The sequence below is a fragment of the Balaenoptera musculus genome, chromosome 15, assembly GCF_009873245.2.
Source record: "Balaenoptera musculus isolate JJ_BM4_2016_0621 chromosome 15, mBalMus1.pri.v3, whole genome shotgun sequence".
NCBI classification, from domain to species: Eukaryota; Metazoa; Chordata; class Mammalia; order Artiodactyla; family Balaenopteridae; genus Balaenoptera; species Balaenoptera musculus.
Window position 1 is genome coordinate 31,309,986 of NC_045799.1, and position 142,931 is coordinate 31,452,916.

The following is a 142,931-nucleotide window of genomic DNA, read 5'->3' on the forward strand; positions in this document are numbered from 1 at the left end:
AAGAAATGAGGACTTGGGCTGTGAGGATGGAGCCTAGAGCTGCTGGCAGCCATCCTGCTGCTGCAAAGAACAGAGATGAGAGATGAGAAGAGGAAGACCAAGTCTTGATATATTTTGAGCTTCTTGGTACTGGATCAGTCATACCATTGGAGTCTTCTGTTATGTGAGCCTGCACATCTCCTATTTGCTTACAACAAGTCAATTTAAATAGTTTCCCATCATTTGTAATTTGTCAAGTCCACCTTTTTCTTTTTTTTTAAAGAGTGTAAGATTTTTTTTTAATGAATTTATTTTATTTATTTTATTTTTGGCTGTGTTGGGTCTTTTGTTGCTGCGCACAGGCTTTTCTCTAGCTGTGGTGAGCAGGGGCTACTCTTCGTTGCGGTGCGTGGGCTTCTCATTATGGTGGCTTCTCTTGTTGCAGAGCACGGGCTCTAGGCGTGCGAGTTTCAGTAGTTGCGGCTCATGGGCTCTAGAGTGCAGGCTCAGTAGTTGTGGCACATGGGCTTAGTTGCTCCGTGGCATGTGGGATCTTCCAGGACCAGGGCTTGAACCCGTGTCCCCTGCATTGGCAGGTGGATTCTTAACCACTGCGCCACCAGGGAAGCCCTGTCAAGTCCATTTTAATCTTGTTTAATACAAGTCTTTGGAGTAGAGACCATTTTACGGATGAGAAAACTGAAACAGAGATTAACTTCCTCAAGGCCACATGGAGGCAGAATCCAAACCCAAGAAAGCTAATCCTGAGAGCCCACTTATAAACATTCTGCTCTCCTTGGTGACAGGGAAGGATTCACAAAGGAGGGTGTGACATTTAACCTGACATTTAACTCCAAGGGGACACAGGGGTTTGTTAGGAGCAGGGAGGAAGGCTTCTAGGTGGAGGGAATAGCTTGGGCAATGACAAGGACTTTGCGCTAAGAAGAAATCTCACCTGAAATTCACCTTGTCCCTGGCCTGCAGTCTGTACTCAAGAGTGTCCCTCTTTCAGGGGAGCATCAAACTCCATTTCTGCAGGAATACCTCTGTCTTCCTGGTCTCTGGACCCATGTGTACCTATGCTCTGCACTGGGGCCTGGTGGGTTCCCTGTGGGGTCCAGGTTAGGTGGGGCACCCTCCTCAGCCTGAAAGACAGTTCAGGCAGGGACCCAGCTTCCACGGAAGGCTTGCCCCCGTTGGACTGGATCTCTATCAGCCCCAGGAGGCCCTGGAGATGCTCACAGGTTAAACAGAATGAAATTGTCAGAGACCACTGCCCCCTACCCCCCCTTAAAGTAGAACAATGAAAGACTACTGGGGAGCAGAATCTCAAATAGAAAAAGAATAAACAAATAACCTCCAAATCTTTGATTTTTTTTTAAGGAAAAAAATGACCCTCATACTTACAGTTGCTTCGGGTTTTATTAAATTCAGGACGAGGCAGTAGGTACCAGTGAAAGATGTTTCTTACAGAGGCCACCTCCGCTCAAGGTCGTGGCTGTGAAGGGACAGGCTCCAGCGATTTGAATGCCCCCTTTCCCCTTGCAGTTGAAGGTTCGAGATTAATGCGAGGAGGTATGGGAGGGGGTGGTGGTGGCTGGGTGCGGCAGTAGTGTTGCAGAGAAAATGAGGTTGGAGGTGGCCCCCTGGGGACGAGCCCTCTGACCCCAACTGAGATCCAGTGGAGGGTCTGCCGGAGTGAAGGCAGCTCCGGGAGGACAGAGAGGCGCCCCTTCCTTTCAACAGGAGGGTTTCGAGTTCTGCGGGTAAACTGAGGCCGGCGTCCTTGCTCTGCTCGTCGCCTGGCAGGCAGCTTCGGCTCCACGTTACGCCCAAGCACAGGGCGCGGAAGGCTGGGCTGCCTGCTTTTCTTTTGGGGACAGGTGGGGACGTTCGGCGCCCAGCCTGAGGAGGGGGCCGTGGAACCCAGGTGGGGAGCGTGGGCCCGGGTCCCTCCGCAAGGAGAGTCACTGAGGTTCTCTGCCAACGCAGCCTTCAGCCTCCCCACCCGCGGCGGGAGGGTCGGGGGAGGAGCTCGGCGCGTCCCCGCCCCGAGGCGGAGCGGGGGCCGGGCCTGAACAGACTGGGAGGGGTGGGCCGGGGACGCTAGGCGGAGCGGGGCCCCACACAGGCCGCGGCGGCTGGCTCGGGCCCCTACGGTCCCGGCGGCGGCTGGAGGAGGAAGCCAGGCGGCTGAAGAGAAGGGGAGGCGGAGGAGGCCGAGGTGGAGAGCCGCTCGTCGCAAACTCACTTCCCCGGCTCAGCAGGGAAAGGTACCACGCGCGGCTGCTCCCGGCTCCCCGACCCCCGGCCGCCGGCCCCGCTCGAGCGCAGGCTGGAGCTGCGTCCGCCGCGGGAGGGTGAGGGGCCCGCTGCGGCCCCGAGGGCTCGTCCGGCCCGGGGCTCCGGCAGCCGGAGCGGCGCTCGGGCGGGAGGGCCAGGTTGCCCGGCATTCCCGGAGGCCGGCGAGGGCGGTGGGCGCCGCGCCCCTTCGCTCGCGTCGTGAGAGGCGGCGGTTAGGCCGGGTGGCGGTGGTCCCGAGGTGGGGGGCTGTGGGAGGGTGGAAGGCAGGCAGGACCCTGGGGCTGCGTGCAGCTGGGGAGCGCCCGCGGCGCCCGGCGGGCGCGCTCCGTGGGCGCAGACAAAGCCGGGCGCGGACGCCCCGCGACGGCTTGGGCCGCCCAGAGCATGGGCACTGGGGAGGGAAGAGGAGGCGCCGGGGCGACGGCTGGGACACGGGGAGAGGCTGGGCCGCCCTCCCAAAGGGCGTCCAGGTGGTCTTCTCGGGGTGTCCCCCGGACAATGTGGGGAGCAGCTCTCTCCGAAGAGCCAACTAGGGGCTCACGGGCTGCGCTGGGCTAGGCGAGAGCCAGGCTCGGAAAGGGGTAGGGAGTGTCGAATGCTCAATTTGGGGGAGGGACTCAGAGAAGCCACTGCCCAGGGGTGGGGGCTGGGGCTCTGGTAGAGCCGGTGAGGGGCCTGGGGACCCCCTCGGAGCTTGCACCAGGAAGCGGGGTATGGCCTGATAAGAGAAGCGCCGTGGCTGGCACCTGTGGTGAGATGTGCCCACAGGTTGGTTGAACAGTCTGCCGGTGGTGGCACATCCCGTGCCAATCCGCGGAGGGGGTGGGTAACTTGTCCGTGTTTGGAGCAGGCAGCAAAACGGCAAGTGTCTAGGGGGGTCACTGGAATGGGTAGGCGTGCATCTGAAAGTGTGTGTAGTGAAGGCCCCACATCTGCGTTTTGCATCTTTGCCCCCCTCCCTTTTCCTCTTGTTAGCTGGGCTCCTGCCACAGGCTAATGCCTAACTAGGGTTCCAAGATGGTCTGCTCCCTGTCCCCCATTCTTCAAGTTACTTCCCCTCGCTCCAGTATTAAAAGTGGCTACTTTCCCCCTGGATCATTCACAACAGTGTAAGAACATGCTTTGCCACCCCTCCCCTCCATTTTATGGCCCCCCTTTTTTCCTTCATCCCTCATTCTCCCCTAGCTACAGACACACTTCTCCATTTCCCTTCACAGCAAAACTTCTGCAGAGAGCTGTCTGTACTTGTGGTCCCTGGGTTCTTCAGCTCACTTGACCTGGCTTTGGTCCCACCAATTCACTGAAACTACCCAAGTAAAGGTCTCCTGTGATTTACACTCCCCCACAAGTAGGTCTTCCTTGACCTCCCTTGGTCTTGATCATTCTCTCCCATATCCTTTCTTGGCTTCTCCTGGTTTTCTTCCTTACCAACCCCCCTTTACCCCAACCAAAGCCCTTCCTTACTTGTCTTTAAGGACAACTCCTTCACTCACTCTGAATGTTGGAGGATCCCCGGGCTCTGTTCTCAGCCCGCTCCTCTCCCCTGAGTCCCTTCTATTTACATACCCCTCAAGCTCTCATTTTTTCTTATAAGTTTTAAAATCAAACATTAATTTACAAACACAGGTCTTAAATGTATATCATTTTCATTCTCATGATTTTTTTTTTAAAGACTTTTTTTTAAAGGAATTCCTTTATTTTTATTATTTATTTATTTATTTATTTATTTATTTATTTATTTATTTATTTTTGGCTGTGTTGGGTCTTCGTTTCTGTGCAAGGGCTTTCTCTGGTTGCGGCAAGCGGGGGCCACTCTTCATCGCGGTGCGCGGGCCTCTCACTATCGCGGCCTCTCTTGTTGCGGAGCAGAGGCTCCAGACGCTCAGGCTCAGTAGTTGTGGCTCACGGGCCCAGTTGCTCCGCGGCACGTGGGATCTTCCCAGACCAGGGCTCGAACCCGTGTCCCCTGCATTAGCAGGCAGATTCTCAACCACTGCGCCACCAGGGAAGCCCCATTCTCATGATTTTAAGTAGCAAATTTTATCTCCAGTCCCAACCTCTGTATCCAGCCACCCATCTGATGACTTATGGCATCATAGGTATGAAAAAGTTAATATGGGTGAAACAGAACCCTGACTGCGCTCCCCAAGCATGACTCTCTGCAGACCTTCCCACCTCAGTAAAGGACCCATAACCCACCCACCATTAAAGACAGGAAACCAGGTGGCATCATCTCCTCCCTTTTCCTCCCTCTCCACATCTAGTGCTACAGCAAGTGCTTTTGGTTCTTTTTGCCAAATCTATCTCAGGCCTATTCTTCATGCTCTGACTCCACTGCTGCTGCCCTAGGCTACTGCCCCAGGCCAAGCCACCTTTTATATCTTGCCTGAATATTGTAGTAGCTTTTGCCTGCTTTCCCTAAGTCTGCAATTGCCTCCTCAAATCCATTTTAACAGAGCAGCAAGAACAATTTAGAAAAATATTGAGTAGTCTCATTCCTCTAAGACCCTCAATAGCTCCCTATTGCACTTGGAATGAAATTTCAAAGCTTTCCCCTGGCCTTTCAGATCTTCCAAGGTCTGGTCACTGCTGACCTCCCCCAGCCTTATCCTAACACTGTCCACTTTTCATCTTCCTGACAGCCACACCTGAATCACTTCTGCCCCTTGAACACCTAAGCTTTTTCCTGCCCTGTGTTCTTTGCCTGTGCTGTTTTCTCTGCCTGGAATGTTCTTCCAAGGTTTTCTACTGGGCTGGCTATGCTCCTTCTTATTTTTCAGGTCTCAGCTTAAATATGCCTTCCTCATATGCCTTCCCAGTCTTGGTAGAAGCCCATCATTCCCTGTAATTCATCGTAGCAACTGGTTTACTTTCTTCATTGTATTTATCACAGTTCATAACAATTTGTTGCAGTTGTCTGTTTACTTTTTCTGGCTTTCTAAGGGCTGGAACCTTGACTGAATGGCCCACTGCTGTATCTAGAGCATTTAGCACAGTCCCTGGCATGTAGCTGATACTCAGGAAATCTTGAGCCAGGTGGAAAGGTCAAGGCAGTGCAGGAGCCCCCTGTAAACCTCAGGTGATCCTAAGGATTTTTATTTTCTTTCCATGAAAGCAGTTTTGCAAATCACTGCAAGAATCTGAGGGGGTCAGTGGGAAAAAGGGAAGGCTCAAAGGCAGGCCTGTATGCCTAGTGGGAGATTGGGTGGGTCTGAGGGGGTGTGGAGTTGATGTGGGTTGCTGTGGGTGGGGGAGAAATGATTTCCTTTGCTCTCTTTGGTGGAAATCCAGACTGGGTCAACAGAGGAGTGTGTGCCTGTGTGCTTGTGTGTGTTTTCTAACTCATGAGATGGGGATGGCCTGGGCAGCCAGGGCATTATTTTACCCAATCTCTTGGGTGAGTGCTGGGTGCCTAGCTCTCAGGGCAGGGAGTTGAAGGGGAGGCAGAAGCTGGAGTTGGGGGTGTCTGTAGACCCTTGTCTTTCCACACACAGCTCTCCTTTTTGCACAGAGGAGCCAACTGAGAATTGAGCTGTTTGGCTAGTGCTCTCAGAATGGAGGGCTAAGAAATGAGGGACCTCAGATCTGGGAGAGGGAAGCTTGGCCCTGGACAGCGGGACTGGTGATGGACCAAGGTAACATTGGGAGGTGAGCGCTGGAACTAGGGGATAGGGGTTCAGATCAGGGCTGGGCTGGCATGCCTAGGAAAAGCTTTGAGCTGGGATAGATGGAAGAAAGGAGGGTATCCTGGGTGGGAGAAATCAGGCAGAGGCCAAGAGGCTAGGCCAGGGCCCTGGTATACTCACTGCGTGCCAGGCAGTGTTCTAAGGACTTTGCAAATATTAGCTCCTTTGATCCTCTTTTCTTTTTAATATATTTATTTATTTATCTTTTTATTTTTGGCTGCATTGGGTCTTTGTTGCTGCACATGGGCTTTTTCTAGTTGCAGCGAGCAGGGGCTACTCTTCATTGTGGTGGCCTCTCTTGTTGCGGAACACGGGCTCTAGGTGCGTGGGCTTCATTAGTTGTGGCACATGGGTTCAGTAGTTGTGGCTCGTGGGCTCTAGAGCGCAGGCTCAGTAGTTATGGCACACAGGCTTAGTTGCTCCGCGGCATGTGGGATCTTCCCGGACCAGGGCTTGAACCCGTGTCCCCTGAATTGGCAGGCAGATTCTTAACCACTGCGCCACCAGGGAAGTGCTCCTTGAATCCTCTTAACAGCTCTGTGAGGTAAGTCTTATTCCCATTTTCCAGACTGGAAGACTGAGGCACAGTCATACAGCTCGGTAGTGACAGAGCAGCAAGGATTTGAACTCAGGCAGCCTGGCTCCAGAATAAATGCTCTAAGACACTCTACTCTGTCACTTCTTTCATGCCTCTCAGATATGCGCCAGCTGAAGTCTTCTTAACAAATGTTTTTTCCTGACCCGCAGAGGTGCCTGGCCTCGGGGCTGGGGAGGTAGGAAAGAAGTCACACCCTGTAAGGTAGAAAGGGTCCTCACTCAGAGTGGGCAGCTGAGTCTCTCTGTTTCTTCCAGGAGGGGCTCTGGGCCCAGGCCAGGTAGTTGGGTGTCATGCACACTGTGATTTCCGAGAGCCAGGGAGGACACCTACTTCTCGTACAAAAACAGCTCCCTGCTTGAGATGCCACCATTGGAGTGTCACTTCTCTGGGTTCAGCATTGCCACATTGCCCTCTTCATCTGCCTCTGGAGAGCCCAGAGAGGTCAGGTAGGAACGCTGCAGATAAACTGGCCTGTTTTGTATTCCATCTAGGATGTTGTGAGGTGGAGCTTCAGACTTGGCCTTGGGAAACCTGGATGGGGGTCTGAGTAGGGCTGGACTGAAGGTGGGAGCAGAGCTGGGGGAACAGAGAAATGGGAACTGAAAAGAGCTTAATCCACTTCAGTATTGGCCCTGTCCTTACCCCTTTTTGTCTGTCTGTAAAATGAGATTAGAGAGACTTTTTTTTTGCTCCCCAGAGGTTGTAGAAGCCAGGAACTCCTTGAGGTTACAGAAGCCAGGAACTCCTTGAGGTTACATGCTTGAGTACCTTCTTGCAGACCCAGGGTAAAGAGCGAGGACTCCCCATGGGATGCCCGTCTGTAGGAACTGGGCCAGGAAGGAGGGAGTAGGGAGGAGGGTGTGGCAGCCTTGTCCTTTGAGGCTTTCCTGTTTGGTCTGGGCAGGTGACTTGGCCTCCCAGGGGCCTGGCTAATAGGCTGAGAAAGGGTTTGGAGTCTCTTTGCTGCAAATTCTGACCCCAGGGTTTAGGGGATCTGCTCATCTATCTCAGATCCTCCCAGCCCTCCAGGAAAAGAGGGAGGCAGACTCAGTGGCATTCTCTTCTGCATTTTGGGAAACTGAGGCCCAGAGCAAGCACATTGCTGCTGGAAGCTCACTAGGCCCATGTTTCTGAGGAGTGCTCCTTCTCTGGAGTATGCAGGAGGCTTGTCCACACTGCTTGAGTCCTTGTCTGCTGAGTTGAGGTGAAGGCTGTGGCAGAGCCTGAGTTCAGCAGGCTAGAGCTGAGGGTGGACTTTCCAACAACTGGACACTGGGCCTTGTTACCTCTGGTTGGCACCTGGCATCTTCTATGCCCCACTCTGGTGCTTGGGGCCACTGGGAACACAGGACAGGGTCCCCACTCACCAGGAAATAAGAATGAGCCATGCCAGATATGATGTAATGAGGTGCAGTTCAGACCAGCTTCTTGGAGGAGGTGGTGCTTTTAGAGCGCCCTGAAGTCTTGGGTAGCTTTGACCGACACAGGAGGGGATGGCATTCCTGAGGTGGAAGGGGAGCCCAGGCCTGGACAAGTCAGTCAAATCATTGATTGTCAAGCCACTGAGTCTAGACTTGATTCACTAGGCCCTGGGGAGCCATCAAAGCTTATAGGCCATAGGTGCAAGGAATTGATTAGAGCAGTGGTCTATAAAATTACTTCCCAAACTCTAGCATACATGTGGACAGCTTGTTAAAATTCAGGTTCCAATTCAGCAGGTCTGGGGTGGGGCCTGAGACTCTGCATTTCTAACAAGCTCCTGGGTGGTGTGATGCTGCTGGCCAATGGGTTATCTTTGTGTAGTGAGGGTTGAGACTGGGGACTTTGGGCCAGGCAGGTACAGGGATGGGCACAGATCAGGTGAGACCTGAAACAGATAAAGGGGACTGTCCTGGCTCCTATGAACTGTGTTGGGGGAGGCGTATAGACTGCTTGTATGGGGGCAGGGCAGAGGGGAGCATGTGGAGGGTATGGGATGCAGGGGCTACTCTGTTGGGGGGGTGGGGCTGGGTGAGGTGCTTCTGGGGACTTGGGTCTCAGGCTGGGAGCACAGGCCTGATTTCTAGGGTGCCTGACTTTGAGGAGCTCCCAAAACCATGAGAAAGTGTCTTAGGTGACTGCCCCTGGGCAGGGTGACATGCAGGCGGCATGTAGGGCATCTTATCTTTCCCCACAGCCAAGCCCGGCCCTGTGGTTAGCCAATCTGGGGTGAGCACTCTTCCTCCAGCCAGGGTTGGGCCAAGGAGATTGGGGAAACAGCTGACGCCAGACTTAGACATGCCATCTTCTCCTGAAAGCCCCTAAAGTCCCCCCAGCTGCTGAGCTCTCACCCCCAGCGAGCATCCTTGACCCCCGCCTGGCCTGCGTGAGTCCTTGTAGCTGCCCTGATGGTTGCATGAGCTGCTGTTGGGGTCTTATTCCACTCAGGCCACCTCCCCAGTGCACCTGGAAGTGGGGAGGCCTGGATGCTTCATTCTGCTCTGCCCCTGGCTGAGACACTACAGGCAAGTGTCTGCTCTGCTCTGAGGACTCAGTTTCCTGTAAATTGAGGGATTCAGTCCCCTCTCTGGGGAGCAGGGGAGAGAGTTGCAGGGTTTGTTGAGTAGAGCACTGCATGTTCCCAGAATGGCAGCTTAATACATTTAAATTTTGGTTTACTATTGAAACTTGCGTGCTGATGATGGAGTAGAATGAGCAATTTGCCCAGAAGAGCTGTCCAGCTTGATTTGGGGATCTCCCAAGACCCCTTGTTCTCTGGGCTTTGCAGAGCCTGAAGGGTGGTATCTGAGACCACTGGTCAGATGAGGTCCCTCTAGACCCTAGCAGGAGGGTAGGCAGTCACCTCACCCAAAGAAAGGTGGGAAGGGCAGACACTAAAGGCAGAGGTTCTGTTGCCCTGGGCAGTGCCAAGAGGGGCTTTCAGGCTAAGCTCTCAAAATGTCACTCATAACTCCTAAAAGGATAACCCACCCCACTACCCCTCTTGATTCCTACCCATGTGCCCCCTGCTGTGCCAGGCTGTCCTGAGGGGGTGGGAGGAGGTGGCATTTCTCAAAGACTGTTCTGAGAAACCTCAAGGGTTCAGGGGACAAACAAGGGTAGAAACTGGAAAATCCACTCCACTGTCCTATGGGAGATTCAGAATGCATTTAAGAGAATTAAAGGCTTTGACAAGTCCTGTAGAAAAGAAACTGGTGTTTTCTAAACTGATTTGATCATACACAATTTTTTTTTTTTGAAGACATCCTAATAATGACCAACTGACCAATAGAACACCTGGTGGGAAGGGCTGATATGGGAGGATGCTGCTCCATGAGAGACTACAAACACGGGTGATGGGTGGGTCCAGAAGTGCCAGGGAGGGAAGGTAGGGTGGAACAATAGCTTCCTGGGGGAGGTGGACTTGGTGGGATGGGTACATTTGGAGAGTTAGTGGAAGAAAAGGGTACTGTAGAGGGAGGGATGGCCTGGAGGGGACAGGGGCCCAGGACCAGACCTGGGTTCTAGTGGCAGCAGCTTTGCTTCACTGTGGGTGAGCAAGGGACCCAGTAGTAACCAGGCCTGGGTCTTCGGGATTCTGGGAGGGCCTCCTATCCCATCCTTCCCTCCCATCTTCTTGCCCTGCAAGTTCTTTCCCAGCCTCTCATCTCAGAGAGTGAGGTTGTGATCCCTGGGCAAGAAGGTAAAACCTCTCTGTGTCTCACTATCCTAATTTGTACCGTGGGGATAATGTTACCTCCCTCATAGGGTTGTTGTGACACCCAGATTCTTGTTGGCTGCTCTTAATGTGATTGACATGGCTGCAGGCAGTGTCTCCAGGAAGGGCCCAGGGAAGGGGACACTCGTCAGGGATTTGAGAGGCACAAAGGTCAGCAGAGAGCATGTAAGGCTCAGGATAGGGTCTTGATTAGAACAGAGGGGTGATTTTCCAGAACAGCAAGAAAAGAGTGAGGACTGACTTCCTGGGGAAGTGGCTAGCAGGGTGGGGATATCTGGGCAGAGTGAGGAGATTTCACAGGCCACCCTGGGCCCTGTGGGCCTAGTCTGGGTATGGGAGTCGTGGGGTCCAGTGGGTGTATGTAGGAGACAGGGGGGCTGAGGGCAGGGAGGAGGTGTCAGGGACCTGCCTTCATTCATTAGGCCACTGGGAGCCATTGAAGGTTTTTGAGCAGGGCAGTGGTTTGATCAGATCAGTGGTTTAGTGAGAAAAGTGGCAGGGTGTGATGGTGGGTTGGGGGTACAGGATCCCTCCCCCCTCATTGGGCTTCCTTAGAGAATTGCTGTGTGCTTTCATGTCTCAAGCATGGGGAGGGGTGAGTTGCTCATATGACACTCAGATTATCAGAGCTCTGAGTCATTTTCCCAAAAGTTTAGGAATCTCACTCTTGTCACCTTCCTGGAAGGGGTGTCTAAAGTGTAGGACAGGGAGTGTCCCCGGGCTCGTGCTCCTCCTGCCTCCCCTGTTGCTGGGAGAGAAGGTCAGTGAGGCCACCTTGCCTTGCCCCTCACCACACCTCATATCCTCTGAGGTGTGAGGACTCTTTGTTCAGCAGCTCAGGTGGAAGTGATGGGGTGCAGCATTTCAAACAGCGACCCAGAAGTTGCTGTAATGGTGCGATGTGGGTAACAGGCCTATGTGGTGACAACAGCCCTCAGGGAGGCCCTGGTAGGGGGTGCTCAGTGAGCTTTCTTACCCAGTTCAGCTGCACTTTCTTCTTCCTTTGGCCCTGTCTCTTTCTTCCTCAAATAGGCAGGAGCCCAAGGCTTGTTTTGCTCTCTCTAAATCAGGGGTCAGTAGGATGGAGGATGAAGAAAAGCATTTGGGTTCAATCAGACCAGGGTGGCTTGGCTGTTGTGCGGCGGGGGTAAGTCCAGTACCCCTGACCCTCAGTCCAGATTCCTTTATCATCTAGCTGCTTCTTGCGGGAGGGTGTTAAGGAAGGTGTGATTTAAGACCAAGAGAAGCAGCACTTGGAAATGAGTTGTAATTTATTAGGAAACAGAACAAAGAACCCAGCCACCCTCTGCAGCCTTGTGCCAGGCCCTGGTAGACCCATAATTCCTGTCCTCTCCATGTGGCCCACGGGGCATGAGCTATTTCACAAATGGGAACTCTGGCAGTGCCAGCAAATGGCATGACTGGGTCTCAAGCCCAGGTTCTAGGACATCTGGTTTCATGCCTTTTCCTCAAGTCACAGACCCCTCAGAGCCCGTCTCCAAACCTTCAACCATGCCTTCCTACCCACAACCAGACCTCTTCCCCAAGCCAGCCCAGCCCAGCTCCCCCAAACTCCTGACTCTAGGGAGAAGACACTGATGGGTGCTCCTAGTGGACTGGCAAATAACTAGACCTTGAGTCAACTAAGTAGGAGACACGCAGGACCACCAGTGGGCAAACATTCATAGGAAAGATTTTTAAATGAGGCCTTTAAATGTTAAACAAACATATCTCTTTTATCTTTTCTATTTTGGAAAATTAAAAATCATATACAATTAATGCAAAACTTTTGAGTTAATCTGAGAAAGTAACTCAAGAAAAGGTGATAAACTTGATTCATTCCTTGGTTTTAAAAAAAGAGTAAAGCCTGAGCCTTAGTATCTTACTGAGTATATTTTGGAGTGCCTTATGTTAGATGACAGGTTGTGGAAACTCTCTGAAACTCAGTTTCTTCCTCTGTAGAAGGGGGATAGTGACATGAAGATAAACCAAAATATTCCACGTGAAATGCTTAGCATTGCCCTCTGTACCTTGGACGTACTCAGTGAAAAATAGTGGTAACGATGATAGAATTATAAAAACAGGCATTTCTTGATTCCAAAAGCTGGTCAGTTATTAAGTCTCTCTTTGAACTCAATAAAAGAACTTGAAGAATATGTTTATTGTCTAAGCTCAGCGTCTTAACTCTATAGGTGTTCTATGGATTGAATCATGGGGCCCATGGGTGCATTTTGAAATGAACACCATTGGCTTTTCAGACCTAGTTCCAGCTCTTTCTGAGGTTGGCAGGGGTGGGGGAGGGTGGTGTTCTGCTTCAGGGTTGAACTTTATGAAGAGCCCTTTATTGGGTGATCCTGTGTCAGGAGATCCTGTGCTAGGACTTGTTAGGAGAGCATAGTTAAACCACCTTGGAGTTACCAGGAGGGGAAAATCTTGGGCCAGATGACCAAGAGGTGACTGTTTAGAGGGAATTATCATTTAGTTGCTCTTAGAATTTTCTTTTGTGCTGCCAGAAGCCATTAGACCACTATCCTTGTCACTCTTTATGGAGGATAAAATCAAGGGCAAAGGGCTGTGGTCTGGCAAGCCTTAAGCCAGTCCCTGTGGGGCAGGGAGACTAGGGTGGCTGGCCTGCAGCCCACCTGACTAACGCCCTGGCCAGGAGGCAGGTGATCTCCCGGCGGCAGCCCCAGTTTTGGCAGTGTAGCTGGGGTAAGCTGCCAGGCTTGGGGATACCTCCTGCTAGCCCCGGGTGCCTAGCACAATGTGTGCAGTGTCAGTGTGTGGGGACGGGTAAGACAGAAGTGCCAGGCTGAGGGCTGTCCTTAGGCCTGCTGCCCCGGGAGGCTGAGTGAGGGCCTGAGAGGTGGGCAAGTGCTGGGTAGAGAGAGATGAGCTGAGCATTGTCAAGCCCTGCTTTACCCCTCACTCTGTCTGGGTGGCCTCCATCACACCTGTGAACCTTTCTGATGTTTCCTCATCTATAAAATGGGCACCAGGGTGTTTGGGAGGATTAAATGATGCCATGAATGGAAAGTGCCCAGCATGGGACCTGGCACATGAAGGGCTTAATAAATAGAGATTTGCTATGGGGTTTATCTGTTGGCTGGATTTTTGGGGGATGTTTTCTTTTTTCCATGTTGTGATCATGCATGCCACCTTTGCTCTGTGATAAACCATGCTGAATGGGGGTTGGGGGTGGGGGATGAGCATAGAAGAGGGAGTTTTGCAGGAAGAGAGTTTATAATGGAGGGGACCCTCTTCCCACAAGTACTGCCTGAACCCAGCAAAAGCCTTGGACAGGCCAGCCTTGCTGTCAGGGCTGCGGTCTGCCCTGTGGGCCAGGAGCACGAGTCCTGGGCTGGGCAGAGTGGGGACCCACCCGTGGCTCAGGAGAGAGGATTGGCCTGCAGGGGACCCCCCTCCCTGACCCCCCTCCCCCAGGGGCTGGAGCCGAAGCACAGACGGGCTTTGTGCAGAGTCACGAGGGGCCAGCAAGGGGAAACTGCACTGGCTGAGCTGTCTCACAAGCCTCAGTTCTTGTCAGTGGTTTTGAAAGAGTCAGGGGAAAGTGCTGACTGTGCTGTCCTCCTTCCCTCCAGAACTGTGAGGGCTGTGGCTCCTGGCAGGGAGAGGGGAGAAGCCCGCCGGGAGGCTACCTCTTCATCTGCCAGCTCACACCTCCCAGGCTTCAAATGCCCCATCTGCTGAATGGGTGGATCTCCGTGTGGGGACACTAACCCAGGTCAGGGGCTGGTCAGGGCCATGCCTGCATGTGATGCCCTATGCAGTGGGGCTGGGAGAGGGGCCCTGGGCTGTGTGTTTGGAGGCAGGCTCAGCCCTTCGATGGGAGACGGCCTGGAGAAGCTTTCCCAACTCTTGTGATAGCCCTAAGGAGAGAACTGGGCTCTGGAGTCAGACCACCGGGGCCCTCCTCCCACCTGTGGGTCTTGCACCAATTTTTTGTCTTTCCTACCTCACAAGCTTGTTGTGAAGGGGAAAGGAGATGACCACTTGACACAGAACTTGTAAGGGTTGGTCCTGGTGTCATGACTGGTCACCCAAGTCATCCTGACCCCATCCTTGCTCTTACCCACATATTTTGTCATTCAGCAAGTCCCTAGGAGGTCACCACAGCACTTTTGCCCTCTGGTCCTCTCCTGCCTGTCACTTCCTCTGTTCTGGTGTCCCATTGTCAGAGAGGCTTCCCTGACCTCCCTACCCAGAGCAGCTGCCTCTCCCCTTACCTGCTTTGCTTTGTGGCACCTGTCACCCCTGATCCTCCAAGGGGAGGCATCTGGCTGTTTCAGTATCTCGAGTGCCTGGTACAGAGTAGCACTCACTCAACTTTTTGTTGTTGTTGTTGTTCTTGTTGTTTGTATTGTGGTAAAATATACATAACATAAAATTTATCATTTTAACCATTTTTAAGTATAGAGCTCAGTGGTATTAAATATATTCACATTGTTGTGCTACCATCACCACCATCCATCTTCAGAACTATTTTTCATCTTCCAAAACTGAAATTCTGTATCCTTTAAACAGTAACTCCCCATTTCCTCCCTCCCCTGCCCCTGACAACCACCATTCGACTTTCTGTCTCTGTGAATTTGACTATTCTAGGTACCTCATGTAAGTGGAATCATACAGTATTTGTCCTTTTGTGACTGGTTTATTTCACTTAGCATCATGTCTTCAAGGTTCATCCATGTTGTAGCATGTGTCAGAATTTCCTTTTCAAAGCTGAATAATATTCCATTATATGCATCTACCACATTTTGTTTATTCATCCATCGATGGACACTTGAGTGGATTCTACCTTTTGGCTATTGTGAATAATGCTGCTATGAAGGAGCGGGAAGCTGCCTTGAGGGAGATAAAGCATAAATCTCTCTGAAAACTTCTGAGTGGTAGCCTAATACCCATTAGAGAGCAGACCAGGTGTGATGGCAATACCCATTTTGCAGATGAGAAAACAGAGTCTTCCCTCAGAGTTAGACCCCATCCCTGCACCCTGGGTCCTCTCTGAGGGAGCAGTCCCTGTGAGCAGAGGTGCATTACAGGTGTTCAATGCAGAGTGCTTTGGGAGTTGGGCAGCAGCTGGGGAGGGAGGACAGAGGGAGACCCTCAGCCTAAGCTGGAAGGTGGGGAGTGGACCTTGGGTACTGCCTGGCCTTTCTGGTCTCTCTGCCTCCTCTACTCCTGTACAGGCAGATCCCAGATGTTCTGGGCTGGCCTGGAATCTGCATTTGGAATCTGCTGTAGAGAAGTGATTCTTAACCTTGGCTATATGTTAGCATCATGTAGAGTCCTTAAAAAATTTCCATGCTTGAACTCCACCCGGAAGAGTCTGATTTAGATGACCCAATCTCCGGGCTTGGTATTGGTCTTTTGTAAAAATCTCCAGGTGAGTCTAACGCACAGGCTGGGAAGGCATTCCTGTCTCCTGGGCCTTGTATGCTGTAGGGCCTGGGCCAGGCTCTCTGCTCACTCAACCCCAGCCCTGAGTTTTAGAAAAGAGGGAGCTGGGACCCTGAGTAGGATGGGGAGTTTACCTTGGGGTCTCTACTCTGAGGGGTCTCCAAGGAGAGAGAACTGCTGACTGTTAGTTACCTGGTGCTGTGTAACAAACTACCCCAAAACTTAGTAGTTTAAAATGGCAATAAACAGTTATTATCCTCATAGTTTCTGTGGGTCAGGAATTTGGAAGCAGTTTAGTTGTTTCTGGTTTGAGATCTCTTAGGAGGTTGCAGTCAAGGTGTTGGCTGGGAGTGCAGTCATCAGAAGGCTTCACTGGGGCTGGTGGATTTGCTTCCAGGGTGGTTCAGTCACATGCTTAGCAGGATGGTTTGGCTGATGGTAGGACTCAGTTCCTTGCCTCTCAGTGGGCTTATGTGGGTTTCCTCACAACATGGTGATTAGCTTCCCCTCTTGTAAGCAGTCTAAGAGAGCAAGGTGGAAGCCACAGTGTGTATTACGCCCTAGTTTTGAAAGTCACACTCCATATTTCTACAATATCCTATTGGCTACACAGATCAGCTTGGGAGGGGACTGTAAGGCATGAGTACCATGAGGGGAGGATCATTGAGGGCCATCTTGGAGGCTGGTGACCATACAGATTGTCCTGTTTTTGCAGTTTCAGCCTCACAGACCTTGCCTGGGAGGAGCAAGTGCCCCCAGTAAGTGGTGTGGCCCTTCTCTCTTACTTGTCTATTCCTCCCTGTCATCAGACCATAGCAGTGCCACTGTGGGGTGGTGTAGTTCTGAGGCCTGGAGGTCTTGCTTTGGAGTCATCATGCAGGAGGGTCTGTGACCTCTCTACTGGCTGGATTTCCCATCCCTACCCATGTCTGATGTCCTGGCCCAGCCATCCCTGTGGTGACCCCACTAGTGTGCAGACTTAGGCCTGTAGGAAAACTAATATAAAAACCATTGCTGCTACGTGCCTGGCTCTGGGCTAAGCATTCTGCATTGTCACACTCAACCCTGTGAGGCAGGGACTCTTCATCCCCATTCTAATGATGAAGAAACTGAGGCTCAGGTCACTCATCTAAAAAGTTGTGGAGCCTCAAACCACTGGTATTCAAAAACAAGGGCCTGTATGAAAACCATGGTGCAATAAAGTATTCCCAAAGGAGGAGGCTATTTAGCAAGCTGAGTCATCAAGGGAAACATAAGGAAAGTGTGTGTGTGTGTGTGTGTGTGTGTGTGTGAGAGAGAGAGAGAGAGAGGGAGGGAAAGACAAAGGGAGGTGGGGAGAGAGGGAAAGGGAGAGAGAGAGAGGAAGAAAGGTGTCTTCCTGGGGTTCCCCAGGGGCCATGGTGACTTGGGTGCCTCAGAACAGGGCTGGTATGGTCTTGAGGCTGGTGTTCTCTCTCCAGATTCAGCCTTTCCCAGGGTAGTGAGTGACCATCTCCCATCAGCCCTCCCCTGCTCATGGCCTGATTTGATGTCACCAAGGGCAGTCTCACACCAACGTAGTCACTGGCATAGTAACCAGTTCTGTGGTCTCTTACATTTCTGTGGTTGATGACTTCCTAGGGGGGGTGGGTTTAGAGTTTGGGTGTCACATCCTGCTCAGAGGGAGGGAATCCAGGCCATGAGGTCTCATCCTAAGGATTGCTAAAGGGAGCCACAGTGAAACCTGTGCCTTTAGGACTTTGCTGAGGAAAAGGAAACTGGCTAATAGGGTCTGGGGTCAGGGCTGGCCTCATTCAAGGTAGGGGTGACTGTTCCCATTCTACAGATGGGGTAACTGAAGCTCAGGTGGTAATGGACTCACCCAAGGGAATGCTGGTTAGGGACAAAAGCTGCTGTCTGGGCAATTTCATCTTCTCCAGGAGTGGCAGCCATCATGTCAGACCCCTGACCTCTCTCTGGGCTGAGGGAGCGTGGGCTGTGCCTGCCTCTGGAAGATCTGGGATCTGAGGGGAAGAATGTGGGCCTTGCTTGCAGAGAGGTGACCTGGCCAGTTAGGACCTCTGTGTGCAGACACACACAAAGATGGGAAACCAGGGCATGCATGGATCAGAGATGGAAGCTGAGCTGGTAGTGCTGGCCCAGATTTTGAGAGGTTCATAGGAGATGTTTAGATGACTAGTACCTGATCTGATCTATTGTCAGAGCATGACCCATTCATTTTTGCTGAAGGTGGATGGGATCTCTAAGATGGAGTTTGGGATAAAGCTCTTTGGGTGTGAGTATAGGGGCAGGAATGCAGTCCTGGACTCTGCCCTGGTCCATCTCCACCTCTGTTTCTCTCTCTACTGCCAGCTGAGCTTTATGCCCATCAGAAAGACCCAACCCTTTCTCTGACTTCTGTCCATGCTTTCTTCCCCTCCTCCACCCCCACTCAGGTAGTCTCCAGTTTCTGTCTCTGCAGGCAGCTATAAGCTGGGGTCCTGAAACAATTCACTCAGGTCTGTCCCACCTTGCAGAGCATCAAGGGGAACAGAAGCCAGCCAGAGCACTCACCTCTCCAGAAATACCTTCCCCTCCTGCCCACCAGTGCCTTTGTGGGCCATGCCTTTGGCTCTGACCTCCCCTCCCTCAAACACTGAGTTTAGGGCTGTCTTTTTCCATGCAATACAGGCTCCCCACTTCTCTTCTGAAAAAGGCTTACAAAGCCTTTTAAAATTGTGTTTTTAGGGACTTTACACATCTGGTTGCAGGGAAGAGGTGTTGGTAATAAAGACATTGTGCTTGGAGAAAAGTCTAAGTGCCAGGAAGGAAGATGGGGCCCCTAGAGCCCCTTCCTCATGTCGGCCTGTGAGGGCCAGAGGACACTGCTGGCTGGAGGGCTCTGCAGAATGAGGCCCCGTGCCTTGTCTCTTTTACTGATTGAGCTTAGGGTTGGCTAACGGCCACTGTATCTGATGCTTACTCCCCACCACTTCCCTGGCCAAGACTGGTGGGATGGTCAGGCTGAGTCAGGGTTGGGGGTCAGTCAAACACAGGTTGTGGGATAGTATGATTGATGTCAATATCAAGGTCCACTCTGATATTAGGGTTGGGGCCAAGGTTGAGGCTGGAGTCTAAGCTCAGGTGAAGACTTGGGTTCTTTTACACATGAAATGGAGCTCTGGGTCCTAGGAGAGGTGGCTCCCTCCTCCGTACTAGTCTCTTTGGGGATTATCCTCCCTCTCCCTCCCACTCTGAGGTGGCCCTGGCAGGTGGCCACACCTTTTACCTGTGCTATCATTTAATTCTCCCAGCAGTCCCACCAGGTAGCTGTACCCCCATTTTACAGATGGGAAAGTTTAAAGACTGAAGGAGGCAGGCAGTTAAGCATCAGATGGGGCTTAGATAACTATGTCCAGGAGGCGGGGTACAGATGCTGTGTCCTTGGGGTGAGTTCAGAGGTATTGGCCAGGTGGGGCCCAGAGAAGGGAAGACACTGGTCTGGGGTCACCTGCCAAGAGAGACTGAGCTGGGGCCCGAATCCAGGTCTCTGGGCTCCCAGGCCAATGTTCTCTCCCTTCCCCCTGTGTCTTCTGGGCTGACAGGCTGCTCCTGCCCTGTCCCCACCTTTATACACCCCAACCTACCTTCCGTGGCTGGCCAGGCCTGGCCCAGAAATCCTACTTCTTTCACTTCCTGGCTGGCTGGCCTGGGTGAGGAGGACTGGGAGGGTCTGGCTGGGAGGAGTTCAGGCTCAGTCTCTCCTTGGGTTTTAGGGGTGGGAGGAGCCTCATGGGCAGACACAGAGCCCCTTTGTCTGGGCCGCTGTGCAAAGCAGCTGGTCTGGGATTTCTGGGCGTTTTTTACATTTGAAGAATAATTGCATTGTCTGGGGGGTCCTCGAGAATCCAAATCCGCACCCCCCCCTCCCCTCCACCCCGCCCCCAAACTGCCAGGCAGTCCAGAGAGATTCCTCAGGACCAGTACCCCAGCTTCCCTCCCCCTCCCTTCCTCCTGTTAGAAGCCTGAGGCAGAGAGGGATTCCTTCAGGGAAACTGAGGTTGGGTTGCTGCCCTAGGGCACTAGGAGTATCTGTTGGGAGGTGACACTTGTAAGTCCCTGATGGGGAAGGTGCAGGTGGCCCCCAAAGCCCTGGACAGAGCTCACATGAGCAAATGTGTGGCTTAGAGGAGAGAAGCCTGCTCATTGGAAAGGGTGGGCCCATTTTTTTTTAATTAATTAATTTCTTTTGGTCGCACCATGCGGCATGTGGGATTTTATTAGTTCGCTGACCAGGGATCCAACTCATGCCCCTTGCATTGGAAGCACAGAGTCTTAACCACTGGACTGCTAGGGAAGTCCCGGGGTGGGCCCATTTTGCAGTGCTTCAGCTTTTGGAGTCTGGACCCTAAGGTCCAGGTGGGCTAAATGCCTTGGCCATACTCTTCTCTGGGAAATGGTCATTCATCCGGGAGTGACCTTGAGGAAAGGACAGGGAGACAGACATATTTGGGAGTAGGCTGTGTTCAGAAGGGAGCCAAGGATGGGCAGACTTCTTCTGTTTCTTCTGAGGGGCAACTCTGGAAGGGTATGGGGCACCTGGGAGGCTGGGCCCCTTGTGGCATTGTTTTTGTTGTAGTGGTCACTGTTAAGGAGGGAAGTGACCTGCTGATTGCCTGATGAGCTGAAGTGGACTCCAACACTGAGGAGGAAGGGGTGTCCTGCACCAACCTGGGCCACTGACCCTCCTTGTGATTCACTCCCAGGGCCTCCTAGTCTTCATCCATCCTTCTTTGGTGACCCTGCCATGGGACAGGGCCTTTCTTCCCTCTTCTTTCCCTGCTGCCTTCTTTCCAATTTGGCTTCTTGGGCAGGTTCAGTCAGGGCAGTGTTGGCTCTGGCCTGCAGGGGGAGGTGGTGGCCTGCAGGCCAGAGAAGTGGGGGTGGGGGTGGGGATGGAGCGAGGTGGGGTAAGGGTGGGAGGCAGTGGGGCATTTGGGCATGTTGAATGGGGGTGGACCTGATTTCTTGAAGCTACTAGGCATGGCCTGCCTGGGGACACGGCGGCCCTAGCCTCCCACCCCTATTTTGCCTTGGAAACAGGAGCAAGTAGGCAAATGTCTGTTGCCCTGTGCCTCCCTCCTCCCTACTCCCCCTCCCTGCCTGGCTGAGCCAACACTTTTTTCTTCTCTCCTTTATCTGCTCAAAAAAGTACAGGGTGTTCTGTTTCTCCTGTGCATACAGATGAAGGAGGGGGATGTTATTTATTTATTTATTTAATTTACTGAAGGCAAGAGAAGGACAGGGAGGCACCAAGGAGCATTAAGTGATTCTTCTTAGGCATTTTCTCATAAGATTAAAAAAATTCCAAAGGAAGAGATGACACAAACCAACAGAAAACAAATGTTCCCCCCCCCCCATCCTGAGATAAGAGGGCCCAAAAGTCCAGTTCAGCATTTAGCTGAGGGCCTAGCACACAGTAGGTGTTGCTACATACAGTTTTCTCTTTCCATTCAGTTTGGACCCCAGGGTACATTGGCTCCATGGGCCATTATGGGGGACCATGAGGCAGACGACTCATTTTTGCCATCTGTGGACTGTGCATGTGGCTTCTCTGGCTTCTTGCGGGGGCCCCAGGGGTTGACAGGCTCATCTGGGACAAAGCCTGTGGAGAGACAGAACTATGGGGTTAGCAGTGAGGGCCAGGGGAATAGGTGACCTATATGGTCCCTGTTTACTTGCTCCCACCATGGCACCATATGTGTGATGTCTATTTGAGTTGAAGGTCTCTAATATGTTGGGAACTTGGGGTTCTTTCTGTGTTCATCTTAAAGGCAGACTGCCTGCCTGCATTTCCCACAATCCATTCCTGAAGCCTGTACCAAAGGCAGTCTATTCATAATTTAGCTACAGAACTTTACAGATGATTTTCCCACACAAGGCTCTTAAAAATGCTGACAATCTCTTGACATCCATATAGGGCCTTATTTAACTGTCACAATAATGCAGTTAGGACAAGCTGGGCCACTTCAGAGAGAAGGAAAGGGAGGCTGGGAAGCCAGGAAGTTCAATTCAGGTAGCCTCCTGGGAATGCACCACTGCCCCAAGCATTCCTTACCTCTACCGAAGGCTGCAGTTTATCCTAATCCCCGGGTTTTCATAGGTGGTGCTCCAGGGAGCCTGGGAGGTTCTGCCATGAGACCTTAGGGACCTCAGAGGGTAGCGGGAACTCCAGTTTCAACCCAGTTACACCCTGGTCTCCACAGGCGCTTTTCGAGAAGGGGTTCCACCAGTAAGGTCTGAAAACCACTGTAGCGATCCCACCCCTTTACTGTGTAAAAGTGGTTGTTTTGGGGAGGGCGGCCTCAGGCTGGGGGTGGGGCTGGAGGCCCAGAGAGCAGCGCACAGGCAGAGCCCCCTAGTCCTGGGGAACTGGGGCGTGGGGGCGAGGTGGGCAGTCTCGACTCTGGCTTAGCATAGCAGGGTGCCCAGCTGTGGAGGCCGTTATCAGCAGCTCTGAGCTCCCTGTGTGTTTACAAACCTGACGCAGAGCACGCTCCTTGCCTGCACCGCGGGGCGGACTCTTCCTCCCTGCTGGCCTCTGGTGCAGGCAGCCACACCCTCACCTCTAATTTTAGTCCTCTAGTCCTCCGCCAGAACCTGGGGGAGGGAGGGGAAGGTGGCAGAGGGGGAGAGGAGGAACGGTAAGGGGGAGGGAGGAAAGGGCTTGCGCCAGCTCTGACCTCCATGCTCCCAGGAGGCCGAACAGAACATCACTGGGACGGGGGTGGGGGGTGGGGGGTGGGGTGGACCGCAGAAGGACAGAAGGACATAGGAGGGAGGAATGGGAAAGCCGGGACACAGGCTCTCCTAGAAGAAGGCAGGGATCCAGGCTGTGTGGGGAGCCCCGGCCTCTGAGGTTCTCCGGGCCTCGGGCGCCACCTTCCGACCCTCTAGGGAACCAGTCCCGCACCGAGTCGGCCGCCTGGGGGTGGGGGGTGGGGTGTGGCTTGGAGGGAGTTTGGGGTGACATTCCTGTCCGTGCCCAGGTGTGGCATCGGCAGGTGAAGTGGGCGGGGGAGGTGCAAGGAGCAGCTTCTCAGACTGAGAATATTTAGAAAAAGACCGCTTTTAAAATCTGTGATAAAAAGATGTTAGAGGTGGGGTGGAAACCTAAGTGGTCAGACCTTGAGGCGTGTGAAGGAGGAAGTTAGCGCACAGTTTTTATTTTATTTTTTATAGTGAACCAGGAATGAATATCTGAATAGTTATTGAGATGTATATGCATACGTATATATAGTGAGTGGCACAAATCCTAAGTATACAACTATGTACATTGTTAACCACCATTCATATAAAGATACATATTCCTTCCACCCCAGAAAGTTCCCTTCTGACCCATTTCACTCATTCCCCTCCTCCCAATCTCTCTTCTGTCATCACAGATTCATTTTACCTCTTCATGAATTTCACATAAATGGAGTCATACCATATGGTGCTCTTTTGTCTCTGGCTTCTTTTGTTCAATGTAATGTTGCTGAGAGTAGTTTAGTTCTGTTTATTGCTGAAGAATATTCCCTTGTATGAATATGCTACAAATAGCACAATATATTTATCTATTCTTCTGTTGATGGACCTTTGGGGTATTTGTTTTTGGTTATCATGAATAAAGCTGCTATGAGCATTCTATGTCTATTTGGTGGAGTATACCCTGTTTCTCTTGGGTGTATTCTTAGGAGTGGGATTGCTGTGTCATAGGAAGGGTTTTACTTAGCTTTATTAGGTATGGGTGACAGCTTTTTATATGCCCCCTGTCCACTGCCCAGCAGCTACTTTCCACTCACATTCACTCCCCTGTTGTTAGGTCCTGGATACTATGGATAGTATGGATAACTAACTGGACAGTATGCAACTTCTGCCACTGAAACCTTAGGCAGCTTGGGTCAGGAAAGGAATGGGGACAGGATCAGATATGAGCGGCCCCTTGGGATGGCCCACAGATACCTTCAAACCCTTGTAGTCACTCCAGGAATAGAAGGGTAGCCTCTCCCAGCCCTGGGGCCAGATTCAGGGACCCCCTTGGCCTCCCGTCAGCTCCCTAGGCTGGCGTCTCTGAGCAAGCTGGCTTAGCGTAACTGTCAATTTGATGTCTGGCCTCTGGTGCCATGGGTCCTCACGGTCCACTGTTTCCTGGGCTCTTTGCTGCTTTGTGGTGACTGAGGGGCTGGGTGGCCTGGGAAAAAAAACTGGAGACCTACCCGGAATAGCAGAGGTTCATTCGATACCAGCCTCGTGGCACTTTCTGGGGGGAGGGTGGGACTGTGTCCTGCCTACCAAATTGCCACCTCATTGAGGCTGTGAAAGACTAGCTGAAAGCAAGAGGAGAGAGAAGACAGGGCAAGGGAGAGTGAGGCAAGGGCCAGGGAAGGGAGGGAGAGCAGAGGGTCTAGTGCAGTGTGTGCAAGTATCCTGGGGTTGGCTCCAGCACACTGAGGTCTGTACAAGCATCCTGGGGTCCATGAGAGCATCCTGAGGTCAGTGTGAGCTGGACCACAGCAGTGGTACTGGGCTGTGCTGGGCTGTGCTAGGCTGTGTTGGTCCAAGGTTAGCAGCACCAGGATCAGTTTCTCCTGATTTTGACCTTGGTGATACACGACCAAGACTCTTGTCTTGCTGACTCTTGTCTCATCCTTGGGGAAGAGGTGGTGCCTAATAGGTTTGAGATGGGATTGATGGATTTCAGGGGTTTGGGGTGGGCTGTCAGTTCTCCTTTTTGATGATGGGGGCCCATGGTGCATCCTGCCTTCCTGTTTCCTTCCCTGTGGCTCCCTCCCTCCTTCCCCACATCCTTTGGAGTTGGCTCTTCTTGCCCAGGTCCTCGGAAGGGATTGAGAGGGCTCAGGGTCCCCCCTTGAAGGCAGAGCCTGTGAGCATCTCTTGGGGCAGGTGGGAAGTGAAGGCAGAGCAGGTGAGCTGTGACCCCCTGCCCCCTGCAGGTTCCTAGGAGGCGAGTGTGGACGGTATGCAAAGTTGTGAATCCAGTGGTGACAGTGCGGATGACCCTCTCAGTCGTGGCCTGCGGAGAAGGGGACAGCCTCGTGTGGTGGTGATCGGCGCTGGCTTGGCTGGCCTGGCTGCTGCCAAAGCACTTCTGGAGCAGGGCTTTACGGATGTCACTGTGCTTGAGGCTTCCAGCCGCATTGGAGGCCGCGTACAGAGCGTGAAACTTGGTAAGTGCCTCAGTTCACCTCAGTCCAGTCATCTCCTAAGGTCACTTCTTATCTCCCAGTGCCCTGGCCTAGCCTGAAATCTCGTTATTTTATCTTCTTCTGGGGGTTAGTGTTCTATCATGCATGCTGCCTGGGCATTTTCCCTTCCTTTGCCCCCCCTCAGCACTCTTCTGAGGTGGGCAGGATGGGGCTCTGGCCTCTATTTTTGGAACACGACCTAGAATTCACAGTGTTTAGGAGGGAAAGGACACCCAGAACCAAACTTTGCAGTGGGTAGACTGGTTTCTATTTCACAAGAAGGGGAATTATGCAAGTTTCTATTAGTTGTTAACTTTTGAGTATGAATTAGTGTATCATGACTGAGAGCTAGCCCTGGGACAATAGGAGCTAAGGGCAGTGGAGGTGGAAGAAGACTTTGGGCCTCCTTGTGAGTGATGGGCAGGTCTTAGGATTGTCCAGGAAGAGGGTCTGTCCAGGTTGCAGAGAAATAAGGCCTCTGGAGAAAGCAGCCAGATAAGAGACATACCCTAGGGGTGGGCAGGTTTTGCCAGGGGTCCTAGAGGGTGGGAAATTGCCTGAAATGCAGGTAGAAGTCAGGGGGGTTTCCCAACCAGGGGGTCTGACCATGAAAATGGCCCACTGGGACCACTCATGGTGGCCTGGAGTGTGTGGGCTACACTGACCCTCCAGAGGATTTTGTGTCTGTTGCTACATGGGCAGCAAGGCCAAGCAGATTCTGTGTGCTTACTTTTGATGAATGGGGCAAATGGCTCAGAGAAGTAGGTGGTCAGACTTAGAATAAGCAGAGGTTGAGGAGCAACCTTCTCTTTTCTTTCAAAAACTTTGATCACATTAAAAGTCTTCCCTTAGAGTATTTCCTGGAAGGTGTATGTGAAGTTATACATACTGTCTTCCCCGGGCACACACAGGAGTATGTGTTGGCAGTGAGGATGAAAGTGCAGTCCAAGGCATGTGCAAACCTGGGGACAGCCAGCTGGGAAGCCCTGAGACTCTTTGCTCAACACCTGATTGGCTGACTAGGAGCCTTAGGGATGGGATGGCTCCATTTGTGGTTCTTGAATCTTGATAAGACATTCAGGGTCTGACATAAAAGCAGAAGACGGGAGGACAAACAGCCCAGTTTCAGTGGTAGTTGACAGCCGAGACGTGCTGTGCAGGGAAGTGATGGTAGAAGGGAGGGAGGTGGAAGGGATGGGGCTGCAGGAGGCTGAGGGTATGCACATGACAGGAAGCCTTCCTCAGAGGGGAGGGAGCTTGGGTGGGCCTCAGGTGATGAGGGGAGTTGGATAGGTAGTGAAAAGAAGGAAGGGGGTAATTGCACACATGGAATTGCACACATGATGTATGTGAAGAATCAGATCAAGGCAGACCCTGCCAGGATACGGGAGAGCAAATCCAGGCAAGGGCGTATGTGTGTGTGTTGTGTGTGCAGACACCCAGGGCTGAAAGCCCAGGCTGCAGTTGGACCTGCAGCAGTGTGAGATGCTAGCTGTGAATCCCGGTGGTAAGGGCAGCGGCGATGACCAGAAGCCCCAAGGACACCGTGAGGTAGATGTGGAGATGGTGCCTGGTACCCTTTGGATGCAGGATGTAACAAGGATGACAAAGGTGAGAGGCCTGTGGGAGAGGGCAGGAAACATCCTCAGACTGAGGCGTACTCTGGGCCACCCCACCTCCTTGTAAAGCTTGGGGGATGGGGTGGAGCACTGACCTTGCTGCTGACCTTGAGCTGATCACCTCGTTCCTGCTTATGCCTGGATACCCCATGCCTGGACATCACTGCCCGGTGACTATGACTTGGAGCTCCCTGGTGTACCCTGGGGAGGGTACAGGCCCCTTTTGCTCCTATTGGGAGCTCAAACCAGGCAAAACACCTTGGGGAGCCTGAGGCTCTAAAGGAGAATTAGTAATAAATGTCCCCAGTGCCCACCCCCCCCACCAGGAACCCCATGGAGGAAGAAGGGCACTGGGTTTCTAGCTTTTCGTGCCTTCTGGTCTGCCCACTTTCCCTGGACAAAGGGACCCACACATTCTTGCCTCTGATTCCAGAGTCACCAGGAAATTCTGTCTTGCTGGCTGTGGCTTGAGGTTGATTGTGTTTTCTCTTGCTCTGTGTTTGGCACATAGATGCACACAGGACTTTTTTTTTTTTTTTTAAGTAACTGATGGTTTAATTAGAAGCAGCCCAGGAAAGAGAAGACACAAAAAAGAGAAATGCCCAGTTCCTGGGGTGAGGGGTGAGTGTTGTCTGTTATAGTGTATTAGATAACTATTGCTGCATAACAGACAACCCTAAAATGTAGTGGCTTAAAACAACACCATTTTATTTGCTGATATTCTGTGGCTCCAGAAATTTGGGTTTCTTTTCATGGTGGTCACAGTCTAAGAGGGTGAGAGTGGAAGCCACAAGGTGTCTTGAGGCCTAGGCTCTGAAACCACAAACATTGCTTTCATTGCATTGTATTAATCAAAGCAAGTCACAAGCCAAGCCCAGAGTCAAGGGGTGCAGAAAGACTCCATCTCTTGATGGCAGGACTGGCAAAGTCACGTTGCAAAGGGCCATGTGTGTAAGAATAGGAGGGATTATTGTGACCATCTTGGCAAAAAAGTTACCACACATGATGTCTTGAATCAGGCCTCCAAAAACAAAACAAAACACCAAAAAATGTTCCTTTCTGTTTTCCTTTCATTGTTTCAGCTTCCCTGGGAGCTAGGCAAGGGAGGAGACAAATGTATCACAGCATGCAGCATGAGAAAAGGAAACTGAGGCCCCGAAGAGGAAATAGGCACAGGCACAGTGACAACTTGCCTCAGAGCATCTGATACCTTGGCTATGGATGGGGTGGTAAAATGAGCCACCAGCCCTGTCCCAACTTGGGCCCAGGAGTTTCCCTCTGCCCCAGTCAGACTCTTAGGGTTCTGCCACCTGTGCCATAGGATGAGAAAGCTTAGTTTTCTCCAGAAGTCTGTTTTAGACTGCCTTGGGGAGGAGTCTTCCAAACTGGAATGTTTGCCCTCTTTCTTCTGCCCCAGACTGAGTTGGGAGGTGACCATTTTCCATCTGGCAGAGTGGCTTAGACCCTTGGGCCACTGGATTTTGAGGAATTGGAATAAGGCCAAATGGGGACCTTGGGTCTGGAAGGCTGGGCCTCCTCACTGGGTATTTCAAGTACCCTTGCTCCCCTCACTGGGCCCATTGTACCCACTGGTACCCATAGAAGTTCTCCTGAGGGGGAGGAGAGGTCTGTTGTCTGGTGTTATCTTAGGAGAGTCTTCTAATTATTCCAGTGAGATGACTTGGTGTCAAATCATAGAGTTATTCAGGGTGGAAGTTAGCTATAAAGTGGAATCCATTTTGTGCCACACATGGCTTCTACTGAGATATTTTCACTGAAGATTTTGGTTCGTTGCTAGAGCGGGACCTAATCCCCTTCCTTTCCCCTGTTGTTGGGGATGGAAGGATCCTCTTGGAGGAAGGAGGGTGAGGCAGTGTTCTGGCCCTCTTCCTTGCCCCTATAAGAGCCTATTGTCGCCATCAGGACACGCCACCTTTGAGCTGGGAGCCACGTGGATCCATGGCTCCCACGGGAATCCCATCTATCATCTAGCAGAAGCCAATGGCCTTCTGGAAGAGACAACTGATGGAGAGCGCAGTGTGGGCCGCATCAGCCTCTACTCCAAGAATGGCGTGGCCTGCTACCTCACCAACCGTGGCTGCAGGATCCCCAAGGATGTGGTTGAGGAATTCAGTGATTTATACAACGAGGTGAGGTATTAGGGGGATAGTTGGGCCCAAGGGTTTGTGGGGCAGGGAGTGCCCTGGCAGTGTGTGTGTGTGTGTGTGTGTGTGTGTGTGTGTGTGTGTGTGTGTATCAGACTTGAGGGGGCTGGGTGACCTGCTTGGGTCTTCTACGATCCTGGTCATGTCTACACATTCTCTGGGCCCTGCATTTGGAAAATCAGGACAATTTGAGGGTAGAATGAAGACAATGAGTGGAGCAGTACTAGGTAAGAGATTATTGATACTCATGATTAAATATTTCCCCAGAAAGTCCTTAAACATCTTTTATTAGATTACTAGGTAAGTGGGTATGATTATTGTTGTTATTGCTCTTGGATACTCTTTTAAATGGTAATTTTAAAATACTTCATTTTCTAATTGTTTCTGGTGTATAGAATTATAACTGCATCTTTTTTTTTTTAATTGAAGTGTAGTTGATTTACAGTATTATATTAGTTTCAGGTGTGCAGCATAGTGATTCAACATTTTTATACATTATACTTCATTTAAAGTTATTACAAAATAATGGTTATATTTCCCTGCTGTGTGCAATATATCCTTGTTGCTTATTTATTTTATACATAATAGTTTGTATCTCTTAATCCCATACCCCTGTCTTGCCCCTCCCCCCTTCCTTCTCTCCACTGGTAACCACTAGTTTGTTCTCTATATCTGAGTCTATTTCTGTTTTGTTCTGTTCATTCGTTTTATTTTTTAGATTCCACATATAAGTGATAACAGAGTATTTGTCTTTCTCTGTCTCACTTATTTCACTAAACCTCTGGGTCCATTCATGTTGTTGCAAATGGCAGATTTTCATTCTTTTTTATGGCTGAGTAAAATTCCATTGTGTGTGTATATATATTATATATATATATATATAACTATAACTAACTATATATTTTATATCTATCTACCTATCTATCTAACATCTTCTTTATCCATTCATCTGTTGATGGGCACTTAGGCTGCTCCCATAGCTTGCCTATTGTAAACAATGTTGCAGTGAACTTTGGGGTATAAGTATCTCTTCAAATTAGTGTTTTCTTTTTCTGTGGATATATACCCAGGAATGGAATTGCTGGGTTATATAGTAGTTCTATTTTTAATTTTTTGAGGAACATCCCTACTGTTTTCCACAGTGGCTGCACCAATTTACATTCCCAGCAATAGTGCACAAGGGTTTCCTTTTCTCCACATCCTCACCAACATTTATTATTTGTGTTCTTTTTTTTTTTTTTAAACATCTTTATTGGAGTATACTTGCTTTACAATGGTGTGTTAGTTTCTGCTTTATAACAAAGTGAATCAGTTATACATATACATATGTTCCCATATCTCTTCCCTCTTGCATCTCCCTCCCTCCCACCCTCCCTATCCCACCCCTGTAGGTGGTCACAAAGCACACAGCTGATCTCCCTGTGCTATGTGGCTGCTTCCCACTAGTTATCTATATTACATTTGGTAGTGTATATATGTCCATGCCACTCTCTCACTTTGTCCCAGCTTACCCATCCCCCTCCCCATGTCCTCAAGTCATTCTCTAGTAAGTCTGTGTCTTTATTCCCGTCTTGCCCCTAGGTTCTTCATGACCTTTTTTTTTTTTTAGATTCCATATATATGTGTTAGCATACGGTATTTGTTTTTCTCTTTCTGACTTACTTCACTCTGTATGACAGACTCTAACTCCATCCACCTCACTACAAATACCTCCATTTCATTTCTTTTTATGGCTGAGTAATATTCCATTGTATATATGTGCCACATCTTCTTTATCCATTCATCTGTCGATGGACACGTAGGTTGCTTCCATGTCCTGGCTATTGTAAATAGAGCTGCAATGAACATTGTGGTACATGACTCTTTTTGAATTACGGTTTTCTCAGGGTATATGCCCAGTAGTGGGGTTGCTGGGTTGTATGGTAGTTCTATTTTTAGTTTTTTAAGGAACCTCCATACTGTTCTCCATAGTGGCTGTATCAATTTACATTCCCACCAACAGTGCAAGAGGGTTCCCTTTTCTCCACACCCTCTCCAGCATTTATTATTTCTAGATTTTTTGATGATGGCCGTTCTGACCGGTGTGAGATGATATCTCATTGTAGTTTTGATTTGCATTTCTCTAATGATTAATGATGTTGAGCATTCTTTCCTGTGTCTGTTGGCAATCTGTATATCTTCTTTGGAGAAATGTCTATTTAGGTCTTCTGCCTATTTTTGGATTGGGTTGTTTGTTTTTTTGTTACTGAGCTGCATGAGCTGCTTGTAAATCTTGGAGATTAATCCTTTGTCAGTTGCTTCATTTGCAAATATTTTCTCCCATTCTGAGGGTTGTCTTTTGGTCTTGTTTATGGTTTCCTTTGCTGTGCAAAAGCTTTTAAGTTTCATTAGGTCCCATTTGTTTATTTGTGTTTTTATTTCCATTTCTCTAGGAGCTGGGTCAAAAAGGATCTTGCTGTGATTTATGTCATACAGTGTTCTGCCTATGTTTTCCTCTAAGAGTTTGATAGTGTCAAGCCTTACACTTAGGTCTTGAATCCATTTTGAGTTTATGTTTGTGTATGGTGTCAGGGAGTGTTCTAATTTCATACTTTTACATGTATCTGTCCAATTTTCCCAGCACCACTTATTGAAGAGGCTGTCTTTTCTCCACTGTATATGCTTGCCTCCTTTATCAAAGATAAGGTGACCATATGTGCGTGGGTTTATCTCTGGGCTTCCTATTCTGTTCCATTGATCTATATTTCTGTTTTTGTGCCAGTACCATACTGTCTTGATTACTGTAGCTTTGTAATATAGTCTGAAGTCAAGGAGCCTGATTCCTCCAGCTCCATTTTTCGTTCTCAAGATTGCTTTGGCTATTTGGGGTCTTTTGTGTTTCCATACAAATTGTGAAATTCTTTGTTTTAGTTCTGTGAAAAATGCCAGTGGTAGTTTGATAGGGATTGCATTGAATCTGTAGATTGCTTTGGGTAGTAGAGTCATTTTCACAATGTTGATTCTTCCAATCCAAGAACATGGTATATCTCTCCATCTATTTGTATGATCTTTAATTTCTTTCATCAGGGCCTTATAATTTTCTGCATACAGGTCTTTTGTCTCCTTAGGTAGGTTTATTCCTAGATATTTTATTCTTTTTGTTGCAATGGTAAATGGGAGTGTTTTCTTAATTTCACTTTCAGATTTTTCGTCATTAGTGTATAGAAATGCAAGAGATTTCTGTGCATTAATTTTGTATCCTGCTACTTTACCAAATTCATTGATTAGCTCTAGTAGTTTTCTGGTAGCATCTTTAGGATTCTCTATGTCTAGTATCATGTCATCTGCAAACAGTGACAGCTTTACTTCTTTTCCAGTTTGAATTCCTTTTATTTCTTTTTCTTCTCTGATTGCTGTGGCTAACACTTCCAAAACTATGTTGAATAATAGTGGTGAGAGTGGGCAACCTTGTCTTGTTCCTGATCTTAGTGGAAATGGTTTCACTTTTTCACAATTGAGGATGATGTTGGCTGTGGGTTTGTCATATATGACCTTTATTATGTTGAGAAAAGTTCCCTCTATGCCTGCTTTCTGCAGGGCTTTTATCATAAATGGGTGTTGAATTTTGTCGAAAGCTTTCTCTGCATCTATTGAGATGATCATATGGTTTTTCTCCTTCAATTTGTTAATATGGTGTATCACGTTGATTGATTTGTGTATATTGAAGAATCCTTGCATGCCTGGAATAAACCCCACTTGATCATGGTGTATGATCCTTTTAATGTGCTATTGGATTCTGTTTGCTAGTATTTTGTTGAGGATTTTTGCATCTATGTTCATCAGTGATATTGGCCTGTAGTTTTCTTTCTTTGTGGCATCTTTGTCTGATTTTGGTATCAGGGTGATGGTGGCCTCGTAGAATGAGTTTGGGAGTGTTCCACCCTCTGCTATATTTTGGAAGAGTTTGAGAAGGATAGGTGTTAGCTCTTCTCTAAATGTTTGATAGAATTCGCCTGTGAAGCCATCTGGTCCTGGGCTTTTGTTTGTTGGAAGATTTTTAATGACAGTTTCAATTGCAGTGCTTGTGATTGGTCTGTTCATATTTTCTATTTCTTCCTGGTTCAGTCTTGGCAGGTTGTGCATTTCTAAGAATCTGTCCATTTCTTCCAGGTTGTCCATTTTATTGGCATAAAGTTGCTTGTAGTAATCTCTCATGATCGTTTGTATTTCTGCAGTGTCAGTGGTTACTTCTCCTTTTTCATTTCTAATTCTATTGATTTGAGTCTTTTCCCTTTTTTTCTTGATGAGTCTGGCTAATGGTTTATCAATTTTGTTTATCTTCTCAAAGAACCAGCTTTTAGTTTATTGATCTTCGCTATTGTCTCCTTCATTTCTTTTTCATTTATTTCTGATCTGATCTTTATGATTTCTTTCCTTCTGCTAGCTTTGGGGTTTTTTTGTTCTTCTTTCTCTAATTGATTCAGGTGCAAGGTTAGGTTGTTTATTCGAGATGTTTCTTGTTTCTTAAGGTAGCATTGTATTGCTATAAACTTCCCTCTTAGAACTGCTTTTGCTGCATCCCATAGGTTTTGGGTCGTCGTGTCTCCATTGTCATTTGTTTCTAGGTATTTTTTGATTTCTCCTTTGATTTCTTCAGTGATCACTTCATTATTAAGTAGTGTATTGTGTAGCCTCCATGTGTTTGTATTTTTTACAGATCTTTTCCTGTAATTGATATCTAGTCTCATAGCATTGTGGTCGGAAATGATACTTGATACGATTTCAATTTTCTTAAATTTACCAAGGCTTGATTTGTGACCCAAGATATGATCTATCCTGGAGAATGTTCCATGAGTACTTGAGAAAAATGTGTATTCTGTTGTTTTTGGGTGGAATGTCCTATAAATATCAATTAAGTCCATCTTGTTTAATGTATCATTTAAAGCTTGTGTTTCCTTATTTATTTTCATTTTGGATGATCTGTCCATTGGTGAAAGTGGGGTGTTAAAGTCCCCTACTATGATTGTGTTGCTGTCGATTTCCCCTTTTACGGCTGTTAGTATTTGCCTTATGTATTGAGGTGCTCCTATGTTGGGTGCATAAATATTTACAATTGTTATACTTTCCTCTTGGATCGATCCCTTGATCATTATATAGTGTCCTTCTTTGTCTCTTGTAATAGTCTTTATTTTAAAGTCTATTTTGACTGATATGAGAATTGCTACTCCAGCTTTCTTTTGATTTCCATTTGCATGGAATATCTTTTTCCATCCCCTCACTTTCAGTCTGTATGTGTCTCTAGGTCTGAAGTGGGTCTCTTGTAGACAGCATATATATGGGTCTTGTTTTTGTATCCATTCAGCCAGTCTGTGTCTTTTGGTGGGAGCATTTAATCCATTTACATTTAAGGTAATTATCGATATGTATGTTCCTATTCCCATTTTCTTAAATGTTTTGGGTTTGTTATTGTAGGTGTTTTCCTTCTCTTGTGTTTCTTGCCTAGAGAAGTTCCTTTAGCCTTTGTTGTAAAGCTGGTTTGGTGGTGCTGAACTCTCTCAGCTTTTGCTTGTCTGTAAAGGTTTTAATTTCTCCATCGAATCTGAATGAGATCCTTGCTGGGTACAGTAACCTTGGTTGTAGGTTTTTCTCCTTCATCACTTTAAGTATATCCTGCCACTCCCTTCTGGCTTGCAGAGTTTCTGCTGAAAGATCAGCTCTTAACCTTATGGGGATTCCCTTGTGTGTTATTTGTTGTTTTTCCCTTGCTGCTTTTAATATGTTTTCTTTATATTTAATTTTTGACAGTTTGATTAATATGTGTCTTGGTGTGTTTCTCCTTGGATTTATCTTGTATGGGACTCTCTGTGCTTCCAGGACTTGATTAACTATTTCCTTTCCCATATTAGGGAAGTTTTTGACTATAATCCCTTCAAATATTTTCTCAGTCCCTTTCTTTTTCTCTTCTTCTTCTGGGACCCCTATAATTCGAATGTTGGTGTGTTTAATGTTGTCCCAGAGGTTTCTGAGACTGTCCTCAGTTCTTTTCATTCTTTTATCTTTATTCTGCTCTGCAGTAGTTATTTCCACCATTTTATCTTCCCGGTCACTTATCCGTTCTTCTGCCTCAGTTATTCTGCTATTGATCCCATCTAGAGTATTTTTAATTTCATTTATTGTGTTTTTCATCATTGCTTGGTTCCTCTTTAGTTCTTCTATGTCCTTGTTAAATGTTTCTTGCATTTTGTCTATTATATTTCCAAGATTTTGGATCATCCTTACTATTATTATTCTGAATTCTTTTTCAGGTAGACTACCTATTTCCTCTTCATTTGTTAGGTCTGGTGTGTTTTGACCCTGCTTCTTCATCTGCTGTGTGTTTTTCTGTCTTCTCATTTTGCTTATCTTACTGTGTTTGGGGTCTCCTTTTCACAGGCTGCAGGTTTGTAGTTCCCGTTGTTTTTGGTATCTGTCCCCAGTGGCTAAGGTTGGTTCAGTGGGTTGTGTAGGCTTCCTGGTGGAGGGAACTAGTGCCTGTGTTCTGGTGGATGAGGCTGGCTCTTGTCTTTCTGGTGGGCACGTCTATGTCTGGTGGTGTGTTTTGGGGTGTCTGTGGCCTTATTATGATTTTAGGCAGCATCTCTGCTAATGGATGGGGCTGTGTTCCTGTCTTGCTAGTTGTTTGGCATAGGGTGTCCAGCACTGTAGCTTGCTGGTCGTTGAGTGAAGCTGGGTCTTGATGTTGAGATGGAGATCTCTGAGAGATTTTTGCCATTTGGTATTACGTGGAGCTGGGAGGTCTCTTGTGGACCAGTGTCCTGAAGTTGGCTCTCCCACCTCAGAGGCCTGATGCCTGGCTGGAGCACCAAGAGCCTTTCATCCACACGGCTCAGAGTAAAAGGGAGAAAAAATAGAAAGAAAGAAAGAGGATAAAATATAATGAACTAAAATAAAGCTATTATAAAGCAAAGCTATACAGACAAAATCTCACCCAGAAGCATACACATATACACTCACAAAAAAAGGAAAAGGGGAACAATTAATATATCCTGCTCCCAAAGTCCACCTCCTGAATTTGGGATGATTCATTGTCTATTCAGGTATTCAACAGATGCAGGCACATCAAGTTGTTTGTGGAGTTTTAATCTGCTGCTTCTGAGGCTGCTGGGAGAGATTTCCCTTTCTCTTCTTTGTTCACACAGCTCCCGGGGTTCAGCTTTGGATTTGGACCCGCCTCTGCGTGTAGGTCGCCTGAGGACATCTGTTCCCTGCCCAGACAGAACGGGGTTAAAGGAGCAGATGCTTCGGGGGCTCTGGCTCACTCGGGCCGGGGAGAGGGAAGAATACGGATGCGGGGCGAGCCTGCGGCGGCAGAGGCCAGTGTGACGTTGCACCAGCCCGAGGCGCGCCTTGCGTTCTCCAGGGGAAGTTGTCCCCGGATCACGGGAGCCTGGCCGTGGCGGGCTGCACCGGCTCCTGGGAGGAGCGGTGTGGAGAGTGACCTGTGCTCGCACACAGGCTTTTTGGTGGCGGCAGCAGCAGCCTTAGCATCTCATGCCCATCTCTGGGGTCCGCGCTGATAGCCGCGGCTCACGCCCGTCTCTGGAGTTCGTTTAGGCGGCGCTCTGAATCCCCTCTCCTTGCGTGCCGCGAAACAGAGGGGCAAGAAAAAGTCTCTTGCCTCTTCGGCAGCTGCAGACTTTTTCCCGGACTCCCTCCCGGCTAGCTGTGGTGCGCTAACCCCTTCAGGCTGTGTTCACGCCGCCAACCCCAGTCCTCTCCCTGCGATCTGACCGAAGCCTGAGCCTCAGCTGCCAGCCCCCGCCCGCCCTGGTGGGTGAGCAGACAAGCCTCTCGGGCTGGTGAGTGCTGGTCGGCACCGATCCTCTGTGCTGGAATCTCTCCACTTTTCCCTCTGCGCCCCTGTTGCTGTGGGGTCTGCGCTGATAGCCGCGGCTTTCACCCGTCTCTGGAGTTTGTTTAGGCGGCGCTCTGAATCCCCTCTCCTCGCGCACCAGGAAACAAAGAGGGAAGAAAAAGTCTCTTGCCTCTTCGGCAGCTGCAGACTTTTTCCCGGACTCCCTCCTGGCTAGCTGTGGCGCACTAACCCCTTCAGGCTGTGTTCATGCCGCCAACCCCAGTCCTCTCCCTGCGATCTGACCGAAGCCCGAGCCTCAGCTCCTAGACCCCGCCCGCCCCGGCGGGTGAGCAGACAGGCATCTCGGGCTGGTGAGTGCTGCTCGGCGCCGAGCCTCTGTGCTGGAATGTCTCCGCTTTGCCCTCCGCACCCCTTTGGCTGTGCTCTCCTCCGTGGCTCTGAAGCTTCCCCCCTCTGCCACCCGCAGTCTCCGCCCGTGAAGGGGCTTCCTAGTGTGTGGAAACCTTTCCTCCTTCATGTCTCCCACCCACTGGTGCAGGTCCCGTCCCTATTCTTTTGTCTCTGTTATTTCTTTTTTCTTTTGCCCTACCCAAGTAGGTGGGGAGTTTCTTGCCTTTTGGGAGGTCTGACGTCTTCTGCCAGGGTTCAGTGGGTGTTCTGTAGGAGCAGTTCCACGTGTAGATGTATTTCTAATGTATCTGTGGGAAGGAAGGTGATCTCCGCATCTTACTCTTCCGCCATCTTGCCCTATTCCCCATTTGTGTTCTTTTTGATGATACCTGTTCTGACAGGTGTGAGGTGATATCTCATTGTCATTTTAATTTGCATTTCTCTGATGATTAGCTACGTTGAGCATCTTTTCATGTGCCTGTTGGCCATGTGTATATCTTCTTTGGAAAAATGTGTATTCAGATCTTCTGCCCATTTTTTAATCGAGTTGATAGTTTTTTTGATATTGAGTTGTATGAGCTGTTTATATATTTTGGATATTTACCCCTTATTGGTCATATCATTTGCAAATACTTTCTTCCATTCAGTAGGCTGGCTTTTTGTTTTGTTAATGGTTTCCTTTGCTGTGCAAAAACTTTTAGGTTAAATTAAATTAAATTTGTTTTTGCTTTTGTTTCTTTTGCCTTAGGAGGCTGATTGAAAAAAAATATTGCTACAATTTATGTCAAAGAGTGTTCTGCCTATGCTCTTCTAGGATTTTCATTGTTTCCATTGTTACATTTAGGTCTTTAATCCATTTTGAGTTTATTTTTGTATATGGTGTGAGAAAGTGTTCTAATTTCACTCTTTCACATGTGGCTGTTCACTTTTCCCAACACCATTTATTGAAGAGACTGTTTTTTTCCCATGTATATTCTGCCTCCTTTATCAAAGATTAATTGTGTGTGGGTTTATTTCTGGGCTCTCTGTTCTGTTCCATTGATCTATGTGTCTCTTTTTGTGCCAGTACCATGCTGTTTTGATTACTGTAGCTTTGTAGTATAGTCTGCAGTCAGGGAGTGTGATACCTCCAGCTTTGTTCTTTTTTCTCAAATTGCATTGACAATTTGGGATCTTTTGTGGTTCCATATAAATTTTAAGATTATTTTTTCTAGTTATGTGCAAAATGTCATGGGTATTTATAACTGATTTTTATTTATTGATTTTAGCTACCTTGCTAAATTATTATTTTAACTCTAATACTATATCTATTAATATACCACATTAATTTATGTTCTAATGGTATTTTGGAATTTTATGTATATAATCCTATACCAAAAAAATGAGAATTTTGCTTTTTCCTTTCTAATCCTCAGACCAGCGTTGTCCAATAGAATTTTCCACGATAATGGAGATGTTTTAGACATCTATCCAGTATGGCAGTCACTAGCCACATGTGGCCTTTGAGCTCTTGAAATGTAGCTAGGAATACTGAGAAACTAAATGCTTAATTTAATTTTAAATTGCTATAGAGATCTAGTGGCTATTGTATTGGACAGCATAACTTAAAACTATTAATTTTTTTTTCTTGCCTTACTGCACTGTCAATCTCCAGTACAGTGTTGGATAGAAGTGTCAATGGCACACATCCTTGTCTTATTCAGGTTTTAAAAAAGAATGTTAATATTTTTAGTAACTTTCAGTGGTGCTGAAAAGAACTGCAAAGAACAAGCAAGGTAACATGTAGATCTTGCCTTCGGATAGCTTGTCATTTATAGTGTAATGACCCTTCACTTCAGGTCAGTAAATTGGTCAACAGCCACCTATTGTACATTTTCTATGTCTCCTGGGCATGGGAAAGGAGAAATGACTCTTGCTTTGGAGTCATCCCTGCTCAATGGAGGGCAGGCACACTCACTGTCTTATGTGTGTGCACCCACATAGTATGTTATGTACAATTCTATAGTGTTGTGTGTTCTTACTTCTAATATTATTATTAAGCAGGTAAGAGTTAGTATTCTTCAAAGTAGACCTTCTTGGTCTACTGGGAATCAGTCACGTCCTGATTCCCATGTTATTGTGAGTGCTTCAAGCATGGATGCCTCTTGAGAATGACTTTCAGGGTCCATGACTTACTTGTTCTTTTAAATGTCCCTCAAAGTAGATCATCATCAACTTCTGCTTGTGGGTTTGATTTTTGAAAGCCAAGAGTGTGAGTCATGGAAAGTAGGATGGATAAAGGTGGGTTATCGCTCTGGGTAGTGCTGCTTTGGGTCAGAAGGAAGAGGTGTTAACCATGAAGTCAAAAGAGAGATTTCCTTATGTAGCTGTTAGACAATGCTGGAGGCCATTCTGAAGAGGTGTGCTCTAAGAATGTGAAGCCTTGCCTGAGGGTGGTTTCATAATAAATATGTAGCCTCCCTCCCAAGGTGATGACTTTGAAGGGCTACTCATTTGAATGTATTATATTTGTTAACAAATAAATGAGTTTGTTCAGTCGTTATCATATAGAGCTTAATCTCTGTAGCAAGATTACCTTGACTCAAGTATTGGGTTGACCAAACAGTTCATTCGTTTTTTTCCGTAAGATGGCTCTAGTAGTACTTTGTTGTCTTTAAATTCATTCAAAACAATTTTGTTAGATTGTATTGTGACAGCTGTCATATCAGCATGCATTTAAAAAAAACTTATCAAAATTGGTGAATTTTTATGTAGCCATTTTAATATTGAAGATGGAAGAAAAAAAGCAACATTTTTGCCATATTATGCTTTATTATTTCAAGAAAGGTGAAAATGCAACTGAAACACAAAAAAAGATTTGTGCAGTATATGGAAAAGGTGCTGTGACTGATCGAACGTGTCAAAAGTGGTTTGTGAAGTTTCATGCTGGAGATGTCTTGCTGGACAATGCTCCATGGTCGGGTAGACCAGTTGAAGCTGATAGCGATCAAATCGAGACATTAATTGAGAATGATCAACGTTATACCACGCGAGAGATAGCCGACATACTCAAAATATCCAAATCAAGTGCTGAAAATCGTTTGCACCAGCTTGGTTATGTGAATTGCTTTGATGTTTGGGTTCCACAGAAGTTAAGCGAAAAAACCTTCTTGACTGTATTTCTGCATGTGATTCTGTACTTAAACATAATGAAAATGGTCCGTTTTTAAAACAAATTGTGATGGACGATGAAAAGTGGATACTGTACAATAATGTGGAATGGAAGAGATTGTGGGGGAAGGGAAATGAACCACCACCAACCACACCAAAGGCCGATCTTCATCCAAAGAAAATGATGTGTATATGGTGGGATTGGAAGGGAGCCCTCTATTATGAGCTCCTTCTGGAAAACCAAATGATTAATTCCAACAAGTACTGCTCCCAATTAGAAAGCAGCAATCGAGGAAAAGTGTCTGGAATTAGTCAACAGAAAATGCATAATCTTCCATCAGGATAATGCAGGACCTCATGTTTCTTTGATGACCAGGAAAAAACTGTTACAGCTTGGCTGGGAAGTTCTGATTCATCCGCCGTATTCACCAGACATTGCACCTTTGGATTTCCATTTATTTCGGTCTTTACAAAATTCTCTTAATGGAAAAAATTTCAATTCCCTGGAAGACTGTAAAAGGCACCTGGAACAGTTCTTTGCTCAAAAAGATAAAAAGTTTTGGGAAGGTGGAATTATGAAGGTGCCTGAAAAATGGCAGAAGGTAGTGGGACAAGATGGTGAATATGTTGCTCAATAAAGTTCTTGGTGAAATTGAAAAAATGTGTCTTTTATTTTTATTTAAAAACCGAAGGTACTTTTTGGCCAACCCAATACCAGTTCTACCATTTATTAGCTGTATAATCGTGAGCAAGTTATTGAGCCTCTCTGAGCCTTACTTTCCTCACCTGTAAAGTGGACACAGTTATACCTACTTCATAGTGTCATGACGGTTAAATGAGATCCTAATGAAAAGTGCTTAATGAGAATTGGGGTGAGTATTATTAGCTGTTACAGACCTGTCCCATTTCCCTTGCATCACATTGGGAAGATGTCATTTAACCCAGGACAGGAGACTGAACATGACAAATACATGTTCAGTTAAGGCTGTCCTAGTCAGTGGTTGACACAAAGAATCACATAGATGGACTAACTTTGTTTGTCCTCAGTTGGGCATTTTGGCCTTTAGTTAACATAAGCTGACTAGCCACTGTGTTGCTTATCACTGAAGGGAAAAACCCGGGGTGGGGAGGAGGCAAGTTGAAAGCCTGACTCCTTGGCAGTGGAACTGGGTGAGGAATTTGCTGAGGACTCCAGTTAAGACCAAACGCCCAGCATCTTGTGACTGTAGGGAGAAGAAAAAGGAATAATTTGTCATTTTCTTCTTTATATTTTATATTCAAAGACATGTTTAATTCATGTTTCTATCTTATGTGGAGGCTTTTCCCTTGAGTGGAGTGGTGGGGGGTGGGCCATGCCACCTTCCTTCCTCTACTCAGCAGCCCCAGGGCCGGGTTGCAGGGCAGACATATTCCTATGAATGTGTGTTGATCAAATTCAGATTCACTTTAGGAGGGGAAACACGCCATTAATCAGCATCAGCCACAGATGTTTGGCCAAGGAGCCCAAACTTGCCAGTGTCCTGGGAGGGAGAGTGGGCATGTGATCATGCTCACAACCCTTCAGTGATGCCAGGCTCTTTTTAAAAAAAAAAAAAAAAAAATTATTTATTTTTGGCTGCATTGGGTCTTCGTTGCTGCTCACGGGCTTTTCTCTAGTTGTGGTGAGCGGGGGCTACTCTTCCTTGCGGTGCGCGGGTTTCATTGTGGTGGCTTCTCTTTTTGCAGAGCATGGGCTCCAGGCGCGTGGGCTTCAGTAGTTGCGGCGTGCGGGCTTCAGTAGTTGCAGCGTGTAGGTTCAGTAGTTGTGGCTCATGGGCTTAATTGCTCCACTGCATGTGGCATCTTCCTGGACCAGGGCTTGAACCCATGTCCCCTGCATTGGCAGGTGGATTCTTAACCACTGCACCACCAGGGAAATCTGCCAGGGTCTTAGATAAAGTCCAGGGTCCTTGGCATGACTGTTAGTCCTTCGTGCCCTGGCCCCTGCTTGCCTTTCCAAAGTCCTCTCTTGCAACTGTCTTTCTCCTCGCTGCCCACTTCAGCAAGACAGAGACACTTTGCATCTTACACTCTCCCTCTCCCCTGTCTTTGAATATGCCGTTCCTTCTGCCTGAAATACTTTTCCTCTCCTTTCCACTGCCTACTTGGCTATCTCCTGACTGTCCAAGGTTGTCTGAGTTGATCTCACAACCCCTGGGTTCTTGTCACAGCACATCATATAGAAACAGCCCAGTTATGATATCTCTCCAACTTGAGTGAGGACAGGAGCTTGGTTCCATGTCCGTCTTCCTCACCATTACAACTTGTGTTGGGCACAGAGCCCAGTAAATGTTTGTTGAGTGAGTGTTGGGGCTCAGACCTTGCCCTTTGGGGATCCCAGCCTGACCCAGGACTGGCTTACTTTCCTCAGGGAGACCTGCCCAGTGTTTGGTGGGAGTTTTGTATCAGGCAGGCAGGGGAGGCAATAGGCCCCCACTCCAAGGGACTGTTCATTGCTTTTTGTTGATGACGTGTGGTTTGGAGTTCTTGCCAAAATATGCCCGTGAAATATACTTCCATTCCTCGGTGCAGTGGGGCCTCCTTCCTCTCCACATGCCCTGCCCCAACATGGCCATCTTCCTTAAATGCGTCTGGGTCCTGCAGTAAAGAGGGCACTTTGTGTGGATCTGAGTATGAATAGGGAGGGTCTCCCGAAAGATCAGATTTCAGGGCCCCTTCTGCTCCCTCTCCCCCAAAACACCCAGGCCACAGCTCCAGACGCCCTCTTGGGATAGGGTGAAGCAGATACACTTGAGCAGGAATGTCAGGGGAAGAGTTTGTGCATTTGGTTCTTGGAAAAGGGAAATGTGTGTAGACCTGGGTTCTTCAGTGGGCAGTACGCTCAGCCATGTAGAGCGCATGAAGTAGCAGTTCCTTCCCCACAGACTGTATAGGCACCAGACATTTCACTTTGTTCTAAGCAGGGGCTCAGCAAGAGAGCCTCTGGGACCCATCCCACCTCCTGTGTGTGGAGGCAAGGAAGCTGACTGCCCAGGTTCAGCCCCAAACCTCAATTTTGTTGGTTCAGCCTCAGTGCAGCACTGAGCACCATGTTGATTTACTAAAGGAGAGGCCCCATGGGCTCAGCACATCCGGGAATACCTTGGAGGTGGTGACTACTGAATTGGAGCTCTTAGGTCTGAGATGGAGGTGGGATGAGTGAATGTGTTTTCAGTCTCCTGGGGTCTCTTTGTAGGTCTATAACTTGACCCAAGAGTTCTTCCGGCACGGTAAACCAGTCAATGCTGAGAGTCAGAACAGCGTGGGGGTGTTCACCCGAGAGGAGGTGCGCAACCGCATTAGGGGCGACCCTGATGATCCAGAGGCCACCAAGCGCCTGAAGCTCGCCATGATCCAGCAGTACCTGAAGGTATCTTTGCCATCTCGGAGATCTGTTGAGTACAAATGCCAGAGTGAGGAAGACTGACCCTGGGGAATCTGGGTCCGAGGAGGGCGGCACTGCCCTAAAGTCCTGCTCCTACCCCTGCCCAGCCTTGGCGGTCACCTGGCTCCCCTCTGGCTCTTCCCACAGGTGGAGAGCTGTGAGAGTAGCTCGCACAGCATGGACGAGGTGTCCCTGAGCGCCTTTGGGGAGTGGACTGAGATTCCCGGTGCCCACCACATCATCCCCTCGGGCTTCATGCGGGTTGTGGAGCTGCTGGCTGAGGGCATCCCGGCCCACATCATCCAGCTGGGGAAACCTGTCCGTTGTGTTCACTGGGACCAGGCCTCTTCCTGCCCTCGGGGCCCTGAGATTGAGCCCCGGGGTGAGGGTAACCATAATCATGACACTGGGGAGGGCAACCAGGGTGGAGAGGAGCCCCAGGGGGAGAGGCAGGATGAGGATGAGCAGTGGCCGGTGGTGGTGGAGTGCGAGGACTGTGAGGTGATCCCAGCGGACCACGTGATCGTGACCGTGTCGCTGGGCGTGCTCAAGACGCAGCATGCCAGCTTCTTCCGGCCAGGCCTGCCCGCCGAGAAGGTGGCTGCCATCCACCGACTGGGCATCGGCACCACCGACAAGATCTTTCTAGAATTCGAGGAGCCCTTCTGGGGCCCCGAGTGCAACAGCCTACAGTTTGTGTGGGAGGACGAGGCGGAGAGCCACACGCTTACTTACCCACCCGAGCTCTGGTACCGCAAGATCTGTGGCTTCGATGTCCTCTACCCGCCTGAGCGCTATGGCCACGTGCTGAGTGGCTGGATCTGTGGGGAGGAGGCCCTTGTCATGGAGAAGTGTGATGACGAGGCAGTGGCCGAGATCTGCACAGAGATGCTGCGGCAGTTCACAGGTGCGTCCCTGTCCCTGCCCCGCTGCCTGCTCCATGGGCCTCACTGCGTCTGCCCTCCTCCGCTAGACCCTCTGAGTCTCCTGAACCGTGTGCTAGCATCCTCATCCCTAGGTTGTGACACTGAGGTGGTGTGCCCACTGGGAGAGATGCGGTAGGGCACTGCATCTTGGCCTTGGCCTCCTAAATTGCAGGCTCTCCCCCTGTTTGGAACTTGAGACACTCAAAACCACAGACTCTGTATTTCTTCTCTGTTTCTAAGGGCTGTTGGTGAAAAAAACAGATTTCACCGCAAAACCTCAGATTGCCGATTTCCTACTCATGTTGTCTTGCTAAGAGATGGATTTGTGGTTTTTTTCTGTCTGATTTTTAGTTGAACATCTTTCCTCCACTATCCCAGAAGAGCCTCACAAGAACCCCTGAAGTTGGAAGGGGGAACATTATTATCTGGACTTTTTTCAGATAGGAAAATTAAGGCCCACGGAGAGGAGGTGTTTTGCTGGGGGTCACAACGAGGCATTGAGGGGTACACAGCTTGAACCCCAGCCTCCATCCCTCCGTCCTCCATCCTCCATGTTTATCTGTAGTAGCCTGGCCTTTCTGGAGCCCTAGAGGTAGAGTGGGAGTTGTCTTCTCAGGGGTGTCTTCTGTGTGCAGCCATTTCAAATTCTCCCTCCCCTTGGCTCTTCTTACTCCCCAACAGGGAACCCCAACATTCCAAAGCCTCGGCGAATTCTGCGCTCGGCCTGGGGCAGCAACCCCTACTTCCGGGGATCCTATTCATATACACAGGTGGGCTCGAGTGGGGCAGATGTGGAGAAGCTGGCCAAGCCCCTGCCATACACGGAGAGCTCCAAGACAGCGGTGAGTGTGAGTGTGCTGGGTATGTGAGGGGGTGCAGAGTGAGGGGATCTGTGAGGGGTGCAATGGGCATTTTGTATGTGTGTTTGGTCCAGGGGAGGAGTGGGAGGGTAGTGTTCACTGAGGAGTGTCAAGGTAAGATAGATGGAGTAGCTCCCATAATGAAGGAGAAAACAAGAAAATGTGCACTTAACATCTGGAAGAACAGAGTCAAATTGAGATGTGTTAAACTCTTTCTTGAGGTTATAAAAACTGAGCCATTTAATGCTGTGCTGTCCAATATGGTAGCCATTAGCTTTAAAGTAATAAATACAACATTTTGTTCATCAGTTGCACTAGCCACCTTTCAAGTTTGAGAGCTACCTGTCACTCATGGTTACCACGTTAGAGTGTGTCACTATAGAGCATTTCTGTCATCGTGGAAGGTTCTTTTGGACAGCACTGACCGAGTATGTTTTGTTTATTTTCCCCGATATGTTTTAGAAAATAAAATTGAGAATACTGACCCTCCCCCAAATTACATCAACTATGTAATAATATACACAGAAAAATAATAAATTGAAAAGAAATTATCTCTATATATTTCTGTTCCCATGAAGTAAATTTTGAGTTTCCCCCACCAAGCATACACATACAATAAATGTTAAAATCCCAACAGAATTATATTTAAAATAATTCTTTGGTGTAATTGGTGAAGAAGATTGTAGTCAACCAATATGTGTTGTGCCTGCCCTGGCTGTACTCAGGGGGAGAGAGGAAAAGGCCTTCAGTGCTGCTACAGCCATCCTCCTGAAAAGCACACCTTCTCTTGTCACCTGCATCAGTTAGGACTAGTGCATATAACAAAAAGCAAAACAAAACAAACTGTGGTTTAAACAAGATGGAACTTTACTTAGGTCACATAAAAGGAAATCCGGAGGTAGGTGTCAGGGCCCAGTATCAGTAGCACCTGGCTCCATCTTCCAGGTCACCTCGTGGTCCAAGAGGGCTGTGGAGGCTGCTGCTCTCACTCTCATGTCTGTGACAGGCTGATGGGTAAAAGAACGGAACCCCTGGGCTGAGTCAGTGTTTCCAAGCAACAGTGCACTTGAAGTTGATTGGCTAGAACTTAGTCACATGACTCCACCAGCTGCTAGTGGGATACTAGGTTGGGATACATCTTTTTTTTTTTTTTTTTTTCTGGATGGCAATGGACCCAGTTAAAAGACAGGATTTTTGTTACTGAGGAGAAAGAGAATGGATGTGGGAGTAGGGAGCTTGCCCTCTGCCACAATACGTGCCCCCCTTTCAGCTTAACCACCTCTGTGGGCTCTTTGTTGATGGGTTAAAACCTCACTACTCAAGGTGGGTGGTCCATGGACAAGAAGCACTGGCATCATGTGGGAGCATGTTAGATGTGCAGACTCTCAGCCCACCCCAGACCTGATGAATTAAAAACTGCATCCTACCATGGTCCCCAGCTGGTACCTTTGCACATTCAGTTTGGGATGTACTGGAATAAAATCCAGACTCAAGCTTGGAATGCAAGCATTTGTTCTGTGCTTGGACCCCACCTAAACAGCCTCCTTTCTTAAGGTTAAGCCCTGGCTATACCAAAATTCTCTCTGTCTCCTAGACCAGGCCTGTTTTGGTGCATTTTTGCCCCCATTTTTCCTTCTTCCTGAAACGTCCTTTGCCTGTTTATTTATCCAGCATCTTCTGAGAAGAAGCCCAAAGGTCCTGTCCTCTGGGAAGCTTTGTGTGATCTCCCTGACAGTGGGCCTCTTTTGTGGGCTCTCAGCACCTCGCCCAAACACCCATCACGTCACGTATGACGCCATTTAGTAATTGGGTTTCGTGTCTGGCTTCCCCACCAGCAAGGAAGCTCCTCAAAGCAGCTGCCTGGTCACCTTTTATCTTCCAAGTGCCCAGAACAGTCCCTGGAACCTAATAGGGGCTCCATAAAGGTTTGTTAAATTACTGCCTAACTTTATTGAGGGCTTATATTCTTTCAGGTTCTGAGTCCTTTAAATACATTATTTCACTTAATTCTTACACCCACTCTCAGAAGTAGAGGGTATAAACCCATTTTGGAGATGAGAAAATCAAAGCTTAGGGAGGTTAAATCATTCCCTGAGTTCACTAGTAAGAGGCACAGTGAGTCTCTGAAATTGTAGAGCCAGGACTCATGAAAGCCTCAGAGCAGAAAGGACTGAGGCCTGGATGTTTGGGGAAGAAGCAGGGGAAGATGGGCAGGGGGATGGGCAACTCCTCATCCTGTGGAAATAGCAGTACCTGCATCTCAGATGCCTGCTTATTCCTCTCTGACTTGTAGTATGGATGGGGGGTTCTGAGGCAGACAGGTAGCCTTTCTTGCTCCTCCACCTTCACTTCCCTGTCCCCCTGCCCAGCCCATGCAGGTGCTGTTCTCAGGTGAGGCCACCCACCGCAAGTACTATTCCACCACCCATGGTGCTCTGCTCTCTGGCCAGCGCGAGGCTGCCCGTCTCATTGAGATGTACCGAGACCTCTTCCAGCAGGGGACCTGAGGGCCTCCTTGCTGCCGAGCGTGTTCCTTAAAGAACCACTAACTTGTGACTGTCAGCCCTGCCCCTTGCTGTTTGTGTACTCCTCATTTCCTGATCCTCTGGAGAATGGATTTGTATCTTTTGTAGAGCTAGACATCTAAATGGCTTCAGACCTGGCCCTGTAGCTTTTCCTTTTCTCCTTGCTGGGTGGTGACCAGGGTGGGGTCTGTTGATTTACCTCTGTGCTCTGACCTCTGACCTCCCCATGCCTCCCCTCATCTCCGAACTTGTTATTGTAAGTGCCTTCAATACTCTACATTTTGGGATAATAAAAGAGGCTTGCCCTTCCTGTGCTCCTCAGCTTCTCTCTTCCGTTTTTCTTAGACTCGTGTGTATATGTGTGTGTGTGTGTGTGTGTGTACATGTGTGTATGTGTGTCTGTGTTTATCTATCATATCCTCTTTGAGTGAAGGGATGGTGGGGGGCGCTGTGGTCTGGCTATACCCCCAGAAAGGAAGGTGCCTGCCTTTAGTGGAAGGGGCATCCCCTTACCCCAATCTGTTTGTGGTTGTTTACCTTCCTGCCCGTGAGACCCCTCTGGAGTAAGGGCCCCTCACTGCCCAGCCTCAGCTCCTTCAGGACAGGCCTGGGTCTGCCTGTTGGCCATTTGCCAGACTTCTCAGAGCCTGATTGGGTAACATGGCCACATGGAGTGAAGGTGAGTTTTATGGGAGGGGACACCTGTTGTGGCTCCATGCCAAGCTCAGATGTGTTAATTATTAATCAGTGTCACCTGGCCACAGGGCCCTGGGTCTGGCCCTTGGCTTAGCTGCTGTTGACTTCTGGGAAGGTGGATAGTCCAGCCATTTTTTTGCTGAGTGAAAACACACACACTCACATATATACCCCTTGTATACCCCCACACACATACATCACTCCCACACAGATACACTACCCCACACCCTTACACCTATACACAACTACACCTACACACATGCATAAAACCTTAAAGAACATTTAGTCATTTTCTTACTCCAGATTTCTAGTGACAGAATTTGAATTCTATAGGGTTGAGGGGTTGGGTGGTGGAGGAAGTGATGAAAAGTCAGGTGCACCCCCTGGTCTAACTCTGTATGAACTTAGGTTGGGTCCACTCTTCAGAAGTTTAGGGCAGTGCCCTTGATACGACTCTACATCCTTTCCCCCCTCACCTCAGGCTGTGATGGACATGTCTAACACATAGATATACCTCTACACGCCTCCCTGCACCTGCCTGCACATCCCTACATGCACACCCTCCTACATGCATATACACCCCTACACACACACCTACATGGACATATCTAATAGGCATCCTTGCTTTGCCAGGGTTGACCCACCAGATATCCCTCATGGAGTTTATGTCAGGGATTCATGTTCACCTGATGCATAACTTGAAAAACTGTAAGTATATATTTAAAAATTTTTTTTGAATAGAGGCTCTATCAATGTAGTTCAAGCTCTAAAGTCATAAAAGGATACACTGAACAACCTCCTCCCACGCCTGTCCCCAATACCATTGCCACTTCCAATGGCCTCATGTTATTAGTATCTTGTGTATCCGTTTTTAGATATGTCACTGTAAATGTATACCATTCTCTCTCCTTTTTATGCTAAAGTGACAAAGTATTCATCCTGTTCTGCATTTTGCTTGTTTTAGTTAACATAATGTATCTTGGAGATCTTTCCATAACAATACTTAAATGGACAATGTCAATTTGCATCTTACTTTGGTCAGAGAGTGTCTGTCTCCTTCCTGGCCAGAGTTACTTTGCAGGAAGCACCTTCTATTAACTTCACCTTTGGAGGCACTGATCCAGTCTTGGACCCTCCCCATGTCCTGGACTTTCCCCACCAACTGTGCTGGGGAAAGTGGTGACAGAAGTGGCCCATCACATAAGTATGGGGGATGAAAGTAATACGTAGTCTCTGGATCACAGGTGTAGGAATTTTGAAGAACTCTATGAGGGTGAAGGGCTGGAAATGTTTATTTGGTGATTGCATGTTGGGGAGATTCAGGTGTGCGCAAGTCAGGAGGGTAGTCGTCAGTGCTGGAGGTAGTCTCTTAATTTGACATGGATGCCAGCTCAGGCTGGGGAGGGTGATTCATCCCATCGGGGAAGCAAAACTTCCAGAGAGTTAAGTAATCCAAGTAATGCACCTAAGATCACTCAGGTAGGTGGTGATGCTGAGACTTGATCCAAGGTCTGTTTGGTGCTACAGTGCAGGCTTATTCTAGTTATTATGTGATAAAAAGAAGAGGCTGGTGCCATCAAAAAAAAATCTTAGGCCATTACCAGACAGAGTGGAACAGGGTACAACCACACTGGGAAACTGTGGTGGCAGATTCTACTAAAGCAGGCCATGTGCCTGCCAACATTTCCACTCCTGGGTATATACCGAAGAGAAATGAGTGCATATGCCCACCAGAAATATGTACCAGAGACTAGATGTACCAGGGACACAGGCTGAGTTCCTTCCTGTGATTAGGTTTCTGAAACAGCCGTGGCATTGACTGAAACTCAAATGACTCTTAGTGGTGTCTAACATGGCATGCTCAGGCCAACACCTGTGCCCATGCCTGCTATACAATTTCTGTCACCTGTGGGAGGTCACTTGAGAGGAAAGTTCTTTCCTGGCACTGGATTCTGTGTAGAATTTGTTGCATGGTTTCTTGTGCTGTGGGCATTAGTGAATCCATGGGCAAGGTGTTCAGTTGTGGCTTTGTGGAAGCCTCAGAAATGTTCCTTCAGGGGGCCTGGGTTACTTGGCAAATACTGTCTCTTTCCACTTTTGCTGCTCTGGAACAGGTGAGCAGTATTAGCTCCCTCTTCATGGGAGCCACTTGGAATGTCTGCCCTACCTACAAACAAAGGTAGGAGTGAAGTGCCTTTGGTTTGAGTCACTCTGCATTTGCTCGGGGCTGTCAGGATGAGCCCACAGGTGATCCCAAGGTGCAGAGTGAGGTGGGCTGCTGGTTCAGTTCTAGAGAACTGCCTGTCTAATTAATGGTCTGCCAAACATAATGGTATATTCACATGAAAGCCGTGTTTTCTCATAATGACCAGCTGGTGTCCCTTCTTCCATGCTTGGCCCTTTTAGCCTGTTCTCCACACAGCAGCCAGTGTAATCCTTTAAACTATATGAATCCAGTTATGTGCTTCCCTGGTTTCCAGTGATTCCCATCATACTGAGCATAAAAGGTGATTTCCAATGTCCTGTGTGATCTGTTCTGTGGCCCCCACTTCCTTCCATGGCCCCCTTCTGTTGGCCCTAGCTGTCCCCTTTATCTGGAATGCTTGCCCCTAGGTAGTACAAGTCTCTTTCCCTCACTGCATTCAGTTCTCTAATCAGCTGTCACTTCTCTAGGAAAACTTCCCTAAGCACCCCATTTCACAGCACTCCCAGCAATCTGTGTCTCTCCCCTTGCCTGTTTCTTCATAGCCCTTCTCTTTCCATGATGTCATATTTTTTTTTTGTTTATTTGTCCATCTGTCCCCCCCACCCCTTCCCCAGGATGTAGGTTACATTGTCCAAAATAGTGCCTGGTGTAGTGGGTTATCAATGAATATTTGCAGAATGAATGAACAAGTGAATGAAGAAGCTGAGCTGAATGGTGTCATCCCCCAGACCCACCCTTGGTGCTGGCCAGCAGTCCTCGTGGGCTTCCCTTGTCAGCTCCCCTTCAACTCTGACACCTCCCCTCCCCCACCAACTGTCAACAGGCACCATGGTCTCCTGCTTCACGGACAAAATAGAAGCCACCTGGAGGCAACTTCCTCGACAAATCTACAAACTGCTAGCCTTCACACCTGTCCTTTTAGACCAGGGGTCCCCAACCCCTGGGCCAAGGACCGGTACCGGTCTGCGGCCTGTTAGGAACCGGGCTGCACAGCAGGAGGTGAGTGGCAGGTGAGTGAGTGAAGCTTCATTTGCCGCTCCCCATTGTTTGCATTACCGCCTGAACCATCCCCCCTGCTCCCCCAGTCTGTGGAAAAATTGTCTTCCACGAAACCGGTCCGTGGTGCCAAAAATGTTGGGGACTGCTGTTTTAGACCTTTCCCAGGCACAATGGAAGTGTGTGACCCATCACTTGTGCATCCCATGCCCCAAACTCAGGGACTTTGCTTGTCCTTTCCTATCCCCATTCTGTCCACTCCATGCTTGCCACCCACCTTTCAGTGTCTTCACATCTTTCCCATCACCAACCCTCATCTTACTCCCACTTTTCCTTGCCTCTCTTTCAGCCAAGCATCACGTTAGCATTTCCTACACTTGCTCTCTCTGCATTCTTACTATCCTCACCCTAGCAGTGGTTGGTGGGGGTCCTCAGGCCGCAGAGGGAGACACAGGAAGGACTGGGCTGGCTCTCCTTTCCATGGCTGGGAGAGGTGAGGAGAACCTCTAGGTCTGTGGAAGGACAACCTCATGGGCTGAACCACATCCTTTGGCGCCATCTGCTGGCCATTTTGGAATGCAACCCTCTTGCTGCACAGGGAACATTTGTGTCCTGGATTCTGTGAGCTTTCCTGAATAAAAAAAAAAATTCGATAAATCATAGAAAGTACCTTTAATTAATGCTGAATAAGTTAATAAAGTAAGATTGTAACTTATTCTAGAACACCGTTTATTTTTCATTCTTAACCTTTTGTAAAAAGGGGCCTTGTTGGCCCCCAAGATATTTTCTTTTTTATTCATTCATTCATTCGTTCATTCATTATTTTGTTCATCCAGCAGACTTTTGTGTGCCAGCTTCTGTGCTAGAAAGGTTTAATTATGCTTCAGTAAATAAGTTTATTAAGTAAATAAATAAGTATGAACTTATTCCCCAAGTGAATCTGGACTGTATGATTTCAATTCTTTTAAGTTTGTTGAGGTTTTTTTTTTTATGGCCCAGGATATGGTATATCTTGGTATATGATCTATGGTGCTTGCAAAGGATGTGCAGTGTGCTGTTGTTGGGTGGAATGTTCTATAGATGTTGATCAGATCCTGCTGGCTGACAGTGTTGTTGATTTCCTCTATATCCTTGCTGATTTTCTGTCTAGTTCTTTTGATTGTTGAGAGAATAGTTGAAGTGTCCAATTATAATTGTGTATTTCTTTATCCTTTCAACTCTGTCAGTTTTTTGTATTAATAGACTTTTTTAAGAACCGTTTTAGATGTACAGAAAAAGTGAGTATATAGACCCCACCTCCATTTTCCCTATTATTAACATTTTACAGGACTTCCCTGGTTGTCCAGTGGCTAAGACTCCACGCTCCCAATGCAGGGGTCCCAGGTTCGATCCCTGGTCAGGGAACTAGATCCCACATACTGCAGCTAAGAGTTTGCATGCTGCAACTAAAGACCCCGCATGCCACACTAAAGACCCTGCATGCCACAACTAAAGACCCTGCATATCGCAACTAAAGATTCTGCATGCCGCAACTAAAAGATCCCGCATGCCGCAACTAAAAAAGATCTCGCATGCTACAACTAAAAGATCCTGCATGCTGCAATGAAGATCCCATGTGCTGCAACTAGGACCTGCGCAGCCAAATAAATAAATAGATAAAATATTGAAAAAAAAATCCAGCTACAGAAAAAAATCTTACATTAATATGGTGCATTTGTTATAATCAATGAACCAATATTGGTATATTATTACTAAATAAATCCATAGGTTAAATGAATAAACTAATGTCTTTTTCTGTTCCAGAATTCCATCCAGGATGCCACATTACATTTAGCCATCATGTTTCGTTAAGTTCCTCTTGGTTGTGATGTTTTCTCAGACTCTCCTTGTCTTTGATGATCTTAACAGTTTTGAGGAGTATAGTCAGGTATATTGTAGGATGCACCTCTATTAGAATTTTTCTGATGTTTTTCTCATGACTAGACTGGGGTTATAGGTTTCTGGAGGAAAACCACAGATTAAAGTGCCATTTTCATCTCATCATATGACCTTGATCACTTTGCTGAGATAGACTTTGTGAGGTTTCTGTACTGTAAAGTTATCTCCACCCCCCCCACCCCCAACCTCCCACCCCCCGCCATCGTACTGTCCTCTTTGGAAGGAAGTCGCTTTGCAGCCCACACTTAAGGAGTTATGCTCCCCTCCTTTAGAGTAGAGTATCTACATAATTTATTTGGAATTCTTCTACGTATGAAAATTGTCCCTTCTCTTCCCTTACCTCTCTCTATTTATTAACTTATTCAATCATTTATTTATATCAGAATGGACTCATGGATATTTATTTTATACTTTGGATTATAATCTAATACTACTTTATACTGTTGTTAAATTGTTCCCACTTTGGTCGCTGGGAGCTCTTTCATTTGGCTCCTATGTCCCTTTGACATGCCCCCATCAATGTGTGGGGTTTTTTTCTTTTTTGGGCACTTCCTTACTTTCTGGCACTATAAGATTCTCCAGGCTTATCTTGTATATTTCCTGCTTCTGTCATTGAAACAGCCATTTCTCCAGGGAACCCTGATTCCTTTTAATAGAGCTTGTTCTAGCTCAGGGCAAAAGCTAGATTGGTGTTGCCACTTGTGGTTGTTAATGGCAAAAGTGACCTCAGTTCTTCATTTCTCCCTGCTTTGCTGTGTGATCTTGCATCTCCTCCCACTAAAGAGGTTGTTATTGGCTGAATTATGTCCCCTCAAATTCATGTGTTGAAGTCCTAACCCAGCTCCCTATAATGGATTAAAGATTATTCAGCAAATATTCAATCGCTTTCCTCTTCCTCTGGGAGCAGAATATATCTTCCTGCCCCATTGACTTTGGGCTTGGCCATCTGACTTGTTTTGGCCAACAGAAAATGAACAGACATGATGTGGTATGAGCAGAAGCTTCCAGCATGCTTGCACAGTTGGTTTTGGCCTCTCGTTTACTTGCCATTTGTCATAAGAAGAACAGGTCCCTGATAGCTGATGTTTCAAGGAGAATATGGAGAAAGGGGAATAGATGTGAGCCTACAGAAGCCTGGAACCAAACCTACCGCCTGCAGACAGACACATAAACAAGAAAAACAAATGCTTGCTCTTATAACCTGTGAATTTAAGGGTGGCTTGTTTTGCAGCATTATCATGGCAATAGTTGACTGTTACACCTCACTGTGGGGGAGTCATCTAGCCCAAGAGGGATATTTCTAGGCACTAGTGATAGAGTGAGCAATGGCCCATAGACTGGGAAGCCACCCACGGTACAGGGTGGTACAGTTCCAGCAAAGGGGCCTGGCAGGAATGGGCCAAGGGATTCAGATTCCTGGAGCGTTCATTTCATGGCTTGACTCTGGCTTAAGGAGCTGGAAGAGATAGAAGCCAGTGGCATTTTTTTAGTTCCATTCTACCAGACTGAGGAAAGATCTTCTAACTGCCACTGCCCAGTTCTCAGCTCATGAGGAAGAACTTTCTTCTAAAAATTCAGAGTTGCTGCTACTCCTCTTCCACCAAATGGAGCACCTGAGAAACTACAATGTTTCCCTCTGCTCTCAAGGTCCCTTCTGACCCAGACCCACAAGCTTGGACAGTATTAAAGTCTTTGCTGAAGGTAGAGAGTTCCTGCAGGGAATCAAGAGGATGGGTGATCATTACTGTGTTCTCGGCTGCTCAGAAAACAATTCTTGGCAGTAGGACAGTCCTCGCTAATCTGATCATACCAGGTCTCCTCCTAAGTTAGGACTTTGCACCTGCTGTTCCCTCTGCCTGGAATGCTTTCCCCCAGCAATCTGCATGGTTTACATCATTACCATCTTCAGGCCTTTTCTCACACATCACCTTCTACCTGAGACCTTCCCTAGGTACTCAAACTGAAAGTGCCACATCCTGTAGCCTCAACACTTCCTGTTCCCTTTCCCTGTTATATTTCTTTTGCTTATCACCATTTACTATATGTTTTGTTGTTATTACCTATCACTCCTGTCTCTCCTGAAATGAGAACTCCATGGAGACTGACTTTTTTTTTTTAAATGGATGTATCCCCATTGACTGGGCACATAGTAGGTGGTCAGTAAATATTATAAAATGCATGCATTGTTTATTGACTATCACCTGGCCATTTGTTATTGGTTGAGAGGCATCAGAGGGCACCTGGGCCCATCTGAGCAGGTGCATTTCCCACCTGGGGTTGGAGGAATACCAAATGCCTAATCTGTAAGAGGCCCAGGCATTTGGCACTTGTAGGCTTGTCTACTAGGGTGACTATTCCCTAAGAGCTTGGACATAAAAGCTCTCAAGACTGGCTTCTGAGGGTTCCACTCTGAAATTGGACACATGATAAATGAGATTAGAGACAAGTAAAGCAAACTTAAAGGTACAGAGTGAGACAAAAGGCTGGGATTGAAGCATGAGATGGGAGGATGGAGAGGGATATATGATGGAAACAGAGGCACAATGCACTGGGAGATGGAACCCTGGCCTGGGGACCGATCTCCATGCCTGGTGCACTAAATAAGTGACTCTTCCCTTTAACTTCCTGGCTTGGCCTCTGAACTCACTAGTGGCTTTCAGACCACAGTTTGGCTTCCCATCAGGTTCATTTATCATCATGAGGACATTGGCTTGTGTGATAGTTAAATTATAGTTCCCATTAAAAATGAGCACATTGGCTTTGAGCTTATGATCTTCATGTCCTAGTGAGTTAGGCCATCTGTGTCAGCTTATATGAGACTGTGGAACACCGTGGAACACCGACCAGACCCATTTTCTAGACCTGTAATACTGAGGACCTGTCCCTTGGCTGGGGGCAAGTTCATTGAGCAAATAATACCTCATTGAGCCTTTTGGGGCACAGCCAGCCAGATATTTTGTTGTGTCCCCTTTTACTTTTTATTAGTCTCTTTCAAAATCCCACACATTTGGTCAGTTAGGGAAAATGTCCTTGAGGTAGAGGGCTTCCAAAAAAAAACCCCTTGTGTTATGTTTGTGGTGAGAGGGGGAACTCTTAGCTTATGCTGTTTCAGATTAGATACCTGACACAGGCTTGCAGTGTGGTGACTCGCCTTTGTGACAGACACTGAAAGCTGCCTGCCTGATATCCATTGCTTCCTCCTGCTGCCAGAATCGTGATTTTGTTCAGAACAGCAGTGTTTCCAACGGGAGGCAATGATCCACCTTGCCCTAAAGCAGGGTCAACAAACTTTTCGACAAATTTTTTTTTTTTAATTTAGGCTTTGTGGGCCAAGAGATAACTTTCATACAATACACCTGTCATGAAATATTCTCTTGACTTTTTTTTCTCCAACCATTTAAAAATGTAAAACCCATTCTTAGTTCATAGGCTGTACAAAGTCAGGTGGTGGGCTAAATTTGGCCCACTTTGCAGACCTCTGCTCTAAACCAATCACTCCATCTTGTTTTTTATTTTACCAGTCTACCTTGCAGGGTGGGCATGGCACCCACTTCTGGCCCTTAAGACCTAAGTGGAGGTGTGCCGGGGAAGGGTGGTTTGGGGCAAACTTTATTATCTTGATAAAAGGAGGCAGATTCCATAGCCCAGACCCTTCTCCTTTTTTCTCCTGCTTGAATATGAATGTGAGTTATGGTGCCATTGGTCATGGTGAAGCAACAAGGAGGATAAAAACCGACACACTGAAGACTATGAAGCAAAGACAGAGCTTGTGTGTGTGACTTACACTGCCAGAAACTACCTACTTCATAAATTGTCAGGTGAGAAAAATAATGACCAATGTTTAAGCAGCTTCCTTATTACTTGCAGCTGCATTTTTAACTGATCCAGTGTGCTAGAGATGTCCTTCATTATGTGCTCCACGCCTCCCCCATCTAGGAGAATTACTCTACCCACAGACACTGGTACCCAGACAGCTGTGTTTTGTATCACATGCTCCATCTCATTCCCATCTGCCTGCTCAGCTGTTCAGACCTGACTTCAAATTAGTCAATCCATAGACTGGCTAGTGAACCACGATCTTTGTGGCTGGTCTCAGGAATGAGAGCTGAGACTCCTATGGTTTCTGGCAGGACAGAAAAAGGTGGATGCAAACAGCATGATGGAGTCACATGAATGGCGAACTCCTGGAAGGAATGGCCACAAATGTCATGGGTGAGGTACTCCTCCAATGCATCCTTCCCTCCTGCTCCTGGCTCTAAAAGCTCAGCCTGTTGTGGCCCCAGTTCCTGCATTTCTTCTTGGTTCCAAATTCACCCTGGAATTCCTGCTTCATTCTTCTCCAGAAAAGAGCAATTTGAGAATGTAGGCCAGGGGCTTGGTCAGCACCCCCTTTGTTTCCCTGCTTCCACCAAGGGGTGGATGGGGGAAGGGAAGAAACGCCAGCCCAGACCTGCAGGAGAGCTGAGTGCAGCCCCACTTCCCAAAGGTACCACCCCCAGCACCACCTGGGTCCACTGGGCTCCCCAGAGAGCTATTCTGAGCTGAGAGGCTACGGGACGGATTTAGCCTTTACAAGCATCTGGTTTTGTGCTTCGCTGAACCACAGAAGAAGAAAAAAAAGGAAATTCTTTTGCAAGTGGACAGTGAACATGTAACCTCCTGGGGATATGACAGGATGGGAATAGAAACAGGGTCAGGAGGGCACTGAGGAGTCAGGGATCTGACAGGTCACCAAGGTCCCAGACCTTTCCCCAGGACCTGTCAGTGCCTGGAGCAGGAGGGACTAAGGGACTAGGTTGTAGTGGTGGTACTGGTGGTAGTGGTGGTAGTGGTGGTGAGGGGCCTGCAGGGGAGAGTGGGGCTCCAGGTGGGTGGGGTGGGTGGGCTGCAGGGCACCTGGAGCAGGAGGACTTCTTTCTGCAGAAGTCCAGGGTGTAGCTGGCTCTCTGGCTGGTGAAGAATACAGGTTCTAGCCCGTTGAGGACTGGTGGAACCAGCTGGGGGGAGGGTCTTGCAAAGATGGTGATGTCAGCCAGCCATCAGGTTGGCACCGGGGCAGTGTCCCAGGCAAGGGTAATGGGGCAACTCCATCAATCTAGGATTTAATGAACACTTATACCTAGTCTGGAGCAGCCCTGGGTCAGACAGTCCACTTCCTCATAGTGGATGAAGACATGGATTCTATCAGTGGACTCTAAGCCAGGATGAGCTTGATGTGAGCTACTGGAGAGGCTGAGGGCTACTCAGGGCTTAATTCTGAACAGGGGGTCTGGGAAGAAGGTCTTGGGAAGATAATGGTGAGTGGAGAGGGCGGGCAGGCTCAGGGCCTCTGGGAGCCTGAAGCCTCAGCATCATTGGCCTTGTCATGCCTGCATGGAGTAGAGGACATGGCTTTGCAGGAGGGTGGTGGGCTTGTATTTGAGGTGTCTGGGGTCATCCAGAGGAGGGTGAACACACATTTAGAGCTAGAGTAGACCCTTGGGATCCATTTATGTACAAGTGGTCATTTAGATGATTTGGAGTGGATGAGATTGGGTAGCAAGTTGAGATAAGGAAAAAAAAAACCCTGGGGGACACTTAAGGGCATAGAGAGGCACCTGCACAGGAAGGGGGGAGAGAGGGAGAGAGAGAGAGAGAGAGGGAGGGAGGGAGGGAGAGAGAGAGAGAGGGAGGGAGGGAGGGAGGGGGGGGGAGAGAGGGGGAGAGAGAGAGAGAGGGAGGGAGGGAGAGAGAGAGAAAGAGAGGGAGAGAGAGAGAAAGAGGGGGAGAGAGAGAGGGAGGGAGAGAGAGAGAAAGAGAGGGAAGGAGGGAGAGAGAGGGGTGGAGAGAGAGGGGGAGAGAGGGACGGAGGGAGGGAGGGAGGGAGAGAGAGAGAGAAAGAGAGAGAGAGAGAGAGTGGGAGAGAAAGAGAGAGAGAGGGAGAGAGAAGATCCCAGGGGTGTGGTTCAGGCAGGACGAGGAATATTTCAGGAAGCAGGGAGCAGCCACCAGTGTGGACTACGGCAGAGACGGGGGCGGGGAGGAGATTGGGGAAATGAAAGGTCCCAGGTGACTTGCAAAAGCAGCCCTGGGGGATGCTGGGACAGAGGTCCTGGAAGGAGTGTGGGAAGCAAGCAAGATGGGTGGCAAGAGCCCAGCTGGAGAGGGAGGGTAGACTGGAGCTGGGGCCTTGTGAGGGAAGTGGGAATGCAGCTTTCTAAGGAATTGCATGTGTGTGTGGGGAATTGGGCAAATACCAGTGCCCTTGGAGGCTTGCTTCTGTTTCTGTCACATTTCACAAGACCATCCTCCTTCCCACTCACGGAATCCTTCAGGCTTCACTCCATCCCTTGAGGATTGTGTAAAGGAACTCCTAGTCCCATTTTGATGGGTACTGAGAGTCTTCCCCGCTCCCCCAGTCACCTTGACATTTCACAGGGGCCTCCTGCAGTCTAGGGCCCCATTTTTCATATGCACCTCAGGGACAGTCTCTTTAATCAGTTGTATGGGCTGGGCTGGGGTACCTGAGGACCTTCTCCCAGATGTCCCAGAATCACTTGCAAGAGGCTACCTTCTCTAGAAGGGCTGTTGCTATTCCCTCCATTCCTCTTGGCCACTCCAGGACTCTTTGCCATGTCCTGAGAACAAGGTCAACAGCTCAGTGCTTTACTGATGATTAGAACTGCGATGCTGGATGCCTCTGCTGTGGCACAGCCTCTCTGGGGCTCTGTAGCCCCACCCCCCTCTCCTGAAGGCTCCTTCCCTGGTGTGGAGGGCACAGGAGGAGGCAGCTGTGTGCAGAGAGTCCCGTGTGCAGGAGACACGAGCTGAGGCTTAAAGGTCAGATATGTTTTGCTGATTGATCATCAAGCCTGGAGAAGGTACTGGGCAAGCTGCTGACCCCACCTGCCTCTACACCCATTGTTATCCAGGACAGGGAGGCCCCCTAAAATCCTTCTGATGAAGGCTCCCTCCCTACATTTCTCCCTTGTCCTCACTGTTGACCTCCTGTGGGCTCAGCTGCCCTGGCATGTGGGAACCCTCTCAGAGACCCTCCCCTGCTGTTGAACCCCTGCTGGGGAGCCCAGAGTTCAATCCTCTGACACTAGGGTCTGCCTCCTTGCTGACCTTTGCTTTGACGGATGGCCCCCACCTCTGTGAGAAGACTGTGGGGGCTGTGCCCAGTGTCCCCAGCTTTAGGGCAGCCAGTGTGCTGCAAGATGAAGCCCTCTTTGGGGTGTGCAACATGCTCCCAGTACCTGCTTTTAACTGCCCCTCCTGTTCCTTGTGGGGGTTACCAGGCCTGAAAGTCCAGTACCTGCTGTAGACCCACAGTGTGAAATTTCTGCTCCCGAGCCCAGATATTGGCTGTCTTTTTACCTTGTAATATTGGGATGAGGGGTCTGAAATTGTGGTGATCTTTTAAACAGACTACCTCCCTACTACAGGATGGAAGCTTTTGGCTCAAAATACTGGCTCATGTTGACCCCAGCAGTTGGTTCTTCCAGTTTCAGAACACCTCCACTCCAGACAGCCCAGGGTATTATCTAACCAGCTCTCCTTCCAAGGGTCCATTGGGCTACAGTCATCATTCCCATGCTGGTTGGATGTATGTGGTTGATATTATCTAGCTGAAGACTGAACTACCTGTAGTCTCTTGGGGACATGACAAGTGTTCGACATTTTACTCAAAGCTAATAAGCATGGTTCCTAGGTAGGTGTTCTCTCACCATGTATACCTGTCTACTTGGGCTTGTACATTTTTTCATGTAAAGTAATGTTTCACCCATTTAACTGATGGCCACCTTCCAGACTGAGGCCCTCAGAGCATCACAGATATATCTGGTGAGACTGAAAAAGCGAAACTTTGTGCTTATAATTACTGTTTGTTCCCAAGACCAATCATGTGAGTTTTAAAAGCCAACAAAATGCCCGAATCTTTTGGTTATGCTGAAAGTCCCAAAGGACAGCAGCCATCAGTTAAAGAGACAGGTTGAAACTAGAAAGGTGAACACAGACCCAATTTATCCTCTTGTGGGCCTTTAGTACTTGAAGGATTTTAGAAAAACAAAAAGTAGTTCTTTATGGGTTGTAAGCTGAAGATGAACAGTTTGCACAGTTTGGACAAAATAGAAGTACTCTGACCAATAAATATGTCTAAAAATGACAAAGTTCTCCCCATTTGATGGTTCCAGAGCCCAGCAAGAAGTGATGGGCACAGGCACAAGGAGCTATATACAGTGTAAACAGTAAGGCCCTTGGGGAGACAAAGTGAGGGGCAGGGCGGAGCCTCAGTAGGGCAAAGTGGGCCCACAGGTTAATACAACAGGCTTGTAGGACAGTCATCCAATCTGCCACCAAAGCTTGTGGGTGGCAATGGCAGGCCACTGGATTCCTTCAGTCTACAGTAAGGATAACTTGTGTCCATTGAGAAGCTTTGGCCCCACTGACTTTTTCCGGAGGGGAGGCATTGGGGGCAGCCAGGCAGGGCCTCTGTGCCCTTTCCTCCCCAAGAGGAGGGACAGGGCTGCCTGGCCATACTTGGGGCCATCTACCCAGGGTTCAAGTCATGGATGGGGCAGTGTTTCTCAAACAGGGATTGGAAGCAAATGGCCCCAAGGAGCCCTCAGCCTCTCCCTTGAAAGGAGGAGCTGGGGGCATCTGTGTCCAGGAGGGGGAGCCCATAACTTTCCACCCTTCAAGGGCTTCACCCACACCTCAGTTCTTCAAGGATTCTGGAGAGCAGTCTCCCTGATCAGTTTCTGGGTCCTTGATTCTCACCAGCCTCTTGAACAAAGCCAGCCTCCATCTCCACACCCTTCTCCCATCCCCAGCACACTCCTCGGCCTAACTCAGGGGTCCTTAAATATCAGTCTCCCGGAGATGGCTAGAGTTTGCCAGTTCGTAGGCCTGGCAGGTGGTGCCCTCAGCTGCATCACTGGGGACGCCTAAGGACACAGCTTCCACCTCCAAGTGCAGGGCGCACGCAGCCTCTCTGGCGTGCTTCTTTTGCGACAGGCTGCAGACCTTGGCATGCAGCTGGGTGGTGGGTCTCTGGAACGGCACGAGAAGCCTCCACTTGCGAAAGGCGCAGGGCGGCTTTCGACGGCCGACGACTGGAGCCTGCGCCTTGGGTGTGCCTGGGGAACCAGGGGCTGAGGGCGCGGTGAGGGCCAGCAGGGCCCCGGAGGGTGCGGCGCCTGGGCCAGGAGCGTAGTCAGGGCGCGGGCCGCCATTCGAGGCTTGCCAGTGGTGACCGTAGATGCTCCAGAGGGGGCGGTGGTGCTGGCGACTACGATGGCATTGGCAGCGCAGGAGGCGGAGGAAGGCCCGCTTGAACTCCCGGCTGGAGCAAGGGTAGATGAGCGGGTTCACGCAACTGTTGAAGTAGCCCAGCCAGAAGATAACCTTGAAGACGCCCTCTGAGGGCTTCAGCTGTGGGAAAAGGGAGCCTGTGGGAAGCAGAGACCCAGGCTGGTTAGATGCTCAGGGAGAGGGAGTCCCAGGCAGCGCCTGGTGCAAAGGGGCCACCCTCTCCGCACTACTCCCCCTCCCCCCACCCCTTTCAGGGGCCCTGGCCATTCATCAACCAGTGGCTCTCAAGATATCTCTCCTCAATGAGTCCCTGATATAATTTGAGGGTGTCCATGAACTTGAATGAGGAAAAATAGTCATCTTCAGTTTTACTCACGTTTACCTGAAATTGAGCATTTCCAGCGAGTGTAAGCAACAAACCTGAGTAGAATTAGACAAAACGATATGAAATCACTGTTTTGTAGCTCAAAACTGGTGCAATATTGGCAGTTTACCCCCTAATATTAGCAGTTGCTACAGATATTTTGGAATATTGTCTACACTCCTCACTATTTGGAAGTGTCAGTCACTAGATCACACCACTAGATCTTGTTATTTAAAGCCTTCACATGGAAACACATTGGAGACTAAATCACAGATTTCAGTTAAATGAAGTCGATTTCATCTGCAATCCTTTGTATTTTATTTTTTGCATTTGAAAGAGTAACTCTGAGAAAGGCTCCATACACTTTGCCAGATGGCCAAGTAATCCCTAGTATAAAAAGGGTAAGAACTCCTGAATTAAATGTTGACCAAGGCTTGCCCTGAGCCAGGCACTGTGCTGGGCTCTCATCAAACACCTGAGGCCCTGCTCTCCCGGTAGCAATGTGGATCACATATCATGGGAATGCAGGTGGGATGATGGTGGTGCTCAGTATATTGGGGTGGGGGGCTTCCAGGGTCTCAGGATGGACAGGAGCCAGGCAGGATGAGGAAGGGCAGAGGGTATCAGGAGTGGAAGGGACAGGTGGGCAAGAGGATAACAAGTTTGGGGCATGGGAATGTCCTGTAGGATATGCTCAGAAAACTTCATTTGAGACAAATGGTGAAGGGCCTTAAATGCTGGGAAGTTTGGCTTTTATTTTGTGGGTAGTTAGGAGCCATGGATATTTTTGAGCAGGCAAGAGATAGTACCTAGAATTAAGCCTCAATAAACACAATGCCCATGAGCTGTCGGAATGCAGGATAGTGGGGCTGTCCCAGTGGAAGTGGGAAGTGGTCAGGAAGGCTTCTGGGATGGCTTTGAAAGGGAGCAGAGTGCCAGGCAGGAGGAGGTGGGGGCACTGGGGTCTGAGCTGTGCCAGGAAGACCCTCCTCCCTGCATACCTTTCCCCTGTCTTCCCCACCATAGACCTCAAGGAGTCATGTCTCCAAAGGCACCTAACAAAATGCAAAGACATCATCCAGGAAGCAGAGGCCACTTTGTCACCCTCACTATCCTCAACATCAGCAGGGGTTGGGGGTAGGCGGCAGGAGCGTCCCATGCCAGGCAAAAGCTTCAGGTGTCTGCCAGGCTGAGCAGACAAGGGGTAGTGGTCCTTGACAAATCATGGGACCTGCTTTCTTTTCTCCTTGCCCTCAAAGAAATAAGAGCAGTGCCCCCTACTGAGGGAGCAGAGGCACCATGCCCCCCTCTTTGACCTGGGGACCCTTGCATATCACCCGCCTCCCACCCAGTGGGATCCCTGATGCTAAGAGACACTGTGGAGGAAGAGGAGTGTCAGGCAGTATTGTGCGGCACAGCATTTTCAAACCCTGGTCACGCAGCCTTGAGCAAGTTATTTGGCCATCTAAGTCTCACTCTTCTTTTCTGTGAGATATACACAACAATTTCTCTGGAAGGGATTTTGTGACGCTTCATAAATTTCAGGGCACAAGACTTCGCAGGTTTGTAGTAAATACTGGAGTCTGTTCACTCCCCCTTTCCCTACTTCTGTGGCTTTTGAGAGAGGAGACCTCAGCCCTGGGAAGGGACCCCCTTCCCAGCTCTGGAGAGTGGCCAGAAACAGTAGCCGAGACCTGGTGGGTTTGGGGGAGGCTGGGGCATAAATCAGAATGTGTTAAGGAGATAATTTCCCTTGGGAGAAGAATTGGGCAGTTGTCCCTGGAATGTGGGGGCCACCAGCATTGACCTTAGCCTCCAGAAAGACAGCCTCTGAACAGCATCCCTCAATGGCTGCAAAATAAGACAGAGTGCTGAAAATAACTTTCTGACTCAGGCTAGAATTCTTTTATATTTAGCCCAGGATGACAAATCAGGGGACTATGCTTTAAGCAGTAAGCCAAAAGCCAGCCAAAGGGCTTTGTTATTGGTGTGGTTTTGATTCGGATTGGTGGGCAACATGGCATATAGTAGTGTGGCCTGGGCCTTGTTTTAAGCATTAAAATTCTAATTCATGCTCAACCAACCTATGCAGAAGCCTGCTGCCAGCTGGGAATTCCTTACACACAAAGGAGCTGGGATACAAACTCAGCCTTTCAGCCCCAAGTTTTTCCTACTGTGTCCTGCTGAGGGTTCTGTCTTTGGGCTCTCCCAGAAGCAGACCTGAGACAAGGATTCAAATGCAAGTTGTTAATTTGGAAGGTAAATGAAACACCAGTAGTGAAGTGTGATAAAAAGAGGGAAGAGAAGGAAGCCAATGAAAGGAGAGTTAACAAGTTAGTCACTGCTGTGGGCAACTGAGGTGCAATCTCACTGGGAGCTCTGGGGGACTGGAGAACAGGACCAGTAAGGTGAGGGAGGTGGGGTATCTATACTCCCATTACCATAAGCCAGTGTTTGGGTTGCTCCCTCAGGGTGTTAATTTTCCATACTTCCTGCTTGCTGTGTGGGTGGACAGTGACGATTTTGTTGTTCAGAGAAAGCTGCAGGCGAAGATATGGAGGCAGCTACTGGGGCGGAAAGTGACCCATGTTCAGGGGGGATGGGTGGGGCACTGACAGCAGCCACCACAATTTTGTTTCATTGCTGTCTGCCCTCTGTGCACAGACATCTTGCCTGGAAAATACAGACGTCTGTGCCTTGGGCTCCAGCTTTCACAGACAGGAGCTCCTAAGAGACTTTTACTCTGTTCCTTTCACATATGGCAGTCCTGAGCCTCACACCTACTTCTGCCCAGAGTGCTGCAGTCTACCCCCTACGCCTCCTTGCACCCTGCCTCACTCTTTGCTGCCTGCCTGCCCCAACATTCTCTCTTCTGCCCACAGCCTCTTTCAAGGATCTCTGGGTTGGGGGAGGGGGGCTTGTGGGCACTTCCCTCCCCTTTGCCATGGATGAGGTGGGTAACTGTCCTGAGACTCCCGAGGGTGCTCACTGGCATTATCCCTGCAGCACTGCCCTGCTGTCAGGGCATCAGTGGACAAGCCCCTTCTCAGCCACTCCCAACTTTCTCCTCCTCCAGCCACTCTGAGTTATGGCCTCTTAGGTCGACCACTTGGTTTCACCTCTCTTGCCTTCTCAGTCCTCTCCAGCTGCCCAGCACAAGCCTCTGCCAGCCCCGGAAGCCCAGCTACAGGAAAGCCTCAATGGGTACATGGGGGCTCGGAGGCAAGGCCTCTGTCTCTCAGTACCTGGCACTCCCCTTCTCTGTCCTGAGCTGGCTCCCTCTCCTACTCCCCACATTGTCCACAGCCGTTCTTGAAGGCATAAAGCACAGCTGTGCTAACTCATCTTGGCAGTTGTCACTGGAAACAGGTGCTCATGGGACCCTCCTCTCTCTGCCTCCCGCCATCCAGGCGCCCAGCACCACCCCCTTGTTCTCCTTTCTCTTGCAATTCCCGCTTCTCTTCCGTCTTCATGTGCATCAGCTAAGTTGCCACACTGACTGCTCACTGCCCTCTGGCCACAGCGGGCTCCCCGTCTTGTCTCTGTGCTTTTGCACAGGATCATCCTGGACTGCCCTTCCTCCTTCCTCCACCTGGTAGTGCTGGCTCCAGTGGCATCTCCTCCTGGGAGCCTTCGTCACACCACCCCCTCCCGACCCAGCAGAGTTAGTTGTATTCCCCCCTCCTCTAGCACATCTATTCACTTCTCAATGCCAGGAACACTGTGGGTAACTACCGGTTTCCCATCTATCTGATCCTTAAATGGAGAGCTCCCCACACCATCCTTGGCACATCGTAGGTGCTCCACACATTCTGACCCCCCTCTTTCTGTCACACTCTGCATCCCATCCATTACCAGCTCCTGTTGGTCCTGAATCCCCCACTTTGCTCCATCCCCTGTTACCACCCTGGTCCCAGCTACTATCATCATCTACCTACAGTGCCCTTCCAAGTGGGCTCTCTGTTCCTGCCCCTGTGCCCCCCATAGTACCCTGTTCTCCACATAGTAGCTGGGGGGGGGTGTCCTTTTAAAACATAAGGCTGAGCAGTTCATTTCTTCACTTAAACCTATATTCCACTGCTGACTGCAGCTTTCTGTCCTCTCTCTCTTTCTCATCTGAACTTTGACCTGCCAGCCCCTTGGATTTCTCCTATCATCTCTGCTTAGCTGAGACTTCTCCTCATTTGCACCCCAGCCATTCTTTCCTCAGTCCTTCCATGCCCATGTCCTTCTGGATTTGGGTTGTATTTATCCAGCCAGATCCTAACTCTGGAGAGATTCACCCACACTCTGAACACGCTTAGGGTCTCCAACCTCAGCTCTGTGTCCTGGCTTCAAGCAATCTTGCCACCCATCCTCAGCCCACTCCCCCCGCCACCGATTCCTGCACCAGCTCCTTTGAGCCTTTACTCCTCTCCACAGGCCCTGCAGTCTGCCCCTTCGCCTTCTCCAAAGCAGTTGATCTCACTTCCTGTTTCACAGAGTAAACAAGACAAAGAAGTTGGGCACTCACTCAAACCTTCTTCACCTGTCTTCCTCCTTGGTAAGAAAGGAGTCTCTCCTCCCACCCAAGGTTCATGTCCCTACTTGTGTTGTAGAGCTCTCGACCCATCAGTCACTTGTGAGCTTGCCTCTGTCACAGCCGCACCCTCTTTGCTGGTTCTCTGGCTATGACTTCATTCTCTCCACCCTTTCTATCCACACGTGCCGCCTCCTCTTCCCCACCTGCTTTTCACTCCACTGCTTTGCCCCACTGCCCCACTCCACCCCAGCCCTCCCACATGCAGATACAGCTCTTATCCATCCTGGACACTTCTCATCTCAACCGGGGCTTCTGGGGCACCATTCTCTTGGATTTTCTACTCCTTGTCAATTGCCTTTGCTCCTTCTTCCTCATGTCCCCACTGCTACGTGTAGGAGTGCCCTTATAAGAAGAGTCTTGTAATCTCTTCTCTTTGCATTCTCCTGGCAATTTCAGCCAGGCTCACTGACTTTTGGCTGGTAATGCCCACAGTTCTATCTCCAGCTCAGTTTGCTCTCCCAAATTCTAGACTCATAGATCCCAGACTCAATTCTTCCCAGACATTTCCACTTGGATGTCTACTGGCATCTCACACTTATCCTGCCCTCATAAAGCTTACATGTCATAGGGCAAGACCAGAAATACATATGATAAACAAGGAAAATGCAAACGTATCAGATAATAAAACATGCTAATAAAAAACAAAGTAGGGAAGGAAGATACCTAGTGTGTATTTATGTATGTGTGTGTGTGTGGCTGGGGGTGGTGGTATAAATTGTGGGTAAAGTGGCCAGAGAAGGCCTGCTGAGAATGTGACGTTTGAGTAAAGAGCGGAATGAGGCATGTGGACATTTTGGGGAAAAGCATTCCAGGTAGAGGAAACAGTGCATAGGGCCTGAGGGGGCCCTGGTATGTTTGCAGAACAATGACAAGGCTAATGTGGATAGAATGGAGTGATTGAGTGCACAGCAGAAGGGGATAAGGTTGAAACTCAACCACTACCCTCCTCCCTGCACCCTCCTACCCTGTCTGAGACACAATCACCTCTCCCCTTGAGTAATTCAGCAGCCTCCCGACTGTCTCTTGCATGTACCCTTGCAGCCTGAAATCTACCCTCAACCTGGCAGCTAGAACGATCCTTTAAAAATATTGGGTTGGGGGCTTCCCTGGTGGCGCAGTGGTTGAGAGTCTGCCTGCCAGTGCAGGGGACACGGGTTTGGGCCCTGGTCTGGGAGGATCCCACGTGCCGCGGAGCGGCTGAGCCCGTGAGCCACAACTGCTGAGCCTGCGCGTCTGGAGCCTGTGCTCCGCAGCAGGAGAGGCCGCGACGGTGAGAGGCCTGCGCACCGCGATGAAGAGTGGCCCCCACTTGCCGCAACTGGAGAAAGCCCTCGCACAGAAACGAAGACCCAACACAGCCAAAAATAAAAATAAATAAATAAATAAAATTTAAAAAAAAAAAAAATTGGGTTGGCCAAAAGTTTAGTTCAGTGTTTTCCGTAAGATGGCTCGAGTAGCGCTTAGTTGTCTTTAACTTCATTCACAACAATTTTGTTAGATTGTATTGTGACAGCTGTCATATCAGCATGCATTTAAAAAAAACTTATCAAAATTGGTGAATTTTTGTGTAGCTATTTTAATATTGAAGATGGAAGAAAAAAAGCATCATTTACAGCGTATTATGCTTTATTATTTCAAGAAAGGTAAAAATGCAACTGAAATGCAAAAAAAGATTTGTGCAGTGTATGGAAAAGGTACTGTGACTGATCGAACGTGTCAAAAGTGGTTTGTGAAGTTTCATGCTGGAGATTTCTTGCTGGACGATGCTCCATGGTCAGGTAGACCAGTTGAAGCTGACAGGGATCAAATTGAGACATTAACTGAGAACAATCAACATTATACCACGTGGGAGATAGCTGACATACTCAAAATATCCAAATCAAGTGTTGAAAATCATTTGCACAAGCTTGGTTATATGAATCACTTTGATGTTTGGGTTCCACAGAAATTAAGCGAAAAAACCTTCTTGACTGTATTTCCACATGCGATTCTCTACTTAAACATAACGAAAAGTTTCCGTTTTTAAAACAAATTGTGACGGGCGATGAAAAGTGGATACTGTACGATAATGTGGAAAGGATGAGATGGTGGGGCAAGCGAAATGAACCACCACCAACCACACCAAAGGCCGGTCTTCATCCAAAGAAGATGATGTTGTGTATATGGTGGAATTGGAAGAGAGTCCTCTGTTATGAGCTCCTTCTGGAAAACCAAGCGATTAATTCCAACAAGTACTGCTCCCAATTAGACCAACTGAAAGCAGCACTCAACAAAAACCGTCTGGAATTAGTCAACAGAAAATGCATAATCTTCCATCAGGATAACACAAGACCACACGTTTCTTTGATGACCAGGCAAAAACTGTTACAGCTTGGGTGGGAAGTTCTGATCCATCGACCATATTCACCAGACATTGCACCTTTGGATTTCCATTTTTTTCAGTCTTTACAAAATTCTCTTAATGGAAAAAATTTCAGTTCCCTGGAAGACTGTAAAGGAACAGTTCTTTGCTCAAAAAGCTAAAAAGTTTTGGGAAGATGGAATTATGAAGTTGTCTGAAAAATTTCAGAAGGTAGTGGAACAAAACAGTGAATATGTTGTTCAATAAAGTCTTTGCTCAAAAAGCTAAAAAGTTTTGGGAAGATGGAATTATGAAGTTGTCTGAAAAATTTCAGAAGGTAGTGGAACAAAACAGTGAATATGTTGTTCAATAAAGTTCTGGGTGAAAATAAAGAATGTGTCTTTTATTTGTACTTTAAAACCGAAGGAACTTTTTGGCCAACCCAATAGAACTAGATCATGTCACTCCTCAAGCTCAAAACCCTCTAAGGGCTGCCATTCCCCCTCACAGCTTGACATGTGGTCCCCTGACCCCCTGACATCCTCTCCTACTCCCCCCCACTCTGTTCCAGCCACACTACCCTCCTTTTGCTTCTTGGACATGCCAGACACACTCCCACCTTGGGCCTTTGCATTTGCTTTTCCCCAGAATCTTCTTCCTCCAGAAATCCACATGGCTCCCTGACCTCCCATCTAAAATTGCAGTGTGCCTGGAAACAACCCAAGGGCCCACCAACAGATGACTGGTTTAAGACGATGTGGTATATATAAACAATGGAATATTACTCAGCCATAAAAAGAATGAAATATTGCCACTTGCAGCAACATGGATGGACCTAGAGATTGTCATACTAAGTGAAGTAAGTCAGAGAAAGACAAATATTATATGATATGACTTACATGTGGAATCTAAAAAATAATACAAATGAATCTATATACAAAACAGAAACAGACTCACAGACATAGAAAACAAACTTATAGTTACCAAAGGGGAGAGGGAGGGAGGGAGGGACAAATTAGGAGTGTGAGATTAACAGACACAAACTACTATACATAAAATAGATAAGCAACAATAATTTACTGTATAGCACATGGGACTGTATTCAGTATCTCATAATAATCTATAAAGGAAAATAATCTAAAAAAAAAACTGAATCACTTTGCTGTACAACTGAAAACAACACGATATTATAAATCAACTACAATAAAAAAAATTGCAGTGTCCCCCACCCCATACTCCCTATCTCCCTCAACTGGCTCTATCTGTGGCCCTTATCACCTTCTCTTGTACTATTTGAGTTATTCTTCATTTTGTCTATCACCTTTCTCCCTGCAGTAGGAGTCCATGGGGCAGGAATAGTGTCTGTTTTGCTTGGTGCTGCACTCCCATTGCCCAGAAGACCTCATGAACACATTGAACATAGTAGGGGCTCAACACTTGCTGAGTTTGCTGAATGAGTCCCTCTTTTCTACCCTATATGTCACCATGTCTGGTACATTTAATTTTCTCTCTAGTGGGGTCCCTCCCTTCACCTCATTCCTGAAGCCTTTGCTGACTCTGGCATCTCATTTTGTTTACATGGCTGTGACAGCCCCCAGTGGTCCCTTGTCTCCTCTACTCTGCACACAGCTGCTGGAGACTTATTGTAAAAAAAAATGGTTTCTCTCCTTTCCCCTCTGAAAACCGTTGGTGGCTTCTAATGGCTCTGAGGAATAAACCCAAATTTTCTTGTGTTGCATTCAAGTCTTTTCAGAATCCTAAGCTGTCTTCAGCTTACCTCCCTCCCAAATTGGCCACACGAAGCAACAAGCATGTCTTCCCACAGAGGCTGGGCTCCTTCTGCCTTCCTGCGTGGCTCTAACTGCTCCCACGGTGCTTTCTGCTTCCTCCCACCCATCCCTCCAGCCCAGGTCAGGTGTCCTCCCCCACCAAGCCTGGGTTAGGTGCCCTTTTATGCACGCCTGCATCTTAACAAATAAAATTTATTACTGCTCTATCTACTCTCCTAGACTCTAGGTTTCTTGAGGGCAGGGATGGGATTAATTATTCTTTTCATCCCAGCCTCTAACACACGTGCCTGATCCAGAGCAGGGGTCATAAAGTATCTGTTGAGTGAGTGGATAAATGCTGTTTGGGTAGATGTAGGTAGCCTCTAAAGTGATGAGGAAGGAAATGGGAGCTCACGCTTGCTTTCTGAGTGTTCAGTACCTACCAGGCTCCATGCTGGGCCCTGTATGTAGCACTTCTCATTTAATTCTCATGGCATTAGCATCCCACTTTGTAGCGATTCTAGTTATCTCCGGAGGGCAAGTGGCAGCATCAGGATTTGAACCTGCATCAGTCTAGCCCTAAAGTGCTTGTTCTTTCCATGACATCATGCAAAGATAGAAAAAAAACTTCCCCTGGTCTTCCAGGGGTCCTGGGGTCAGGATCCACAAAGACTCACTTAATACCTTCCAGCAGCTGCTCCACAAGCAGCATGCCCATCCCTACCTCTGGACTTTCGTACATTTGGCCTGGTCTGGAGGATGGCCCTCTTCCTTTCTTCATAGCAGGTCTCTCCAGTTCTTCAGACTTGGGCATAGAACCACCTCTCCAGGAGCAGTTCTGTGATTAATTCCACTCCTGGGGTCTGCGGAGGTGAGAGTGGTTTCTGGAGTGTGTGTGCCTTGAGCACTTCTGATTCTGCCTCCACCAAGTGGCATTAATTGGCCTTCTCTATGGCCTTTAGGGTGGCCTGTGGGGGCTGCCATATTGAATTCGGCTCCTGTGCACGCATGCCCGTCCAGAACACTCAGAAAGGCTGGGCTGTTGCCTGCTCGCTGCATCTCAGGAAACAGACCCCAGCCTCCTGGGAGGAGCCCCAGAAAGCCACTTGGCCATCTCCTTCCCCTTCTTCAGATCTTTGCTCAAAAGTCACCTTTAAGTTTTGAAGTTGATGCTATTAGTGCCCCACCCAGGTGCCCCTGGTCCCCAGCTGCTGTGAGTGTTGGCTGCTAATGGCTTATAGCTGGCTGCTAATGGAGAATTGCCCTTGACCAATGGGAGCTGCTTCAACTGGGAGATGACACCTTCCCACCAAGGTGGCAGCCCACAGCCAGTGATAGACTGAGCGGGGATGGAAAAGGCCAGACTCCTTATCTCGAGGTGGCACCATTCTCTGCTGTCGTTCTTGTTCCAGGGATCAGGCTGAGGCCAGACTTTGAGACCACATCCTGGGTTTAGCTCTTTTCTGACTTATCCTGCTTCCCTCCCTCCCAGGTACCTCCTGAGAGCTTCCCTCAGTCCATCACTTGCATAAGAACTCCTGTCTCAGGCTCTATGTACAGGGATGTGACCCAGGACACTCTTTGCATGGATGTATCTTCAAGCTCTCTTGATTGGTCCTAAACCTATAATCCAGGGATTAGCTCTTGGTCACTGTTTCAACTCTTCCACCCACTGCTGAGAAAGGCAGGGCATGAATTTACATGTTCATGTCCATTCCTCTCCACTCAACAGGCAGGCTGGAGAATGGGAGTGAACACATTGACCTACCTATGAGGAGAGGTGGTCAGGATGTAGGTAGGAGATGACTGCAAACACAACTCTTGCCTGCTTCTCTCTGCTCCTCGGCCTTTTCTTGCATGTATCCATCAAGCTTGCTCCCACCTGCCTTCCCCTATTCCCTGTTTTGGGGTGCCTCTGTCAGGAGTCTAACCTAATGTCCAGGGATGCTGAACATCCACTAGTCAGAAGAGGCAGGGCCTCTCCTGTGTCAGCAGGTTACCCCACTCTTTGGCATGTTGGCTGGGCTAGCCTGGCCTGCACACTGTTGGGGAAACTAAGGCAGGCTGAGATTGGTGGCGGAGGTCTGCAGCCTTATCACAGGCCAGTCCCCTCTCCTAAGTAAGAGCAATGTCCAGGCCCAGGAGATGCTGCTGAGATGCTGGTTAAGGCTGGAACTGGCCAATCTGGCCAAGCCTCGCTGAGGAGTGACAGTGCTGAAGCCAAGGGGGGACTGTGTGATTAACAGCATTCTTTTGGCATCACCAGAAGGGAACTTGTTCTTGGTAGAATGTCAGAATTCACAGCCAGTCTTGTTCATAGCTTGCAGCCAACCATGGACTATTAGGCTTCACTCCAGCCTTTCCCCTTTCCCACCTCCTCCCTCATCAGTGACTTTTCTATCCACAAGCAGCCATTTTCTCTAGCCAGAAAGAAATAGAGGGATTAAAAATACCATGTACCATATTCAGGTCTTTCCCTGCCAACAGGGCTAGCAGAGATGGAATTCCCAGTCCTAGACTCCCTTTCTCTCTCCTAGTTCTTTCAGCTGCTCACTCAGTGCTTCTGACTCTAGAACTCAATTGCGCCTTCCCCAAGAAAGGCTGGGAAGCAGCGGACCTCTTTGCAATATTTTAAAGGGTCGGCCTCCCTCATAAGGCACACTTGAGCTGAGACCTGAAGACCCTCTGAGGGAGTGAGTCATGCATCTACCTGAAGAAAGAGAATTCCAGACAGAGGAGAGGGCATGTGCAAAGGCCCTGAGGCAGCAGGGTACCGCACAAGTTCAAGGACAACCAAGTTAGGACTGCTGGAACAGAGAAGGGGAGGAAGAGATGGTAAGAGATAAGGCCATTTTGAAGCAGAGACAATCATGGAAGGCTGTCAGGAAGAGGTGACCTGAATAGGGTCCAGGTCTCAGATGGATTATAAAGACATGGAGTTGAGGCTATTGTGGGGTAGCTGTGCCAAGCCAAATCTCTTGAATTCCTTGCATTGCCAATCTTCCATGGTGAGAGGTAACTGGTGGGTCCTCTGGCTTGAGATAGACAAGGAATAGATCAGAAGTCCCTCTGTGCCCCGTGTTTGCCTCAGGATCCTTGAGCTCTGTGGGGCTGGCCTAGAACTACTGGTCTGGCCCTGGACATCCTTCTGCAGCTGTGCGGATTGGCAGGGAGGGGCAGTTCCTAGAGCCACAGAGGCTGCCTGGTGGGGCCCAAGGCAGGGAGATGAGTCACAGACCTGTTCAGTGTCCTACACTGGACCCCACCCATTCCCCTTCAGCTCTTCTCCCTCCCCTTCTCCCCTCTCTCTCTCTCCACCTTCCCTCTCTCCCTCTCTTTTCCACTCTTGTTGTCACTTCTTAACTCATTCCCTGATCTGTGGCCTTGGAGTGGTCACACCCCAAGCTCTGCGTGCCCAAGGCTGAAGTCCCTGCCAAATGGCCCTTGTGCTCGACTGAACGTGACCCTGATCTGAGCATGAACCTTTCAGTTCTCAGACCACACTGACAAATGGCTCATGAGTTGGAGCAGATCAGTGCTTTTGCCAGAGGAGAGAAGTTCCCAGACAGTGGTCACTCTGTCCAGGAGTCCCAGCACTGAGTTGCTGGGACATTGACCACTAGGTCCCAATGCTGGCTCTCAGGGGCCCAGGCCAATGTTCTGCTGGGTCACCATCTGCAAAGGAGGGCAGGCAAATCCTCTAGCATTCAAGGAGAACTTTTTGGTGGGCATATAGCTCATGAAGCAGGATGGGGCAGGGTTCAGGTGGGGTCAGAGGTGGGCTCAGGAACTCAGAGACTTTCCCATGAGGAGTAGGCTCAAGGGCTCTGGCGGTCTGGGAGGACCAAGCCACGCAGGAAGTGGTCATGTCCTATGGCAATGCTCAGGGCCCTCATGGCCAGGATCTGGGGCAGAAGTGAGCCTGGAACTGAGCCTGGGGGGAGGTAAGCAGGTGCTGAGGCATTTGGTGAGATTTAAAGCTTAAAGCATGGCTGCCAACTGACCCTTAACCCTGGCTTCAGTTTGACCTCTGATCTCTGACCCAGGCAGGAAGTAACAGGACTCTAGGGCCAAGGGCACCCATTGGCCAACCCCAAAACAGTGATGTCTATAATGTGTGACAGATTTAAAAATCACTTTTAACATGGTACTAAAAAACCTATTGGTCCCCTTTGGAAAGATTGCTAGGAAATTGACTCTTCTTTTGATAAAGGAGAGAGCATCGAGCAGCTCTCCTGATTTTCCTGTATGGACTCTATTTCAAGTGACCAAATAGCTAGTGGTGAATTCTTTTTAGAATTTTAGTCTACAAATGCAGAAGGAATGATAGAATTTGGATATCACCACTTTCAGTCCCAGTGATATAATGGGTCCAGGCCATGGTCAATGGCTGCTAAAACTAGCAGGTGAAAGGCTGATGGAACATTTTATAATGAATGAATCAGGCTGACTGCATCTGAACCCCTGATCAATCTTAACATCACAAAAGAAAAGAAATCTTGTCCCAAACACTGAACTTGAATCTGATCAAGCCAGTTTACAGGAAGTACAGGGAACAGGGGACACATTAAATGGCACTAATAGGGACGCAAACTCCAAAATGTGGGCAACTCCTTGGGGACAAACAATCTGGTTTCTTCACCAAATAAGCTGAAAGGGAAAAGGTGGGGGTAGGGGAATCTTATTAATCAAAGAAACTGAGGAGACAAATCAAGTGCATGCAATGTATGTACTTTCTTTTGGACCCTGATTCAAACAAATAAACGAAAATTTTGTGAGGAAATCAGCAACATTTGAACACTAAGATATTTGGTACTATTAAACAACTATTTTTATGTGTTATCATGGATTTTGGTTATTTTTTAAAAGTTCTTCTAGAAATATACATTGAAGAATTTACAGATGAACTGATATGGTGTCTGGGATTTTCTTCAAAATAATAAGCAGTGGTGGAAAGTGGGCGGGCGGTTGAAATGAATGAAGATCAGCCTTGGGTTGATACTTGTTGAAGCTGGGGCCATCATACTGTTCTGTCTACTTATGTGTTTGAAACTATCCATGATTTTTAAAAACGGAAAATAAAACCCCTAGCTCATAGCTTGTTCATAATAATCACTCAATAAATGTTAGCTGTTATGTTTAAAAACTTTTTAAGGTCATATAAAAGGGGGGTCACCCCCAATGCATTGCGAGTAAAGGGGGGTCTCTGCTTACACAGAGGCTGTTATACTAAGTGAAATAAGCCAGTCACAGAAGGACTGCATGACTCCACTTCCATGAGGTATCTAAAATAGTCAAATTCAAAGAAAGAGTGGAATGGTGGGTGCCAGGGGCTGAGGGGAGGGGGAAATGGGGAGTTGCTAATCAATAGGCATAAAGTTTTAGTTAAGCAAGATGAATAAATTCTACAGATCTGCTGTACAGCCTTGTGCCTAGAGTTAACAATACTGCATGCTTAAAAATTTGTTAAAAGGGTAGATCTCTTGTTGTGTTCTTACCACAGGAATAATAATAATAATAAAGATAGAGGGCTGTGCTTTGTCAACCAGATCCTCAGCACGGAAGGATGTGAAAAGGTTCTGCCACTTCTTCCTTCTATACACACACTGACCAAGCATCTACTATGTGCCAGGTGCCACGAAGGCACAGATAGGAGATGTAATGCCAGCCTCTTCTTCAGGCTTTTGGGCCAGGGAACAGTAATGCCATTCCTGAGAACTTGCTGCAGTGCACCCCCTGCCTCTCTCCCTGAGTCTGTGGACCCTGCACCACCTCAGGGAGCCTGTGGAGATGGGTCCTTCGGCACTTGGCCAGCACTCTGAGACGCAAATGCTGAATCTACCCTCCACACCTGGCTGCCAAAGTGTGCTTTCCAGCCTGGACACCAATTCCTCAGATGGCAGCCTCCTCCTGCCTCCTCCCTCCTTCTCTCCCGCTCTCTCTCTCATTAAGGCATAAGATACTGACAGTCAAGTTTATAAAGTGTGTACATTTTAAGAGTACAGACTGATGACTTTACATATATATTCACCAATGTAGTCACTGCCTAGATCGAGTCACAGACAGGGAAATGGAGGTGTGGGGGATGACCCCTAGTCCCTCTCTGAGCCCCTCAGGATTTTAGGTGCCCTGTGCTTGTGTCCCATTCTTTCCTGCCCAGCAACTTGGGCCCCAATGGCCCCACAGGTGAGCATACCTTGTCTGTATCTCTCTCTGCTGCAGCTCTGGCTTGACTAAAACATTTCAGGTGATAGATGGCTGTTCACGGTCCCCTGTGCCAGTGTACCCCTGGGACCCTGGGCCCACTTCCTAAAGCTTTCGGTATCCTCTGGGCTATTGGGGCTGCTCACTGGCCATGTCACTGCTGTGGCTGAGGCTCCTGCTTCCACTTGGCTTTGTGTGTGGAGATGTGGGTGAAGGGCACCCTGGGTCTGCTCAACAACCCCAGGTTGTGGCCCTACTTGGCACCTTCATTTCCATGGCCTGTGGCCCTTGCTGGCACACAGTGCTTTTTCTCAATCCTCCCACGTTTGCTGCTCCTCACACCTGGTGTGGGAACCAGGGCCTGCAAGGAGGGAGGTACCACCTTCTCCTGTCTGCCCCCTTCTCTGCCTCCTTCTGGGTTCTTTCAAAGTGGGTACTCCCCAGGGCTCCTTCCCCAGCCCATCCCTTCTCTTTGTCCATCCATCCTCTTTCTGGGAGACTGTTCCCCACACTCCTGCTTCTGCAACCATATCCATCCTTGGTCCCCTTATCTAAGTTCCCAACATCCTCTTCCCCCAAGCACATACTGGCACCTCCTACCAAAATATGCCAGCCCCTTGGATTCCACATTCACCCCCAAAAGTTGCTGCTCAGAATGTTCCCTGTTCCTCCAAAGATGCCTCCCTCCTCCCAGGCCTGGCTCCAGAGCTCCTGGGGGGGGGTTGCTCCTGGCCCCCCTTCTTCCTGCACAACTCTCAGGCCACTCCTGCTTGTACCACAGGCTCTGTCCTCCTGTTCTCTCTGCTGTCCTGCCCTCCAAGCCACATCATGGCAGATCAGAATATTCTGTTTCCCTGCTTGGCCTCTGTCCTGCTTGCTCATTATTGCCAGATTCCACTAAATTCAGCTCCATTGTGGCCCTGGGCTTTGTTCTAGAACTTGGTGAGGTGCCATGGGAAGCTGGGCACAGTGCAGACCGGCAGGAAGGGAGAGGCAAGGATAGCCCCAGGGTTCCCATACGAGGTGTGAGGAGCAGCAGAGATGAGGGGTTGAGGAAGAGCAGTGTCTGCCAGCAAGGGCAGAGGCCATGGAGATTTAGGGATGACTTTTTGGAAGAGGGAGACGTGATCTGGACCTCAAAAAACAGTAGCCTTTTGCAGTGTTGATTGTAACAGTGAAAAATTAGAAAAACTGAACACAGCAGGAGACTGCGTCAACACACCATGGCATACTCTCAAACAGAATACTATACTGTTGCTAAAATAACCAGAACGGATAAATCTCAACGACAAAACATTGGGTGAAAAGGGCAAACTGAAGATGTATGTGCACAGCTGGTGCAATTTATATAAGTCCAAAGGACACACAAAACAATACTATTTATTATTATGGATTCAGGTGTTTGTAGTAAGAGTATAAACATGTGTGTGGGAGTGATAAACACCAGATTTACCTCTGTGGAGAGAGGGAGAAAATGAGGAAGGGACAGGAGGAGGGAACTTAGTTGTTCTGTTTATCTGAAAAGAGAGAGAGGAAGTGATCTGAGGCAAATATGGCGAAATGTTATCATCTGTTCAATGCGGGTGATTACAGGTACATGGGAGGTCCTGGCTTGGGCTGGCTGGTTGCACCTGTGGGTGAAGTGACTCAGGGCAAATGCAACCCCATAGATGCTGTTCCCTTTCTTCTCCCTGTGCTGACTGAGCCCCAAGGCTTCCAGGAGGGGCCTCAAGGCGTGGGAGGAAGGTCCTGAGAACAGCTGCCCACCTCCCAGGACTAGAGGAAAGCCTGTGAAAGAAATAGCAAAGTTCTCCAGAAGTGCTAGGACTCTGTAATTTAAGAAACTGCAATGAACAATATTAACTTTCCATTTGATAAGATGCCCTTTTCCTTTCTTTCTCACCCCCACACAGACCCCCCCCACCCCAAGAGGAGATTTCAGAAATGAGAGCCCATGGCATTCACAGATACCAGCTGGGGAGGGCCTCCCAGGGGGGCCCAGCTTCCAAACTGAGAGAAAGCAGGTGGCTTCTGGTGTCTGCTGATGTTCACGTAGACTGGCCAGGGATTGCTGCCCATGAATGAATGTAGGCCCTGGTGGTGGAGGGAGGGAGATATGTAGACAAGCACATACACTGCTTGCCACATACTAAGGGAGCAGATGCCCACACAGATTTCCACTGACCTTTTATATTTAGTGGAGTTGGGAGTGTAAAACAAGCCCAGGGCTTGTAATGGCAGTGAAGAAGGGGGAAGGCCAGAAAAGTTAGAAGCTCATAAAACAAATCCTGCAAGCATGAAGAGCCTATTTGTCTCCCACAAAGCAGCACGCGCACGTGTCAAAGAGACCAGGCAGGTTACTAAGTAAACCTTCCATGCTCAGGTGGACAGTCACCCTCCATTGGGAAGGGCCATCCAAGTCTGGGTGCCAGGAAGGGATGGTCACAGGCTCAGGGAGGAAGAGAAGGGGCTGGTGGGAGAGGGGTCACTCACCCAGTGGCAGGACGAAGAAAAAGGGGAACCAGCAGAGCACGAAGACACCCACGACGATGGCCAGCGTCTTGGCTGCCTTCTTCTCACGGGAGAACTTGAGCAGACGCACCGACAGTGAGCTGCGGAAGGTGTGGCCCTTGGCGCTGCGCATCCCACCGTGGGCTCCGTCTGAGCCAGTGCTTGCGCCGCGACAGTGGATGCGCAGCACCACCTCTGAGGCCTTGCCCCGCTCGCGCTTGACTCCCGCCTCCAGGCTGCGCGTGGTGCTTCGCGCTACCACATACACGCGGCAGTACATGACCACAATGATGGCCATAGGCAGGTAGAAAGAGCACAGGGAGGAGAAAACAGCGTATCCCGCCTCCTCCGTGATGCCACAGAAGCGCTCGTCAGGGGGCACCGGCTCCTTCCATCCCAGCAGCGGCCCCACAGACACCACGAGGGCTACAGCCCAGAGCAGCGCCAGGATGGCGGCCGCCTTGCGCTCGGTCATGATGGCTGGGTACTTGAGCGAGTGGCGCACGCCCACATACCGGTCCACCGAGATTGTGCAGAGGCTGAGGATGGAGGCCGTGCAGCACAGCACATCCACGGCGGCCCACACGTCGCAGAAGGCCCGGCCGAAGGCCCAGAAGCCCAGAACCTCCATGGTGGCCGAGAAGGGGAGCACCGTGGTGCTCAGCAGCAGGTCGGCCACGGCCAGGTTCACAATGAAATAGTTTGTGACCGTCTGCAGGTGGCGGTTGCAGGCCACGGAGAGGATGACCATCAGGTTGCCCGCCACGGCCATGAGGATGAAGGCGGCCAGGAAGACGCCCACGCCCACGCCCTGCGCACTCACCACCAGCCCCCCGACGGCCGCCGTGCCGTTCACCTCGCCGCCGGCGCCGGTGCCCCCGGGCTCCCCAGTGGAGCTCCGGTTGTCCTCGCTGCTGCCCGCGCCCACCACGCCGCTGCCGCTGCCACCGCCTGCGGTTACCCGCACGCCGTCCACCGCCCGGCCCTCCGAGGCAGCCGCGCCGCCCGCGCCACCCCCGCCACCGCCCGCGCTGGAGCTCCCGGCGCTGCTGTCGGAGCAGGGTCCCTCGAAACTGACGTTCAGGAGATAGCGGAAAGCCATCTCAACGCGCGGCCGTCGGGGGCCGGGCCTGGGCGCAGGACGAGCGACTGGTAGGGCTGGGGGCTCCGGCACCAGCCCCGCGCGCTGGTCCTGTCGGGCTCCTGCCTCAGTTCCTGTGACGTGGAGCACTGCTGCCCGCGAGCGGAGCGGGCGGCCGCGGAGTGGGACCGAAGAGCCGGGGCTGGCGACGCGCGCCGCTCTCGCAGCGTGCCCAGGCGAGCGGGCAAATCGGCGGCTCAGGGCCGGGTGGTGCGGGCGGCGACCACTGGGGCGCTAGCTACTGGGCGCGGGGCCGGGACGGAGGAAGGGCAGCGCCGGGGATGAGGAGGGGGCGCCGGCACCGAGGGACCCGGCGCCACACTTGCCGGAAGAAGGGGATCTGCGCTCTCGGCGAGCTGGCGTTCCGGGGTCCCAAGGGGCGGTGGCGCTGGCTCGCGCTCCGACCCCGTGAAAGCCACCCCCGCCGCGCCGCGGGTGCTCACGCCCGCCCTCTCCCCTCGCGGTCCGCTCCCTTCCACCTCCCGCGCCCCTCCCCGGCCTCCTCCCTCTTACCACTCAGCTAAGTCTCCCTCCCGCCCTTTCCCCAGCGTCTCGGTCACTGCTGGTGCCCTTGGGCGCGCCGAGTGTAGAAGGTGCGATTCCCGGGTCCCCGGACTCCCAGCTCCCGCCGCCAGAGAGCAGCAAGCTCCTGGGATCTGCAGCCTGCTGACTGGACCGCGCCATGCCGCGGCGGGTCTCCTCCAGGGAGAGCCCGGATGGATCTGCTGCACCTCCTTCCTTCTCTCAGGGGACTGGACAAAGGAGGGTCTCAAACACCTCTGTCCAGTGCCGTGGTGTGGAGAGCTCCAGAGGGTGTCGGAAGCTTTGCGGGCCTGTGATGGGCGAAGGAACAAGAGACTACTTACATGGTTACAGCCTTCAGACCCTGCCCAGGACACATCGGTCTGCATACACCAACTTCTGCACTGTTACTTTACTCCATATCGGATGTCGAAATAAAACTTCCCATTGCTACACTAAATAAGTGGCCTCGTTCTAGGGAGGGAGGGTTTAAGTGCTGGAGGGTGGGAAAGGCCACTTGGCGGGATGGTTAAAGGAGGTGGGGCAGACAGTCTGGCTCCAAATCTAGGCTCCACCCTATGTTAGCTGTTTGACCTCTTTGTGTCTTAGTTTCTCATCTGTAAAATGAAGATAAGAGTAGTGTCTACCTACCGGCGTGAAGATTTAATGAATTAATATCTGTTAGGGCCCCAGAGCAGTGTCTGTATTTGTTAGCTGAGTGGGACTACGCAGGGCAGGATTTGAACAGGTAGGACAGAGGACAGAGGGAATGCGGAGCTGGTATGAACCCGGGCCACAGGTGGAGGGGTGGGTTTGAGGAGCCTCTTGTTGACTAACAAAACTGGGTAGGGAGAAACAAAAAGAGACCATTCCTTTGGCCAACATAAAAATACTAACCAGGCTGCTGTCATGTGTCAAGCTATGTTGGACACTCTGGGTGGCAGGGGAGGGGGGAATTGCAGGGAGAATAATGCCACCAATTAAGTGCAGGATGAGGAAGTCTTGAGCCATGCCAGGGAGATGAGGACCTGTTTAGAGAGGTATCTGGGAGGGGGCAGAGAACTCATGGCCTCAGTGCCCACTAGCTGTGAATGACATCTCAGGATGTATGAGAGTCCTAGATGAGAGGTGCTTTGGAGAAGAGCAGAAAAATGGGAGAAATGGGAGAGACGGGTAACCGCCCCTCCCCATCCCCTCCCCAGCCTAGGAAGCCAAAGCTGTTACAGTCATAGCTTAGAAACAGCTCTTCCAAGGCCTTCAGCTTCCCATTACATCTTCCATCTTTTACTTGGGTCTTTGGGAGCTTACTGTGAAGAGTTGAAATGAAAGCAAGGTGTTTTATGAGGATTATTTGGCAGCTGATCGAAAGCAGAACTGTGGGTTTGGGCTTCCTCTCTGAAGGGGAGGGGCAGAGGGCTCTGGAAGGACAGGCCAGGAGCTTCTCACATGGGAGTGCCAGATGGCAGGCTGCCATCTCACAGTGTAAGACAGGGATAACCCTCGTGGAGTACATCTGATTCTGGGCTTGGTCAGTTTTCAAGGATGACTGGGAATAGGAGACAAAGTTAAATCTAAGCTGGCCCTGGGGTGGTAGGGGGCTACCTGACAGGTGTCACATAGAGATCTGTGCCTGATTCTGGTCTAGAGAACCAGCATAAGGCTGGCTGGAGGTATACTTGCCAGCAGGGTGAGGAGAAATTGTGGGATAGTGTGCCTGGAAGGAGATGGGGCAGCTTTACCACATCTCAGATCTAGGTCTACAAGAGGGCTTTGGAGGTTCTAGAGCTCTAGGGGGAAGAAACAGGGAAAGGCAGGAGGTGTGAAATTGTGAGTTCTCTCTACCAGTTTATTATGCTCAAATCTGGGAAGGGATCAAATTGCTGGACCTGTGAGCCCTGGAGACCTGGCTGGCCCTTGGTTTCTTTGTGATCCAGCAGCACGGCTTCTAGTTTAAGAAGGAAAACTAAGCACCTGTGTTTATCTCCTCTCCTTTATGAGATCCCTTTAGAGTGAGAGTAAAGAAAAAGGAAAGGTTTATCCCACAACTGAGAAGTTAACTCCTAGACTGGTAAACTGGGACTTTAGCCCTTAAAGAGGAGGTTTAAAGGAACCCTACAAGAGGTCATGAGAGGTTTGAGGAGATTTGGACTCTCATGGAAATGGTGCAGGATGGTTGTTTCTTTCAGTCAGGGTGTTGAGTGGGAGAGAATGCAGGCATTCCTGACAGATATCCTGTTTGTGGGGGCCAGCCAGTCAACCCACAGTTCATTCCTACCCCACCAAGCCTGGACAACTTTTATTCATTCATTCAACACAAATTAACTAAGCACTAGCTATATGCTTAGAACTTTTCCTGGCACTGGGGATATGATGTTGTATAAAGTAAAATCCCTGCCATCCTGGGGCTTACATTCAAATTGTAGAAAGTGCTACCCAGAAGAGTTAAGAAGAGATCTTTCCCATGGACAAAAAGTTTTCTTTGGGTTTGGTATCTGGGTCCTGGAGACTCTTTTCAATTAAATTCTCAAAGAAAATCCAAATGCAAAGGAACTGTTTTCCAATTCTTCCCTGCCTCAGAATAGCAGTGGAGGCTGAAAGGGTGTAAATTCATGTATGTCACTGGAAAACTTGGCTAATGCTGCCACTTCCTGGGATCAGTTCCTATGAAGAACATGGACATCCTTTCTATTCTTCAGCTGCAGATGGATCTCTACCTCTGGCCTGACCTTTAAGCTTACAATGGCCTGACCCTACCTCTGGTTACAATCTGACCCACAACGCTGACTGACCCCAAACTTAAGCCTCCCAATCCCCCTAATAGTGCCAGTCACCCTAGATGCCTACTATGGTCAACAGGGGTACTGGGTAGAGGGGTGAGGGCTCAGTGCTACCCTCTTCCACCATGAGGACAGTAGAGTTTGGTGCTGGCTACATCTCAGTGGTTGTGGGTTACGGAGTATGTGGGGAAAAGATATTGCTGAGTATGTGGGGAAAAGATATTGAAAAGATAAGCAGAAAGGAGATATGTACTTGGTAATTCATCTTTGCAGCCTCATTCCTATGTCAACAGAAGCTACAGGGAACGAGAGGCCCATTATTTGATTATTTATGCTAATACTTGCCTAAAATTAATGGAGTTGGAAGTTAGTGACTATATTTCTCATCATAGTAGAAATGGTAGAGGCTGGGGATGGCCACCAGTGGAATGATATTCCTCGTTGAAGCCTGGCAAGCAGCCTACTGCTCTGGGGACCCTTGGTGTGGCTGTTTGCTTTGCAGCTGTGTTTGCTTCTGCCCCGAAGAGATATTCTTTTAGTTTCTTTTTATTTTCTTCAGGAGAGTAAATAAGCTGGGAAGCAGGATATTGGACAAAGCCACAATGTGTGGCTCCACTATTTCCTACAGCCCTGGAATTCTCCAGGGCCCTGGAGACCTCTTCTAGATTGTCTACATCCACCTGCCCAAAGAAAAAAGGGATTCCTTTTGTGGAGGATTATGTAGACATTTTAGGAGTCAAGCACAGCACTCGTGTCTAAGCTCATGCCCCCACTTAGATGCAAGGGAGAAATGTGGGTCAGCCAAGTGTTCAAGAATAGGGAATGGACTTGATGACCATTCAGCCTGCAGGACATTATGCTGCAGGAAAGCAAGAGTCTCAGGAAGACTCCATTTGAGCATTAATGAGGCAATTCCTGATGGGTGGATTGTGAAAAGAGCAGGTAGATTGGCTGATCTGAACCCCTGGCTACTCTTCTACCCAGGCCCAGTGGACACTCTTCATGTGGCTATTCCTTCTAGACCAGGCCCAATGTACACATTTCCAGTATGGCTTACTAAAAAAACATTAGAGTTGAGAATGCCATTTGGGAATGTGCTGGTGACAATGCTAATTCCAATTCACTCAGCTCTGGGAATGCAAAGGGAGAATTAAGGTGGTCAGTGGGAACTCAGCTAGCATTGCTTTAACCTCCCTGGAGATAAGCAACCCCTCTCTAGTAGAGTCCACCCAGTGCCAAGGGGAATCTCTTCCCTTCCTTTATTAGTGCCCAAAATCCCACCCTTACAATCTAGGTCTTCTAACTCCAAGAACCAGTGTTTCTCATTACTTCACATATTCTTTGTACCTCCTAGTAGAGGTGACATATAAGGTTACCATCTCCTCCAGCCCCTGAGATCTGATTACCCATTGTGGGATGTGGAACTGGGAGGAGTGGGGAAGAAGTTCCGTAGGGATATTCTGTGGTAATGAAAAGAAATATGAGAAAATTCTAGGTGTAAACTTGGCTAACCGGACCCCCAAACGGAGCAGCAAATGCAGATGAGGGAGATTTCCTAAAACAGAATCAAAATAGGCCAGTCAGCTCTGAGGAAGTGACATGTGATCAACTTGAGAGGCCTGGCAGGGTTGCATGACTCCAATCCCGATTAAGGAGGCTGAGGCAACTCCTGCTAGGATATCAACCTTCCAGCTCACAAATAAGATGGCACAGAGCCATTTTCCATTTCCTTTCTCCTGGGGCAAGAGTCAGTCTCTGGAGAAGACTGTGAAGAAAGGAGGATTTCCCTTGACAATGATTCCTTGGAGGAAAGGAAGGATGGAGGAAGCAAAAAATCCCAAGTGTCCCAGGAAAAAAATTAGGAAGTGAGGCTGGTTCTCCCCACTTTAGTGTTCTCCATGCCTTATCTCTTGGGCTTCTACCAGTTCTCCCTTCCTCTGTCCTCTGTGGGTTAGTCACTTAATCTCTCTGATGCTTCGTTTCCCCATAAGTGTAAAATAGTGATAATAACTCTGACCCACATGAGGATTGTTTGCAAAAATCCCATTTACCTCCTCCTCTGGGTCCCCAGTATCTTTGATTTATTCCTCTGTTGATTAGTGTTTTATAATTTCATTGTTTACCTGTGGTAGCTGGAGATAGTGAAAGTATGAATCAACAAATGAAGAAATGAATAAATGCACAAAAGCATGAAGGACTGTGCACCTTCGAGTGTCACTGATGGTTAGAGTATATGTCTCAGTCCCAGAGTTCCAGCCTTTTGCAATAGATGACTGGGGAGGGTTTTCACACATTCTAGGGAGCCTGGTCTGTTAAGGCAGGCGTGAGTACCTTTCTCCTAGGAGGAATGCTTCTGAGAGGCATCAACAGGGATGAGGGTGACCATCTATATTTATAGTTAATATACCTTGGATGTTTAGGGGTAAGAATATATTAGGTGCATTTTCCTTTCTTGGAGCACCTTCATTGACCTAAATTGAGGGACTTTTATTTGTCTTGGGTTTTTTTTTTGTTTGTAAAATGGGATGATGTTTTACCAGTGTGCATTCTGTTTACAATATTGACACGTCCTTATTAACAAAGGTGGTCAGTTGGGAAGTGGGCCATCTAGCTCTTTGATCTGCAGGGCTGTAACAGTCAGGTTTTCCAGAGAAACAGAACCAATAGGAGAGAGGTATACATATCTGTAAATAAATAAATAAATAAATTTAGAAGTCTTTATTTAAGCTTTATTTTTATTTCAAGGAATTGGCTCACTCAATTGTAGTGTGTTGGCAAGTCCAAAATCTGTATTTAAGGCAGGCTGGAAATAAAGAGTTTAAGTTGCAGTCTTGAGTCTGAAATCTGTAGGGCAGGCCAGCAGGCTGGAGACTCAGGTAGATGTTTTTTTGAGGGGAAGGTGCTTTTCATTTTTTATTTTTTTATTTGTTCTGAGGGGAAGGTGTTTTTTTATTTGTTTGTTTATTTATTTATTTTTAATTAAAAAAATTTATACCTATCTTACATCCTTAAACCTATCTTACAACCAATAATTTGTACCTCCCATTCCCCACCCCTATAATGCCCCTCCCTGCCCCTCCCCACTGGTAACCACTAGTTTGTTCTCCATATCTGTGAGTCTGCTTTTTTTTTTTGTTATATTCACTAGTTCACTGTATTTTTTAGATTCCAAACACAAGTGATATTATACAGTATTTGTCTTTCTCTGTCTGACTTATTTCCCTTAGCCTAATGCCCTCCAAGTCCATCCAAGTTGCTGAAAATGGCAAAATTTCATTCTTTTTTATGGCTGAATGGTATTCCATTGTGTATATATATATGTGTGTGTATATGTGAGATTATATATATATATATATAATCTCACATCTTTTTTAGGCATTCATCTGTTGATGGACTTGCCATATCTTGGCAATTGTAAATAATGCTACTGTGAACATTGGGATCCATGTATCTTTTTGAACTAGCATTTTTGGTTTCTTTTTGGATATTTACCCAGGAGTGGAATTGCTGGGGCATATGGTATTTCTATTTTTAGCTTTTTAAGAAACCTCCATCCTGTTTTCCACAGTGACTGCACCAATTTACGTTCCCACAAACAGTGTATGAGGGTTCCCTTTTCTCCAACATCCTCACCAGCATTTGTTATTTGTGTTCTTTTTGATGAAAGCCATTCTGACAGGTGTGAGATGATATCTCATTGTGGTTTTGATTTTCACTGATGATTAGTGATGCAGAGCATCTTTTCATGTTCCTGTTGGTCATCTGCATTTCCTCTTTGGAGAAATGTCTATTCAGTTCTTCTGCCCATTTTTAAATGGAGTTGTTTTTTCTTTTGATGTTGAGTTGTATGAGCTGTTTATATATGTTGAATATTAATTCCTTATCAGTCATATCATTTGCAAATACTTTCTCCCATTCAGTATGTTGTCTTTTCGTTTTGTTGATGGTTTCCTTTGTGGTGCAAAAGCTTTTAAGTTTAATTAGGTCCCATTTGTGTACTTTTGCTTTTATTTCCTTTACTTTGGGAGATTGATCCATAAAAATATTGCTGTGATTTATGTCAAAGAGTGTTCTGCCTATGTTATCCTCTAGAAGTTTTATACTATCCGGTCTTATATTTAGGACTTTAATACATTTTGAGTTTATTTTTGTATATGGTGTTGGAGAATGTTCTAATTTAATTCTTTTACATGTAGCTGTCCAGTTTTCCCAGCACCACTTACTGAAGAGACTGTCTTTTCTCCGTTGTGTATTCTTGCCTCCTTTGTCATAGATTAATTGGCCCTAGGTGTGTGGGTTTATTTCTGGGCCCTCTATTCTTTTCCATTGATCTATGTGTCTGTTTTTGTGCCAGTACCATACTATTTTGATTACTGTAGCTTTGTAGTATAGTCTAAAGTCAGGGCGCATGATTCCTCCAGCTCCGTTCTTCTTTCTGAAGATTGCTTAGCTATTGGGGGAGGGGGTCTTTTATGTTGCTGTACAAATTTAAAAATTATTTGTTCTAGTTCTGTGAAAAATGCCATTGGCATTTTGATAGGGATTGCAATGAATCTGTAGGTTACCTTAGGTACTATGGTCATTTTAACAATATTGATTCTTCCAATCCAAGAAAATGGTATATGTTTCCATCTGTTTTGTCATCTTCAATTTCTTTTGTCAGCATCTTATAGTTTTTGGAGTACAGGTCTTGTGCCTCCTTAGGTAGATTTATTCCCAGGTATTTTATTCTTTTTGATGTGATGGTAAATGGGCTTGTTTCCTTAATTTCTCTTTATGGTACTATGTTGTTAGTGTATAGAAATGCAACAGATTTCTGTGTATTAATTTTATATCCTGTAACTTTACTGAATTTATTGATGAGCTCCAGTAGTTTTCTGGTGGGGTCTTTAGGATTTTCTATGTACAGTACCATGTCATCTGCAAACAGTGATAGTTTTACTTCTTCCTTTCCAATTTGGATTACTTTTATTTCTTTTACTTTTCTGATTGCTGTGGCTAGGACTTCCAAAACTATGTTGAATAAATGTGGCAAGAGTGGACATCCTTGCCTTGTTCCTGATTTTAGAGGAAATGCTTTCAGCTTTTCATCATTGCATATGATGTTACCTGTGGGTTTGTCATATATATGGCCTTTATTATGTTGAGGTATGTTTCCTCTTTACCTGCTTTCCAGAGAGTTTTTATCATAAATGGATGTTGAATTTTATCAAAAGCTTTTCCTGCATCTAATGAGATGATCATGTATATGGTTTTTACTCTTCAGTTTGTTAATGTGGTGTATCACATTGATTGGTTTGTAGATATTGAAAATTCTTGCATCCCTGGATTAAATCCCGCTTGATCATGGTGTATAATCCTTTTACTGTATTGTTGGATTTGGTTTGCTAGTATTTTGCTGAGGGTTTTTGCATCTATGTTCATCAGTGATATTCGCCTCTAATTTTCTTTTTTTGTCTGCTTTTGGTATCAGGGTGATGCTGGTCTTATAGAGTGAGCTCAGAAGTATTCCTTCCTCTGCAATTTTTTTGGAATGGTTTCAGAAGGATAGGTGTTAACTCTTCTCTAAATATTTGGTAGACTTCACCTGTGAAGCCATTTGTTAGGAGTTTTAAAACTACTGATTCAATTTCATTCCTGGTAATCAGTCTGATCATATTTTCTATTTTTCTCTGGTTCAGTCTTGAGAGATTGTACCTTTGTAAGAATTTGTCCATTTCTTCTAGGTTGTCTATTTTATTGGCATATAGTTGTTTTAGTAGTCTCTTATGATCCTTTGTATTTCTGTAGTGTCATTTGTAACTTATCCTTTTTCATTTCTAATTTTATTGATTTGATCCCTCTCCCTTTTTCTCTTGATGAGTCTGGCTAAAGGTTTATCAATTTTGTTTATCTTTTCAAAAACCAGCTTTTAGTTTCATTGATCTTTTCTATTGTTTTTTTTAAGTCTCTATTTCATTTATTTCTGCTCTGATCTTTATTATTCCTTTCCTTCTACTAACTTTGGGTTTTTTTTGTTCTTTTTTCTCAAGTTGCTTTAGGTGTAAGGTTAGGGTGTTTATTTGAGATTTTTCTTGTTTCTTGACATAAGATAGTATTGCTATAAACTTCCCTCTTGGAACTGCTTTTGCTGCATCCCATAGGTGTTTTGGTTTTCATTTTTCTCTAGGTACTTATTGATTTCCTCTTTAATTTCTTCAGTGATCCATTGGTTGTTTTGGCCATCCATATGTTTTGGCCTCCACATATTTGTGTTTTTCACAGTTTTTTTCTTGTAGTTGATTTCTAGCCTCATAGTGTTGTGGTTGGAAAAGATGCTTGATAGGATTTTAATTTCCTAAATATACTGAGGATTGTTTTGTGGCCTTGCATGTGATCTATCCTGGAGACTGTTCCATGTGCACTTGAAAAGAATGTGTAGTCTGCTGCATTCGTATGGAATGCTCTATATAGATATCAATTAAGTCCATTTGGTCTAATGTATTAAGGCCTGTGTTTTCTTATTGATTTTCTGTCTGGATGATCTGTCCATTGGTGTAAGTGTGGTGTTAAAGTCCCCTACTGTTATTGTGTTACTGTCAATCTCTCCTTTTATGTCTGTTAATATTTGCCTTATATATCTATGTGGTCCTATGTCAGGTGTATATGTATTTACAATGTTATAACTTCTTCATTTTATCCCTTGATCAGTATGTAGTGTGCTTCTTTGTCTCTCTCTTTTTTTTAAACATCTTTTTTGGAGTATAATTGCTTTACAATGGTGTGTTAGTTTCTGCTTTATAACAAAGTGAATCAGTTATACATATACATATGTTCCTATATCTCTTCCCTCTTGCATTTCCCTCCCTCCCACCCTCCCTATCCAACCCCTCTACCTGGTCACAAAGCACCAAGCTGATCTCCCTGTGCTATGCGGTTGCTTCCCACTAGCTATCTATTTTATGTTTGGTAGTGTATATATGTCCATGCCACTCTCTCACTTTGTCACAGCTTACCCTTCCCCCTCCCCTTATCCTCAAGTCCATTCTCTAGTTGGTCTGTGTCTTTATTCCTGTCTTGACACTAGGTTCTTCATGACCTTTTTTTTCCTCCTTAGATTCCATATATATGTGTTAGCATACTGCATTTGTTTTTTTCTTTCTGACTTACTTCACTCTGTATGACAGACTCTAGGTCCATCCACCTCACTACAAATAACTCAATTTCGTTTCTTTTTATGGCTGAGTAATATTCCATTGTATATATGTGCCACATCTTCTTTATCCATTCATCTGTCGATGGGCATTTAGGTTGCTTCCATGACCTGGCTATTGTAAATAGTGCTACAATGAACATTGGGGTGCATGTGTCTTTTTGAATTATGGTTTTCTCTGGGTATATGCCCAGTAGTGGAATTGCTGGGTCATATGATAGTTCTATTTTTAGTTCTTTATGGAACCTCCATACTGTTCTCCATAGTGGGTGTATCAATTTACATTCCCACCAACAGTGCAAAGGGTTCCCTTTTCTCCACACCCTCTCCAGCATTTGTTATGTGTAGATTTTCTGATGTTGCCCATTCTAACTGGTGTAAGGTGATACCTCATTGTAGTTTTGATTTGCATTTCTCTAATAATTAGTGATGTTGAGCAGCTTTTCATGTGCTTCTTGGCCATCTGTATGTCTTCTTTGGAGAAATGTCTACTTAGGACTTCTGCCTATTTTTTGATTGGGTTTTTTTTTTAATATTGAGCTGCATGAGCTGCTTGGAAATTTTGGAGATTAATCCTTTGTCCATTGATTCATGTGCAAATATTTTCTTCCATTCTGAGGGGTGTCTTTTCATCTTGTTTGTAGTTTCCTTTGCTTTGCAAAAGCTTTTAAGTTTCATTAGGTCACATTTGTTTATTTTTGTTTTTATTTCCATTACTCTAGGAGGTGGATCAAAAAAGATCTTGCTGTGATTTATGTCAAAGAGTGTTCTTCCTATCTTTTCCTCTAAGGGTTTTATAGTGTCCAGTCTTACATTTAGGTCTGTAATCCATTTTGAGTTTATTGTTTTGTATGGTGTTAGGGAGTGTTCTAGTTTCATTCTTTTACATGTAGCTGTTCAGTTTTCCCAGCACCGCTTAGTGAAGAGACTGTCTTTTCTCCATTGTATATCCTTGCCTCCTTTGTCAGAGATTAGTTGACCATAGGTGTGTAGGTTTATCTCTGAGCTTTCTATCCTGTTCCTTTGACCTATATTTCTGCTTTTGTGCCAGTATCATACTGTCTTGATTACTGTAGCTTTGTAGTATAGTCTGAAGTCAGGGAGCCTGATTCCTCCAGCTCCATTTTTCGTTCTCAAGATTGCTTTGGCTATTTGGCGTCTTTTGTGTTTCCATACAAATTGTGAAATTTTTTGTTCTAGTTCTGTGAAGAATGCCAGTGGTAGTCTGATAGGGATTGCATTGAATCTGTAGATTGCTTTGGGTAGTAGAGTCATTTTCACAATGTTGATTCTTCCAATCCAAGAACATGGTATATCTCTCAATCTATTTGTATGATCTTTAATTTCTTTCATCAGTGTCTTATAATTTTCTGCATACAGGTCTTTTGTCTCCTTAGGTAGGTTTATTCCTAGATATTTTATTCTTTTTGCTGCAGTGGTAAATGGGAGTGTTTTCTTAATTTCGCTTTCAGATTTTTCATCATTAGTGTATAGGAATGCAAGAGATTTCTGTGCATTAATTTTGTATCCTGAAACTTTACCAAATTCATTGATTAGCTCTAGTAGTTTTCTGGTGGCATCTTTAGGATTCTCTATGTATAGTATCATGTCATCTGCAAATAGTAGACAGTTTTACTTCTTCTTTTCCAATCTGTATTCCTTTTATTTCTTTTTCTTTTCTGATTGCCATGGCTAGGACTTCCAAAACTATGTTGAATAATAGTGGTGAGAGTGGGCAACCTTGTCTTGTTACTGATCTTAGTGGAACTGCTTTCACTTTTTCACCATTGAGAATGATGTTTGCTGTGGGTTTGTCACATATGGCCTTTATTATGTTGAGGTAGATACCCTCTATGCCCACTTTCTGGAGAGTTTTTTATTGTAAATGGGTGTTGAATTTTGTCAAAAGCTTTTTCTGCATCTATTGAGATGATCATACGGTTTTTATTCTTTAATTTGTTAATATGGTGTATCACATTGACTGTTTTGCATATATTGAAGAATCCTTGCATCCTTGGGAAAAATCCCACTTGATCATGGTGTATGATCCTTTTAATGTGCTGTTGGATTCTGTTTCCTAGGATTTTGTTCAGGATTTTTGCATCTATATTCATCAGTGAGATTGGTCTGTAATTTTCTTTTTTTGTTGCATCTTGTGTGGTTTTGGTATCAGGGTGATGGTGGCCTCATAGGAGGAGTTTGGGAGTGTTCCTTCCTCTGCAATTTTTTGGAATAGTAGGTGTTAGCTCTTGTCTAAATGTTTGATAGAATTCGCCTGTGAAGCCCTCTGGTCCTGGACTTTTGTTTGTTGGAAGATTTTTTTTTTTTAACATCTTTATTGGAGTATAATTGCTTTACAATGGTGTGTTAGTTTCTGCTTTATAACAAAGTGAATCAGTTATACATATACATATGTTTCTGTATCTCTTCCCTCTTACATCTCCCTCCCTCCCACCCTCCTTATCCCACCCCTCTAGGTGGTCACAAACCACCGAGCTGATCTCCCTGTGCTATGGGGTTGCTTCTCACTAGCTATCTATTTTACGTTTGGTAGTGTATATATGTTCATGCCACTCTCTCACTTTGTCAGAGCTTACCCTTCTCCCTCCCCATATCCGCAAGTCCATTCTCTAGTAGGTCTGTGTCTTTGTTCCCATCTTACCCCTAGGTTCTTCATGACCTCTTTTTTGTCCCCCTTAGATTCCATATATAGGTGTTAGCGTACGGTATTCATTTTTCCCTTTCTGACTTACTTCACTCTGTATGACAGATTCTAGGTCCATACACCTCACTACAAATAACTCAATTTCGTTTCTTTTTATGGCTGAGTAATATTCCATTGTATATATGTGCCACATCTTCTGTATCTATTCATCTGTTGATGGACACTTAGGTTGCTTCCATGTCCTGGCTATTGTAAATAGAGCTGCAATGAACATTTTGGTACATGACTCTTTTAGAATTATGGTTTTCTCATGGTATATGCCCAGTAGTGGGATTGCTGGGTCGTATGGTAGTCCTATTTTTAGTTTTTTAAAGAACCTCCATACTGTACTCCATAGTGGCTGTATCAATTTACATTCCCACCAACAGTGCAAGAGGGTTCCCTTTTCTCCACACCCTCGCCAGCATTTATTGTTTCTAGATTTTTCGATGATGGCCATTCTGACCGGTGTGAGATGATATCTCATTGTAGTTTTGATTTTCATTTCTCTAATGATTAATGATGTTGAGCATTCTTTCATGTGTTTGTTGGCAATCTGTATATCTTCTTTGTAGAAATGTCTATTTAGGTCTTCTGCCCATTTTTGGATTGGGTTGTTTGTTTTTTTGTTATTGAGCTCCATGAGCTGCTTGTAAATTTTGGAGATTAATCCCTTGTCAGTTGCTTCATTTGCAAACATTTTCTCCCATTCTGAGGGTTGTCTTTTCATCTTGTTTATGGTTTCCTTTGCTGTGCAAAAGCTGTTAAGTTTCATTAGGTCCCATTTGTTTATTTTTGTTTTTATTTCCATTTCTCTAGGAGCTGGGTCAAAAAGGATCTTGCTGTGATTTATGTCATAGAGTGTTCTGCCTATGTTTTCCTCTAAGAGTTTGATAGTGTCTGGTCTTACATTTAGGTCTTTAATCCATTTTGAGTTTATTTTTGTGTATGGTGTTAGGGAGCGTTCTAATTTCATACTTTTACATGTACCTGTCCAGTTTTCCCAGCACCACTTATTGAAGAGGCTGCCTTTTCTCCATTGTATATTCTTGCCTCCTTTATCAAAGATAAGGTGACCATATGTGCATGGATTTATCTCTGGGCTTCCTATCCTGTTCCATTGATCTATATTTCTGTTTTTGTGCCAGTACCATATTGTCTTGATTACTGTAGCTTTGTAGTATAGTCTGAAGACAGGGAGTCTGAGTCCTCCAGCTCCATTTTTCATTCTCAAGGTTGCTTTGGCTATTCGGGGTCTTTTGTGTTTCCATAGAAATTGTGAAATTTTTTGTTCTACTTCTGTGAAAAATGCCAGTGGTAGTTTGATAAGGATTGCATTGAATCTGTAGATTGCTTTGGGTAGTAGAGTCATTTTCACAAAATTGATTCTTCCAATCCAAGAACATGGTGTATCTCTCCATCTATTTGTATGATCTTTAATTTCTTTCATCAGTGTCTTATAATTTTCTGCATACAGGTCTTTTGTCTCCTTAGGTAGGTTTATTCCTAGATATTTTATTCTTTTTGTTGCAATGGTAAATGGAAGTGTTTTCTTAATTTCACTTTCAGAGTTTTCATCATTAGTGTATAGGAATGCAAGAGATTTCTGTGCATTAATTTTGTATCCTGAAACTTTACCAAATTCATTGATTAGCTCTAGTAGTTTTCTGGTAGCTTCTTGAGGATTCGCTATGTATAGTACTGTGTCATCTGCAAACAGTGACAGCTTTACTTCTTCTTTTCCGATTTGGATTCCTTTTTTTTTTCTTTTTCTTCTCTGATTGCTGTGGCTAAAACTTCCAAAACTATGTTGAATAATAGTGGTGAGAGTGGGCAGCCTTGTCTTGTTCCTGATCTTAGTGCAACTGCTTTCAGTTTTTCACCACTGAGGACGATGTTGGCTGTGGGTTTGTCATATATGGCCTTTATTATGTTGAGGAAAGTTCCCTCTATGCCTATTTTCTGCAGGGTTTTTATCACAAATGGGTGTTGAATTTTGTCAAAAGCTTTCTCTGCATCTATTGAGATGATCATATGGTTTTTCTCTTTCAATTTGTCAATATGGTGTATCACGTTGATTGATTTGCATATATTGAAGAATCCTTGCATGCCTGGAATAAACCCCACTTGATCATGGTGTATGATCCTTTTAATTTGCTGTTGGATTCTGTTTGATAGTATTTTGTTGCAGATTTTTGCATCTATGTTCATCAGTGATATTGGCCTGTAGTTTTCTTTCTTTGTGACATCTTTGTCTGGTTTTAGTATCAGGGTGATGGTGGCCTCGTAGAATGACTTTAGGAGTGTTCCACCCTCTGCTATATTTTGGAAGAGTTTGAGAAGGATAGGTGTTAGCTCTTCTCTAAATGTATGATAGAATTCACCTGTGAAGCCATCTGGTCCTGGGCCTTTGTTTGTTGGAAGAATTTTAATGACAGTTTCAATTTCAGTGCTTGTGATTGGTCTGTTCATATTTTCTATTTCTTCCTGGTTCAGTCTCGGCAGGTTGTGCATTTCTAAGAATTTGTCCATTTCTTCCAGGTTGTCCATTTTATTGGCATAAAGTTGCTTGTAGTAATCTCTCATGATTCTTTGTATTTCTGCATTGTCAGTTGTTACTTATCCTTTTCATTTCTAAATCTATTGATTTGAGTCTTCTCCCTTTTTTTCTTGATGAGTCTGGCTAATGGTTTATCAATTTTTTTTATATTCTCAAAGGACCAGCTTTTAGTTTTATTGATCTTTGCTATCGTTTCCTTCATTTCTTTTTCATTTATTTCTGATCTGATCTTTATAATTTCTTACCTTCTGCTAACTTTGGGGTTTTTTGGTTCTTTCTCTAATTGCCTTAGGTGCAAGGTTAGGTTGTTTATTTGATATGTTTCCTATTTCTTAAGGTATGAGTGTATTGCTATAAACTTCCCTCTTAGAACTGCTTTTGCTGTATCCCATAGGTTTTGGGTCGTTGTGTCTCCATTGTCATTTGTTTCTAGGTATTTTTTGATTTTCCCTTTGATTTCTTCAGTGATCACTTGGTTATTAAGTAGTGTATTGTGTAGCCTCCATGTGTTTGTATTTTTTACAGATCTTTTCCTGTAATTGATATCTAGTCTCATAGCATTGTGGTTGGAAATGATGCTTGATATGATTTCAATTTTCTTAAATTTACCAAGGCTTGATTTGTGACCCAAGATATGATCTATCCTGGAGAATGTTCCATGAGCACTTGAGAAAAATGTGTATTCTGTTGTTTTTGGGTGGAATGTCCTATAAATATCAATTAAGTCCATCTTGTTTAATGTATCATTTAAAGCTTGTGTTTCCTTATTTATTTTCATTTTGGATGATCTGTCCATTGGTGAAAGTGGGGTGTTAAAGTCACCTACTGTGATTGTGTTACTGTCGATTTCCCCTTTTTATGGCTGTTAGCATTTGCCTTATGTATTGAGGTGCTCCTATGTTGGGTGCGTAAATATTTACAATTTTTATATCTTCTTCTTGGATCGATCCCTTGATCATTATGTAGTGTCCTTCTTTGCCTCCTGTAATAGTCTTTATTTTAAAGTGTATTTTGTCTGATATGAGAATTGCTACTCCAGCTTTCTTTTGATTTCCATTTGCATGGAATATGTTTTTCCATCCCCTCACTTTCAGTCTGTATGTGTCCCTAGGTCTGAAGTGGGTCTCTGTAGACAGCATATATATGGGTCTTGTTTTTGTATCCATTCAGCCAGTCTCTGTCTTTTGGTGGGAGCATTTAATCCATTTACATTTAAGGTAATTATCAATATGTATGTTCCTATTCCCATTTTCTTAAATGTTTTGGGTTTGTTATTGTAGGTGTTTTCCTTCTCTTGTGTTTCTTGCCTAGAGAAGTTCCTTTAGCCTTTGTTGTAAAGCTGGTTTGGTGGTGATGAACTCTCTCAGCTTTTGCTTGTCTGTAAAGGTTTTAATTTCTCCATCAAATCTGAATGAGATCTTTGCTGGGTAGAGTATTCTTGGTTGTAGGTTTTTCTCCTTCATCACTTTGAATATGTCCTGCCACTCCCTTCTGGCTTGCAGAGTTTCTGCTGAAAGGTCAGCTGTTAACCTTATGGGGATTCCCTTGTGTGTTATTTGTTGTTTTTCTCTTGCTGCTTTTAATATGTCTTCTTTGTATTTAATTTTTGATAGTTTGATTAGTATGTGTCTTGGCGTGTTTCTCCTTGGATTTATCCTATATAGGACTCTCTGTGCTTCCTGGACTTGATTAACTATTTCCTTTCCCATATTAGGGAAGTTTTTGACTATAATCCCTTCAAATATTTTCTCAGTCCCTTTCTTTTTCTCTTCTTCTTCTGGGACCCCTATAATACGAATGTTGGTGCGTTTTATGTTGTCCCAGAGGTCTCTGAGACTGTCCTCAGTTCTTTTCATTACTTTTTCTTTATTCTGCTCTGCAGTAGTGACTTCCACTACTCTCTCTTCCAGGTCACTTATCGGTTCTTCTGCCTCAGTTATTCTGCTATTGATCCCTTCTAAGTATTTTTAATTTCATTTATTGTGTTGTTAATCATTGCTTGTTTCCTCTTTAGTTCTTCTAGGTCCTTGTTAAATGTTTCTTGCATTTTCTCTATTGTATTTCCAAGACTTTGTATCATCTTTACTATCATTATTCTGAATTCTTTTCAGGTAGACTGTCTATTTCCTCTTCATTTGTTAGGTCTGGTGGGTTCTTACCTTGCTCCTTCATCTGCTGTGTGTTTTTCTGTCTTCTCATTTTGCTTATGTTACTGTGTTTTTGGGGTCTCCTTTTCACAGGCTGCACGTTCATAGTTCCCGTTGTTTTTGGTGTCTGTCCCCAGTGGCTAAGGTTGGTTCAGTGGGTTGTGTAGGCTTCCTGGTGGAGGGGACTAGTGCCTGTGTTCTGGTGGATGAGGCTGGCTCTTGTCTTTCTGGTGGGCAGGTCCACGTCTGGTGGTGTGTTTTGGGGTGTCTGTGGACTTATTATTATTTTAGGCAGCCTCTCTGCTAATGGATGGGGCTGTGTTCCTGTCTTGCTAGTTGTTTGGCATAGGGTGTCCAGCACTGTAGCTTGCTGGTCGTTGAGTGAAGCTGGGTTTTGGTGTTGAGATGGAGATCTCTGGGATATTTTCGCTGTTTGATATTACGTGGAGCTGGGAGGTGTCTTGTGGACCAGTGTCCTGAAGTTGGCTCTCCCACCTCAGAGGCACAGCACTTACTCCTGGCTGGAGCACCGAAAGCCTTTCATCCACACGGCTCAGAATAAAAGGGAGATAAAATAGAAAGAAAGAGGATAAAATAAAATAAAATAAAGTAAGATAAAATAAAATAAGTTATTAAAATAAAAAATAATTATTAAGAAAAAAATTTATAAAGTAAAAAAAAAAACCAAAAACAAAAACGTATGGACAGAACCCTAGGACAAATGGTGAAAGCAAAGCTCTACAGACAAAATCTCACACAGAAGCATACACATACACATGCACAAAACGAGGAAAAGGGGAAAAAAATAATACATCTTGTTCCCAAAGTCCACCTCCTCAATTTGGGATGATTCGTTGTCTATTCAGGTATTCCACAGATGCAGGGTACATCAAGTTGATTGTGGAGCTTTAATCTGCTGCTTCTGAGGCTGCTGGGAGAAATTTCCCTTTCTCTTCTTTGTTCGCACAGCTCCGAGGGTTCAGCTGTGGATTTGGCCCCACCTCTGTGTGTAGGTCGCCTGAGAGCGTCTCTTCTTTGCTCAGACTGGACGGGGTTAAATGGGCAGCTGATTCGGGGGCTCTGGCTCACTCAGGCCGGGGATAGGAAGGGTATGGAATGTGGAGCGAGCCTGCGGCGGCAGAGACCAGCATGACGTTGCACCAGCCTGATGTGCTCTGTGCATTCTCCCGCGGAAGTTGTCCCTGGATCGCGGGACCCTGGCTGTGGTGGGCTGCACAGGCTCCCAGGAGGGGAGGTGTGGATGGTGACCTGTGCTCACACACAGGCTTTTTGGTGGTGGCAGCAGCAGCGTTAGCGTCCCAGGCCCGTTTCTGGGGTCTGCACTGATAGCCGCAGCTCACGCCCGTCTCTGGAGCTCCTTTAAGTGGCGCTCTTAATCCCCTCTTCTCGTGCACTGGGAAACAAAGAGGGAAGAAAAAGTCTCTTGCCTCTTCGGCAGCTCCAGACATTTTCCCGGACTCCCTCCTGGCTAGCCGTGGCGCACTAGCCCCCTTCAGTCTGTGTTCACACCGTCAACCCCAGTCCTCTCCCTGCGATCCAACCGAAGCCTGAGCCTCAGATCCCAGCCCCCGCCTGCCCCAGCGGGTGAGCAGACAAGTCTCTCAGGCTGGTGAGTGCTGGTCAGCACCGATCCTCCATGTGGGAATCTCTCTGCTTGCCCTCCGCACCTCTGTTGCTGCGCTCTCCTCCGCGGCTCCGAAGATTCCCCCTCCACCACCCGCAGTCTCCACCCGCGAAGGGGCTTCCTAGTATGTGGAAACCTTTCCTCCTTCCCAACTCCCTCCCACTGGTGCAGGTCCCATCCCTATTCTTTTGTCTCTGTTATTTCTTTTTTGTTATGCCCTCCCCAGGTACGTGGGGAGTTTTTTGCCTTTTGGGAGGTCTGAGGTCTTCTGCCAGCGTTCAGTGGGTGTTCTATAGGAGCAGTTACACGTGTAGATGTATTTCTGATGTATCTGTGGGGAGGAAGGTGATCTCCGTGTCTTACTTTTCCGCCATCTTCTCTTCAGCCTGTTGGAAGATTTTTAATTACAGTTTCAATTTTATTAGTTGTGATAGGTTTGTTTATATTTTCTAATTCTTCTTGGTTCAGTCTTGGAAAATTGTACTTTTCCAAGAATTTGTCCATTTCTTCGTGGTTGTTCACTTTATTGGCATATAACTGTTTGTAGTAGTCTATTATAATCCTTTGTATTTCTGTGGTGTCCGTTCTGATTTCTCCTTTTTCATTTCTAAGTTTATTCATATGTGTCCTCTCCCTTTTTTTTGTTGTTGTTTTTTTGGTGAGTCTTGCTAACAGTTTATCCATTTTTTTATCTTCTCAAAGAACCAACTTTTAGTTTATTGATCTTTGCTATTTTCTTCATTTCTATTTCATTTATTTCTGCTCGATCTTTATGAATTCTTTCCTTCTCCTGACCCTAGGTTTCCTTCATTCTTCTTTATCTAGTTGCTTTAGATGTAAGGTTAGATTTTTTATTTGAGACTTTTTTTGTTTCTTGAGGTGAGATTGAATTACTATAAACTTCCCTCTTATACCTGCTTTTGCTGCATCCCATAGGTTTGGGGTCGTCATGTTTTCTTTTACTTTTTTAAAAAAATTAATTAATAAATTTAGTTTTGTTTGTGTTGGGTCTTCATTTTTGTGCACGGGCTTTCTCTAGTTGTGGCAAGTGAAGGCTCCTCTTCGTTGTGGTGCATGAGCTTCTCATTGCAGTGGCTTCTCTTGTTGCAGGACACAGGCTCTATGTGCATGGGCTTCAGTAGTTGTGGCACACAGGCTCAGTAGTTGTGGCTCGTGGACTCTAGAGCACAGGTGACCATGGGCTTAGTTGCTCTGGGACATGTGGGATCTTCCTGGACCAGGGCTTGAACCTGTGTCCCCCTGCATTGGCAGGTGGATTCTTAACCACTGTGCCAGCAGGGAAGTCCCAGGTCATCATGTTTTCAATGTCATTTATTTCTATGTATTTTTTAATTTCTCCTTTGATTTCTTCAGTGATCTCTTGGTTATTTAGTAGTGCACTGTTTAGCCTCCATGTATTTGTGTTTTTTACAGTTTATTTTTACCTGTAATTGATTTCTAATATCATAGCACTGTGGTTAGCAAAGATGCCTGATACCATTTCAATTTTCTTAAATTTTCTGAGGTTTGATTTGTGACTCAAGATGTGATGTATCCTGGAGACTAATCTCTTCAAATATTTTCTCAGATGCTTTCTTTTTCGCTTCTTCTTCTGGGACCCCTATAATTCCATGTGCACTTGAGAAGAAAGTATATTCTTCCACGTTTGGGAGGAATGTCCTATAAATATCAATTAAATCTATCTGGTCTATTGTGTCATTTAATACTTGTGTTTCCTCATTTATTTTCTTTTTGGATGATCTGTCCATTGGTGTAAGTGGGGTGTTAAAGTCCCCTACTATTATTGTGTTACTGTCAATTTCCCCTTTCATGGTTGTTAGCATTTGCCTTATGTATTGAGTTGCTCCTGTGTTGGGTGTGTATTTATAATTGTTACATCTTCTTCTTGGATTGATTCCTTGATCATTATGTAGTGTCCTTCCTTATGTCTTGTAACAGTCTTTATTTCAAAGTCTATTTTATCTGATATGAGTATTGTTACTCCAGTTTTCTTTAGATTTCCATTTGCATGGAATATCATTTTCCATCCCTTCACTTTCAGTCTGTATGTGTCCCTGGGTCTGAAGTGGGTCTCTTGTAGACAGCATATATAAGGGTCTTGTTTTTGTATCCATTCAGCCAGTCTGTGTCATTTGGTTGGGGCATTTAATCCATTTACATTCAAGACTATTATCATTATGTATGTTCCTATTACCATTTTCTTAATTGTTTTGGGTTTGTTTTTGTGGATCTCTTTTTTCTATTGTTTTTCCTGCCTAGAGAAGTTCCTTTAGCGTTTGTGGTAAGGCTGGTTTGGTGGTACTGAATTCTCTTAGCTTTGGCTTCTCTGTAAACTTTTGATTTCTCTGTCAAATCTGAATGAGATCCTTGCTGGGTAGAGAAATCTTTCATCACTTCAAGTATATCCTACCACTTCCTTCTGGTCTGCAGAGTTTCTGCTGAAAAATCAGCTGATAACCTTATGGGGATTCCTTTGTATGTTATTTTTTGCTTTTCCCTTGCTGCTTTTAATATTTTTTCTTTGAATTTAATTTTTGTTAGTTTGATTAATATGTGTCTTGGTGTGCTTCTCCTAGGGTTTAACCTGTATGAGACTCTGTGCTTCCTGGACTTGGGTGGCTATTTCCTTTCCCATGTTAGGGAAGTTTTCCACTATGCTCTCTTCAAATATTTTCTCAGACCCTTTCTTTTTCTCTTCTTCTTCTGGAACCCATATAATTTGAATGTTGGTGCATTTAGTGTTGTCCCAGAGGTCTCTGAATTTGTCTTCAATTCTTTTCGGTCTTTTTTCTTTATTCTGCTCCTCGGCAGTTATTTCCACCATTCTGTCTTCCAGCTCACTTCTTCGTTTTTCTGCCTCAGTTATTTTGTTATTGCTTCCTTCTATGGTACTTTTCATTTCAGTTATTGTGTTGTTCATCTCTGTTTGTTTGTTCTTTAGTCTTTGTAGATCTTTGTTAAACATTTCTTGTATTTTCTCAGTCCATGCCTCCATTCTATTTCTGAGATTCTGGATCATCTTTACTATCATTACTTTGAATTCTTTTTCAGGTAGGTTGCTTGTTTCCTGTTCATTTATTTGGTCATGTAAGTTTTTACCTTGCTCCTTCATCTGTAACATATTTTTTTGTTGTCTCACTTTTTTTTTTTTTTTTTGATGTGTAGGATTTTGTTCCTGTCTTACTGGTTGTTTGGCCTGAGGCTTCCAGCACTGGAGTTTGTAGGTTGTTGGGTAAAGCTAGTTCTTGGTGCTGAGATGAGGACTTCTAGGAGACCTCACTCCAACGAATATTCCCTGTGGTCTGAGGTTCTCTGTTAGTCCAGTGATTAGGACTTAGAGATCCCACTGTAGGAGCTCAGGTCCCACCCCTTGTTCGTGTACCTAGATCCCACAAGCCACATGGGGTGGCAGAAAAATTAAGGAGAAGAAAAATAACAAACAGTAAAATTAAAATATGACTAGAAAACTAAGAGATATATTAGAAAAAATAAAAAAATAAACATATAGACAAAACAGCAACCAGAATGTAAAACAGAACCACAGTAGCAAAAAAGAGGAGAAAAAAAAACCCCTAGCAAATACTTACTGACGTAATGAATAAATAAATAGTAGCTGGTTTCCATTTTAATTCCATGAAACAGTTTAAGCCAGCACGTGACCCCCTCTCAGTGCATCAGCATCTAAATCATTAAGGCTGAATTGAATGGGATCAATTAGTTATTGTGGCAAGTTAAAGTAGACATGGTATGTAAGTACAATTTTTTCCAAGAGTTCCTTTGGGTGTGAAGAAGCTGGGTAAGCAGCATTTGGCAAAGAAATGATTTTCCCTTGTATGGTCACACCTTGGCTGCACTTCTTGCTTAGGTCTAGTTTTATATTTTTTTTAAATTACAGCTTTATTGATGTAGTCATATACCATACAATTCACCCATTTAAAGAGTACAATTCAGTGGTTTTTTATTAGATTCACAGATGTGAACAACTATCACCAAAGTCATTTTTAGAACATTTTCATTACTTACTGTCCCTCCTCCACCAAAATAAAATCCCTACCCATAAGCAGTCACTCCCCATTCCCTCACACTTACCCTCTCCAGTCTTAGGCAATCACTAATTTACTTTTTATCTCCATAGGTTTGCCTATTCTGGACACTTCATACAAATGGAATAGTATATGTCTTTTGTGACTGGCTTTTTTCACCTTGCTTAATATTTTCAAGATTCATCTATGTTGTAGTATGTTTCAGTACTTCATTCCTATTTATGGATGAATATTACTCCATTCTATTTAAAGTAGCTGATTTAAAGTCTTTGTCTAGTTAGTTCATCATCTGGGTTTCTCAGGGATAGGTTCTATTGATTGCCCTTTTTTTGTGTATGGGTCATACTTTCTAGATTTTTTGCATGTTTCCTAAATTTTTGCTGAAATCTGTATATCTAAAAATACAGTCTGAAAAAAAATACAGTATGGCAAGTCTGGAAATCAGATTCTTCCCCCTCCTCCCCATCAGGGTTTGCTGTTGTTGCTGTTATTTTTTAATAAATTTATTTATTTAATTTATTTTTGGGTGTGTTGGGTCTTCATTGCTGTGCACAGGCTTTCTCTAGTTGCAGTGAGTGGGGGCTACTCTTTGTTGTGGTGTGCGGGCTTATTGCAGTGGCTTCTCTTGTGGAGCATGGGCTCTAGGGTACCGGGGCTTCAGTAGTTGTGGCTCGTGGGCCGGCTCAGTAGTTGTGGTGCACAGGTTTAGTTGCTCCATGGCATGTGGGATCTTCCTGGACCAGGGCTCGAACCCATGTCCCCTGCATTGGCAGGCAGATTCTTAACCACTGTGCCACCAGGGAAGCCCGTTGTTGCTGTTTTTTTGTAGACATTTTTGTTTTTTGTTTGTTTAATGACTTTTCTGAACTAATTCTGTAAAGTCTGTGTTGTTTGCCATGTGTGGCCACTGAAATGTCTGCTTGGTAGCTTAGTTGTCAGATAATGAATAAACAGAGATTTCCTTAGATAAGTCTCCCATTCTTGGCCAAGGGGATCTGTGTTCATATTGAGGCACAAACTTAACACTCAGCCAGGCAACTGATACCCCTTCCTCCTTCTTTTGCCTTCACTTGCTTGTGTATTGCCTCAAAGTCAGCCAGAGATGAGAGTTGAGGGCCTTCTCAGGCCTTTTCTGAGCATGTGCACAGCCCTATGCATGCAAGTGGTCTTCTAGATTCCCAGGAATATGTCAGAGATTTTCAAAGTCCCTATGGATATCTCACTCTTTTAAATTTTTGGTTAGTCTAATGTTTGATCCAACTGCTGTCCACCACTATACATAGCATGGAGTTAAGCATTTGCCTTTAATCTTTTTTCATATTTGGAAAGCACTGAATCAGGTCAAATACAAACATCCTTGCAAGTCTGCAGATCTTCCAAGGAATCATCAAACCAGTCAAATTATGGAAATTCTTAAGGATTGTAGTTTTGAAAGCGCTCCAGCTCTGTAGTGCTCTTGGTGGCTGCCAGGCAGCTACTTTTCACTGAGAATGTGGGTTGTTATTTTTTTAAGACTACTGTGGAGCTGGAGAGTGGGGAATGGGATGAGGGCAAGTTAAAATGCAACAAAGCTCACTGTTCTTAATAAGATTCACTTGTTTTTCTTTGAATAAATAACTCTATTAACAATAAACTCTGGTTAATTTCCAGAGTTGTAAAAAAGCTAATTCTGATGAATTTTGCTTTTATGGAGGAGACAATTATCAGAGATCCTTACTCTGCCATTTTTGCTCATGCCATCTCCTCATGATGTTGTTTAACATATTCATCTGGACGCCTTTAGATTTTGTTTTGTTTTATTTTTCTGTGTTTCTGTTTTCTTTGCTTGTCTTTATTTCTTTAGCAAGTACATTTCATAGGTTGTGTTGTATATTTCCTACTGCATCACATTAGGAATTCTGTAATATCCTGTCATATATTTAGGATGTTAAGAATAAGCTGTGGGTTTAGGTGTTGTCAGCCCAGTCTCTTTGTTATAAAGCTTCCTCACAAACTTCACACAATGGTTTGTGTAGCCATTTGTTGCCTAGATTCATTATTTCTTTAGAGGTTGTGAAACTGTGATTTTTCTACATCTGTCATTCCTTCTGCATTCATTAGCTGTGATTCATCTATGAAGAGCTTTCTGTCATCATTTTTTGGTTATTCTGGAATATAATTATGCATGAAAAGAAGGATAGAAATTTGATTCTTTTTTTATTTGTTATTATGATAAAAAGACACATAACAAAATTTACCACCTTAACCATTTTAAGTGTATATTTCAGTGGTATTAAGTATATTCACATTATTGTGAAACAGAGATCCAGAACTTTTTAAACTTGCAAATCTGAAACTTTATACCCATTAAACAACCACCACCCCTCCCCCCCTCCCCTCAGCCCCTGGTAACCACCGTTCTACTTTCAGTTTCAATGAATTTGACTATTTTGTATACCTCATATAGGTAGAATCATACAGTATTTGTCTTTCAATGACTGTCTTATTTCACTTAACATAATGTCCTCAAGTTTCATCAATGTGGCATGTGACAGGAGTTTCTTCTTTTCTGAGGGTATAATATTCCATTGTATGCATATACTACATTTTGTTTATCCACTCATTTGTTGATGGATATTTGTGTTGCTTCTGATTCTTAATTATTATAAATAGTGCTGCTATGAACTTGGGTGTGCAAATATCTCTTCAAGATCCTGTTTTTGGATATATACCCAGAAGTGGGATTGCTGGATCATATGGTAGTTTTATTTTTAATTTTTTGAGAAACCTCTGTACTGTTTTCCATAGTGGTTGCACCATTTTACAGTCCTACCAACAGTGCTCAAGGGTTCTAATCTCACCACATCCTCACCAACCCTTGTTATTTTCTAGGTTTTTAAATACTAGTCACCCTAATGGGTATAAGGTGATATCTCATTGTGGTTTTGATTTTCATTTTTCATTTGCTTGTTGGCCATTTGTATATCTTCTTTGGAGGAATGCCTGTTTAGGTCCTTTGATCATATTTTAATCAGATAATTTACTTTTTTGTTATTGAGTTGCAGAAGTTCTTTACATAGATATTCTGGATACTAACCCCTAATCAGATATATGATTTGCAAATATTTTCTCCCGTTCAATGGGCTGCCTTTTTACTCTGTTGGTTGTGTCTTTTGATGCACAAAAGTTTTAAAGATTCATGTATTCCTGTTTGTCTATTTTTGCTTTTGTTGCCTGTGCTTTTTGTGTCATATCCAAGAAATCACTGTCAAAATCCAATGTCAGGAAGATTTCCCCCTATGTTTTCTTCCAGGAGTTTTATAGTTTTGGGTCTTATGTTTAGGTCTTTAATCTATTTTGAGTTAATTTTTGTATATAGTGTTAAATAAGGGTGCAACTTCATTCTTTTGCATATGGCTATTCAGTTTTTTCCCAACACCATTTGTTGAAGAGACTGTCCTTCTCCCACTGAGTGGTCTTGGAACCCTTATTGAAGATCATTTGATCATATGTGAGGGTTTATTTCTGGGGTCTATATTCTATTTCATTGGTCTATTTATTTGTCTTTATGTGAAGCTTGATTATTTTCCTTTATCAACTTTCAGAATAATGAGTTGGTATCCTATCAGTTCTATTAGTCCTCCAAAAAATTCTTAAGTACTCATGGATTTTTATGTTTTTGGTGTGTTTCAGTTTACTGCAGTCCTTGTTCTCTCTTGGACAATGTGAAGATTCTCTCCTAAAGCTGTGAAGATCCTTTAAGTTAGCTCCTATGCCAGCTTATTACTATGGATCTTTCAGTCACAACAATATATTCCAAGATCATCATGTACATTTCCTGCTCTAGACCTGGGCTCAGCTGTTTCTCCAAGGAACCCTGGTTTGCTTTAATTTTAGAGATCACAATATAGGTGCTAACCACTTGTTCTGATTATCTATTGCTGTGTAACAAATTACCCCAAGGATGAAGTTTAAAATAGTAACAAGAATTTATTTTTTTTCAATAAGGGTTCTGGCAATTGACCTGGACTCTGGTAGTTTCCACTTGGAGGGGTGGGATCTCTCATGTGGTTGCAGTTAGTTCCTGTGTCTGGGGTCTTAACTACTTATTCACTTAGATGTCCAACGTCTGGACTAGAATAACTTCTAGGGGTAGGAATGGCTGAGATTCCTTGGGCATCTCTCTCACCACCCTTTCTGTGCTCTTTACATCTGGCAGCCTCAGCATATCTGGACTTCTTATATGGTAATGAAGACTCCCAGAGCAAGTGTTGCAAGAGAAATGAGCAGAAACAATATGGTATTTTCTAACTTAGCCTTGGAAGTAGTGAAGCATTACTTCCATTGTATTCTATTTATAGAGGCAGTCACATCACCTACCCAGGTTCAAAGGGAGAGGACATAAACTCTACATCTTGATGAAAGGAATGTCAAGGAATTTGCAGACACTTGTGTACAAGTCTTAAGACCATCATACTGCCTTTCCAGTAGACAGAGTTTGAAGAAACGTATCTATATTTTAGAAAGAGTAATTAATCATAAGTTTAATATAGCATTTCCAATTCAATTTAAAATTACAGGGGTTTTACTTAACTTTATTTGATTTTATATTTGTACCTCTTTTATCGTATGCTGAAAATCAGTTTGATTCTTTATAACCTTAACATAATTACTAATTTGCTTTATCCTAATACATATATGTATGTGTGTTTACGTGTATGTGTGAGTATATTTCAAAATAACAGTACCAACTATAGTAGATGGAATAATGCTACCCCCAAAAGATGTCTATGACCTAGTCCCTAGAACCCATAAATTTTTAAATATTTTAAGGCAAGGGGAAATAAGGTTTTCAGAAAGAAATTAAGGTTTCAGAATTAAATTTACTAATCAGCTGACCTTAAAACAAGAAGAACATCTTGGGTTATCCAGGTGGGTCTAATGCAATCATGAGGGCCCTTAAGTGATGAAGAGGAAGACAGAAGAGTCACAACCAGAGAGACAGCATCATGAGAAAGATTAGACTGGCCATTGCTGGCTTTGAAGATGGAAGAGGGCCATGAGTCAAGCAATGTGGGCAACATCTAGAAGCTGGAAAATGCAAGAAAACAGATTTTCCCTAGAATCTTCAGAAAGGAGTGCAGCCCTACCAACACATTGATTTTAACCCAGTGAGGCACATTCTGGACACCTGACCTCCAAAATTGTAAGATAATAAATTTGCATTGTTTTAAGCTACTGAATTTGTGGTAATTTGTTATAGCAGCAATAGGAAGAAAATACGATTTTTTTGTGCCTGAAGCAAGGTGCTGCTGAAACAAATACCTAAAAATGTGCAAGTGGTTTTGAAAGTGGGCAGTGGCTGGAGGCTGGAAGAATTTTTAGGAACCTGAATCTAGGAAAAAACCTAGATTGTTGAATAGATTGTTAATAGAAATATGGATGTTAATAGCTTTGTTAGTGATAACTCAGAAGGAAGTGAGAGGCATGGTAGAGAAAACCTCAGTTGCCTTAGAGGGTACATAAATCATCATGAACAGAATGTTTTTTGTTTGTTTTTGTTTGAGAAGGAAGGATTTATTACTTGCAGCAAGTAAGGAGAACACTGAGGATCTTTCCCAGAGCAATGTCTCCATGAACAGATAGAATAATATCCATGTTGATAGAAACACAGATATTAAAAGTACTGCTGGTGAGGGCTTAGATGGAAATGAGAAACATGTTATTGGAAACTGGTGGAAAGGGGATTAGCTGAAAGCTTACTGAATTGTGTTCTGCAGTTACATGGAAAGCAAAACTTGCAAATGATGAATTTAGATATTTAGCTGAGCTTTCTAAGCAAGGTGTTAAATATGTGGTCTTATTTCTTCTTGCTTCTTATAGCAAAATGTGAAGGAAAGAGATAGGTTGAAGAAAGAACTGTTAAAAGAAAAGGAACCAGAACTTGATGATCTGGGAAGTTCTCAGCTTATCCAGATTGCAAAAGAAGCTAAATTAGGAGATTCAATGTCAGGAAAGCACACTCTAGAGAGAAATCTAAGGGTATGGATGGACAACTTTTGTTAGTGCCTTGAAAATATCAAAGTTCAGAATTTCTGATCATACAGAGAGCTCTTTGTAGGTGCGTGACTCATGGATCCCTCACCTGTCTCAGCCAAAGCCAGGAATAGAGATGGGATCATTCAGGAAATTTCTGTAGGGGAACCTCTTGTCTAATGGAGTGAATCCCTGAGACATGTGCAGGAAATCCACAAGGCTCTTGAGAACTTATGCCAGCAGAAACACTGACGACTTGGCTTAAATGGTACAGAGAAAGGAGAAAATTAAAGAAAGCTGCTGGACCCCTAAAATTCTATAGGAAAGAAACAAGCTGATAAAACTATTCAGCTGCAAATCCAAGACCTTTCATAAAAGAGAGAGCATGACTCTAAGGGTGGAGGCTTGAGCTAGAGAGGGTTATTCCCAGACCATGGAAACAAATAGAATTTGCTTGGCTGGATATTGAAATTGCTTGGGACTTGTTCTCCTTTTTTCCTTCCACTTTATTCTTCTTTGAACAAAATATCTATAATTGGTTTTCCCACCATTGTTCTTTGGGAGCAGATAACTTATTTCTGGAGTTTCATAGGCTCACAGATGGAGAGGAATTTTGTCTAAGATGGATGATAGCCAGAACCTTACCTACACCTGACTTAGATGATGAGATTTGAGATTTTTGAACTAATGATATTTAGATGAGATTTTTGACTTCATGCTGTAATGAATTGAGACTTTGGGGACCTTGGGATAGAGCGAATGTATTTTTCATGTGGGATAGTTGTGAATATTTGGGGGCCAGTGGGCAGATGGCCCTGCAAAGATGTCCACTTCGAATCCCTAGAACCTGTAAATATGTTTTATCATATGGCAAGAGAAAATTAAGTCTGCAGAGGAGAATTAACTTTGTTAATCAACTGAACTTAAAACAAGAAGAGTATCCTGGATTATCCAAGTGAGCCAAAATAGTCACAAGGGTCTTTAAATGGGGACGAAGAAGGCAGAAGAGTTGGAACCAGAGAGATGGCAGAAAAATTAGACTGGACATTGCTGGCTTTGAAGATGGAAGGGGCCCACAAAGCCAAGGAATATGGGCAACCTCTGGAAGCTGGAAAAGACAAGAAAACAGATTCTCTCCTAGAACCTTCAGAAGTGAACACAACCTACTGACACCTTGATTTTAATCCAGTGAGACTCATTTCAGACTTCTGACCTCCAGAAGTATAAGATTATATATTTGTGTTGTTTTAAATAACTAAATCTGTGGTTATTTGTTACAGCAGCAATAAAAAACCAAGACACCAACTTTATTGCTACAAAAAAGACTACTGCGTATAGTTTAAGATTTCTTTGTGGTTCATTTTGTCTTTAGAATATGACTCACTAGGGATGCATCGTCAAAATACTATGTTTCTAAGTCAGTTGAAATAATTTGCCTCTGTATGGTTATTCCACCAACTTTGTATACACTCAGTTCATTTGCTTCAGTTTACTTTTTTACTTGTAGAGATGCTTTTTTTCTTTTTGAATTAACTTACTTATTAGAAAAATGAAACATTTACATGATTCCAAAATTCCATTTCACCTGCCAAGTTCTCCCTTTTTCCTTATTATTAACTATTAAACAATTAGTTTTTGGCTTACCTTCTTGTTTGGTTACCCCAAAATTTATATGTTGAAAAACCCTAATCCCCAATGTGGTGGTATTTGGTGGTAGAGCCTTTAGGAGGCAATATGGATTAGTGCTGTTATAAGAAGAGACATGAAGGAGCTTGCTTCCTCTTACTCATTCAGTCATGTGAGAATATAGCAAGAATGCAGCTGTCTACAAATCAGGAAGTGCGCTCTCGCCAGACACTGGCTCTGCCAGTGCTTTGATCTTAGACTTTCCAGCACCCAAAATTACGAGAAATACATGTTTGTTGCTTAAGCCACCCATTCTATGATTGTTTTTTTTTAGATTTTTTTTATGTGGACCACTTTCAAAGTCTTTATTGAATTTGTTACAATATTGCTTCTGTTTTATGTTTTGCTTTTTTGGCCCCGAGGCATGTGGGATCTTAGCTCTTCGGCCAGGGAAGGAACCTGCACACCCTCCATTAGAAGGTGAAGTCTTAACCACTGGACCACCAAGGAAGTCCCTCTATGGTATTTTTGTTACAGCAACCCGAACTGACTAAGACACCTAACTTTTAGACACATTCTCTGTCTCTCTCTCTCCCTCCCTTCCTCCCTCTCTCTTTCTTTTCTTATATATAGATAGCAAACTATACACATTGTCTTACTCCTTGATTCTTTTTTGAACTTAAAATATTTGGGAGATCACTTTTTAATTGTATATAGAGAGTTCCTTGTTGCTTTTTATAGTGGCATTGTAGTCCATTGCATAGATGATCTGTAACTAATTTAACCACTTCCGTATGTTTTGATATTTAGATCGTTTCTAGTCTTTCACTGTACAAAGAATGCTGCTGCCATGACCAGCTTTATTCACACACATTTTTATATTTTTGTTAGTTCAGCATTGGGATAGATTCCTAGAAGTGAGATTGCTGCATCAAAGAGTACATACATATGTGAATTTTCCTAGGTATTGTCAAATGAGAGAGCTTTTAAAAAATAAGTAGTTATTAGATATTATTTGTGTGATACCAAAGTCTAGAGTGTGACTTAGGAATAGTTGATGGAAGACGAGTGGAGAAGAAAGTGTCACAGTTAAGACCAGGGTTTTGAATGGGGTCATAGTTGTGGATGTTGAAATCACAGGAACTGGAAATGAGAAGAAGACTGTCATTAGGTGCTATGATTGTTAGGAAATGGGAAGAGTGACTATGAGGTTGATGGATGGCAGCAGTGAGAAACAGGAAAAGGTGACAAAGCCATATGACATGAATCTCAAAGTGTCTGGAGTTTCAATAAGCCAGTGGGGAGACCTGAGTTAGGAAGCAAGAGGACTACTGTCAGTTGTTTTGGGCTGCTATAACAAATTACCAAAGACTGGTTACAACAAACATTTATTTCTTATAGTTCTGGATAAGTCTAAGATCAAGGTGTCAACAGATCTGTTGTTTGGTGAGGGTCCACTTCCTGGTTTGCAGTTGGCCATCTTCTCATATCCTCACATGGTGGGGAGCAGAGAGAGAAAGCGAGCTGTTTTATGTCTCTTCTTATAAGGGCACTAATCCAATTCATGAGAGCTCTTTCCTCATGACCTAATTACCTCCAAAGGCCCCACCTCCTAATACTATCACATTGGGGGTTAAAACTTTGACATAGGAATTTGGAGGTGAGGGACACAAACATTTAGTCCATAGCAATTAGCCAAGCCTGAGATTCTGGGGATGTGAAAGATGAAACAGAAAACCACTAGAGAGGGTCTCAGGGAAGGAGTGTCATAGGGGGCAGCTAGATTAAAGCAAGAGGTGAGTGGAATGTCCTGAGAATTCCTCTCTTGTAGTGCGGGAGTGCTTCTCACGGAGTGGGAGGACACAGTAGAAGTGTTTAGGAGGGCAGGGAAAGGTGGTGGTTTACATCACAAAAGGTAGTCACAGAGAGTTATTAGCTGAGGATTTGGGAGTTTTGGGAGGACTAATGGTAACTGATATGATTAAGGATGTGTGGCATTGAGACATGGTTTACTGCCTACCCAACATCCATTCCTCACTGTACTTTCGCCCACCCGATTCCTCCTTTCTAAAAGAGCCTTGTGGTGGTTTAGCTCTCTATCTTCAAGCTTTGTATTTGTCCCTTCCCTAGCCCTAGGTAGTGGGTCCTAATTGGTTAAAGCCATACAAAAATCCTGTTTTTGTACCTAATGTTTAGCTTAGGTATAGGCATGAAATGAAATTCTGTCTAATGGAAAGCAAAAGGATGTCTTCTGGGAATTATTTTCTAATTCTTTATAAAAGGCACAGGAAAAGATAACCACTTTTTCACTAGAAATGATTATTTCTGGTACAATGCTTGGAAGTCCTGCAGTCATCTTGGGTCCACAAAGACTCGCATTAACAAGATAATTTGTTGGAACTGGTGGAACAAAAAGATGGAAGGATTCTGGGTTCTTGATGACTTGTGTGGGCTGGTGAGTCAACAAGCCCTGAAGCTGCCATTCTGTTGTGGGAAATAGTTCATGTCCTTATATTCTACTTTGAGTTGGGCTATCTGTTTTTTGCTGTAATAATTGACACCATGAGGCTGGAGAAAGTTAGAAAATATACTTATTTGTCATACATATTACCATCCCAAACAGTATAGGGATTTACCACTAAAAACATAAAGAAATATATAGATAGGTACGTGTGTGTGTTTGTGTGTGTATATACACTTGTATATAGATAATCTCTAGAAGGATTAAGAAAGTGGGAACAATGTTTACCTCTGCGGAGAGAAATGCCTCAGGGGCAGGGTTGGAAGGAAGACCTACTTTTCACTGTTTGTCTTTTTCCTTCCTCAATTTTGCATCCTCTTTGTGCATTATCTATTCAAGCAAGACAAAAGTTCAATAGCAGCATTAAAGTATGCATTGAAAATAGTCAAGAACCTAAATGACATTGTAGAAAATAAAATTAGTGATGGAGAGGGCAACTTAGGAAAATCTCCTAGAATGCCATGCAACAGGTCAAAGAGATGAAACTGATGAGAGAGAGGATGACAACTCTGAAGAGACAGCATGGAGCCCATCACAAAAATGAAATGGAAGCAATAATCAAAGGCATAAATAATACTTCCTGAGATGAGAAATGATGAAAATCAAAAGAACTGAACTGTGTTTCAATAAAAAATAATAACAAAAAGCCTGATATTTTAATGTGTCCTGGTGAAGATTTCATATTTCAGATATATTGAGAAAAGAAATTCAGTCTGGACTCAGATTTCTCCCTGATAAAGAAAGTGGGGTAAATGCTGCAGTATCATTTCTTAAGAGGATGTTAAGTCTATCACTGTCTTGGAAGAAAGATACATGCTTGGGAAATGCTAGAAACTACATACTTCCTTTTGAAGTTTACAAAGTCCCGTAATTTAGTAAAAAATAAATGGTTTATCTTTGTTTATTCAATATTTCCCATTAAAAAATATTATGCCTCTGTTAATATCCATAGATAATTCCCACTACTTTGGGAATTACTTAGGAACAGAGCTCCAGGATTGTGACCCAATAATTCTTGGCTCCACTAAGTTGTTGTTCATGTGTAAAGGTAACAGGAATGTATTTTTTATAGCTTAAATATGCAAAGTCTTAGAAAATGCATTATTCCATAGCCCCCTCCTTCAAGGACACTGCCATCATGAACTCTAGAGCCACATTATTGTGCAGAGTATATTTAGAGATGGGAATGACCAGAGACAGTGGGGTGTGGTGGAGAGTGTATCAGACCAAGAGTCAGCAAATTGGATGTTAAACACAACCCAGTAAATTGTCAGTTACTTGTTATGTGAGCTTCAGCTCGTTACCAACTTTCAGGGTCTCGATTCCATCATCTGAAAAATGAGAATAATTCTACTTCCTTAGGCTGCTGGAGGATTAAATAGGATAAAAATATGAAATTAAACTTAAAAGGATGATAAAAATACATGTAGAATTTAGTTCCCCAAGAAGTAGACCCTGAGACAAGGATTTGAGTACAAGTAGTTTATTTGGGAGGTGATCCCAGAGAACACTGGTTGAGTGGAGAAGTGAGACAGATGGGAAGGAAACCAGTAAAGGTGAGTTATCAAACCAGTTATCACTGTGGCATTTGAGGCTTAATTCCCATGGGCAGCTCTTGATGACTGTGAAGAACACGAACCTCACTGTTACCCCATCAGTGAGGTGAGGGGGGCAGGACTTTTTAACTGACAGAATTAAATTCAAGATATGACTTATTTTTTTTCACTCATATATATCCCCATTTTCATCCAGAAACGTCCTTTTAGAGGCAGATGCCTCCTGAGGAGAATGCTGTGCTGGGGAGGTCTGCATAAATAAAACTTATGGATGACAGCCAAGCCTCTTCTTAAAAAGTAGATTCCATCTTTTCCCCCAGCAAAACACTCAGAAGAACTGCTCGTATGGAGCAAAACCAACTGGCTTGAATTACTTGCCACTCTGAGGCAACCCTCTTGGGACAATTATGTTTTAAAAACATCTTCTTATCTCAGAATCTTCTCTTCCCCTAGATGTCAACCCTTTCTAACCCAGTTTCCATCTCCTGGGTGCCAACCCCTTGGGTCAGGGCCAGGGCTCCTTCAGCCTTTGCTGGTTTGGCTAACTGCCCAGATATCTCCTTCTTTCTCCCTAACCTTTATAGGATCTTCCAAAGTCCCTTCTCAGCTGGAGAAGGTGATCTTGCCAACAGAATACAATCCGCTGGCCTAAGAATTGTCATGAGTGAGGGGGTCAAGAGTGACACACAGGCCCTCCCATGCATGAATTTCTGTCTCCCTTCCTTTCCCTAAGCCTGAAATCTTGAAGCTGTACTCATGCCTGGGAAACAATTGAGGACCTTGATTTTATCCATTGTCTTTTTTTTTTTTTTGGTTCACAGGAGGTGAAAGCCCTAGAAAAACTCAAAAATAGTGCCTAAAACAACCCACTGCACATTCTCAAAAACACCAGTGATCGTCTGGTGGCTTTATTTTTTTTGATAGCATGCAACAGAGCTGCCTGCATTTTTTTCCACTAAACTGAGTGACTTTTTGATGGATTTGACTGGTTGTTTTGGCATTGCATAGGCAGGAACTTGAGCTGGGGCTCCACAGAGGCGGCAAAATCAGACATGAATAATAATCATAATAAACCTTCACAACATTTGAGTTTCCAAAGAGCTTTCCCATGTATTTACCTTGTTCTATCCTAAAGTGCCCTGTGACATAGGCAGGGATGGTGGTATGGCTCCCATTTTCCTCATGGAGGGCATAGAAGCCCAGAAATGGGTGCTGGCTTGTCTCTGGCCCTGACCAGACCTGGACTCCTCATCCAAGGCTCTCTCTCTCTCTCTCTTTTTTTTAAAAACATCTTTATTGGAGTAGAATTGCTTTACAATGGTGTGTTAGTTTCTGCTTTATAACAAATTAAATCAGCTATACATATACATATATCCACATATCTCCTCCCTCTTGCATCTCCCTCCCACCCTCCCTATCCTAGCTCTCTAGGTGGTCACAAAGCACCGAGCTGATCTCCCTGTGCTATGCGGCTGCTTCCCACTAGCTATCTATTTTACATTTGGTAGTATATATAAGTCCATGCCACTCTCTCACTTCATCCCAGCTGACCCTTCCCCCTCCCCATATCTTCAAGTCCATTCTCAATGTCTGCGTCTTTATTCCTGTCCTGCCCCTAGGTTTTTCATAACCTTTGTTTTCCTTTTTTAGATTCTATATATATGTGTTAGCATATGGTATTTGTTTTTCTCTTTCTGACTTACTTCATTCTGTATGACAGACTCTAGGTCCATCCACCTCACTACAAATAAATCAATTTTGTTTCCTTTTATGGCTGAGTAATATTCCATTGTATATATGTGCCACATCTTCTTTATCCATTCATCTGTCGATGGACACTTAGGTTGCTTCCATGTCCTGGCTATTGTAAATAGAGCTGCAATGAATATTGTGGTGCATGACTCTTTTTGAATTATGGCTTTCTCAGGGCATATGCCCAGTAGTGGGATTGCTGGGTTGTATGGTAGTTCTATTTTTAGTTTTTTAAGAAACCTCCATACTGTTCTCCATAGTGGCTGTATCAATTTACATTCCCACCAACAGTGCAAGAGGGTTCCCTTTTCTCCACACCCTCTCCAGCATTTGTTGTTTGTAGATTTTCTGATGAAGCCCATTCTAACGTGTGTGAGGTGATACCTCATTGTAGTTTTGACTTGCATTTCTCTAATGATTAGTGATGTTGAGCATCTTATCATGTGTTTGTTGGCAATCTGTATATCTTCCTTGGAGAAATGTCTATTTAGGTCTTCTGCCCATTTTTGGATTGGATTGTTTGTTTTCTGGATATTGAGCTGCATGAGCTGCTTGCATATATTAGAGATTAATCCTTTGTCAGTTGCTTCATTTGCAAATATTTTCTCCCATTCTGAGGGTTCTCTTTTCATCTTGTTTATGGTTTCCTTTGCTGTGCAAAAGCTTTTAAGTTTCATTAGGTCCCATTTGTTTATTTTTGTTTTTATTTCCATTTCTCTAGAAGGTGGGTCAAAAAGGATCTTTCTCGGATTTATGTCATAGAGTGTTCTGCCTATGTTTTCCTCTAAGAGTTTGTTAGTGTCTGGCCGTACATTTAGGTCTTTAATCCATTTTGATTTTATTTTTGTGTATGGTGTTAGGGAGTGTTCTAATTTCATTCTTTTACATGTAGCTGTGCAGTTTTCCCAGCACCACTTATTGAAGAGGCTGTCTTTTCTCCATTGTATAGTCTTGCCTCCTTTATCAAAAACAAGGTGACCATATGTGCGTGGGTTTATCTCTGGGCTTTCTCTCCTGTTCTATTGATCTATGTTTCTGTTTTTGTGCCAGTACCATAGTGTCTTGATTACTGTAGTTTTGTAGTACCGTCTGAAGTCAGGGAGTCTGATTCCTCCAGCTCCGTTTTTCTTTCTCAAGATTGCTTTGGCTATTCGGGATCTTTTGTGTTTCCATACAAATTGTGAATTTTTTTGTTCTAGTTCCGTGAAAAAAGCCATTAGTAGTTTGATAAGGATTGCATTGAATCTGTAGATTGCTTTGTGTAGTATAGTCATTTTCACAATGTTGATTCTTCCAATCCAAGAACATGGTACATCTCTCCATCTGTTTGTATCATCTTTAATTTCTTTCATCAGTGTCTTATAGTTTCTGCATACAGATATTTTGTCTCCTTAGGTAGGTTTATTCCCAGGTATTTTATTCTTTTTGTTGCAATGGTAAATGGGAGTGATTTCTTAATTTCTCTTTCAGATTTTTCATCATTAGTGTATAGGAATTCAAGAGATTTCTGTGCATTAACTTTGTATCCTGCTACTTTACCAAATTCATTGATTAGCTCTAGTAGTTTTCCAGATTCTCTATGTATAGTATCATGTCATCTGCAAACAGTGACAGTTTTACTTCTTCTTTTCTGATTTGGATTCCTTTTATTTCTTTTTCTTCTCTGATTGCTGTGGTTAAAACTTCTAAAACTATGTTGAATAATAGTGGTGAGAGTGGGCAACCTTGTCTTGTTCCTGATCTTAGTCGAAATGGTTTCAGTTTTTCACCATTGAGAACGTTGTTGGCTCTGGGTTTGTCATATATGGCCTTTATTATGTTGAGGTAAGTTCTCTCTATGCCTACTTTCTGGAGAGTTTTTACCATAAATGGGTGTTGAATTTTGTCAAAAGCTTTTTCTGTATCTATTGAGATGATCATATGGTTTTTATCCTTCAATTTGTTAATATGGTGTATCACATTGATTGATTTGCATATATTGAAGAATCCTTGCATTCCTGGATAAACCCCACTTGAACGTAGTGTATGGTCCTTTTAATGTGCTGTTGGATTCTGTTTGCTAGTATTTTGTTGAGGATTTTTGCATCTATGTTCATCAGTGATATTGACCTGTAGTTTTCTTTCTTTGTGACATCTTTGTCTGGTTTTGGTATCAGGATGATGGTGGCCTTGTAGAATGACTTTGGGGGTGTTCCTCCCTCTGCTATGTTTTGGAAGAGTTTGAGAAGGATAGGTATTAACTCTTCTCTAAATATTTGATAGAATTCATCTGTGAAGCCATCTGGTCCTGGACTTTTGTTTGTTGGAAGATTTTTAATCACAGTCTCAATTTCAGTGCTTGTGATTGGTCTGTTCATATTTTCTATTTCTTCCTTGTTCAGTCTCAGAAGGTTGTACTTTTCTAAGAATTTGTCCATTTCTTCCAGGTTGTCCATTTTATTGGCATATAGTTGCCTGTAGTAATCTCACAGGCTCCTTTGTATTTCTGCTGTGTCATTTGTTACTTCTCCTTTTTCATTTCTAAATCTATTGATTTGAGTCTTCTCCCTTTTTTTCTTGATGAGTCTGGCTAATGGTTTATCAATTTTTTTTTATTTTCTCAAAGAACCAGCTTTTAGTTTTATTGATCTTTGCTATTGTTTTCTTCATTTCTTTTTCATTTATTTCTGATCTGATCTTTATGATTTCTTTCCTTCTGCTAACTTCAGGGTTTTTTTTTTTTTTTTCTTTAGTTGCTTTAGTGTAAGGTTAGTTTGTTTATTCAAGATGTTTCTTGTTTCTTGCGGTAGGATTGTATTGCTATAAACTTCCCTCTTAGAAATGCTTTTGCTGCATTCCATAGGTTTTGGGTCGTCGTGTTTTCATTGTCATTTGTTTCTAGGTATTTTTTGATTTCCTCTTTGATTTCTTCAGTGATCTCTTGGTTATCAGGTAGTGTACTGTTTAGCCTCCATATGTTTGTATTTTTTACAGACTGTTTTCCTGTAATTGATATCTAGTCTCATAACGTTGTGGTCAGAAAAGGTACTTGATATGATTTCAATATTCTTAAATTTACCAAGGCTTAATTTGTGACCCAAGATATGATCTATTCTGGAGAATGTTCCATGAGTACTTGAGAAGAAAGTGTATTCTGTTGTTTTTGGATTGAATGTGCTATAAGTATCAATTAAGTCCATCTTGTTTAATGTATCATTTAAAGTTTGTGTTTCCTTATTTATTTTCATTTTGGATGACCTATCCATTGATGAAAATGGGGTGCTAAAGTCCCCTGCTATGATTGTGTTACTGTCAATTTCCCCTTTTATGGCTGTTAGCATTTGCCTTATGTATTGAAGTGTTCCTATGTTGGGTGCATAAATATTTACAATTGTTATATCTTCTTCTTGGATTGATCCCTTCATCATCATGTAATGTCCTTCTTTCTCTCTTGTAATAGTCTTTATTCTAAGGTCTATTTTGTCTGATATGAGAATTGGAATATCTTTTACCATCACCTCACTTTCAGTCTGTATGTGACCCTAGGTCTGAAGTGAGTCTCTTGTAGACAGCATATATATGGGTCTAGTTTTTGTATCCATTCAGCCAGTCTATGTCTTTTGGTTGGAGCATTTAATCCATTTACATTAAAGGTAATTATCAATACGTATGTTCCTATTACCATTTTCTTAATTGTTTTGGGTTCGTTATTGTAGGTCTTTTCCTTCTCTTGTGTTTCCTGCTTAGAGAAGGTCCTTTAGCATTCGTTGTAAAGCTAGTTTGGTGGTGCTGAATTCTCTTAGCTTTTGCTTGTCTGTAAAGGTTTTAATTTCTCCGTCAAATCTGAATGAGATCCTTGCTGGGTAGAATAATCTTGGTTGTAGGTTTTTCCCTTTCATCACTTTAAATATGTCCTGCCAGTCCCTTCTGGCTTGCAGAGTTTCTGCTGAAAGATCAGCTGTTAACCTTAGGGGGATTCCCAGTATATTATTTGGTTTTTTTTTTTTCCCTTGTTGCTTTTAATATTTTTTCTTTGTATTTGATTTTTGATAGTTTGATTAATATGTGTCTTGGCATGTTTCTCCTTGGATTTATCTTTTATGAGATTCTCTGTGCTTCCTGGACTTGATTTACTCTTTCCTTTCCCATAATAGGGAAGTTTTCACCTATAATCACTTCAAATATTTTCTAAAAGTCCCTTTCTTTTTCTCATCTTCTTCTGGGATCCCTATAGTTTGAATGTTGGTGCATTTAATGTTGTCCCAGAGGTCTCTGAGACTGTCCTCCATTCTTTTCATTCTTTTTCCTTTATTCTGCTCTGCAGTAGTTATTTCCACTATTTTATCTTCCAGGTCACTTTTCCATTCTTCTGCCTCAGTTATTCTGCTACTGATTCCTTCTAGAGAATTTTAAATTTCATTTATTGTGTTGTTCATCATTGTTTGTTTGCTCTTTAGTTCTTCTATGTCCTTGTTAAACGTTTCTTGTATTTTCTCCATTGTATTTTGAAGATTTTAGATAATCTTTACTATTCATTACTCTGAATTCTTTTTCAGGTAGACTGCCTATTTCCTCTTCATTTGTTTGGTCTGGTGGGGTTTTATGTTGCTCCTTCATCTGCTGAGTGTTTCTCTGTCTTCTCATTTTGCTTAACTTACTGTGTTTGGGGTCTCCTTTTTGCAGGCTGCAGGTTCATAGTTCTCGTTGTTTTTGGTGTGTGCTCCCAGTGGCTAAGGTTGTTTCAGTGGGTTGTGTAGGCTTCCTGGTGGAGGGGACTAGTGCCTGTGTTCTGGTGGATGAGGCTGGATCTTATCTTTCTGGTGGGCAGGACCGCATCCGGTGGTGTGTTTTGGGGTGTCTGTGACCTTATTATGATTTTAGGCAGCCTCTCTGCTAATGGGTGGGGTTGTGTTCCTGTCTTGCTAGTTATTTGGCATAGGGTATCCAGCACTGTAGCTTGCTGGTCGTTGAGTGGAGCTGGGTCTTAGCGTTGAGATGGAGATCTCTGGGATAGCTTTCACTGCTTGATATTACATGGAGCTGGGAGTTCTCTGGTGGAGCAATGTCCTGAACTTGGCTCTCCCACCTCAGAGGCACAAGCCTGACAGCTGGCTGGAGCACCAAGACCCTGTCAGCCACGTGGCTGCCCCACCTTCTAATTGGAATTACCAGTACCCAGGACTTCACTTTCTAGGTAACAAGAGACCTCCAAACTCCAGAACTCCACACTCCAGAGACCCTCCTTTCGACATGACAAGGCTCTTTTCACATTGAGAGAGAGACGGGGAGAGAGAGAGGGAGAGAAGGAGAGAAGCAGAAGGTGCTTGGTGGGACCTACATGGCAAGAGGCTGGGACAGAGACTCTTTTTAACATTTGCTTGGGTAGGCCCAGATAAGGTTCAGGGAATCAGGTTCTGAAGAGGGAAGTAAGCATAGGGGCATTAAATGCCAGTCTGAGACTGAAACCCTGATGAGATTTGAGTGAGTCCTAGGACTTGCCAGGGACTGAAGACATCAGGGCACATTAACAAACCTGCAGGACACTTTGCCTGTTTATATCCCAGAGTTGGTGCCAGGAGGGCACACATGATCTTCAGGATCCCTTCTGGGCTCCCTGCTCTGTCATGCCAACCTTTTTAACAGATCACATTGGCCTCCAGGCACATTTCTGTTCCTTTGGCCCCAGGTCACTCGCCCTGGCTTCATCTTGCTGGTCTCTCCCTTCCCTGGTCCACCCTTGCCCCACTTTCTCCTTCCTGGGATCCAGCTCTCTTTGCTCATGAAAGTAAAAAACTGCTTGCCAGAGGACACCTCTCCACGTCTCTCTCTTCTCAGGAGAAATGCATTTGTTTTTAAACGAGCCTTCTTGGAACAGTACTCCCACTCACCTTGGCCTATGCTGTCCCTTTCATTGCAGGAGTCCTCAAATCCCGCCTCCTCCAAGAAGGCTTTCTTGATTGCTCTGGTCCACCCAGATCCTGGGCTTCTGTGACCTTCTGGGAAGTTGGGTTGATGGGGGGTGTGGACCCCAACTTCTTTCTATGTTAGGGCTTTCCTTCCTCCACCTTTCATCCACCCATCTTCCTGTATTCCTTCTCCCCCTCCTGCTATTCCTGTCATCATACACACACATGGGGTGTACAGTGTCCTCATGATCACTCCCTACTCCCCTAACCAAAACCTTCTAGGGAACTGATATGACCTTCCCACAGGTTTTTCAGATCTTAAGTTGGTGGGATGGAGCTCTCATGGTGGAATTTCAAGCCTCAGTAGGGGCAGGGTTGGCTGAGGGGTTGAGTTTATGTGGGAGCTTCTGAAATTTACCAGAGGGTGGTTGGTCCCAAGTTTGTGACATACACTGAATTGACTACTTTTTTGTCACTTCGACATCTTGTCTCTAACTCATCTCCTAGTAGACAGGGAGCCTCTTCCCTGTTTGGAAAGACTTCACAGGACTATCTAAATGGGATGTTGTTGAGTGTGGAGTGAGATGGAGGAAGGGAGCGGATGTGGGCAATAGAGAGGTTGCTGCTCCTGTCTGCGACTCGCACCGGCCTCTGGGTGCCTCTTCTTCTTAGGGGATGGAAGTTCCTCCTGGCCTCCCCTGCTCAAGACGCCAGTGCTCCTGGGCTGCAGGCCCCACCCCGCCCCCACACGCTTAGGGTGCAGCTGCCATGTGAGTTCAGCACTGGGCATCCAGCTGGGAAGCGAGGGAAGACAGTATTGACCACTGTGGCCTGACACAGGACACAGACTCCATGGCGCCCCTGGGGATGTGTCCTTGTCCCCCTGGGGGTCATGGGGATTCTGAACCCCCCTTATCCCACCCCAGTTCCCTTTTGAAGGGCCTGACAAAGGCGAGGTCCTCCTCCCCTCTGCCTCGTTATGCCAAATGTGAATTATATGTCATTTATGGCATTTTCTTTCAGTGAAAAACACATAGTTTGACCAATTAAAGCCTCTTTTGGACTAAGCCCCTGACAGAATGGGAAATGCAACTGAAAAGGGTGTCCTGTTCCTATGGTTTCTCGTCTCTCTCTCTTCTGCATTTTCCCCCCTACCTTCTTGGTCATGGTTCAGATTTAGAGGGAAGCAGCAATGTGAACAAACCTTGTCCATTCTGGTCTCCTGGTGGCTGTAGGGATCCAGCTCCCAGCTGTGCAATCAGGGCTCCAGAGCCAAGGCCAGGCCCGGGAGACAGAAATGTACTCAGAGAAGTCTGGGTGGGTCCCCAAGTCTGGGAAAGGAAAGAGGGAAAGGGGCTGCCTGGAGCCAAGGGGTTGGGGAGGGCCAAGGGCTATAAGGGAGCCCCACAGTAGGTGCAGCAGGAAGGGGCCTGCTAGGGGGAGCAGGGAAAGCAGGATGGAGAGGACAGTGTGGTCTGGGGTACCCCTCACTTGTGGAGCCTAGTGGAGTGAGGGACTGTGAGCATAAGCTAAGGAGCACTGAGACAGCTCAATAGTGCCAGTGACCCTGGAGACAGTGTCTCTGTGGGTCCTGGAGGTGTGGAGGCAAAAGATGAAACATATGGCAGATGTGATGTGGTGAAGGTAGCCAATGGGTCAGTTTGTAAGACCCTCTGGTGTGTCTCAGAATCACTGAGCAAGCAAGGTGCGAAGGGGTGTCCTTCATGAGCAGGTGGGGCCAAGCAAGAGCAGCATATGCACCTTCTTGTCAAAGGGACCCCACTTGTACCCATAGGCTAGAAGAAAACTGGGGAAACGGAGTCACAGGAGAGTGGAAGGACAGAATGAAAGTAAATTTGTTGGGCAGCTATATATCTGGCATGGTATAAGGTACTTCACACACACCTCATTTTATTTCAGCAAGAACTCACTCATCTGTTCATTCATGTATTTATTTGGTCATTCAACAAATATTTACTGAGAGCCTTCCATATATTAAGTACTTTTCTAGGCAGCAGGAATATAAGTCAAATGAAACATGGCCCATCCTTTTGAGAGCTCACTCTGAGAGTCCCAAGGTGAAGACACTAATGGGAGAGGCCCCTCTGTCAGACTGGGTAGTCATGGATGGCTTCTTGAAGGAGGTAATCTTTGAGCTAAGTTTGAAGAATTTAATTAAAAGGAAAATTAAAGTGTGGTAGTGGGAAATGGTCACTGTGTTCCATGCAGAGGAAGGAACTTGTGTGCAGGCACAGAGGTTTGAAGCAGTGACACTTTTGAGGAAGCATAAATGGTTCCATGTAACTGAGGTCAAAGTTTTGAGATAGGTTCAGAGGCAGGGGTGGGAGGGCCTTTTGGAGGCCAGCGGCTGTAATAAGGTCTGAACACAACAGTGAGCCTTTACAATCCTTGTTTATTAATTATTATTACTTATTTGGTGAGTGACATGACAAGATTACCATTTTACATTTTCCATTCTGACATTAGCATCAGAGGGAGTAGGTTGGACTTATGGAGACCTGTTGAGAACTGTGGGTATGGATTTGGGGGAGAAGTGACAAGGCCTGGATTAGGACAGTGGGTTTGGAGATGGAGAGAAGTGAATGGTTCTGGGGTTAGTGGGGGAGTTGTATTAATGGAATATGATTGAATGTGGAGGGTGAGTTCATGGCAACAGCTTTTAGCTTGTGCAATTGGTTTGTGACCCCTGCTATCGGACCTTGCTATCAGTATGAGGAATTTATCAGAGAAAGACGCAGAAGTGGTTCCTCTTCCCATGGGAATTTCAGTCTTGGAGGGAAGAGAGTGAATAAGAAATGATGAGAGTGGTGTATGCTACCAAGGGGCAAGGAAATGGCCACTAATGGGGTTTTGGACATCTGGCTACACTTTTGGAAGGTTCTGACTAGTGAAGGATCTCTAGGAAGACCAAGGAAACCAGATGAGAGAGGGGTGAGGTTTGAGACAGAGGGTAGAAAGCAACACTTAGAGCGATTCTTCCTTTCACAGATGGCAGAGCCACTGAATAGACATCGCTGGCTGAAGACTGGCATACTTTACAGAGAACACAGGTGGAGGAGCAGGACTGCAGGTTTGGACACACTGAATTTTGGGCGTCCATAGGACTTCCACATGGTGATGTCCAGAGAGTGGTCAGATGGGTAAGTGTGGATTCATCAGAGGGCTCACGACTGAATATTCAGATTTGGGTCCATTATGTAGTAGTTGAGGCCATGGGACAGGGTCATCTAATGAAAAGAATGAAGGGAAAAGAATGAGTAATGGAAATCATTGACTTTCCTTCTTATCTCGCTTTTTCTTGCTCTTTCTCTCTCTTTTTGATAAAGCAGTACAATTTAATTCTAATTAACAAACTTTTTTGGAAGATAAAATATGCGTGTGGTAAATATTCAAGCAATACAAAAGGGTATGCAGTGAATGGCAAGTCCCCCTCACTCCTGATCTCTAGCAACCCAGGCCCCATTTCCAGAGGCATACCAGTTTCCTCTGTATTCTGGAAAAGTTCTAAGCCTGTAAAGCAATTTTATATAAATGTTAGCACGCTGTGTTTACCCTTCTATATCATTCTTTCAAAAATTATCTAAATATCTTGGAAATCATTCCTTATTAGTACTAAAAATCTACCTCATTCTTTTATACAATTTTATAATATTCCATCATATGCATATACCATAATTTAATTAACCAGTTCCTTACAAGTGGGAATTCAGTAGTTTCCAGGCTTTTGCTATATAAACAGTGCTGAAAAAATATCCTTGTTTATACAAACATAATTTAGGGATTAAATTTGGCTGAATGTAAGAGAAAACTCAAACTATAGAGATTTAAACAATATAAAAATTTATTTTTCTCATGTCATGAAAAATCTGGGTAGGCAAATGCTGGCATTGGTTTAGTGTCTCAATAATATCACAGCAAAGTCTCCATGTCCTTCTCCATGTTACAAGATGGCTGCTCCAAATCCAGCCATCACATACACATTCCAGACAGGAGGCAGGCAGGAAGGAAGACAACAGAGGGGAGAAGGGTACATTGTCAGCTGAATCTGTTTTTCTTTTAAGGGGATTTCCTGGAAGCCTTCCAAAATGTTTTTGTTTATATCTCATGGGCCAGATCTGTGTCAAGCAACCATCCCTATCTTAAGGGACCTGGGAAATGTCCTTTAGTTTGGATTGTTGCTCTATCAACAAAGTTAGGTTCTGTTGTAAAGAAGGAGAGAATGGGCATTGGGAATGTGTCTAGTAGATTTTTTCTCTAGTACCAATTCTTATAAATGGAATTGCTGGGTTAAATCCTCTTATACATTTAAAATTTTGATTGTGCCAAATTGCCCTCCAAAGGGGCTTACCAATTACACTTCTACAATGCACAAAATTGCCTCTTTCCCTACATCATTGCCCACTGACTGTTGCCAAACTCTTCATGTTTTGCTAACCTGATGGGTGAAAAATGATCTCATTTTAATTTGCGTTTCCTTTATTGTGAGTGAGGTTGAGCATCTTTTTATGTGCTTAAAAACACTGGCATTTGTTGAAGAAAATCCCATGAGAAAGAATGAGAAGCAGTGGCTGGGGAAGGAGCAGAAAACCAGGAGAGGCTGGGGTTGAAGAAGAAGAGGGAAAAACTTTAAGGAGGCTGAGGAGGGTGTAAGAGATACTGTCAGATGTTGCAAAGAGGCAAGATAAGGACAGAGGAATGCCCACTTGGTTTGGGATCCCAGAAAGAGTAGGTTTGGCTGGAGTGGAAACCTGGTGAGCCTCCTCTCCTGTGAAGAATTACTTTTTCTGTTATTTAAATGAGGAAATGAATTCGAAGGGGGTAAATAACTTTCCCAAGGTCACAGACCTTGTAAGGGGGGAGCTGGGATTTGAATCCGGGTGTGTTGGACCCCTAGAGTGAATTTCACAGAGGCTGTGGTGGAGGGAGAACTTTTGTTGCCTTGCAGACCGGGAAGGGGCCTTTGAGATTATGGATCCATCTGCCTCATTTAACAAATGAGGGAACTGAAAACTGTTAAGGTGAAGAGACTTGCTAGAAAGTGTAAGAGCTTTGCAAGAACTCAGATCCTGCTCTGATTCATGGCATTTTGTGAGATCACTCCTTTCTCCAGCAGGGGGTGCTAATCAGTAGCTTGGGCTAGGTAGAACTCACCTGTCAGTCAGCATCTTGGACAAAGCAACTTACCTGGGTCCTGAGGGGAGTCCCCAGCCCCATGACAAAAGAGACATGGGTCCAACTTATGTCCTCAAAAAAGGTCAGGCTATTGGCAATTTCTGAGTCCTGTTGGTAGCCCTTTGAGAGTAGCCTGAGAGCTTAAAGCAGACCCTGTGCCCTTCTGAGAACTGCTGTTCCATCTTCTCATGACAGTTCCTCTAAATTTCCCCCACCTGGGGTCACTAACATATGGATTATTATCTATCCTAGGCTCTCAGTGAAGACAACAAGATGGCCATACCTCTAGCCTGTTTGAAGGTTTATTTACCCATTTATTTTAAACATGTTTACAATTCAGCTTAAAATAACTGATTGTTGTTCTAATAAAATATGGATTATCACCCAGATAATCCCTGTTGAGGAGTTTGTTTAGGGTGGCAATGTGCCCAGCTTCTGAAGACAAATCGTGGTTGGTTAAGCCAATCATGTTAATATGTCCCTTTTTTAAAGATACTTTCCCAGAAATCCTTGCAACTGGATGGTGGAGGGGGGCCATGTGACATAGTTCTGGCCAATGACTGTAAGAGTCAGAGATGAGCATACTCTGGCATTGAATGTTTTACCTTCTTCTTGTCTTTATGTGGATAAGGTGCCTAGAGCAGAGGCAGCCATCTTGTAACAGGTAGTGACAATAAGACATCAAACAACCTGGGGATGGAGCAGCTTCTGCTATTTATATAGGTCCTTGATGACTTTGTTACCAAGCCTAGACTTTGTTATATGAAATAATGAAATGTTTTTATTGTTTAAGCCACCGTTACTCAGATTTCTGAGTATTGGTAACTAAAAACATTCCTGTAATACTCTCAGGTTCTTTAAATTGATACTAAGGCTCACTCATCATTCAGTGAATTACATTCACCACTTAATATATCTTGGAGATTTATTTATATCATTACACCCAGTTCTGCCTAATTCTCTTCTTTTACAGGTATAATATTGCATTACAATAGATATACTACAATTTACTGCCCTTTATCCCTATTGGTTGAAATTTAGATTGCTTTCAGTCTGTTTTTTGCTTCTATAAAGCAGAGCTGTGATGAACATCTTGAATATATGTATTGGCCACTTTTGTCAGTATATCCGGAAGTTAATTTGCTAACAGTGGAATTGCTGGCTCAAATGCTATACTAGTTGTAACATTTGGTGGTGTTGCCAAATTGTCAGTTTACACACCCATTAATAGCGCACATATATGCCTGTGTCCCCAAAATCTCATCAAATGGCCCCTGTTAAATGTTTGTACTCCTCACAATACAATTAGTTTTAGAAAGGTATCTTAATGTTTTAATTTGCATTTACTTATTTATGATTAAGGCAGAGCACTTTTTCTTATGTATATTGGACATCTGCATTTCTTCTTTTGTAGCCTCCTGTTTTCACCCTTTCCTCCATTTTTTCCTATGGGGTTGTTAGGACATTTCTGGTTGGTACAACTTTTTTGTTTTGGTGAATTCAGAAAAATCAGCTCTTTGACAAATCTGTTGCAAATTTTACCCCCAGTTTGCTGTTGATCTTTTGACTTTCGTGGTATTTTTCCTCCCTCAAGAAATTTTAATTTTTATGTAGTTGTATGTATCAATCATTTCCTTTATGGTATCTGGGTTTTTATCTTGTTTAGAAAGGACTTTGCACTCCAGGATTATAAATACATTTACGATTTTTTTCCTTCTAATAATTTTATAGTTTCTTTTTTACACTTAAAATTTGCTATTGGTCTAAAGAATAAGATAAAGATTTGCTTTTTTTTTTTTTTTTTTTTTTTTTCCAATTAGGCCCCTGTGCTGCTGATTCTGAGGAGCCAGACTTGTATTTGGGTACCTGGATAAGTCATGGTTATCTTCCTATTCCCTTCAGATCAAGACAGTTTTTAGAAATTTAAAGACATTAGGAAAGACAAGGTTGTAACCCAGGGGAGTGACTTCCTGTGGGAATTTCCAGCACTAGGGCAGGCAGGGTGGGGGAAGAAGTTGGGGAGTGATGGGTCCATCCTGAATCCATAACCTTCGGGGTGATAACCCTGTTTTGAGGGGTATGCCTGAGAAGCCTCCTAGAGGGGTTCAAATATGAGGAACTCTGAAGATTTCCTTCTCAAAAAAAGGCTGGCCAGAACTGTTAGTGAGAAAACATCAGGTAGTCTTGCAGGGGATCTTCTAAGCTCTCTGATAGATACAAACATAGTTTTCATTCCCCAGGTGGCCAGACCCGACTCTTTTTACTATATCTTGGTCTTTGCTTCCTTTCCTTTCATACCCCGCCTCCCTCAGTCAGTTACTAACTGGTCTTAGGCTTCCGCCTGTTCCTCATGCTCTGCCAGTCCAACTTGAGAGCCTTCCCACTAAAAATCCCAAGAAAGGGATTTTCTGAACAGGAGGGCATGTGGGGGCAGAAGATCAGAGTTCTTGGCACAAAGGAAATTGGAGTCATCCACAGATTTTTATGGCAAATACTCTCTACAATTCCCAGGAGCATAGGTTTTGCAGATGGATTTGCTTGGAAACCAACTTTAAGATTCTTTGAGAGGCTAAAATACAAGGGAGTGATAATACTAGTACTGACAAAGGTTCAGAGCGACTAGGCCTCTTATACATTGCTCTTGGGAGTGTACAACTCCCTCGTGCATTGGGAAATCATACATTGGAAAACTAGTAGTGTCCACTAAAGCTATACATACACATACCTTAGGACACAGCAATTCCACTCCTAGGTACATACACACTGGAAATGAGTACATATGTTCACTAAAAGACATGTGCTAGAGATATTGATAGCAGTCATGTTTGTAATAGTCCCAAACTGGAAATAATTCAGATGTCAATTGATAAAAGAATGAATACATAAATTGTGGTGGAATCACACAGTGGAATAAAATTTGACAAAAAAAAAAAAAAGAACAAACTAGTATTATGGTCTGAACTGTGTACCCTTCCCCAAATTCATATGTTGATATCCTAACCCCCAGTACTTCATGTGAATGTATTTGGAGATAAAGTCTTTAAAGAGGCAATTAAGTTGAAATGAGGTCATTTGGGTGATCCCTAATCCAATATAACTGGTGTTCTTATAAGAAGAGGAAATCAGGGCACTGACAACCACAGAGGGAAGACCATGTGAAGAAAGGGAGAAGACAGTCATCCACAAGTCAAGGAGAGAGGCCTCAGAAGAAACCAATCCTGCTGACATTTCAATCTAAGACTTCCAGCCTTCAGAACTGTGAGAAAATAAATTTCTATTCTTCTTTATTTTATTTTATTTGTTTATATTTGGCTGCATTGGGTCTTTGTTGCTGTGTGCAGGCTTTCTCTAGTTGCGGTGAGCAGGGGTTACTCTTCACTGCGGTGCGCGGGCTTCTCATTGCTGTGGCTTCTCTTGTTGCAGAGCATGGGCTCTGGGCGCATGGCCTTCAGTAGTTGAGGTGCATGGACTTCAGTAGTTGTGACGCATGGGTTTTGTTGCTCCGCGGCATGTGGGATCTTCCCAGACCACGGCTTGAACCCATGTCCCCTGCTTTGGCAAGTGGATTCTTAATCACTGTTCCACCAGGGAAGCCCTAAATTTCTATTCTTTAAACCACCCAGTCTGTGATACTTTGGCAGCCCTAGTGAACTAATACAATACGTCACCACGTGAATGAACCTCATAGACATTATGTTGAGTGAATGAAACAAGATGATGTCAAGCATACATACTGTATGATTCCATTTATATGGAATTTAAGAACAGGCAAAACTAATTGGTTAGGTTTCAGGGGTGAGTATTGACTGGGAAGAGCACAAGGAGCCTTCTGATGTACTGGAAATGTTCTACATATTGAACCGGGCAGTAGTTACATGGTTATATACCTATGTAAAAATTCATCATGCTGTATACATAAGATTCTTAAGATTTGTGCACTTTATTATTTGTATGCTGTATCTACTAAAAGTGAAAAAAAAATTCTTGAGAAGAGACATAAGCATTTTGGAATCTGTATCACCTTTCCATATGCCTTTCCCAACAAAGTGATGAGGATGCAGGCCAAGTAGCACTATCCAAGTCAGCTCCTTCTGAAACGGAGACAAAAATAACCATGCTTCAAGTTTGTTCTTTCCTTTTTTTTCCAAATGGGAAGGCACAGGCTTTTTGCACATTCCCAGCCAGAGGGGATCTTTCCCAAACTTTCCATAGAGATTCTCCTTTGAGCAGACACCAAACATGGACGTTTTCCACCAGGGAAAAACATGCTGGGGAGTTACAAGCCTCTGAAAACAGAGGGTAGGGAAGGAAATAATGGCAGATCCCCCCTCCCTCACTTGGCCTCTCCCCAGTCCTCCTGGAGCCATACTAGATTGGCTGTATATTGTCACCACGAGGGCACTAATCAGAGACTGTGAGAATGCTTCCAGAAAACAGAGGCAGGAGAGTGGACTGGGTCAGATAGCAGACAGGATCCAGTCCACTATGAGCACTGGGCCTTTCCCACCTGGTGGGAGGAAAGGTTTTGATTCTTCATCCCCCATACAAATGGAAGGAAGTCACAGATATTAAAAAATAGAGTTTAAAGCAATATATAAGATGTGAACAGTGGATGGAGCATCCCAATTCTGTGTGGGTCTGTCCATCCATCAGATAGATGTAGAGAGGAAGGAGCCTGGTTTCCTGGTTGTACCATTTCTCCCCTCTCTCCTGGCTCCTCATTCCTACTGTCATCTCCTCTTTGTCCAGCCTTTTCATTTTCCTCCTCACCATCTGAAATCCTTGGGAACAAATTTTTAGGGCAGGCACTGTGGCAACTTTGCCAGGAAGGTGTTATTTTTCAGGTGAGGACACCAACTTTAGGGGAGTGAAGTGACTAGTTTGAGATCATGCACCTAATAGATGTCAGAGCCAGGGTTTGCATTCAAGCTGGTGGGACCCAGCATATGGGCTCTGGCCACAGGGCTCAGTTGCCTTAGGTTTCCTTTTCTTGAGAAGGACATTGCTGGACTGTTATATTCTATACTGTCTCTCAATATAAGTAAATTTTAATGAAATATTTTTTTTTAAATGGCAATTAATACAAAATCCATGATGAGTAAAATATAAGCATTCTGAATAAAGACAGGATGAGTATTACTGATTTTTCATTTTGCTTCAGGCTCTAATGTGGCAGGCACTGTGTTGACTTATTCCTCAGGTCCTCATTTCCATGCCCTGCCCCCAGTATACGATGGTGTTTCCAAAACCCAGTCTCGGGCCTGTTGCTCTCCTTTGCCTACTCTCTTGTCCTTGGAACCTTCAAATGGTTAATATTGTATGCCCTCACTTTTCATCTCAATGTAAGTGACTCCAAATTCTACATGCCCAGCTCTGGGCATACTACTTCTCTTGGGTGTTTTTTTTTTTTTAAACAACAGAAATTTATTTTCTCAAAGTTTTGGAGGCTGAAAGTAAGAAATCAAGGTGTCAGCAGGGCCTCACTTTTTCCCAGGGCTGTAGGGGGAGAATCCTTTTGTCTCTTTAAGCTTCTAGTGGCTTCAGGAATTTTGGGTCTTGTAGTTCCACTGACCTGTTGGAAATTAACCACTGACCTGTTGGAAATTAACCTGCTGACCTAAGTCAACTTGTCCTCAACTAAACTCCCCCATCCTGTCCTCAGGTCTCTTTTTGACTGTCCTGTCTGTCAGTGTCAGCAGCAGCCTCTGATCACCTGGCTCCTCACTAATCTCCATTTTCTACATCCAGTCTGCTATCAATCCTTGTTGGTGGTTATTCTCAAATGCTTCCTACAGCTGCCCTTTCTCACCTGATAGTCCAGATAGGCTATACCTTGAAGTGGCCACTTGCTGGGTGTGGGAAGTTACAGAAGTGAGAACATGAGCAAAATCGTGTGTCCGAGGACCACAGCTGTAGTGAGGGGTGTAGGGAGAAAGGGGTGGGCTCACGTAGAGCTGTGTAGACAGGGCAAGTTGAGGTTGGAGACAGAACTAAGCTCCATGCTGTTGAAATATCTCCTCAATCTTTACTTCTGTATGTGAACATTGAAAACCTACTAGCTTCACTTGCTAGGTGCTAGGGAGACAAAGATTGAAAATCAATTCAGTGCTTGAGAAGCTCACAGCCTGGTGGGAGAGACAGACCCACAAATAAACCTCACAGGAGCATGCAATTTTAGGGCACTGAGGAGGGAGCAACAAACTGAAGCTGAAAAGATGGGCTGGGAGATTTGCCCAGAGGAGGAGATACTGAGCTGAACTTCAATGTTGAGTAGAGTGAGGGAGATGACTGATGTCATTGGTGTTGATGGTAGTCATTATGAAGGGGAAGAAAATGATGAAACTCACCAAGGTGATAATGATGCACACGGAGACTCCAACAAAAGGATGGAGGTGATGGGGCTGAGGAAGGTCCCACTTTGGTACCTCTGATATAATATATTGGGCAGTGATATCAGCCATCCCAAACCAGTCCAAGGAGTCTCATTGCCTGATTTCAGGTGTCCTCTCACAGTCATGGCTTATGATTCAAGATATAGCTTATCTGTGCCTTTTTCCTTCTTGAATGAAGAAGCATTCAGAACCCAAACATTCACTTGGCTTGTGAGCAGAACATAAATATAATAATATTTTCTGGCTATTCACTTAGAGGGACTTGGCTGCTCTGGGATCATAAAGAGCGATTCTTGAAACTGGCCTTGACTTGATTTGTGTGTGTGTTGCCAAGATAAAGCTTTTTTTTTTAAAAAAGAAAATTGAAGTATATTTGATTTACAATATTGTGTTAGTTTCAGGTGTACAGCATAGTAATTCCATTTTTTTTCCTGACTACATTCCATTATAGGTTATTACAAGATATTGAATACAATTCCCTGTGCTATACAGTAAATCCTTGTTGCTTATCTATTTTATGTATCGTAGTTTGTATCTGTTAATACCATACTCCTAATTTGTCCCTCCCCTTCTCTCTCCCGTTTGGTAACTGTGAATTTTTTTTCTATGTCTGTTAGTCTGTTTCTCTTTTGTATATAGATTCATTGGTATTATTTTTTAGATTCCACATATAAGTGGTATCATATAGTATTTGTCTTTCTCTGTGACTTACTTCACTAAGTATATAATCTCTAGGTCCATCCATGTTGCTGCAAATGGCAATATATCATTCCTTTTTTGCAGCTGAGTAATATTCCAATGTGTATATCTTTGTTATCCAGTTGTCTGTTGATGGGCACTTGGGTTGTTTCCATGTGTCTTTGCTATTATCAATAGTGCTGCTATGAACATTTGGGTGCATGTATCTTTTTGAATTAGAGTTTTCATCTTTTCTGGATACATACCGAGGAGTGGTATTGCTGGACCATATGGTAGTTCTATTTTTAGTTTTTTAAGGAGACTTCATAGTAGCTACACCAATTTACATTCCCACCAACAGTGTAGGAGGCTTCCCTTTTCTCCACACCATCTCCAGAATTTATGATTTGTAGACATTTTGATGATAACCATTCTGACCAATGTGAGGTGATACTTCATTGTAGTTTTGATTTGCATTTCTCTAACTAGTGATGTTGAACACCTTTTCATGTGCCTATTAGCCATCTGTACATCTTCTTTGGAAAAATGCCTATTTAGCTCTTCTGCCCATTTTCTGATTGGGTTTTTTTTTTTTTTTCGAAATTGAGTTGTATGAGCTGTTTGTACATTTTGGATATTAACCCCTTGTTTGTCACATTGTTTGCAAATATTTTCTCCCATTCAGTAGGTTGTATTTCATTTTGTTGATGGTTTCCTTTGCTGTGCAAAAGCTTATAAGTTTGATTATGTCCCACTTGTTTATTTTTGTTTTAATTTCTTTTGCCTTGGGAGACTGATCTAAGAAAATGATTTTAATCTGAATAAAAAGTCACTAAGAATTGAGGAAAGGGAATTTTCACACTAATTACTAATCAGCTGGCATAGATGTTGGACATCAGATCCCCATTCTACCTTTCCCTGTTGCAGAGTCTCTGATTCTGCATCCACAGCCTCATGGGACAGGGTCCCAGGGTGCATATATATTGTATCCAGAGAGCTTGTGGAAGATTAAAATGGGGGCTGTACTTCCTACACTCTTCCAATTCTAGAATCACTGATCTTGGAAAGTGGTTACCCCAGAGGGGCTTTGGTGAAGCCCCATTGGCCTGTCACAAGCTTGAAGACTTGCCATTAACACATCATTTCCTTGGCTTAAATCTTGCATCTCCAGATACAAGAGGAGAAGGAACATATTAAGACACTATTACTCCAAAACACCCCAGCATAAGAGTTTAACAGCTCACTGTCTCCTGGACCACTGTATTTCTTCTTAAACATCTTTATTGGAGTATAATTGCTTTACAATGGTGTGTTAGTTTCTGCTTTATAACAAAGTGAATCCTCTATACATATACATATATCCCCATATCTCCTCCCTCTTGTGCCTCCCTCCCACCCTCCCTATCCCACCCCTCTAGGTGATCTCCCTGTGCTTTGCGTCTGCTTCCCACTAGCTATCTATTTTACATTTGGTAGTATATATAAGTGCATGCCACTCTCTCATTTCATCCCAGCTTACCCTTCCCCCTCCCTGTGTCCTCAAGTCCATTCTCTACGTCTGCATCTTTATTCCTGTCCTGCCCCTGGTTCTTCATAACCATTTTTTTTGGTTCCATATATATGTGTTAGCATATGGTATTTGTTTTTCTCTTTCTGACTTACTTCACTCTGTATGACAGACTCTAGGTCCATCCACCTCACTACGAATAACTCAATTCTGTTTCTTTTTATGGCTGAGTAATATTCCATTGTATATGTGCCACATCTTCTTTATCCATTCATCTGTCAGTGGACACTTAGGTAGCTTCAGTGTCTTGGCTATTGTAAATAGAGCTGCAATGAACATTGTGGTACATGACTCTTTTTGAATTATGTTTTTCTCAGGGTATATGACCAGTAGTGGAATTGCAGGGTCGTATGGTAGTTATATTTTTAGTTTTTTAAGAAACCTCCATACTGTTCTTCATAGTGGCTGTATCAATTTACATTCCCACCAACAGTGCAGGAGGGTTCCCTTTTCTCCACACCCTCTCCAGCATTTATAGTTCGTAGATTTTTTGATGATGGCCATTAGGACTGGTGTGACGTGATACCTCATTGTAGTTTTGATTTGCATTTCTCTAATGATTAGTGATGTTGAGCATTCTTTCATGTGTTTGTTGGCAATCTGTATATCTTTTTTGGAGAAATGTCTACATAGGTCTTCTACCCGTTTTTAGATTGGGTTTTTGTTTTTTGGATATTGAGCTGCATGAGCTGCTTATAAATTTTGGAGATTAATCCTTTGCCTCTTGCTTCATTTGCAAATATTTTCTCCCATTCTGAGGGTTCTCTTTTTGTTTTGTTTATGGCTCTCTTTGCTGTGTGAAAGCTTTTAAGTTTCATTAGGTCCCATTTGTTTATTTTTGTTTTTATTTCCATTTCTCTAGGAGCTGGGTCAAAAAGGAACTTGCTGTGATTTATGTCATAGAGTGTTCTGCCTATGTTTTCCTCTAAGAGTTTGATAGTGTCTGGCCTTACATTTAGGTCTTTAATCCATTTTGATTTTATTTTTGTGTATGGTGTTAGGGAGTGTTCTAATTTCATTCTTTTAAATGTAGCTGTCCAGTTTTCCCAGCACCATTTATTGAAGAAGCTGTCTTTTCTCCATTGTATATTCTTGCCTCCTTTATCAAAAATAAGGTGACCATATGTGTGTGAGTTTACCTCTGGGCTTTCTATCCTGTTCTATTGATCTATATTTCTGGTTTTGTGCCAGTACCATCCTGTCTTGATTACTGTAGCTTTGTAATATAGTCTGAAGTCAGGGAGTCTGATTCCTCCAGCTCTGTTTTTCTTTCTCAAGATTGCTTTGGCTATTCAGGGTCTTTTGTGTTTCCATAAAAATTGTGAAATTTTTTGTTCTAGTTCTGTGAAATATGCCATTGGTAGTTTGATAGGGATTGCATTGAATCTGTAGGTTGCTTTGGGTAGTAGAGTCATTTTCACAATGTTGATTCTTCCAATCCAAGAACATGGTACATCTCTCCAACTGTTTGTATCGCCTTTAATTTCTTTCGTCAGTGTCTTATAGTTTTCTGCATACAGGTATTTTGTCTCCTTACATAGGTTTATTCCTAGGTATTTTATTCTTTTTGTGGCAGTGATAAATGGGAGTGTTTCTTTAATTTCTCTTTCAGATTTTTCATCATTAGTGTATAGTAATTGAAGAGGTTTCTGTGCATTAACTTTGTATCCTGCTACTTTACCAAATTCATTGATTAGCTCTAGTAGTTTTCCGGATTCTCTATGTATAGTATCATGTCATCTGCAAACAGTGACAGCTTTACTTCTTCTTTTCTGATTTGGATTCCTTTTATTTCTTTTTCTTCTCTGATTGCTGTGGCTAAAACTTCCAAAACTATGTTGAATAATAGTGGTGAGAGTGGGCAACCTTGTCTTGTTTTTGATCTTAGTGGAAATGGTTTCAGTTTTTCACCACTGAGAATGATGTTGGCTGTGGGTTTGTCATATATGGCCTTTGTTATGTTGAGGTAAGTTCTCTCTATGCCTACTTTCTGCAGGGTTTTTATCATAAATGGGTGTTGAATTTTGTCAAAAACATTTTCTGCACCTATTGAGATGATCATATGATTTTTATCCTTCAATTTGTTAATATGGTGTATCACATTGATTGATTTGCATGTGTTGAAGAATCCTTGCATTCCTGGGATAAACCCCACTTGATCATGGTGTATGATCCTTTTAAGGTGCTGTTGGATTCTGTTTGCTAGTATTTTGTTGCAGGGTTTTGCATCTATGTTCATCAGTGATACTGGCCTATAGTTTTCTTTCTTTAGGACATCTTTGTCTGGTTTTGGTATCAGGATGATGGTGGCCTTGTAGAATGACTTTGGGAGTGTTCTTCCCTCTGCTATACTTTGGAAGAGTTTGAGAAGGATAGGTGTTAGCTCTTCTCTAAATGTTTGATGGATTTCACCTGTGAAGCCATCTGGTCCTGAGCTTTTGTTTGTTGGAAGATTTTTAATCACAGTCTCATTTTCAGTGCTTGTGATTGGTCTGTTTACATTTTCTATTTCTTCCTGGTTCAGTCTCAGAAGGTTGTGCTTTTCTAAGAATTTTTCCGTTTCTTAGAGGTTGTCCATTTTATTGGCATAGAGTTGCTTGTAGTTATCACACATGATCCTTTGTATTTCTGCAGTGTCAGTTGTTATTTCTCCTTTTTCATTTCTAATTCTATTGATTTGAGTCCTCTCCCTTTTTTTCTTGATGAGTCTGGCTAATGGTTTATACATTTTGTTTATCTTCTCAAAGAACAAGCTTTTAGTTTTATTGTCTTTGCTATTGTTTTCTTCATTTCTTTTTCATTTATTTCTGATCTGATCTTTATGATTTCTTGCCTTCTGCTAACTTTGGGTTTTTTTTGTTCTTCTTTCTCTAATTGATTTAGGTGTAAGGTTAGGTTGTTTATTTGAGATGTTTCTTGTTTCTTGAGGTAGGATTTTTGCTATAAGCTTCCCTCTTAGAACTGCTTTTGGTGTATCCCATAGGTTTTGGGTCGTTGTGTTTTCATTGTCATTTGTTTCTAGGTATTTTTTTAAATTCCTCTTCAATTTCTTCAGTGATTTCTTCGTTATCAAGTAGTGTATTGTTTGGCCTCCATGTGTTTGTATTTTTTATAGATTTTTTTTCCTGTAATTGATATCTAGTCTCAAAGCGTTGTGGTCGGAAATGATAGCTGATATGATTTCAATTTTCTTAAATTTATCAAGGCTTGATTTGTGACCCAAGATATGATCTATTCTGGAGAATGTTCCATTAGCACTTGAGAAGGAAGTGTGTTCTATTGATTCTGGATGGAATGTCCTTATAAATATCAATTAAGTCCATCTTGTTTAATGTATCATTTAAAGCTTGTGTTTCCTTATTTATTTCCATTTTGGATGATCTGTGTATTGGTGAAAGTGGGGTGTTAAATTTCCCTACTATTATTGTGTTACTGTCAACTTCCCCTTTTATGGCTTTTAGCATTTGCGTTATGTATTAAGGTGCTCCTATGTTGGGTGCATAAATATTTACAATTGTTATATCTTCTTCTTGGATTGATCCCTTCATCATTATGTAGTGTCCTTCTTTCTCTCTTGTAATAGTCTTTATTTTAAGGTCTATTTTGTCTGATATGAGAATTGGAATATCTTTTACCATCACCTCACTTTCAGTCTGTATGTGACCCTAGGTTTGAAGTGAATCTCTTGTAGACAGCATATATATGGGTCTAGTTTTTGTATCCATTCAGCCAGTCTATGTCTTTTGGTTGGAGCATTTAATCTATTTACATTTAAGGTAATTATCAATACATATGTTCTTATTACCATTTTCTTAATTGTTTTGGGTTTGTTATTGCAGGTCTTTTCCTTCTCTTGTGTTTCCTGCCTAGAGAAGTTCCTTTAGCATTTGTTGTAAAGCTGGTTTCATGGTGCTGAATTCTCTTAGCTTTTGCTTGTCTGTAAAGGTTTTATTTCTCCATGGAATCTGAATGAGATCCTTGCTGGGTAGAATAATCTTGGTTGTAGGTTTTTCCCTTTCATCACTTTAAATATGTCCTGCCAGTCTCTTCTGGCTTGCAGAGTTTCTGCTGAAAGATCAGCTGTTAACCTTATGGGGATTCCCTTGTATGTTATTTGTTGTTTTCCTCCTGCTGCTTTCAATATTTTTTCTTTGTATTTGATTTTTGATAGTTTGATTAATATGTATCTTGGCATGTTTCTCCTTGGATTTATCCTGTATGGTACTCTCTGTGCTTCCTGGACTTG

At 45.1% G+C, this 142,931-nt stretch overlaps 2 protein-coding genes across 7 annotated transcripts; one reads left to right on the forward strand and one right to left on the reverse strand.

Moving 5' to 3' along the window:
• Window positions 1-2,040: 2,040 nt before the first annotated feature.
• SMOX (spermine oxidase) lies at window positions 2,041-53,100 on the forward strand. Of its 6 annotated transcripts, none has more exons than XR_005016626.1 (8): window positions 2,059-2,252; window positions 24,682-24,915; window positions 28,476-28,702; window positions 43,348-43,521; window positions 43,684-44,443; window positions 45,144-45,304; window positions 51,573-51,759; window positions 53,073-53,100. XR_005016626.1 is itself a non-coding variant. In XM_036827283.1 (8 exons), exons 2-8 carry the CDS (start codon window positions 24,708-24,710, stop codon window positions 47,827-47,829), a joined length of 1,758 nt encoding a protein of 585 aa, XP_036683178.1. In that variant the 5' UTR covers window positions 2,059-2,252; window positions 24,682-24,707; the 3' UTR covers window positions 47,830-48,161. The 6 variants fall into 6 exon arrangements, 5 of the variants coding, with proteins under 5 accessions (XP_036683180.1, XP_036683178.1, XP_036683179.1 ...); XM_036827283.1 differs by lacking the exons at window positions 51,573-51,759; window positions 53,073-53,100 and adding exons at window positions 47,158-47,247; window positions 47,692-48,161; XM_036827287.1 differs by lacking the exons at window positions 51,573-51,759; window positions 53,073-53,100 and adding exons at window positions 47,158-47,247; window positions 47,692-48,161 and having other exon boundaries at window positions 2,060-2,252; window positions 44,089-44,443.
• An 8,473-nt stretch (window positions 53,101-61,573) lies between these two features.
• On the reverse strand, window positions 61,574-82,803 carry ADRA1D (adrenoceptor alpha 1D). The gene is made up of 2 exons (XM_036827441.1): window positions 80,731-82,803; window positions 61,574-63,114 (listed from the first exon to the last, which is right to left on the reverse strand). Exons 1-2 carry the CDS (start codon window positions 81,848-81,850, stop codon window positions 62,525-62,527), a joined length of 1,710 nt encoding a protein of 569 aa, XP_036683336.1. The 5' UTR covers window positions 81,851-82,803; the 3' UTR covers window positions 61,574-62,524.
• Window positions 82,804-142,931: the final 60,128 nt, after the last annotated feature.

Coding starts and splice junctions, on each gene's coding strand:
- SMOX (XM_036827283.1), top strand. CDS start 24,708: ATGCAAAGTTGTGAATCCAGTGGTGACAGTGCGGATGACCCTCTCAGT. Junction 24,916..28,475: donor CGTACAGAGCGTGAAACTTG/GTAAGTGCCTCA, acceptor TGTCGCCATCAG/GACACGCCACCTTTGAGCTG. Junction 47,248..47,691: donor CTAATAGGGGCTCCATAAAG/GTTTGTTAAATT, acceptor CCCCCTGCCCAG/CCCATGCAGGTGCTGTTCTC.
- ADRA1D (XM_036827441.1), bottom strand. CDS start 81,850: ATGGCTTTCCGCTATCTCCTGAACGTCAGTTTCGAGGGACCCTGCTCC. Junction 63,115..80,730: donor TTTCTTCGTCCTGCCACTGG/GTGAGTGACCCC, acceptor TGCTTCCCACAG/GCTCCCTTTTCCCACAGCTG.